This window comes from Rhodamnia argentea, chromosome 2 (genome assembly GCF_020921035.1).
Source record: "Rhodamnia argentea isolate NSW1041297 chromosome 2, ASM2092103v1, whole genome shotgun sequence".
NCBI lineage: Eukaryota > Viridiplantae > Streptophyta > Magnoliopsida > Myrtales > Myrtaceae > Rhodamnia > Rhodamnia argentea.
The window spans coordinates 306,246-441,450 of NC_063151.1; the positions used below are offsets into that span (position 1 = coordinate 306,246).

At 40.8% G+C, this 135,205-nt stretch overlaps 8 protein-coding genes, 1 long non-coding RNA gene, 1 other non-coding gene and 1 pseudogene across 22 annotated transcripts; 4 read left to right on the forward strand and 7 right to left on the reverse strand.

Moving 5' to 3' along the window:
- The first annotated feature begins 689 nt into the window (after positions 1-689).
- LOC115732567 (J domain-containing protein required for chloroplast accumulation response 1) lies at positions 690-5,941 on the forward strand. 4 transcript variants are annotated; one of them, XM_048274830.1, is made up of 10 exons: positions 690-1,494; positions 1,970-2,808; positions 2,879-3,306; positions 3,383-3,494; positions 3,941-4,008; positions 4,142-4,210; positions 4,294-4,371; positions 4,823-4,999; positions 5,654-5,712; positions 5,779-5,941. In XM_048274830.1, the coding sequence occupies exons 1-9, from the start codon at positions 1,010-1,012 to the stop codon at positions 5,690-5,692; spliced, it is 2,295 nt and encodes a 764-aa protein (XP_048130787.1). In that variant the 5' UTR covers positions 690-1,009; the 3' UTR covers positions 5,693-5,712; positions 5,779-5,941. The 4 variants fall into 4 exon arrangements, with proteins under 4 accessions (XP_048130787.1, XP_048130789.1, XP_048130786.1 ...); XM_048274832.1 differs by having other exon boundaries at positions 3,383-3,455; positions 5,654-5,941; XM_048274829.1 differs by having other exon boundaries at positions 691-1,494; positions 5,654-5,941.
- Positions 5,942-6,446: 505 nt separating this feature from the next.
- Positions 6,447-13,953, reverse strand: LOC115730353 (lysophospholipid acyltransferase LPEAT1-like). 2 transcript variants are annotated; one of them, XM_030660994.2, is made up of 8 exons: positions 13,248-13,953; positions 11,823-11,942; positions 11,703-11,740; positions 10,969-11,033; positions 9,410-9,478; positions 8,822-8,955; positions 7,973-8,113; positions 6,447-6,707 (listed from the first exon to the last, which is right to left on the reverse strand). In XM_030660994.2, exons 1-8 carry the CDS (start codon positions 13,662-13,664, stop codon positions 6,618-6,620), a joined length of 1,074 nt encoding a protein of 357 aa, XP_030516854.2. In that variant the 5' UTR covers positions 13,665-13,953; the 3' UTR covers positions 6,447-6,617. The 2 variants fall into 2 exon arrangements, with proteins under 2 accessions (XP_030516854.2, XP_048130790.1); XM_048274833.1 differs by lacking the exon at positions 11,823-11,942.
- A 1,763-nt stretch (positions 13,954-15,716) lies between these two features.
- LOC125313873 lies at positions 15,717-22,365 on the reverse strand (annotated as a pseudogene).
- Positions 22,366-26,785: 4,420 nt separating this feature from the next.
- On the reverse strand, positions 26,786-29,630 carry LOC115732392 (anthocyanidin 3-O-glucosyltransferase 5-like). The gene is made up of 2 exons (XM_030663028.2): positions 28,594-29,630; positions 26,786-27,403 (listed from the first exon to the last, which is right to left on the reverse strand). The coding sequence occupies exons 1-2, from the start codon at positions 29,567-29,569 to the stop codon at positions 26,877-26,879; spliced, it is 1,503 nt and encodes a 500-aa protein (XP_030518888.2). The 5' UTR covers positions 29,570-29,630; the 3' UTR covers positions 26,786-26,876.
- Positions 29,631-34,090: 4,460 nt separating this feature from the next.
- On the forward strand, positions 34,091-54,996 carry LOC115751606. Its single transcript, XR_007197507.1, has 3 exons — positions 34,091-34,137; positions 34,474-34,533; positions 54,878-54,996. It is a non-coding gene; the product is annotated as an uncharacterized LOC115751606 (long non-coding RNA).
- Positions 54,997-62,740: 7,744 nt separating this feature from the next.
- Positions 62,741-90,286, reverse strand: LOC115751643. Of its 5 annotated transcripts, none has more exons than XM_030689587.2 (7): positions 90,235-90,282; positions 90,049-90,150; positions 66,572-66,644; positions 64,322-64,434; positions 64,084-64,200; positions 63,223-63,322; positions 62,741-63,047 (listed from the first exon to the last, which is right to left on the reverse strand). In XM_030689587.2, the coding sequence occupies exons 3-7, from the start codon at positions 66,629-66,631 to the stop codon at positions 62,871-62,873; spliced, it is 567 nt and encodes a 188-aa protein (XP_030545447.1). In that variant the 5' UTR covers positions 66,632-66,644; positions 90,049-90,150; positions 90,235-90,282; the 3' UTR covers positions 62,741-62,870. The 5 variants fall into 5 exon arrangements, with proteins under 5 accessions (XP_030545447.1, XP_030545448.1, XP_048130442.1 ...); XM_030689588.2 differs by having other exon boundaries at positions 64,084-64,188; positions 90,235-90,281; XM_048274485.1 differs by lacking the exon at positions 90,235-90,282 and adding an exon at positions 88,647-88,734 and having other exon boundaries at positions 90,049-90,131.
- Positions 90,287-96,018: 5,732 nt separating this feature from the next.
- On the forward strand, positions 96,019-98,301 carry LOC115751626 (probable GMP synthase [glutamine-hydrolyzing]). Its single transcript, XM_030689567.2, has 4 exons — positions 96,019-96,569; positions 97,011-97,152; positions 97,242-97,383; positions 97,715-98,301. The coding sequence occupies exons 1-4, from the start codon at positions 96,206-96,208 to the stop codon at positions 98,045-98,047; spliced, it is 981 nt and encodes a 326-aa protein (XP_030545427.2). The 5' UTR covers positions 96,019-96,205; the 3' UTR covers positions 98,048-98,301.
- A 496-nt stretch (positions 98,302-98,797) lies between these two features.
- Positions 98,798-100,922, reverse strand: LOC115751627 (protein BRASSINAZOLE-RESISTANT 1). The gene is made up of 2 exons (XM_030689568.2): positions 100,485-100,922; positions 98,798-99,672 (listed from the first exon to the last, which is right to left on the reverse strand). The coding sequence occupies exons 1-2, from the start codon at positions 100,722-100,724 to the stop codon at positions 98,983-98,985; spliced, it is 930 nt and encodes a 309-aa protein (XP_030545428.1). The 5' UTR covers positions 100,725-100,922; the 3' UTR covers positions 98,798-98,982.
- A 3,138-nt stretch (positions 100,923-104,060) lies between these two features.
- Positions 104,061-104,132, reverse strand: TRNAD-GUC. Its single transcript has one exon. It is a non-coding gene; the product is annotated as a tRNA-Asp (tRNA).
- Positions 104,133-104,304: 172 nt separating this feature from the next.
- On the reverse strand, positions 104,305-108,339 carry LOC115751637 (methyltransferase-like protein 2). 4 transcript variants are annotated; one of them, XR_007197621.1, is made up of 10 exons: positions 107,955-108,339; positions 107,475-107,697; positions 106,720-106,859; positions 106,546-106,579; positions 106,267-106,342; positions 105,817-105,994; positions 105,650-105,739; positions 105,458-105,557; positions 105,070-105,284; positions 104,305-104,932 (listed from the first exon to the last, which is right to left on the reverse strand). XR_007197621.1 is itself a non-coding variant. In XM_030689579.2 (9 exons), the coding sequence occupies exons 1-9, from the start codon at positions 108,234-108,236 to the stop codon at positions 105,130-105,132; spliced, it is 1,278 nt and encodes a 425-aa protein (XP_030545439.2). In that variant the 5' UTR covers positions 108,237-108,338; the 3' UTR covers positions 104,960-105,129. The 4 variants fall into 4 exon arrangements, 1 of the variants encoding a protein (XP_030545439.2); XR_004016656.2 differs by having other exon boundaries at positions 105,052-105,284; positions 107,955-108,338; XR_004016657.2 differs by having other exon boundaries at positions 104,306-104,939; positions 107,955-108,338.
- Positions 108,340-122,104: 13,765 nt separating this feature from the next.
- LOC115751638 (NAC domain-containing protein 101-like) lies at positions 122,105-125,465 on the forward strand. 2 transcript variants are annotated; one of them, XM_048275280.1, is made up of 6 exons: positions 122,105-122,208; positions 122,899-123,111; positions 123,206-123,432; positions 123,529-123,630; positions 124,197-124,494; positions 124,879-125,465. In XM_048275280.1, the coding sequence occupies exons 2-6, from the start codon at positions 122,949-122,951 to the stop codon at positions 125,196-125,198; spliced, it is 1,110 nt and encodes a 369-aa protein (XP_048131237.1). In that variant the 5' UTR covers positions 122,105-122,208; positions 122,899-122,948; the 3' UTR covers positions 125,199-125,465. The 2 variants fall into 2 exon arrangements, with proteins under 2 accessions (XP_048131237.1, XP_048131238.1); XM_048275281.1 differs by having other exon boundaries at positions 123,550-123,630.
- The last annotated feature ends 9,740 nt before the right edge of the window (positions 125,466-135,205 follow it).

Genomic DNA, 135,205 nt, shown 5'->3' on the forward strand with positions numbered 1-135,205 from the left:
ACAGCCACTTCATCTTTAGGCAACCAATCAGATCAGATAATGATTGTTCCATTCAATTCAGCTTCTCTATCTAGAAATCATTGAAGGTAGTGCAAGAGCCAAACATTTCCGGCTAGAACAGAAGCTTCATTAAGAGTTCAAATTAAGATGGTTTCTTTGTATTTATGTCGCCCTTGTTTAAAATTACTAAACCAGAACTTGCCCTGTGACTCAATCTTAGCGAGTTTTTCCTGTAGAGCAATTTCTTAGATTGTGATAAATTGATTGATACCAGACTGTACAGTTGTCATCCATCCTCTCGCCAATTTTGCCGGGTCGCATTTTGATACCACACCTTTCCAACGATCCGATTGGCTCAATGAGTAGACCAATGAGCTCAAAGCTCATCAAGCAAGTCCAAAATATTCTCCTCCATATGACCACCCACCAAAAATCAGGGAGCCAATCAGATCTGCAATCATGGTTTTGACAAAGAGAAATGAGGGGGTTCTCGGAAAAGGAAGTTCAATTCATGCGCCTTCGCGGACATCCAGTGATTAACGTCCGCCAATAGAATTTACGGTAAAATTCACGTCCAAGAACATTAACAAAGTGACCCACCTAAAATGCCTTCTCTTTGTCAGCTTGAAAGTTTCCCCTTATCCACAGAGATTCTGCGGTCCCCAGCTTGTGTGGCTTCAATTCTTGCATTCCTCCCAACACCCACCTCCATGTTTGTCCTCTTCCCCTTCTGTGTTTTCGTTTTCGTTTTCATTTCTTCCTTCTCCAGGATGTAGTGTCTATGTCTGGTTTTATCAACATTTGCTCTTGATACCGCATGCCCTGTTCCAAAATCCTACAGTTCTCTCTGCAAATATGTCATTTAGCCCATAACTCATTGTAGTTATGCGAGAAGAGTTTCCCGCTGCTTTCGTTTTTGAATTCTAAACTTCCTTGGCTTCGGTGAGTCACGGGTGGAAGCCAAAACCTATGTCAGTGAGTTGAATCTGGCTGATGGGCAATTGTTGAAATGGAGAGATTCCCTCATAAGGACGATGTTCTTGTAGATTATAGCCATAGTAGTTCTCAAAGAGAAATACTGGGCCATGGCGTTTTGCCCAAGAAATTGTACCGAAACTCGGACATTGATTTCAACGACGTTTTTGGTGGTCCACCAAGGAGGTCATCGACCTATGAGATGAGGTACAGTCTCGGCGAAGCTGCGGATTCGTATGGACATAGGGGGAGTGGCGAAATTCCTTCCTATAGAAATCCATGGACCCACGAGAATGAGAAGCCGGTTTTCGGAGAGGAAAACACGAGCAGGAGGAGACTCATGAGTGAAGACTTCTTCGATGATATATTTAGGGGCAGCGAATCTGCTAGTTCCACTCCGAGGAAGCATGACCGAGACGTGTTCTCATCGTCCCCAGGTTCGCGGATCATGAGCCCTGTGAGGCCTCTGCCACCGCGAGCTGAGCCCTTGCTGAGCTCATCGGTTCCGTCACAGCTCAGGTCTTAAACTGTTTCTAGATAAAACTCTCAGTAATCGGATATGCTTTATTACAATAGCTGCTATATTTATGCACCATAAAACCGATGAAAAAGTTATTCAGGGATCTGCTAGAGTTTAGAAAGATGGGATACGTTTCGAAATGTTTTGGTCAAATTTGTTTTAAACAGGCTTTCTTCAATGTATTTTGTCCGTCAAATTCTTGGACATAGATGGTTCGAATGGTAAAGAAATTAGGGCTAATTGCCCGGTCACTAGCAGTTGCAAAACTGATGATTCCAGGGTGCTGATCTTATCTCAATCTGCTCTCCATTTACAGCAGAAGAAAACTTGTCTTGACAATTTCGAGCATATTGAATAAACAGTTTTCACATCATCTTTTTGGCAGTACATCTATAGAAATCCCTTTAGGATGTTAGATAAAACATTTCCGGTTAATGCCTTGTTTTAACTTCAATTGCCTTCACCATCTTCCAGCCTCCCTGTGACAATGAGCAAACCAGTGGACTCCACAACCCTCGGCTCCAGTTCTCCTACATCTTCTAAGTACAAGAATGGCTCTTTAAATGGGGCGAGCCACCCATGCTCCCCCAAGGTTTCTATATTGGGATGTCCGAGCCGAATGACACAAGTTCAGGATGCGTCCAAGGTTGTCATTCAACCGTCCTATCGGCCAAGCCCTCTGTCCCATGAGTTCTCTCTTAGCGGAGGCGAGATCATGAATGCAAACAAGTCTGACAAAGTCCACGATTCTAATAAGGGCACAGATCAAGATATGCTAAGCGGTGCCAAATTTCACTTCTCCATATACAAATGGGCTAGCAAAGGAATACCGCTGGCGATGCCTCTTAGAAGAGCGAACAGTTTGAAATCGAGAGAGAGAGTTAAAACAGAAAGCTTGAGCGGAAATGAGCACATAGACGGTCAGAATTGGACAGTAGAATCGGCATCCCCATCTGCTGAGAATATCGATTCTGTGTCTTTGAAGAGTGAAGTGCCAAATGGTGCACCCTCTGGAGTTAAAACCAGCAACATGGAAAGTGAGACAGTGAAGCAATCATGCTTGGAAGTTGAAGCGGAAACACGCCACACTGCTGAAGAAGCAGGCATCGATATTACCAGACAAAAAACTTTGAGCAGCTTAAGGAACAGTGCAGATGGCCATAGTGATGCCGTGCCATGCAATACAAGAGGAGAAACAAAATCTCACTCTCTGCCTCAGACAGGTTTGCATCAGAATATGGCAAAAGAGGAAGAACTATCCAAGCCCGAATTGAAACCTCTTCGTTCTTTGCTTAGTGATGAAGATGAACAAGGTAGTCTACATTAAAGATTAAATCTTTTATATCTTTCCGTGCAATTCAAATTCAGCATCTCTTTTTCCAGTTGCAGATAGTAATAACGTCAAGGTAGACAGCAAGAAGGAAGCAGAAACTAAAAGTTTGAGGAGTACTGAAGAGTCTCTTGGGCAGAATGATGCTGATAAAGGAGTAAAGAAACAAGATGGTCTTGGCGGTTTGAACAGCAAAGGAGTAAGAAAAGTTGCAGTGCCGGGAACGCCAATGGATCAACGAGATGGCATTGGTAGAAGGAGAGCAAAAGGAAAGGTCAAAGAGTTCATTAAAATCTTCAATCAGGAAGCTTCTTTGAAACCTAAATTTGATGTTCAACATCAAGGTGGGGGCTTTAGATGGAACAAGAGAGGAGGAAAAGCAGACGATCCAGCAGATCGTACCAATATTGGAGTAGAACGACAAGTTAAAGCATCCCATGCGGGAACTACTGACACAATAACTGAAACTTCCACTCATAATGTATTACTGATCCACTCCAGAAATATCTTTAGTACGCATATATATCCTATCTGAAGCATTTTATTTTCTTTTCCAGGTAAATCAGTTTCATAAACGGACTGATAGAGGACACTCTGGCAGAAGTACTGCTAGCTTTCTCTTTAGCGATGGTTCGTCAGAGAAGAAGAATAGCTCAGCATCAAGTACTGGTTAGTTCTATTTATGATGGTTTAGTTTAACTCACTATAACTAAGAAGACTTTATTACTCCCGATTGATTTTGACTGAGCATGTTCAGTGGAAGGGGTTCAAATGTTCAGACAAATTGAGATGCGCTTAATTTCTAATAGTTTGTCTGAGAACTGTAAATTATTGAAGGGAAGCATAGTGCCTGCTATTGCCTGCTATCACCACATGCGACAGCATGAAATGAACATCTCAATCTCTAATAATGAAACTTTCAGACAGGCTGTCTGCAGAAGTTTAAAAACTTATCCATGTAGAACGCCACCCCAACTTATACCTAGGAGTTTTTTCACTTCTCACATCCTCTTCATCTTATAGTCAGTCAACTTGTTTCCCAAGGACTACTTAGAGTTAAAGAAAGAAGAAGAATTGATCGAAGCTATATACTAATATCCTTCTTATTTTGTCAGAATCCACTCCTGAGGATGCAAGACCCACGGTTATTGAAATTGACGAGTCCTTCAGCGGGAACTTTGTGGTGCTTCGTTAACTTACTCAGACAAATTACTCCAATCAGTTGACAGTTTAATTTAATTGATCTTTCTGCAATCAGCTCAATGCAAGTCAATTGATCTTAGACCGTCAGTTTCATCTGAAGTTTCCTACTGCAGCTAAAAGAATTACCCCAAGATGAAGATAAGCAAAGACAACCAAGTGAAGCACTTGACAATAATATCAAAGTAATACTGGATACAAATGCATGGTTTGACATAGGTAGGTTGCTTTTGAAACAAAAGCTCTGATTTTGGAATCTATAACGCAGGTTATTGATGCTAAAATACGGCAGTGGTCTCGTGGGAAGGAAGGAAATATACGGTCCCTTCTGTCAACTTTGCAGTATGTGAGTATCAATTGCCAGCTATTTCTTGTGCCCAAAGGCACAGTGTGAGGCTGGTTAAACTCTTCTTGTGCTGATTCTTCTTGGCTTTATGGTCATAAACGTATTATTTCACATGCTTTTAGTATCTATATGAACTTCAGGCTAATGACTGAAGAGAGATTACTTGACAATCACAAATTGTTGATGGAATATGACAATCTAGAGTCAGAAAAGTAGAAGGTCTTGTTGCTGACTGATGTCCAATTCAGTGGACATCTCATAGGTGCTCGGCTCTGAATTTAATTGCGATCCCCAAATCTTTCGCGCTCATCGTGATTCCATAGCGTGACAGTTTCAAGCGAAAAATGTGGAAGACAATTACCTTCAAGACAGCTCTAAAACTTTTGCTGCAACTTAAGGTCATTCTTCCTTTGTATTACCAGCTGATGGACTTAGTTAATTTCCATCGCAGGTTCTTTGGCCGAAGAGTGGGTGGAAGCCAGTTCCTCTTGTTGAAATAATTGAAGGGCCTGCAGTGAAAAGAGCATATCAGAAAGCCTTGCTTTGCCTTCACCCAGACAAATTGCAGCAGAAGGGTGCTGCTTCAGATCAGAAGTACATAGCAGAACAAGTCTTCGACATATTGCAGGTGATTCTTTGTTACTCGCATGACGTGTCGTCTGCCGGTTTGTAAAATTTTAGGATAGTCAGAACACATTATTCTCAACAAAAGAAAAAGAAAAAGGCGTAGCATGTTAACATCACAGAAGTGGGCCAAGACCAACCATCCGCACTATCGAACGGGTTTTCCAGGCTACGTGAGAATCTTTTAGTACCTATCCTGTTGACAAGCCAATTCGTCCCGCAACTACCAACTTCTTTATGAACTTTGAACTTATAAGTTGACCATCAGCCAATCTGACGAGTGAATACCATTTATAACTGTTAGTTACCAACAGGGTCGGTTAAGATGAGTTACTGTCTGCCCTTACTCCTTCCCCTGGTCTTCGTGAAAACCCTGTGACCTGATTAGTGTAGCGTCATTCTGAGGGAGGAGGCTTCACTAGGCATTCATTGCAATAGATCAAAGAATTTCTCTAGTACTGAGGTCTTCGTTTCGCTTTCATGTTGTTGCTGTCTCGGTACTAGGTCCATTGTCTCCCGAAACTTGTTTGGCTATAGCACGTGAATCCTAGGAAACTATACCGTGGGATCACCATGTCCCTCACAAGTTTGCGAACTCTTGTCGACTTTTAACGAGGATGAAGTGGAATAACGCGAGAGGTGTACGGTATTGTTGCAGGAAGCATGGACTCACTTCAATTCGCTTGGATCAGCATGAGCCATCAATATTTGGTTATTTCGTTCTCAGCAATTGCGTGCAAAGGACATGGAGTGGATCTATATGACCCATCAAAATTTGGTTACTTGGTACCCAGCAATTGCTTGCACAGGATATGGAATTGCTTTACTAAAGTAAATACCACAGCCTGTAGAGAAGCACACAATCAATTTTAGACCCGGTTTGAGAGGCAAAGTTGAGTGATTCTCAAAGAGTTTCTGGTCAATAATACACTACTTTTCTGTCTTATCTCTAGCATTGCACCGAGGAGAGAGTACTTTTATAGTCAGTGTTTTGCCCACCTTGTCCTTCAATTGTGCATCAGAAGAATCATCATGGACAGCACACATCTTCACATGACAATCAATGTAGGAAGCCTTGTAAGATCAAGTGTCCTGAACTCGCCACCTAGGGATTTCCCTCATATTTCCCCTGATCTTATATGTTTTGAGCAGATTCGAGATAGCTTGAGACATGGGCGGAGAGAGAAAAAACAGACTAAGCACCTGTTTATGTGGGTGGAGAAGCGATGGCAAGGGTAAAGTCCAAAGAACAAAGGCCAGCTCATAACAGGATTTAAGAACACTATCAAACTGTCATAAATGGGGAATAAGAGCCCCAAGCCAAGATGGTCAATTCACCTCTGTACTCGGATAGAAAAGCTAGAACACCAAAAACGGATAGCACTTAAGAACAGTAGCTTCGGACAGGGTTCTGCACATAGATTTTTCACTGTCAAAATGAAAAGAGCAACCTCGACTAATCAGACTTGCAACGGCACAAGAGAGCTTCAACCTTGTCGTAGGTGTGTAACTACGTAAATTGTTAGCTCAGAGAATGGAATGCATCAACAGCAAGAAGTATTTGACCAATGAACTTTAATTGCTACCTTGCCCATAGAATTACCTAATGTCAATGGGGTAACTCAATCGTCTTTCTGCATGCAGTTACCATTGAGAGCAGCGTGGTATATTCGCTTCTCAGCCAATCCGCTATCCGATAGCATCAAATTTCCCTGCAGGTGAAGAGGGAGAGCAATTTGAACCAAATAAATGAATATCTCAACTGAGTAAATAACGCAAGTGCCACAGGAGAGCAGGATATCAAGTGTGAGCACAAGGGCCGCAACAAAACAGATAATGACTAAGATACTTGTATGACAAAACAAGTAGTACATCTTTGAGGGAAAAAAAAAAACCCTCCCCATAATAAAAAACCTTTCTGTGTCCGCTCAATTAGAAAAACCAGGCATAGGGGTGAAAAGTGAGTCAAGTAGCTCACGAGTACCTTGGGTTCGGCTCAATGAAAACTCGAAATCGACTCGCCTAATTTCCTGTCGAGCTCAAGCTACTTGAGCATATAGTCTAGTTGAGTTCGAGCACACCAGCTTGTGAGCCTTATTGAGTCTAAATAGAGCTTCTATTATTTCTTATAAAAACAAAAGGAAAAAAGACATATAAATGTAAATTTAACCCTCATAAGCATAAATGCAAGAAAATTATATGTAACATGAGTTGAGCTCAAGTATTTGGATTCTCTATTTTAATCAAGCTCGAGCTTAAATTTTCAAACTCGATTGAGCTCAAGTTGAGTTTTGAGCCCCCAATATGCAAGTTGAGATCGGCATTGTATCAACTCGATTCAGCTTGATTACACCTATTGCCAGGCGCAGAGATTACAAGGAAGGGAACATGAAGGGTCTATCTCTTTGTCAAACAGATGCAAAGCATCAGCAGGTTGTGGACTCTTGACAGGTGGATAACCAAACGAATTCATGAAAGAGGATGTTGCATTAACTGCCGGCTCCACCCTACTGTCGCCTCTGAACATCCAACGGAAAGACAAAAACAAAAGAAGCTTTCAATTTAAGTGGCAAGTTGAAGCACATAGAAGTAGCGAAGAGTTTTATGCCATTAATACGTGTAAAACATACAAGACAGTAGCTCTCCTAACTTGACTGTTAAGGCCTTCATCATTGTGAGAAGTACTGACAGACTATTCAGAGATTCCATTTTTACTTCGAATACCGTAGTCCGTATGCAAAGAGTTGTTCATGTCCACTTTAGCAAATTTGAAGAGCAAAGCTTAACTAGTATTTCTTTCCCCGGTACTTTAGTAGCATATTAGTAGATGGGGACTGTTTAAACATGAATTAACACTTCAACAATCTCCATTGCCAACAGTCAAGGACATAATTGTTAAGCCCTCAGGCATTCAAAAGCAACTTATTAACTAGTGAATTTTAAACTGTCAAACAATATTCAAGAAATAGGACCATACCATTACAGCCATTAACCTTCTGACATTATCTGCATAAAGTTTCGGATCATCCTGTTCTTGCTTTGAAGGGTAGTAAAGAGGTAGATATGTTACCTCCAAGTGATTAACGAATTGACAGAGGAGAAAAATAAGATGGCGCACCTGCAAATGATATTCTTCATTATATACATGTAAAACATATTCAAAAAAAACCCCCCCCCCTGGGGCCCGTAGTCTCTCCCCCCCTCCCCCCCTCAAAAAGCAATGGTTTAAAACCCCCCCCCCCTCGCAATTTATATTACTCCCTCGCATGTTTTGGTTTGTGGTCCCCCCCCCCTTTTCCTCCCCCCCCCTCCCCCCCCGCCCGGCCTGGGGATAAAAAAAAAAAAAAAAAAAAAAAAAAAAAAACATATTCAAGACAATATCTCTCCTAACTTGACTGTTAAGGACTTGATGCAATGGGACTCAGCAGACTGATAACAGCAATGAAAGCACGAATGCTGGATAAATAGCACCGTGGTTCCAACAACTGTTCTATAGAATTGAAAAACTGTTTCTTGAGTTGCTATAAACAAACTGGAGGACCAATTCTTATTAAAAACACACACAACCTCAGGGGTGAGGGGGAAATTTTCAAGCATGTGCTCCAAGATAGTAGCGGTCCCACACATATGCAGATTTATTGCAAGAAAATGCTTGCAATTCTGTCAGTTTAGAGATCATCAGAGAAGTTGTTCTGAAGAATCCACCTTATATTTACCTCACGAGGAGGTTTCCTTTCTCTTCTTTTAAGCGACAATGTTTACACAATATATATCTGGCAACATTTCAAATCTATTGAGCCAAAAATAAAAATTGCATCACACTGACCCCAGATATTGAGTCCCAGGCAGGACTAAATCTCTCATAAGGATATCTAAGAATCACTGGGAGCACAGGGGCGTTTGACAAAAAAGCACCTGTCTTAAATGGAAGAAGAAATTCCCCATTTGTGGTTGTGCCTTCTGCAGGACATTAGGAGATGTGTTAAAGCAGACAAACCGGTGTAGAAGAAAAGGGAGATCGCAATAAATATGGATCATCTAAGTAGTCAAGCAGTTATCCATATCTGCTTAGAGATCAGCAAGTTACCAGGTCCCTGGTGGCTCTTAATTAAGAAATCTCAAACTTAACAGAAGGATCAAAAACCAAGTTACCAAGTTAGCAAAACGACATAGACCTATTGATGGTTTTGATGTATTGGAGATAAAGCATGGTCCAATAGACCCTTCTGGTGTAAGTGATATCACAGAATCTCAGTAGAACAGAATAGAGAAAGTCCTCCAACAGGTCAACTGAAGAATGTGATTAGGTTTAAACATCTCGGCTTTTGACATATGATGGTGGAAGGCTACATATGAGAGAAAAATGAAGCAAACTTGACAAAGAATAAGATTCTAGCGCCACAGATCTACAAACCTGGAAAAAGCATCACTACTGGGGCATCTTTATTCACATGAGCTTCTTGAACTCTTTTAGCCACAATACCTGTACGCAATTGACCTGACTAATGAAGAAAACAGTTCCAGGACCAATCTCTCCAAAAGAGAAACAGGGTGCTCATGCTTAAAAATCTAGAAAATCCTATCTCAGGGTGAAAGTACAGGAAAATCCTCAAATAAATGATTCTCTTTTCCTAAAAGATCATGGGAGGCGAAATACAACTACATGTAAAACAGCTTCAAATAAAGGGAACTTGTCTCCAAAAGGACACTGTGGAACTTATCCTACAATTCAAATGGTTCAGCAGTAAAGATGTTCCTAGGTGACCCTTCTCCCACTAGTGCAGCTCCTTTTCTTTCACAAAATTTGCTTTTATTCTAGAGGATGTGGGAAGAGAATGGACTTTTGAACAAGAAGAATGCCCAAACAGGAATGTCAGAATAGCTAAACAGCAGAAGCTAATTATTTCAAATGTTTCGTATAACTAGAGGATCAACCAGATGCGCTCCTGCATGAGAATATTACTCTTTCAATATCTATTTTGTAGTAAGACGAGCTCAGGACTGCTTGGAATAAAAGAATTGGTCCATGGTTAATGCCACCATTCCACCTAATGAATTATTAGGATATGCTCAAAAGACTGTTCAAAGGTTCCATGTCCTCATTGCTTCTCAATTAATTCACTCTGAACTGCAATGACACCTCTCATGAGATTTTGGAAGTGTATTGCAAAAAGGAAGCTGCAGTGGAAGTAGAGGGTTTTCCATTCAGGTAATGGGAGTAGGCGTATGAAGGAGTGTTCAGATGTACAGCTAGGTCCAAGTTGCAAAAGAAGAATGTATACTGGGCAAGGCAACATCATGTTTGAAACACATCGATCTAAAATAGGGAGATCAATGAGTCTCATTAATTATCATCCGATTTCTCCTTGTGGCTCATATTCTTTCTCGTATTAAATCACAAAAACCATCTTAGCGGATAAACCATAGCAATTGCTATCTAGACTCTTACACCATACGACTAGAGATGAATGTCGAAGGTCGGAGTTCCTGCCAGTTCGGCTATGAAGTAACTTACTATCCTTTTAAGCAAGTCCTTTCCTTTAACTTCTTTATTGGGTTGTGTAAGAAATAGCATCCGGCCCACCTTTTTCTAATGATCAACATGGATAACCACTACAGAATCAAATTCTTAAATCTTGTCTTTATCAATTCCATAGCAATGATAGCATTGTAGTAGGAGAAATCAACTTACAGAAATATCAACAGATTTTTTGCAGGCAAGACTTGTCCTATAACCTACTGTTATTATAAAAAAAAATAGCAGAATTAAACAAACTCCTCCATTTTAGGTATCGAATCTCTTGACAAATTAAATTATTCTCTTTTCTTACCAGGCAGTCCTTTGTCGGAAAGATGTGAACCTCCATCACAATGACCCGCAGCAAAAGCTATATGGTGTTTATTCATTAACCATTTCTTGCAAAGGACAAATTGTTAAATTATGACAAACATAGTCATAAGTAGTATATGCACCTGCAACCCCCCTGAAGTCTAATGCTTTTGACTCCCTCTGGACATAGATACAACCAAGGCACTTGCTGCCAAAACACGTTACAGGAAGCTGGTATCATTGCATAGAAATGTAAAGTGATATATGTTGTAACTCGAAGATGAAACGGCCAAGTTACACATGTTCTAAGCTTAAAACTGTGATAGTTTTAGTCAGCAAACATATGTACCTTGTTCACACCTCAAGACATATTAAGCATTCTTCTTTATTGCTTTGGTACTACGTATACAATGTTTCAGAACATTTTCTTGCCAAAGGAAAATGCTTAACATGGAAGCAACAAAGGTGGATAATAAAGAACGGCAATTCATTAGTAACCTGAAGCATTCTTCTTTATTGCTTTGGTACTACGTATACAATGTTTCAGAACATATTAAGCATTCTTCTTTATTGCTTTGGTACTACGTATACAATGTTTCAGAACATTTTCTTGCCAAAGGAAAATGCTTAACATGGAAGCAACAAAGGTGGATAATAAAGAACGGCAATTCATTAGTAACCTGAAGCATTCTTCTTTATTGCTTTGGTACTACGTATACAATGTTTCAGAACATATTAAGCATTCTTCTTTATTGCTTTGGTACTACGGATACAATGTTTCAGAACATTTTCTTGCCAAAGGAAAATGCTTAACATGGAAGCAACAAAGGTGGATAATAAAGAACGGCAATTCATTAGTAACCTGAAGTGCACTAACCTGACAAGGCCAACAATGGGAAGTTCAGCCACCGATCTCTTCAGCAATTTCAAAAAAAAAAAGACACTAGTGTCAGTAAAAGTGTCACAGCAACAAATTTAACGTCATGCATTGACAGACCTTGGCAACAAAGCTTGGAAAAGAGGACGACATGTGATACAATATGTCTATGTAAGATACATGGTTAGATATAATCGCTCCCGGCCTCTCGTTCTCCTCAAGCTGCTCTACGGCAAAATTCTGACCCATTTGGAAGAGAAGGAACCCAGAGAGATAAAAGCAATTAATGTCAGTAAAACAAGACTCTACAAATTATATTGCCTAAGGAAGAAACTTCATTTAATCAAATCCCAATAGTTTAATAATACAATGGATGTACGAAATTCACGAATGCTTCAGAAAAAAACACGCCACAATTTGCTTGGTTGCTCTTATATTAATTGGACTGTCAGAACTAGATAACAATATCAGCTAAAATACCATAAAGTTAAGCCAAATTCAAATGGTAAATAGACGTTTTCATTCATTTCAAAAGAGGGCAAGACTCTCAAAATGGTATAACAAATGTGACATTTTGAGTCTAGAAACAGTACATTATGAATCTCTCCAAAGTACAGCTAAACCAGATATTTCATTTATCCATTGAGTGTGCCACACGCAAACCCCAACTCCCACGCCCCCACCCCCCACCCCCACCCCCCAAAAAAAAAAAAAAGACCATGAAAAGCACAGCAATGCAAGAGATGCTGTATGCCTGTCTATGGAAACCTTCATTTGAAGAACAGCCTTCAACTATCCAGAAAACAAGTGCAGCTTGAATATATTGAAAATAACACTGTGACTTACTCTCATCCAGGTGTTTGCACAATTTTGGGACAACCTACAGAAGAGCAAGCATGCCTTGTGGAATGGAATTACTGGGCTAGTATCAAAGATTTTTACGGTTGCGATCCGTAAAACATTATTCAATTCATAAACAACTGAAAATAATCGATTGTTTGATTAAAACGTCTATTTACCAGCACCACCAGCTCTGTCCATTCTTCATTCATTATAGCATCTTCCCAACAAACCTCATGAATGGTATGAAGTTCGTAATTGCTTTCAATTTCAAATTTCAATGCAATTTCGAATCCAGTTGGAACAGATCCACTTTGCTATTGCATGGTCAAATTCAAAAATTAAATGACCTCATGGACAAACACTGCAGAAACTATTTGATAAGCAGACATTCATGTGCTCTCTCTCTCTCTCTCTCTCTCTTCATTTAACATCTTAATAGTAATTAAACCCACGCGTATTCATACCCCTTTAAATCGATGTGACATCTTCCTCGCACGACATTTCTCTCGTTTGCTGCAAACAACATAGACTAAAATTGCTAAAATTAAGCTAGACGTAGTCAGAATCGCTTCCTAAACCCATAGCAATGTCGGGGAAAGATTCTTCAAACCTCAAACCATAAGCATCAAATTCCACACAGAATAAATTTCAAACGATAGCTTCAAAACACGAGCAAAAAGCACAACGTTCCGCCCCCCTTACCTCACCATCACCGGACTTGAGAATTCTCGGCCCGCAACGCCTCTCACGAATCCTGTAAAACCCGAGCGTGAAGAACATGACCCGGGACAAGAACCTCCTGGAGTACACGATCACCGCCCTCCGCCACCCTCCGACGTGAGCGTAGTCCTCCTGGTCGTCCTCCCGGTGCGGCTCCAAGCCGAGAGTGCAGACCCTGCAGATGGAGTAGTAGAACAGGGCCAGGCTCACGCCGACCACGACGCGCACGGGCACGATCGTCACCAGCGCGAGGCCTAGGAGCACCTTCTCGGCCAGAGGCGGGTCGCCGCGCCCCCTGGGGCCGTACACGTCGTGGCGGACGAACGGAGCGAACTTCCTCTCCAGCTCGTCGCAGGGCGGCTTCGTATCGATCACAGGGTGCTCGAGGTCGGGCTCCATTGATGGATCGGGAAGCTGCCTGTTGTGGAAGCAGATTTGGTTGACGAGTTGAGTGAGCAAGAGAGAGTCTGGGGAGTTTCGCGAGTCAAGTGTTCGACAAAATTCTAAGCGTTTCGCAGTCGGCGCATTTTTGCTCGAGCTCGTGGTGTCGACACGTCCAATGGCGAAGTTGCCTGCGATTTCCCGAGCTGGAAGGGAGCAAGAGACGTGGCTTGCGCGCGGAACTGATACGTGACGCTTATAACTTAAGCGGCTGTTTGACACCGGGACAAAAAATTCTCCCTCTTTGTCTGAAAGGCGGGAAACAGATTGCGTGGAGAGCAGTTCTCGTATGTTTCTCAACCATATGAGCCCGGATAATCTCCGTCTTTAACTAATTACTGTGGAACTTGATCGTCCGGAAAACCAAAATCCCCTGATTAGGTACATGGACGCATTTAATTTCATCGGATGTTTGTTCCATTTAGGATATCAAAACAAAACAAAGAGACAAATCTTAGATTTAACTTTAGAAATCCTATGGCAATAGTCGCCGCTATTGACGACGATGGTCGTGTTCAGCCATCATGACCAAAAAAAAAAAAAAAGAGGAAAAGGGCTAATGCGACCGCCTGATGATTGTTTGAGTGATCATGCAATCACGTTGTGGTCTCGAACATTGACGTGGATCGATCTGGGGTCCTAGGACAAATCTAGGACCTTTTTCTCAGTAGATGCAATCTTAATAGATCATTAAGTATTCGCAAATTCAAATATGTTAAGAGTTTCTGTAATATATATATCGGATTGATAAGAAAAATGATCGAAGAAGCTTTGTTCATGTAGAAAAATTATATATGCAGAATAGTTTAGTTGACTAATAGAATATACATGTGGGAGCAAGATGATAGAAAAATGTGAATAATAACTTCATCGGTTACTTTTTTTTTTGAAAAGTTTTGTGGGGGACAAAATTGAAAATGAAATTTTAGAAACATTAACAAATATCAATAAACTTCAGTGGTGGCAACTAGCAAGGTGCGTTTGGGGAATTAGCCCAAAACTTTGGCATAATTGCAAAGAACTTTAGAGTCCGTTAAACGCTAGTTGAATGAGTATAAAAGAGTTTTCACGAAATGTAAGTACTGTTTTGCCTAAAAGACTTTGGTGTAAATGAAAAAAAGGAAAATAAGTGTATTCTTCAAATGAGCAAGGGCCTTTAGAGGTCCAAAGAAGTTTTAAGAGTGTGTTCCCAAACGCGCCTATTGTTCATCGCGCATAGCGATTAGGGGCGAGCAAAAGAATCGGACCAAAATAAGAATCAAACTGAATCGACCGGTTCTAGACAGTTCCTACGAGAACAAGTCCAGTCACCGGTTCCTCAAATTTGGGATCAATGAATATCGTACGATTCTTGGTTTCAGGTATCGACTCACTCATTCGGACCACTTTAATCGGATTTAAAATTCATATTATTTCAAATTGGAAAAAGCCTAATTCTCCATTCTTTTCCTGCTCGTAGTCTCAACCTCGGTCACGCTTATTGCTTAGGCAGCTTAGTTTCACTTCTCTCAAGTTCAATCACAAAGCGTTCACACCTCCCTCACGGCTGATGCTTCTCACTTCTCTCCGTTTCAGTTGTGATTATGCCTCTCATGAAATAGGGAGGAAAAAAAAATGGAGATACAATCGATTCCTGAACCCACCTGGAACCGACCTTTCTAGTCCGATTCCTAATTCCAAGGTAGGAATGTGCTCACTCTAGAATCGGTCGACCCTTCTAGTGATGGCCGACAACGGCTGTATGTGGTTGATGATGAGTGACACTAATGTTGAGGCGTTAAAAGACTTTGCGGTAAATTTGGGGCTTAACATTATTTGGATTTTTTTCAAGAAGACGTAATATATCCTTTTTTGTTATTCAAAGTGAGGATTTTCAGAAAAGAAAGGATGCAAAATAACTGCGAATTGATAGGCGCCATTTGATTAAGAAAAATAAAGTCTCATTATTACAACTTTCGAACATGAAATCTTATTGTCTTTCGTATAAATGAGTCCACAAAAGCATATTAGTTACGAGCTTCATCTCTCGCTGTATATCCTCATAGAACAACATAAATGCAAACTACGAAGCACGATCCGCGTAGAGCTCTGCCTCACATCCCCTAGACTTCGTCTTCCAATCTTCACGCACTGCAGCGAGCGATGTACGAGAACGCCCGCCTTGGCTCAAGCTCTCGACCGAGTGTTGACACCTAAATTTTGATTTCTTCTTAATCATTTATTTTGCATAAAAATCTGGAGTTAAATTTTAATTCCTACCAAAAATAATAGCTCATCATTTTCATTCAATTTTAGTATTCATGCATTACATTTTGCATTGGACCTGTGGCGGAAGCGAATCTGAAATTGACATAGGGTCCGAGCAAGAACTCATCAGAAATTTAGCAAGCACGCGAAGGGGATATGGTGTCCAAAATTCATAGGCAAAAACAAGAGTCCTAAGCCTCGTCAAAATTGAGCAAGACCGAGCCCATGTTGGTTGGAAATTTGATCAAGGCCACGAATATAACATGGATCAAATCTTGCGGATATATGTGTGATGCTTTGGGCTTGGAAAATCTGCATTATTTAATAACCCTTAAAGCTTTAATTATATTAAGATAATACTATATTCTTTTGAAAAAAAAAGCATGGAGATCTTGAGAAAACCCTAGTGGTCTTTGCTTATAAAAGGGACTTACATTCACGTCACAAGGGGATCTCTCTCGTTCAGAAAAAAATCAGACTTCACGTGAAAATATTCGGAGAGAAAGAAAGAAAGGCGGGTCCTCCGGCAACAAGGAAACATCAATCTTCGACCGCCTTCTTTCCTTGCGGTTTTCTTGTTTTTCCCTGTAGTTTTAAGGCTATTACTGCGGTTTTCACACTTATTGCTGCGGTTTTCCCTCTATTGCTGCGGTTTTGCACCTATTGCTGCAGTTTGGTGCCTGATTACTTGCTGTTCGGGGTTGCATCTGCTGCCGATTCGTGTTCAATCCCTTTGCCGTTCGGGTTGACTTTGCTGCTGTTTCGTCCTTAAATCGCTACAAGTTTGGGGCCGAATAAGTGCACATTTTCAGGCTCAATTCAAGATTCAAGCTCAAGTTAGCTGCTGCAAAATCGCTTCATCAAATCCCTTGGGCGCACAACATTCCGTAGTCGATCGGTTCAATCATCCAAGTTTGGTGTGCAATTTCTTCGATTCAAGTTCGAATTAGGTATCATCTTTATCCCAAATATTCTGAAAATTGACTGCATAATTTAAGGTTTAGATGAATGCAATATTCGGGATATGATGAGATTATTACCTAGTTTAAAAAAAATCTGAATCGGAAGTTATCTTGTGGATATCATGAGTATCATTGAATTCGACTTTGGGATATTGGCATATCTTTGTATATCATGTGATTTGATTTGAATATAATTTGGTTCCAGATCATATTTTGGGGATGTCATGATATCTCAAGTATATTCTGAATTGACAAGCATATTTTTGGATATTTGATTTGAATTTAAGATAATCCGAATCCCGATCACATCTTAAAGATATTGTGCACATCTTTTCGAATGTCCAAGATTATCTTGTGGTGAATTGAAACCCTTAAAAATTCTGATCATATCTTTTAGGTTTGGATAGTTATCTAAATTTTTTTTTTAAATCTCAAGAGATAATTTTCTAAGTTTAAAAGATATGTGAATCCTTTGCGGATGGGGCCATATGCCCTTTAAAATTTTGGTAATCCCCTATGGATTTTCGAAATTCATGTAGCCTTGATTGATTTTTACTTTTATATTTAGCATGTTTATATTCTGCATATTGTTTGCCATTTATTGCCATAAAGTTTGAACTTTAGTAAGCAATATTGCCCATAACACATGCTCCATATTTGTGCCTTGTCCCTCGAAAAACGTACATTAAAGGCAACATATGACTTCGATCTCGAAGTACGATCGTGCCCGTGCGTGTGAATTAGATATCAAATCCTCGATCTCGAGGAGCGGATCGCTAATTCCTAAATAGAATTTCAAGGTTTGCCCTATGTATATAGGGACGATGGTAATTCTATAATATATTCACTTGCTAACCCTAATCTCGGGGGATGTTGTGAATAAAAATCGGAATTTCGGATTTAAAGGTGTTTTATGGGCAATATTGTTTATTTTTGTTCAAATTTCATTGTTTTCATGGTTTAAATAAATTCCTAAAAAATCCCAAAAAAAAGATGTCACGTTTTCTTAAGCTAAATCACATTTCTCTTCACTTCTTGCATGAAAATAATGTCTAATAAAATTAGGACTTTGAGAAATCAATTTCTTAAGTTAAATTAGATGTTACTTCACATTAGAGTAGTTTTTACCTTTATTTTTTCATGAATCTGAAAATACACAAAAATATACCCAAAAAAATACCATCCACGTTGCATAGCATTATAGTTTAGTTTGTATTATTATATTTTCTTTGTCATGCATATTTGCCACGTCATTATGCCATGTCATGTATTTTTGCCATGTCATTACATCTCACATGTCATATAGGTAGGTTGCATTAGCATTGCATTTAATAAAAGAAAACCCCAAAAAAAAATTAATTCAAATCATCAAACTAAGGATTTTTCATGAAAATCGGGTACCGAAAGGGCATTAATTGAAAAGTTAATGTAACCAAGTCCCCGAATCCATTTAATCTCTGGTTCGTATGAAATAAAGTATTTTCTCCCTAATACTTTATTTAGGTTTCTAATCTACCTACCATAAAAGATTAGTGGCGGCTCCAATTTAAAATCTTGGCATGTAATTGAACCTAAGTTGCGATTCGGTAGGACTTGGGAGAGTCCGAATTAGGTTAGTTAATCTAATTAACCTAATAATCCGTTAACCTGAAAAAACCAATTTTTAGGTCGTGACACCGAGCAATCTCTAATCTCTCGAGCCCTACGTCTCATTCTCTTCCCTTCTTCTCCTTCCACCACGGCCCTTACTTGGGGTGATCATGGTTCCATGGTACAATCGGGAACTTGAAACAGGAATTTGTGGAAAGTGATCCGGTTCCGGGTTTCCAGATATGTAGGGTAGGTTTCGGGTTCCAAAAATTGAGGAATCTATTCTAATGGCTAGGTTTTAAGTTTCACTACCTAGAACCTAGAACAGAACCTAAAACTAGGACCATAGATCATGAAATAAATTTTTGTGTTTTTGTTAGTATATGTCTCACACGATCCTACAATGTTGTATGGCAGCCGATGATGAGAGTATAATCTGGAGCCAAACAAAATTTTATGTTCCAAGTTTCAAAAAATGAGGAACCTCTTTCAACGAGTTGATTTCAATTTCTAAATGTAACTTTAGCGGTTGTAGCATTCACTCTCATTTTGATTAACTAAAAATGAAAAAAGAAAAGAAATTAGCAAGTTCTCGGGTACCCTAGAGTCGACTCTAGAACCTATGGCAAGGTAGCTTCCAAGTTTGAGGATATGACGGATAGGTTCCAGATTCTAAAAAATGATAAACTTGTTCCGACGGGTAGGTTCAGGGTTTCAAATGGAACCTGTAAGAAACTTGAAACCGCTCACCGCTACGCCTTCTCAATCTCCTTCCTCCCCACCACCTTCCCTCCCTCCTTGACCCACGGCCTAATGGCGACCCCGACGTCTTCTACCAGCATCGCCGTGTTCGTCCTCTGCTCGGCGTAGAGCGGCTAGGCTATCATCGGCACGCCTTTGGCCTAGCTCTCGATAGTCGAGTTCCAGCCGCAATGCGATAGGAATGCTTTAACCGAGGGGTGGCTTAGTACGGCCACCCGGGCGGCCCAAGAGGGTGCCACCATGCCTACCTCTCGAGTCTTCTCTAGGAACCTTGCGGTAGATACTTGGTCGGATCGTCTTCTTTGTCGCTCCCCACATGAAAAAATGCAGCTGAGACAAAGTGCTATTGTTTCAAAGCAGCACGCTTCTAAGACCCACTCGCATAACGACGTCTGTGGAATACAACCTAGACATCACTCGCGCCTTATTTGGTGCGTTGAATTTGAGATTTATAATAGGGAATTGGTTCAATCTAACTTTCAGAAAGATACATCGGTATTCATTAACAAAATCTCATATGTATTCATTTTGTCGCATCATTATCTTCTGCTGAGCTTTGCAATTTTATGTGGCATTTCGATAGAGCAAGTAACAAGAAGTCGAGGAATATTCTCAGTCGCCGAGCACGCAACTATAAATGCTAAAGAAAAGAAGAGAAATTGAGAGGAAATCTTACACAAAATTAGGAGGATGAAAAAATTAGCAACCTCTTTGTTAGGATGAAGTAAATTATGTGAGCAAATCACGTCCTTCGTTTAGCGCTCAACCTAAGAGCAAGCAGCTAATACATTTCGAGAAAATACTGCGTACCCACAAGGTAGAGCTGATGAGGTCCCCATCTCCACTCACAGTGCAACACGTGTGGCACGAGGGGCCCACCAGTAAAAAAAATGAAAAACTTCTCTCTCTGCACGGTCTCCTTGCCTCTCTCTGTCTCATTGCTTGAACACGATGAAGTTGGTGGTGGTGGCCAGCCATGGTAGACTGGCGCACGACTCGGGACGAGCAGCTCACTGTTCATCCATGATCGTCGTCGGTGTCGTTCGGCCAGATCCCATCAGTTCGGTCAGCGATGCCGGCGAGGGAGGGCTGCTTGAGTCCTCAATGAAGTTGAGGGTGGCGACGAGGGGTCTCGAGCTTGCAAGTGCCATGGCTGCTCGAGCTCGAGCTTTGGGGTCACCGGCCACAGGTGAGGCAACTGCAAGCTCGACATCTGGCGGCCATGGCTGCGAACCGACAAGGCTGCCTCGGCCATGGCTGCTCAAGCTTGACTCGTGGCCATGGCCGCTCGAGCTGGAAGTCTAGTTTCATTGGACACAGGCGATTGCAAGCTTGACATTTGGCGACCGTGGCCGCAAAACGCTAGGGTTATTGCCTATTTTGGACGGCTTAAATTCCATATTGGTGAGGCGCACGAAGGGACCGGATCAATTGACGGCGAGCCCGTGGCTGAAGACTCCGACCGTGCTCTTTGCCGTTGGCAGTGGCTCGGGGTCGAGGTCGGAGAAGGAAAGAGGGTTAGGTGGAGGAGAGAGAGGGGGAAAGAGAGGAAGGGAGACCGTGCAGAGAGAAGTTTTTCTTTCTTTTTTTTTTTTGTGGGCCCCCTCGTGCGACACATGTTGCACAGTGAGTGGATATGGGGACCACGTCAGCTCTACCTTATGGGTACGCAATATTTTCTCAATACATTCCACACTTATTGAATACGATTATATGGTCAGTTCTCGAGCCTTTGATGTCAAAAGCATCCATGGTTTGAAATCATAGTTCCTACGAGGCGGAGACAATGGAATCAGTCCATGGATTTTCTTTCCTTTTATCACATAGCGCAGTATGGGCTATTGAGATACAATGATCATCTTGAAATTGAGATCCAAAGGAAAGGCTCAACTGATTCAACAATTAAATCAATGGCGTTATCGTATTATTAGTCTCGGCTTTAGCTTTAGCATTCTTAAGGAAAACTCATATTCTAGTTGGATTTTTATCGTATACAAGATGAACTATAGGTCACACGGGATCATTTGCTGAAGAACCCACCTTATAATTGGAAAGAAAAGTCGATGTATATTAACATTTAAAATCACCACGAATTATTGTTTAATTCGATATAGAAACGACTGTTTATTTGTCAGGAAATTATAATATTATCACGTTAACCAAAATAAGAACATAGACGCACGCTCTCACTACTGAGTTTGTGGGTCTTACGGGTGGCAGAGGCATCCGTGGGCTTCCGTACGATCCACAGGAACCTCTGCTGGCTCAGCTCCAAACCCCAGGCCATCTCCACCTGCTGCTCCCTCGTCAGCGTCCCGCCGCTTCCCAGCGATACCAACACAACCGACTCTTCCGGTTGCCTGTCCAGCCACGCGAGGCGCTCGGCATCTGTCGAGCGCAGCCCCTCCGCGTCCCCGTCCTCGTGCACAAGCGGCCCGATCGCATGGACAGGTGGGACCGGCACCTGCCGATAAAAGGAGTCCTCCCTCAGCGCCCGGAGCGGACCCGGCTCTGGGCCTCCCACGTGTTCAGGAAGATCCTCGCCGCCATGGACCATCGACTGACGTGGCACAGGAACCACCGATACTCCTCGTTTTTGCGGTCCTTCACCTGGTCCAGCAGGTCCTCCAGTTGGATCGGCTGGCACCCAGGGACCCACACCTCGCGGTCAAGTGTCGGCAGGTACAACGGGAACGCAAGCATCGTGGCTGACGTCGTGAAGAACGAGAAGGTCGGGACTAGCGCCCTCGGGTAGCTCAGCTCAATGAGTCTGGCTTTGAGGCTCTTGAGGCTCGCTTCAACAATGAGGCATACGCGGGTGAGGATGTGGGAGTCTTCCAGGACGACAGAGGCGGTGTCGACGGCTGGGAGGCCGAGCACGTGCAGGTCATGTGGGAGTCCCGGTGCATTTAGTAGCCGGTCTTGAACTGGAGTCAGGTCGACGGTAGTGATGACGAGGAAGGTGACTCGAAAGCCGTGGCCAATTACAAGGCGTTTTGAGAACTGGAGGAGGAGGATAGCCGAGGCCCGAGTTTTGCTAGGACCGCCACTAGGGTCTTGTTGTCTTGGTTGGCCAAGTACGATGCCGTTTCCAGCATGGTGTGTAGGCTTGGTGGTGAACGGGAAAGCGGGAGATGGAAAGCGCTCGTTGTGGTGGTGGTTCTTTGGCAGCGTGCATGTCGTCTTATAGACTCGATCGAATAAGCCAGCGTGGGGACAAATTGGTGTAGTTCTTATACAATCGGTAGCTTTAATTTAAGTAGTTATGGTTTCAAACCAGAAGACATGCACATATGTAGAGCTACGATTTGTTCCTTTAGAATCATCTTAAACTAAACGATTATCGTTGACCAAAAAAAAACCTAAAGGATTATCATACTAAATGATTGACGAGACCGTTCTATCAACGTGCTAGATATTAGAATGTCCCTGTTCATGAGCTAGAAACTACCCAAGCCACAAGCTGGCTAATGTATATCTTACGGCTTAACTCGAACTTGGGAGAACTTATCTTAAAAATCATAAACTTATTATCATTATATCAATTCAGTTATAAATCTTTTTTCTGATCAATTCAGTCTTAAAAATTTTTACATTTATATCAATGCAGTCCTTCCGACCAATTTTGGCCGATTGGCGCCGACGTGGACATTTTAAAGTAATATTTTAATAATTTTTTCATTTTTTATTTTTGATTTTTTTAATTCTTTTTTCTCCTTTTTTTTTTTTTTTCCTTCTCCTTCTTCCCCTAGTCGATCCTTGAATTGGCGATTGCCAGAAGCGAGGGCCGGCAAGGCTAAGCTCGCCCAATGACGGCGAGGTTGAGCCTTGCCGGATCTAGGCAAGGCCGACCTCACCTATCACTAGCGAGGCTCAACCTCGCTGGGTGAAGACCGAGACCTCAAGGTTATGCGATTGCGAGGAGATCGTTGGACGCGTAATAGCTCGGTATGGACGAGGTTCGACCGAAAAAGGCGTCATTTGTGACCAGGATTTTGCGAGAGAGAATGGATTCGAATCAAAGAAAAGGCAGGGTTGAGATGGAGCTCCTTCAGGTCCAACCGCTCGCCGTGGAGGTATGGTGGGAGCATCAGACTGTGCACTAGACAAATATGGTGATGTCGGCAAAGAACTGAAGAAGAAGAAGAATCATAATAGTGCTTGCCCAGCCCAGCCATGCCATGGCGTCCTAGCCTTTGGGGGTCGTCGATCCAGCAATCGGGGTGGAAGAAAAAAAAACAAATGTCACATCACACGCCCTTGCAGACCCTAAGCCATAAAAAAAAAAGGAAAAATTTTATAAAAAAATTCAAAATATTATTAAAATTGTCACGTCGGTATGGGCCTGTCGAAGTTAGTCGAAAGGACTAGGACTAAACTGGCAAAAAGAATTTTATGACCGAATTGGCACAATTACAATATATTTAGCATTTTTTTGAAAATATTTCTAACAAAATTAGGTGGTTCTTATCATATAGTAATCTCAATGATGAACACATAGGGCAGTGTTGGCAAGAAAAGGACTAGCCCACCGACATCAAACTGACCTCAATTAATTTTTTTAGGAAAAAAGTCACCAAAAATTCTAAAATATGCCCATTGTGACGCATTTATCCTAAACTTTTTTCTTGTGACACAAAAAATCCCAAACTTTTATCCATGTGACACATTTACCCTCAAACTTATACTAGTGCGACACATTGACTTCAAACTTTTTCTTGTGGCACTAAAAATCCTAAATTTGTATCCGTGCGACACATTTACCTCAATATTTAGGGTAAATGTGTCATATGCTTATAAATTTAGAATTTTTTGTGTTACAAAAAGATAATTTAGGGTGAATGTGTCACATTGATATAAGTTTGGGATTTTTTGTGTCATAAAAAAAAGTTTGGATAAAGGTGTCACACATATACAAATTTGAAGTTTTTGGTGTCACAAGAAAAAGTTTAAGATAAATGTGTCACGGTGGGAATAATTTAAAATTTTTGATGGTATTTTTCCATTTTTTTATCCAGCTAAAGTCACATCAAAATGACGGCCACCAATATTTTTCCCCAAAGGGTAGGTACTGAAGTTAAGGATGACCAATTGAAGTCTTATATTAATCACTTTTTGTCATTGACAAAATAGATAGAGAGAAGCGTCGAGGTCAACTCTTTCTCAGAGTTATTATTGATGTCTTCACTGGGGAACGTTTGACTTGAAACGATAACTAATTAAGTTAAATCACTCGTACTAAAGGATTAACAAACTTGCGGTTGCAGTTCTATCAACGTGCTAGAAGTTAGAATCTCTCTTTACATCAGATAGTAAATACCCGTGCCACGAGCTGACGAATGAGTGTCTTACAACTCAACTCGAATTTTAGATATCATGAAAGACAACTCTATACTGCACGCGTCTCGAACATCATAACCATGCTATTTTACTTACTTTCGATGTTTGTTTCTCCAAATATAAATAGAGTAAGAGAGAGAGCCGTGCTTCCGAGGTTTTATTGAAAGTCATTCTAGGTAAATGGTGTCTTAGAATTGGACCCAAAAAAAAAAAAAAAAATTGGTGTCTTAGGTACTTGCTACACAACCAAATAAAAAGAATTATGGAAGTAATAGACTGGTTTTTCATGACACGTGTCCCGAGAGGGGCCTGATTTTTTAGAATTTCTTGGGAAATGTTTAAAAGCAAAAGAGAATGACGGTGGAGTTGCAATTTTCTTCCAACGTAGGGTGGCAAAATGGTAATTGCGAAAGAATATTTCTCATGCATTTCCAAAGCTTGGTGACAGAAGGTGACCCGGCCTCCGAGCAACGGCGATCGACTGCTACCGATGATTGGCCTTGGTCCTATAAGCTTTGCTAGCATAATAGTTTTAGAGTAGCGGTGAGAATAACTATGTATTATTATATATAAATTCTTAAAATATTAAATTTCACAATTATATATATATATATATATTGCAATCCAAAATAGACTGTCAGTTTTGCAACAGTCCTAAAACATTGTCCGCGTTTTAAATAGCCAGAAATGTTGGTTTGTTTGTTAGTCCTTTTTTATGTTGTTTCAGCTGCACTCTCTCTCTCAACCTGAACTCTCTTCAAATGCCTCAATCACTGTGCACTGACAAGCCACCCGCTCCCCCACAAATTCAAAATCTTAAGTTCGGCAATCATGAAGTGTTTGAGCCAGAGCTCTTCATCTCATGATCAGTCTCACTCGCGCAGCGGTCACATCTTCTTCACGAATTGACGCCTTTCGTGACTTGACACCTCCTACTTCTTTCAATCTCAGTCACGATAATGTCTCCTGGGAACTGGACTAACCGGTCTGATTCTTGGATAGGTTTATGATTAGATAGGACGGCTCCCGATGTCAAAAAATGGAAACCGGCCTTTTTGCTTTGATTCCTAGTTTCAAGATGGGAACTAGCTCACTCCGCAACCAATCACCCCTAATAGTGATAGCTGGTAGCGGTTGTATGTGGTTGATGATGAGTGACAATAATGTTTGAAGTATTCAGACTTTGTGGTCAATTTGGGGCTTAATATTATTTGCATTTTTTTTCAGGAAGACGTAATTTATCTTCTTTTCATTAAAAGTGAGGATTTTGGGAAAATAAAGGATGCAAAATAATTGCAAAGCAGCGGGCGCGGATTTTTTTTTTCAATTAAGAAAAAATAAAATCTCATCATTACAATTGCCTAATATCTAAGAAAACTTTAACTTTAGCATTGACAATAATTATATTCAAAACTTTTTTTATCTCATAAAAATCCCAAACTTTTACTTTTGTCTCAATTCTACTGGTCTAATACCCAAAAATACCTTAACTTTAGCATTTGTCCCAATTATATCCGAATTTTTTTTTATCTCGTAAAAAATATAAAACTTGTACTTTTATTTCAATTTTACCATCGTCAGCCTACCGTCCATAATCACTATTAGTTAATTTTATGTGACTTGAATTTTTTTGCGAACTTATCAATGAATCTTCGAAATTTAGAAACAATAGGCTTTAGGTATGATGAGATTTTAGATTATTCGTTCAAATATCTTGGTGTCTAGCCGTTCTTTGAGCTATTGAATGCCGAAGAAATTACGAAACGTGTCATCTTGAGTGACTCTGTATTTCCTGAAAATATGTAAGAAGTATACAATAGAAGAGAAGTTCGAGAATTTTTTCATGTCAGCTTTGCTGAGGTATAATTCAATAACGACGTGGAAATGTCTCGTAGAATTAACTAATAATGATTATGGACGGGAGATTAATGGTGGTAGAATTGGGACGAAAGTAAAATTTGAAAGCTTTTTGTGAAAAGAAGTTTTTGATATAATTTGGACATATGCTAAAGTTGACGATTCTTTTGGTACTATGCCGGTAGAATTGGGATAAAAATAAAAGTTTGGAGTAGTATTGGGACAAAAGTAAAAGTTGGAGGATTTTTATGAGAAAAAAAATAATTTTTGATATAATTATCACAAATACTAAAGTTGAAGGTTTTTTCGAATATTGGGCCCCAACTCTCAAACATGAAATCTTATTATCTCACGTACAAATGAGTCAAAAGATGTGACATCCGAAGTTATGAGTTCATTACGCGAGTGCATACTACGAAGCACAGTCCGCATAGAGCTCTCCCTCACATCCTCTAGACTTCGTCTTCCAATCTTCACACACAGCAGCGAGTGACGCCTGAGACGACCCGCCGTGGCTCAAGCTCTCGACCGAGCTATCCCTAATCTCTCGAGCCCTACGTCTCATTCTCTTCCCTTCTTCTCCCGTCACCACGGCCCTCACCACCCTCTCGATCTCCTTCCTCCCCACCACCTTCCCTCCCTCCTCGACCGACGGCCTGATGGCGACCCCGACGTCTTCTGCCAGCATCGCCGCATTCATCCTCTGCTCAGCATAGAGCGGCCAGGCTATCATTGGCACGCCTTTGGCCAAGCTCTCGATGGACGAGTTCCAGCCACAATGCGATAGGAATGCTCCGACCGAGGGGTGGCTCAATATGGCCACCTGGGCGGCCCAAGAGGGCACCACCATGCCTACCTCTCGAGTCTTCTCCAGGAAACCTAGTGGTAGATACTTGGTCGGATCATCTTCCTCGTCACTCCCCACATTGAAAAACGCAGCTGAGACAAAGTGCTAACGTTTTAGTTGATTGGATTATAGCAGAAACGTATTAAGAAAGTTTACCGTAAGTCTCTATTTTACACGCGCAGAAATATTCCAAGTTTCTTTCATGGTGAAATTGAGAGAATATCTAACATAATATTAGGAGGATAAAAAAATTAGCAACCTCTTGGTTACAATAAAGTACATTATGTGAGCAAATCAAGTCCTTCATTCATAGAAGCCTTAAGGAACACTCATTTTCGGGGACATTGTACAAAAAATCCTAAGCCTATTCAGTCCTAAATATTTTAATTATGCCAATTAAGTCCTAAACATTTTCATGTTTTGCAAATTGAATTCATCAAGCCAATTTTAGCTACAAATCGTTAACGTGGACGCCAGCCATCCTACACGGCACGAACAGCCGGCGCTAACGTGGAGATTTCCAATAATATCTTAGTATTTTTTTCAAATTATTTGTTTTTATATTCTTCTATTTTTCTTACTTACTTTTTCTTTAATGTGGTCGGCCAGGGGAGCTGGGCTCTCCCCGGCTATTGGCCAAGGATCGCCACACGCTCGCCGACGGCCGGTGGGGGTCGCGGCCCTCACCCTCGCGTCAATCTGCGCGAAGCCATCGCAGCCCTTGGGGAGGCAATCCCGCTCGGACCTAGGTGAGGTTGGCCTCACCCGTAGCTGCTATGGCCTCACCCGCGGTTGTTATGGTCACACCCAGATCTAGGCTAGGGCATCACAGCCCTTGCAAAGGGTACAATGACCCTTGCTTGCCGCAAAAAAGAAAAAAGAAAAAAAAGGCTAAATAAAAAATTTTAAAAATTATTTAAAAATTATGGGTCGGCCGTATCATATAGAATGGCCGATGTCCACATATGCGATGGCCAAATGGACTCAATTGACAAAATATGAAAATATTTAAGACTCAATTGGCACTATTAAAATATTTAACATTAAATTAGCAAAAGCGTAATATGTTTAAGGTTTTTTGGACAACTTTCCCCTCATATTCTAATTGGATTTTGATTGTATACAAGATGAAAGATAGATCACTCAGGATCATTCACTGAAAGACCCACCTTAACATTTAGAATCACCTTGAATTATTGTTTAATTTTATATAGATACAACATTTTGTATTTGTCGAGAAACTCAGATAGTGTCATGTTACCCAAGAGTTTCTCGGTCTTACCGGAGGCAGAGGCATCCGTGGGCTTCCGTACGATCCACAAGAACCTCTGCTGGCTCAGCTCCAGACCCCAGGCCATCTCCACCTGCTGCTCCCTCGTCAGCGTCCCGCCGCTTCCCAGCGATACCAACACAACCGACTCTTCCGGTTGCCTGTCCAGCCATGCGAGACACTCGGCATCTGTTGAGCGCAACCCCTCCGCGTCCCCGTCCTCGTGCACCAGCGGCCCGATCGCATGGACCGGTGGGACCGGCACCTGCCTATAAAAGGAGTCCTCCCTCAGCGCCCGGAGTGAACCTGGCTCGAGGCCCTCCCACGTGTTTATGATGATCCCCGCTGCCATCGGCAGCCGACTGACGTGGTACAGGAACCACAGGTACTCCTCGTTTTTTCGGTCCTTCACCTGGTCCAGCAGGTCCTCCAGTCGGACCGGCTGGCACCCGGGGACCCAGACCGGCCCGGGCAGGTCCACCATTTCACCCATCACCTCGCGGTCAAGTGTCGGCATGTACAACGAGAACGCGAGCATCGAGGCCGACATCGAGAAGAACGAGAAGGTCGGGATGCTGAGCTCGCCAGCCACGTCGAAGGCTTGAGTGCAGAACAAGTCTACAACTAGCACCCTCGGGGAGCTCAGCTCAATGAGCATGGCTTTGAGGCTCTTGAGGCTCGCTTCGACGGTGAGGCATATGCGGGTGAGGATGCGGGAGTCTTCCGGGACGATGGAGGCGGTGTCGACGGCTGGGAGGCCGAGCACTTGCAGGTCACGTGGGAGTCCCGGGGCATTTAGTAGCTGGTCTTGAACTGGGGTCAGGTCGATGGTGGCGACGACGAGGAAGGTGACTCGAAAGCCGTGGTCGATGACGAGGCGTTTTGAGAACTCGAGGAGGGGGATGACGTGGCCGAGGCCCGAGTTCGCTAGGACCGCCACGTGGGGCTTGTTGTCTTGATTGGAGGAGTACGATGCCGTTTCCGGCATGGCGTGTAGGTCTGGGATGAACAGGGAAGCGAGAGGTAGAAAGCGCTCCTTGCGGTGTTGGTTTTTTGGAAGCGTGCGTGTCTTCTTATAGACAGGATTTAATAAGTATAGTCAAGAAAGAACAGGGTTATCAACAGCCGAACAAAACCAAGCTATTTTGCTAATTAACTTCATTAAATTCACAATATCCAAAAACTTTTTGCTAAATTCACTCATGGGGCATGATATCCCAAAATTCCTACGGTACTTGCTGCACTTCCCGAGAAAAAAGTCGTCTTGGTATTGAATCCGCTCTTCCGTTAGCATAAAGATGAATTAGATTTTATTCGTCTTCTTTATTCTTAATAAAAACTCCCCAACCAGTGGCAGAAAGATTAGGAAAGCTATATGTGCGGACCACTCTACATGACACACCGAAAGATATTAGAATTTTGCATAAAAGCTTAGTATTAAATTGACAAAATTGAAAAGTTTAGATCTCGTACGATAGATTTGGGACGGAAAAAGTATAAAAAAAGATAAACATATTGCATTGGTACCAATTCGGTCTTAAACATTATAATTGGAATAATTTAGTCCCGAACATTTTCACATTGGTACCAATTCGGTCTATCCGGCTAATTTAGGCAGGTAAAATCGTTGACGTGAAAGCTGGTGATCCTATATGGCATTATCGATACCGACGTGAATAATTTTTATAATTTTTTCAAAAAAAATTATTTTTTCTTTTTTTTCCCTTTTCTTTCTCGCTAGTGGTCGGTCACCACGCCGTGCCCGACGAGGGTCGCCCTCACTAGGCCGTGCCTAGGCAAGGTTGAGGGGGGAGCACCAGCGAGGTCACCATGGGCTGAGCTAGGGTCGCTACGCCAAATATGACGAGTGGGGTCTCGCTGGGACTCACCCTCGCACAAAAGAGGCCAGCCTCCCATTGACAAAAAGAGAATGTGAAGAAAAAAAAAAAGGAAAAAAAAATATCAACATCGGCGCCAATCGTATTACGTAAGGCCGCTAGTGATTTTTTGTCTAAATTGGCCGAATAGTCTGAGTTGGTACCGATATAAAAAATTTTAGGACTAAATTAATTCAATTAAAATGTTTAGGATTGAATTAGTACCAACAATATTAAACCTTCTTCTACAATTCCCTCCCCCACTCTTTTTGTCGCCTTAACTGGGCCCGAATAATCTGATGGGCCAGGAAAACCATTCGGCAAATTGGGCATCGGCATTTTTCTTTTTTGTGTGCTTGAAAGGAGTCGACAAAATTCCCCTTCAAAAATCAAATCATCTTTTTATCTCCTGCTTTCTCAAGTTGTCTGCAAGTGGGAGAGTAGCAAGCACCTTGTTCTTCTTTCTTAGTGTCCCACTAATCTTATCTGATTTTATTCTGGTTTCGAGGGGTCGATTCAGTATTTCGATTTTCGTCGGTGGCCGTTTCAATCCAATGTGATATATACAGAGAAAAATAATGCTGAAATTTTATCAAAATTTTGACAGGCCTGCATTCAAATCATAACATTTCTCGAAGCCGAGATAGATCATCAAAGAAAAACAATAATAAGAAAGAAGAAGCTGCACAGATGCCAGGTAGATCATTTAGGTGGTTTCAAGCAGATTCTCGTCGATCTATGCCCTTCCTAAAAGAGGGGGAAAAGGTGATTCTAAAGGAATAATGTTGCAGATTCGAGCAAGCATAGTTTTGATACATTAGGAATGATCCTTAAGTGCATGTGGCCCAGGCCACATATATTTGGGAGACTAAGTTCAAGGGGTGAGCATGATTCCAGTGAACAGCTTTCTCGCATGGGAAATAATCTGCTTAGAACTGATGATTTCAATGTGATAGTAGGTGACTGCCCTCAATTGTTACCAATAACACATTCTGTTATAGTTTCAGCTATGATATTTGATGCAATCTAATCATATTTTGCGATTGTTGTGTATGTGTGAAGTTGATGTATCAAGATAACATGTCAAGGGGGGGTGGTGGGATGTGAGGAGATGACTCCGATCACAGAATTGGAATCATTTGGTGATTAAGGTGAGGAAGAGCCATCCGCGACCTTGAGTGCAACAAACAAGGTACTTGGTTCTCGACTTCCTCCTTATGATTGGAAATTTACATTTGATTGCTAAAACCATTGTTTGAGAATCGTAGATGAGAAGCAATGGGAAGTGCATTCATTGTGGGGTTATTTTTAAATGCCTTGTTGCTAATGGTATTCTGCAAAGAGGAAGCACTTGACAACTTGCAAGAAATTTCGTCGCAATGTAGATAAGAGGCATAAATTCTTTGCACCACATAATGTAGAAGTGGTTAGCAAGGCAAGAGGAGATACTAATACTGGTAGCGTTTCATCGATATGGACATTTAATTAAGACTGTCGACGGCAAAAGCTTGCTCAATTCATCATGGTTCACCTTTTCCCTTGGTTGAACGTGTTAGACTTCCTGAGTATGTTACTGAGTTATAACATCTCTTCAAACAAATATCACAATTTACAGTGGCTAAAGATTGCATAAAGTTGTATCTCAGTGAAAGAATTTGTTTGAAAACTTACTTTGGTAAGATTAATTTCAAAATTGCACTTACAACCGATACATGGATTTCCATTCAAAATCTGAATTATTTGTATCTCACTTGTCCATTTTATTCACAAAAATGAGAAATTGCATAGAAGAATCATCGATCTTGTGAAGATGCATAATCACATGGGTCGACGAAGAGGAACGCCTATTATCGCGCTTTGTGAACCGTAGCCAAGATGAAGCAACGGTTTGCCGAGTACTCGACCCCCATTCTCTTCAATAACCTTCTTTCTCACGCGATCACACTCCACTCCTTGAACCCGAAACTCGCTCCTTTCAATATTTCTAGTTCGACAGGCGTCACGTCAAGGCTCGTTCTCGTGGTATCCTTCCGCGGCTTCGTCTTGACAGCTACACCGGAGCCTACAACACGAGACATTTATTGATGTGGGTATAAGAATGTGTCGAATTACCCGTCCAAATTCCTTCTCCATCGCGCGAATTGGGGACACACACACAAGATCTATCGGTACTTAAGAAGCGACCAGACTTGTCAACGCATGTAATAATTGACTTAGTCAAAGAGGCGGGGCCCACAAGAAGATAAAAAAAGGGTTGAAAAGTCAACAGAGAGAGAAATGTGCACTTCTTAAATGGAAAAGAAGCGAACAGAATTGATAGTCCGTTCACCTTGCTCATATTTTCCCACCCACGGTCTCCGACTCGGTCATGCTCGTCACTCGCGCATCGCAGTCTCACTTCTCTCAGTCTCAATCACACAGCACTCGAACCCCCTCGCGGCTGGGTGCCTTTCACTTCTTTTAGTTTTAGTTATGATCACATCTCTCGGGAAATAGGAAAAAAGAAAAAGAAAAAGAGATACAGTCGTATTCTTGAACCCACCTAGGAATCGGCTTTTCTAGTTCAATTTCTAATTCCAAAGTGGGAATGAGCTCACTCTAGAGCTGATCACCCCTATGAGCGATGGTCAGCAGAGGATGTATGTGGGTTACGATGAGTGACAATAATTTTTGAGGTGTTAATGACTTTGTGAGAAATGTGAGGCTTATTATTTGGATTTTTTTCAAGAAAATATATATATATATATGTGTGTGTGTGTGTGTGTGTGTGTGTGTGTGTGTTTTATTTAAAGTGAGGATTTTTAGAAAATAAAGGATGCAAAATAGTTGCGAAGTGATAGGCGCAGTGAAGGCTTTTGTTAATTCGACTGAGAAAAATAAAATCTCATCAATACAACTCTCGAACATAGAAATCTTATTGTCTCCCGCATAAATCAGTCCTTAAAAGGATATTAGGTATGACTATTAGCTCCATTTCTCGCTGTATATCCTCGTAGAAGAACACAAATGCAAACTACGAAGCCCGATCCGCGCAGAGCTCTCCCTCACATCCCCTAGACTCCGTCTTCCAATCTTTACACACTGCAGTGAGCGATGCATGAGACCGCCCGCCATGGCTCAAGCTCTCGACCGAGCAATCTCTAATCTCTCGAGCCCTACGTCTCATTCTCTTCCCTTCTTCTCCCGTCACCACGGCCCTCACCGCCCTCTTGATCCCCTTCCTCCCCACCACCTTCCCTCCCTCCTCAACCGACGGCCTGATGACGACCCCAACGTCTTCTGGCGTTCGTCCTCTGCTCGGCGTGGAGCGGTCAGGCTATCATTGGCATGACTTTGGCCAAGCTCTCGACGGACGAGTTCCAGCCGCAATGCGATAGGAATGCTCCGACCGAGGGGTGGCTCAATATGGCCACCTGGGCGACCCAAGAGGCACCACCATGCCTACCTCTCTAGTCTTCTCAAGAAAACCTTGTGGTAGATACTTGGTCGGATCATCTTCCTCATCGCTCCCCACATTGAAAAACGCAGCTGAGACAAAGTGCTACCGTTTCAATTGAGTGGATTATAGCAGAAACGGCTGAAAAGAGTTTAAAAATACAACCATATTTGTGCGCGCGCGTGTAAAATAGAGACTTACGGTAGATAGGAGACGCATGGGGTGCTCTGAAGGCAGCAATTAGTGCTTCCCAGATCCTACTCCTTTTACTCTTTCTTCATGTCTTTCATCAGATGATTTATGGGGTTCTTTTTTTAAAATCTCAGCAGCCCTTAGCAGTGTCAAATAATTATTTATGCAATGATTTTCTTCTCGAGTCTTTTTTTGTTCTTGCTATGTTCTCATTTGTTAAGATAAACATCTACCGGTTGCAAATTTTGTCCATATGTATGTCCTTTTTCCTTGACCATCGGAGTGGCAACATTAGTATCGCATGCTTAAAAGCTTTAACAAGCCTAGACGTTCTTCAACCACTGCTGATAATTATCTCAGCATTTTTACAAATGTCCTGTGCCCCAGGAGCCACTGAATTGGATCCATCTGGGGCTGAGGTATGTCTGGAATTCTTAACGGACTCGGGTGTGTTGACGCCTAAATTTTGACTAATCTATTTTTTGCATAAAAATTATAAAAAATCATCTCATATATTTATTTTTAGCGTACATTGCATTGGCATATAATTGGGCAAGCAGAACACTTAATTTAGCATGCGTCTAGACTAGGCACGGGATGGAAAAATATACCGAGAAGATTTGAAACTTCAGGGACTGTATTGCAAATACTTAAAACTTCGGGGACTGTATTGCAAATACTTGAAACTTCAGGGACTGCATTGCAAATACCAAGAGAAGATGAAGAAGGGAAGATGATGAAGGGAAGGTGATGAAGAGAAGATAAAGAAGAGAAGATAATGAAAGGAAGATGGTGAAGGGAAGATGAAGAAGAGAAGATGAATATGATGAAGGGAAGGTGATGAAGAGAAGATGATGAAGAGAAGATGAAGAAGGGAAGATGATGGAGAAATTTGGCTATAAAAGGGGGAGAGTTCTTGAGAATTGAAGAGGGGAGTGAAAGAGAATTGAGAGAGTTTTAGAGTGGAAGAGAATTGAGAGAATTTGTGAGAGAAATTCTTTAGAGAGGAAAAAGAGAGTTCTTGAGAAAAGTTGGAAGAGAAAATTTGAGAGTGAAGAAAAGAGTTTTAGTCGAGCATCATCTTTGACGAGTCCCGACACGTACTTCGCCTCTCGCCATCCAACAACGCCGCTGCTTGCCTTTTTCGACGATAGCCACGTTCTTCCAACTCCGAGATCTTGAAGGAAGCCATAACGTGTACGTGAGTAAGATTTTGTGTAATAGAAGGTAACCCTTTCCATCTCGATCTACAAAAATGTAATCGTTTGGTGTGAACATTTGTTTGTTTATTTTAGACATGTTACGTGTCTCAAAATTTAGCATCATTACATGTTAATTTATTTTTATAAATACTCGTGATTGGCTGTGTTTTCTTTCTTTCTAAATCACCCATGGTGTATATCGTACAAAGTTCAATGTTTTACATCCCCATAAAAAGAAGAAAAAACCAAAAAAATTGCATCTTTGAATTTCAAGTAAAATCCATCAAAATTGCCAAATCAAATATTTTTTCATGAAAATGGTACCGAAAGGGCGTTAGAGTAATCTAGCGTAACCAAATCCCCCGAATTCAAAATCTCCGGTTCGCGGAAATAAGATAGTTTTCTCCCGCTATTTTATTTAGGTTTCTAATCAACCTACCGAAAATGATTAGTGGCGACTCCAAATTCAAAATATATTGCATGTTAATCATTTGAACCTTAAGTTGCGATTTGGTATGGACTTGGGAGAGTCGAGTTAGGTTAGTTAATTAATTAACCCGATAATCCATTAGCCCGAAAATTAACTTGTTTATTTTTTAGGTCGTGACAGCTTGGCGACTCCACTGGGGACTAAAGAGGACTTAGGCCAGAATAATTTCATGAAAAATAAAATCACTTGATCCGGCAATCTTTTTTGAATTTTAATCCTTAGGTGTTAAATGGTTTTGCGGGAAAGGGAGTTATAAGGGGAGGAGTCTGTGGCTAATCTTTGTTTTGTAGGCTTGGTGATGAGAATTTTAATTTTTGAACTATCGGAGTGCTGATTGCTTTTAAAATGTCGTGCATGCCTCTATATAATTGCACTACACCACCTTGACTTGTGACCGAACCCGGGTCACCCGATAGTTTCGAGGATGGTATTTATGTGGTTCTTTAACCTTGGCGGTAAGGCTTCGCTAAAGGTTATCCCGCTTGGATCCCGAATTCTTCAAAAAAATGGCTCGAGAGTTATTCTCATGCACGTAAGGCTATGATGCATGAGAGTTGCTCTTGTCGACCGAACCAAGCCGAGATGATTGGACCCGACTAGTCGTGACTATGTATGCGAGGCAGCAACTAGTCATGATGAACGTACGCGAGGCTGCGACATGTCGTTCTGTCTTTCATTTCATTTTGCTAAAAGAACTAAAATCTGAATCCACACTTCATGTGCATGTCTTTGTGATTGACATTTTCTTCCTACGAGCGGTAATTTCTTGTCTCTTATGCCTTGTTATCTCATTTTTATTCTGGGCTGGTCCATGGTTTAGGTTGATTTAATTGGCACGTGATCTATATACGAATGGGTCGCAACGATATCCGTTTCGTGCCTACTCCAAGCTAGAGCTCAAGAAGCTATGGGGTAAGTTGAAGTCGGATGGCCAGCAGTACGTGCTCAAGCGTATCGGGTTCATGTTGCCAATTCTTGAGATTGATGTTCAAAGCGGGATCATGCAAGCACTTGCTCATTTTTGGTGCCCCGAGACGACCACGTTTGTGTTCGGAGGTAAGTTTGAGCTCACACCTACTCCGGAAGAATACAGTATGTGCCATTGGAAAATCAATTGAGTTGGATGTGGTTGAACCACCTATTCGGGTAGATCCGGTGGTAGTGCTTGCTGAATTTTTGGGTTCGACTAAAAAGAAATTGAAAAAGTGCTTTGAAGGGTAACTGCCGGGCATGCCCTTTATCTTTCCTCATTGAATGTTTTGAAAATAACTCCGACCTCATGAGATCTAAGATTTTTATCTTAACCTTTTTCGGACTTATCATTTTTCCATTCCGTCAGAACGCTATAGATCCCGTGATAGCATGGACGGTAAAACAAGTTTGTGGTGGGGTCAATTTCGTAAACACCATCCTTGCTGAAACTTTCATTTCACTAACATGTTTCGCTCATTCCAAAAAAGAAAACGAGAAAGAAAAAGATAAGATTTTTCGAGCCCCAATTGAGCTTTTACAAATCTGGTTTTTCTCACACCTTTCTCAATTCGGGAAAACATGATTTGTATTTGAAATGGGTATGACTAACAACCCTATTTTAAGATTTAAACAAATACAGGATCGAACTAAGAACTTGCACTATACGCAGTGGGTCCATTTATTCGAGAATCCAAATCCTAAGATTTTCCTTTGGCAAGCTGTATGGTTTCGAGTGGTAGAAGCTCGATTGTGCCATGGCGACCGGAAACCCGTGCCTTTGATGGGCATTTATGGAGCAACCAGCTATCGGCCTCTTCGGGTTACACGACAATTTCGGGTTACGCAGGATATCCCGCCTTCACTTGGGCCCAACGAATTCCAAGTTCAATTTGAGAAGGACGAGAACTACGGAGCGTGGCGAGACGTCATTCGAGGCTTGGCGGGAGTGTTCTAATCGAAGCTGATTTGGCCCATAGAGGAGCTCACCGGAAAAATGAGGAGTCACTTTGCCACAACTCGGTATATTCGGTTTCATGCCATCCCCTGCTGAGATACTCCCGAAGATCCCGATCGTGACAATGCAGCATACCCGTCAAGCTCAACTCAAAGCCAGCGAAGAGAAGGCGATGAAGGCCCAAGAAAAGGCAGATGCTTTGGCAAAGGAGAATGCACGATTGCGGCGCGCCTTGAAGGCCCATTCGTCTATAGATCACGTGGCCTCTAAAAAAAGAAAAACCGTTTGATTTCTTGGTTTGCTTAAATTGAGTCATGTATTTACTTTCATAGGTTGATTGTTTAGGAATCTCATCGTCCTATTTCCAATTTCACACTTTGCTTATGTAGTTTTTACAATTTCATCGGTTGTCCTCAATTCTGATTTGGCTTGTTCCTGTTGTACGATTTTTACTAAATTCTATGATCGAGTTTTGAGTAAGTGCCAAACACGAAAGTTGTAGACCTATGTTTCAACTAATGTCTTACAAAATTTCAGAATTAAATTCATAATTTAAGATGGCCCGTCGTTTTTTCAACAACATGCGGTTATAACAGTTTTCTGAACGTGATTTTTTGGAAAGACACATTAAACTGCTTTGATCCGTGCATTTCTAGTCCGATTGGCCAACATAAAAGTTGTTCATCATCTTCTCAACTATGAGCTCGTAAAATTTGGACATGTTTTGATCAACGTGCAAATTGATACGGATTTTTTCGTAAAAGCGGACAAACTGAAAATTACATGTTTCAATCCTTTGGTTATAATCACTTTGTTCGTTTGAGTCTAGAGGGATGCCATGGACCGGCTCGATATTCTTGCTCTCTGTACTCATTTTGCGTTTGTTACTACGTACAGGTAATTTATCACGGATCCTCCACATATTACTCGATCGATCGCGAGGAAGATGGCCGACATCAACGCCACCGTCGGTGCTGCCCTAGACGAGAAACTTGGCTCCTTGACCGAGCGCTTCGAAGGGATGATGTCCCGAAAGATGGAAGAAATGATGGCTGCCTTCGCCGCCAAACTTCAATCATCCACCACCAGCCCACCGCTAACCATTCCTGCTCCAATTCCTCCTATGGACAACTCCGGTAAAGCCCTGGAAACTGCTCCCTATCGGACAATGCCGCTAGAAGACGTGATCTTCACGGGCGTGAGCTCGAGCACGCCGCTCGTAGTCCCAATCCCCCAAGCCAGCCCTGTGGCCCCGGGTTGAATGGTGATACGGCCAAGCGGTTGGCCCAAATGGAACAGGAGGATCCGAGAGGTCGAGGGGACTCACAACATACCCCAGATTGACTTGTCTGTCTTTTCAAAGGTCACAGTGCGAGAGAAGTTCAAAATGCCCGACTTCGAGAAGTATGATGGGACTTCTAACCCGGTTCAGCACGTCCAGATGTACCAGGCAAGAATGAATAAGCACGCGACCAACGGCCCCACGATGGTCCGGACTTTCCAAGGCTAGTTTAAAAGAAGCTGCCATGAGGTGGTATACGGACTACGAGATCTATCGGATGGATGATTGGGAGAAGGCAGCTAATGCCTTCATCAAACATTTCAGCTTTAACTTGGACGTGCTCACCACCGGAGAAGATCTTGAACAGCTTGAGATGAAGAAAGGAGAAACAATCAAGCGGTATGCCACCAGGTGGAGGAATGTGGCATCTCGGCTAAAACCGGTCCCTCGGAAAGGGAGCTCATGAAGTTGTTTGTTTCCACTGCCGCGAATTATGAAAACCCAGTCACGGGATCCATTTGCTACGTCATTCAGCCATCTCATTGCAATGGCTGAAGAAATCGAGAACGGTATGAAGAAAGGTTGGTACGATGATGTCACCACAACGACTAAGAGGTTTGCGGTAAGGAAAGACAAGGAGCCGGCCCCACGGGTCAACATGACCTACAGCCAAAAACCCACGACCCGGACGCCGGTCGTCTGATTCCAAATCAGCGGCGAGGCCAATTTCGGCGTGCAACGACAAAGAGGGAATCAACGGCCCCCTCGGCGGTTTACCCCTCTACCGGGAACCCCGTCGCAAGTACTCGCGGTTCTCCGTAAGAGAGGTTTGCGACTTCCGAGCCTCTACGACTCGGTAACACGAGCTCGCCAAGATATGATCCATCAAAGAAATGTGATTACCCTTTGCGGGGAGCTTGGACATGACACCGACATTTGTTTCGTGTTAAAGCATCGGATCCAAGATCTTCTTGATTCTAAGGCATTCTCGTTCCAAGGCAACAAACCGCCGAATGTCCGGAATAATCCTTTGCCGGATCATTCAAGTAAAGTTAATCTTTGTATTCGGGTTGGGAATTAGACAGGTTGGTGCTATTAAGGTGGAAGTAGCTGATATTCTCAATGCTACGATCGGGGCGGGGATATTATGAGGTCGGTGAACCGATATCACTCGATCGATTGAAGGAAAAGGTCTCCACTCTCACGAAGAATGGATTCATAGTGCGGGCAAGTCAAAGCTGGGACAGTGGCCACTATATCCCAGTTGTCATTGCCCGGGATCGGGAGCTTGCAGCTTTGACCCAACCCGGGACTTTTCAAGAGTCTCGGGTGGAAGATGCTAAAGTGACTAACTTGATCAAGAATGACCCGAGTTAGCGAGACATGCCCGCCTTGGAAGATGTAGTGGATGATGAATTTGGAATAGTCATTGCCTCGCCTCAGCCTTTTCCGTACGCTAATGACAAGGCGGTTCCTTGGTCCTACGATCTTGCCACGATAACAAGATCGGGACGCGCTTATAGTGATGACCAACCGACTAAACAAGTACCGAGAAAGATGCTAAGGAATTCTTGGGCTGTAATCAAGGCAAGTGAGTACGGCGTTGTCGACCCGATTGCGGAAGTCACCGGCTCGGGTATCCCTACTCGAACTTCTACGGTCATCCGAGAAGCATCGGGAGTCCTTGATGAAGGTACTCGGCGAAATTCACGTACCCGAGAATGTTGAACAGGACAAACTAGAGAACTTTGTGGGGACGATCCTTCTAAAGGATCGAGGTTGCATTCGGCGACGATGAGATTCCTCTTGAAGGGCGAGGTCATAACAAAGCTTTGCACATAACAATCAAACATAAGCAAACTCACGTAGCTCGGGTACTTATTGACAACGGGTCGGCACTAAATATTTGCCCATTAGCCACATTGAATCGTCTTGGAATCGACCTGGCCGGGTTGCGGACGGCCAAGACTTCCGTCCGCTCATTCGATGGCGTAAAGAAGGATGTCTTTGGGCGAGATCAACTTGGAGATTCGGGATCGGGCCTTCTTTGTTTGACATTCTCTTCCGGGTATTAGACATTCCTTCGGCCTTTAACCTTCTCTTAGGCCGACCTTGGATTCATAATGCCGGAGTTGTCCCATCAAGCCTTCATCGAGAAAATTAAGTTCGTGGTCGAACGAAGTTGGTATTTGTCCATGGGGAGGAAGATCACCAGATTTTCAATGAGACGGCCATCCCTTACATCGAGCCGACTCATGTTGAAGAAGATTCCTACCACGCTTTTGAGATAGTACACACCATCCATGCATCACCGGAAAGTCCTTTACCAGTTCCCGAAATATCAGCCACTTCTCTTATGGTGGCTAAGATAATGGTTGGCAACGACTTCAAACCCGGTATGGGTTTAGGTCGGCATGGCCAAGGGATTCGCGCCCCAATTGAACCCAAAGGCCAATCTCATACAGCTGGTCCGGGATGTCGAGGACGTGGACATAAAAGAGGCGTAATGGGTCGCGGTAAGCGGGCATGCGATCTTTTACCCCCACCTCTATATACCACTTTCCGATCAGTTGGAGTGGTTGGAGGTTACGATAATTTGACCCAATTCGAAGAAGACTTGGGGATTGTGTTCCCCGACACACCGAAGGACCGAGATATTCCAGTTGAGCCAATAGGGTCTGAAGAGGATGAAGGGGTCTTCGATATCGCTGGTTGTTTTGACGATGTAACCATTCTTGCTATATCCGAAGACGGAGCGCATGAAGAGGAACCTTACCCAGCACCTAAACCTTCCAAATCATTCGTCAATGCCATATGTGATGATCCTTTGGAGGGTTTAGATTCGAGTAACATCTTTATGTTTATGCAATCCCCTGCGTGGGACCTTTTTCGTTTCCTTTAGGTTTTGGATCACATTGGGATTTCTATTCTGTGTTGCACTCTTGAATTTTTTCCTAGAAGATGTAATTTCATATCAATAAAATTGCACTATTTTTCGAATCTTGTTGAAGTATCCCAAACCAACCCGATGACGATAACCAACGACCAACAAGTTTGTCATCATGGTAAGAACCGAGGGTTGGGCTTCTTCAAGAATTCATGTCCCACGGTTTTGAAAAAAAAAAAATAATAACAAAAAATAAATAAATAAAGTTCTTCAAAAAAAAAAAAAAAAAACACCGCAATTAAACCTTGTTTGTTTTTCTGATTTTGTTACTTTTATGTTTCGGGGGATACATGAGGAGGGAAATCTAGTGGATTCGAAGTATACGACCTAGATGAGTGCAATCCAGATTATGAGGAAATTCGTCGGGATTTCGAACGACATGAGGAGATCAAGCCCTTGACCGGTGAACAAACCGTCTCGGTCAACCTAGGCGATGCAGAAAACCCTAAAGAAGTTAAGATCGGGGCAAACCTTTCCAAAGAGATAAGCGATCGCTTGACTAAGCTCCTGAAGGATTACCGGGATATTTTCGCCTGGTCCTATGCGGATATGCCCGGTCTTGATCGTTCCATTGTCGAACATTGTTTGCCGATAGATCCTTCGGCTAAGCCGGTGGTGCAAAAGTCAAGGAGGGCCGGACGAATTGGTCCGGAAGATCAAAGAGGAGGTCATGAAGGCGCTTGACGTCGGATTCCTTGAGACTACGAGAATATTCGATTGGGTTGCCAATATAGTCCCAGTCATGAAGAAGGATGGGCGTATTCGGGTGCGTGTCGATTATCGAGATTTGAATAAGGCCGGTCCCAAAGATGATTTTCCCCTCCCGCATATCGACGTACTTGTTGACGATCTTTGCGGGATTTGAATTGTTTTCATTCATGGATGGTTTCTCCGGGTACAATCGGATTTCGATGAATGTCAATGACAAGTTGAAAACCACTTTCACCACACCATGGGGAATGTTTCATTACGGGTGATGCCGTTCGGTCTCGGAAATGCTTGGAGCTACTTACCAACGAGCCATGGTTGCCCTTTTCCACGACATGATGCATAATGAGATTGAGGTTTACGTTGATGACATGATAGCAAAAACAAGGCATGGAGAAGATCATGTCGAAACGCTCAAGAAATTGTTTGATAGACTCCGAAAGTACAAGTTACGCCTCAACCCCGCCAAGTGTGTCTTTGGGACCAGCTCGGGCAAGCTGCTCGGATTCGTGGTAAGCAATAAGGGTATTGAAGTCGACCCTTCTAAAGTCAAGGCTATTCGTGAGCTTAAGCCGCCGACGACGGTTAAAGAAGTTCGAAGTCTGATGGGCAGGCTAAACTATATTGCTCGATTCATCTCTCGGTTATCAGAAACCGCTAAGCCATTCCTCAAGCTGTTAAAGAAGAATGCGCTAATCCAATGGGATAGCGAATGTGAAGAAGCTTTTGGGAAAGCTGAAGCGACATCTCATGAGTCCACCCGTGCTTATTCCTCCAACACCGGGGCAACCTTTAATCCTCTACCTCACAATCCTTAGTGAGTCTTTGGGTGCTATGTTAGCACAAGAGAGGCAGGAGGATGGAAAAGAACGAGCCATTTATTATCTGAGCAAGAAATTCACTGCTTCAGAAATGAAGTACACCGAAGCGGAGAAAACATGTGCGGCGTTAGTCCGGGTACTGCACGGGCTTCGGCAATATACCTTGCATTACCAGGTACTTTTGGTGACAGTGCGATCCTATCAAATACTTGCTTAATCAACCCGCCTTGATTGGTAGACTTGCCAAATGGCGGATCCTCATCTCCGAATTTGATGTTCAATATTTGTCCCAAAAGTCAATCAAGGGACGGGCTATAGCGGATGTCCTAGCTGAAAATCCGGGCGAGATGATGATGCCTATTATTCTGAGGATCGGATCATGTCGGTGGAAGATTACATCCGGACTATGTATTTTGACGGAGCTGTCAATTTATCGGGATCGGGCACGGGCGCGGTTACGATATCTCCAGGTGGTCGGCATTATCCTGTGGCCGCAAAATTGGTATTCCCTTGCACAAATAATATAGCGGAATATGAGGCATGCATCCTCGGTCTGCGGGCTGCGATTGAAATGGGGATAGCCCGACTCAAGGTGTTCGGAGATTCCGCTCGATTATCCTTCGATTTGTTGGAAAGTGGAAGACGAGAGATGCTAAATTGCTACCCTACCATGAGTATTTGGATAAGCTGGTGGAGGAATTTGAGGATATCTCATTTGAGTATCTGTCCGGGACTCATAATCGATTCGCCGATGCATTGGCTACCTTGTCTTCAATGTTACAAATCACCAATGGACTTGAGGTTGACCCACTCGAAAATCGAGGTATTAAAAAAGCCGGCATATTGTATGGCCGTGATCGATGAACCGATAGTAAGCCGTGGTACCATGACATCAAAACTTATATTCGAAGCAGCGGTTCCCTGAAGAAAGTACCGTATCGACCAAAAGTACATAAGGAAGATGGCTTGAAGTTCTTCTTAAACGGAGAAAATTTATACAAGCGATCATTCGATTACGTCCCGCTAAGATGCGTTGATTCAACCGAAGCGGTTCGTCGATGATGGAAGTGCATGAAGGGATCGTGGTCCACACATGAATGGCCACATGTTAGCTAAGAAGGTTATGAGGTTGGGTTATTATTGGCTCACGCTCGAAAGAGATTGTATTCAGCATGTCCGGAGTTGTCACAAATGTCAGATTCATGGTGACAAGATTAATGTCCCTCCGAATGAGTTGCATCGGTTATCTGAACCATGGCCGTTTTCTATGTGGGGCATTGATGTTATTGGCCCTATCAATCCTAAAGCATCCAATGGGCATCGATTCATCTTGGTAGCAATTGACTATTTCTCTAAATGGATCGAAGCCGCATCCTATTTAGCGGTCACAAGCACGAAATATCGTGAAATTTATCCGTCGAGATATCATCGCTCGATATGGTTCACCTGAAGCCATAATCACCGACAATGGCTCAAACTTGAACAACAAGCTAATGGACGAATTGTTCAAGGAATTCAAGATCAAGCATCCGAACTCTTCCCCATATCGTCCTCGGATGAATGGAGCGGTAGAAGCCGCCAATAAGAATATTAAGAAAATCTTAGCAAAGACGGCTGAAAATTATCGCGATTGGCATGAGAGGTTGCCATTTGCGCTTATGGCATATCGGACCTCGATCCGGACATCTACGGGAGCAACCCCGTATTCTCTAGTATATGGAATGGAGGCTGTTCTACCAATTGAAGTGGAAATTCCTTCGTTACGTATATTGTCTCAAGCTAAGTTGATCGAAGCCGAATGGATCCAGCGAGAGGACGGCCCAATTGAATCTAATCGACGAAAAGAGACTTAAGGCTGTATGTCATGGCCGGTGTTATCAGCGAGAGGGTTGCTAAATCATTCAACAAAAAAGTTCGGCCTCGATATTTTCGGATCAATGACCTGGTCTTGCGAAAATTGTTGCCAATAGTCCCACTCCCCGGAAGGGAAGTTTGCTCCAAACTATGGTGGTCCATATATAGTAAAGAAGGTGCTCCCTGGTGATGCTTTGATTCTGGCCGAGATGGATGGTCGTGTATTTACCAACCCGGTGAATTTCGACTCTGTAAAGAAATATTATACTTGATTTACTACGATGTTTTCATAATCGAGTTATAATATTTATACGGATTCACAAGTTGTTCACATTTGGGCATTCGTTTGTTTCATCGCTACCAATTTTTGCTAAGAGATCGTTTCGAATGGGGGGTCTCTGCGGCCCAATTGAATCAGCCATCGGTAGCGTGAGATTTACATATTCACAGAGTAAAAGGGGTTATCTTGCGAAAAAATATGATGACCAAGATGAAATCGGTAAAAACTTGCATTCGTTTCATCCATCGGAAAGCCTTACAAATAGATCATCGGGGTGGGAACGTAAAGCCAAGGCGAGCCCTAATGAGCATCACAAAGGAGCTTAAGCGGTCCTCCATACAATTGATGCTCCGCCTACACCGATCGCTTCGAGAATCAAGATCTGCCGGCTTAAAAGGAGGAGCTCACATTTCTCTTTAAGCTCGGCTACCTTGTCCTCGTGATACTCGACAGCCAGATTCCAAGTCATGGATCGGCATTCTCCCGCGGGCTATATCCAGGGTCAGATCGTCCATCCTTTCTTCCAGCCATGTGCATTGGAATTTCAAAACAATATTGAGCGGATCACGCTCAAAGATGGTCCGAGACATGGCCAAACGTTCCACCAAGTTTCTCCTCTCACGAACCAGCAAGGAGACTTGATCATTACCGTAGTCAAGGGCCTTCTTATAATTGTCGGCTACAAGATCGGCCAACACCAAGTTATCTGTCCGATCCTGATAGCGTGCCCTCACAAGATAGGCCAAAGTAACATCTTGATGAGCGTGATTGTAAGCCTCCAGGAAGTTAGTGAAGAGGGTAGGGAAGATCCTATATTCCTCTTCTAACTTGGTACCTTGAATAGAAGTAATGTCCATATCCCTAAACATAAGACGAATTTCAGTTTCGACCTCCGGATGGTTGGCTATATAAGAGTAGCCCTGGCCTAGGAGATTATAAAGTTTCTCCCATTTGGCCAAAACCTCAGCCGAGAAGACGTGTGCGGGGAGGGAGGCCATTGTTGTTGAAGCAAGCGAAAAAGAATGGATGCGAAAGAGTGCTTAGAAGGTTGGAGATGAAGATATGAAAGCGATAATCGTCTCGGCGTTAAATCCTAATTTAAAGGGCAGGAAAAGTCATAGCAATAATTATTGTGGGGGCCGAGTTAATTATCCGGGTGAAACTACAGACGTTTCGTCCGTGAATCACGGATCTACCATCTCGAGGCTCACGAATTCGAAAAAGTTGCGAAACGACTTAAAGGTTCCGCCATATTAAAAGAGGGACAAGCATCTGCGAGAAAAGATTTGAGGGTCCCACCATGTTAGAAGGAAATGAAGAAGACAGAGCGGGAAACACGAAATCTTGGGAGAAGCAACGGCTTAGTGGTTTTCATCCACGTTAAAAGGGAGGCTACGGAACATGCATGTTTACTCGGAAGAATTTGGAGAGAGTAAGCATACAGCGGAGAGTAGAGTGAACAAAAGGCGGTAAGAAGTATTTCAATCCAACATGTTTGGAGGCTACCAGCACTTACTGGAGGCAACCAACCTAGACATCCCCGAGAATGAACTGCTGAATTTCGAGGCCGGATCAGCGCAAAAGCCGTAAAACCCAACTCCCTTGGCGGTGAAGTTCAAGATCTCGATAACAGCACCAACAATAGCAGCGGCGGCCGTAGTCAACCCCGTAAAAGAAAACATCAAATCAAAGAGCTCGAAGCTGCCTTTAAGGAGTGCCCTTACGTGAACGGGAAACGAAAAAATGAGTTGAGCCGGAAGCTAGGAATGGAGCCCTTGAAGGTCGGGTTTTGGTTTCAAAACAAGCGGGCCCGAGTGAAGGTTCGAAGTGAAAGTCATGAACTTGCGTCTCTAAAGGAAGAAAATGAAGAGCTTCGAGCGAGAGATCAAGAGGTATAGGGATGCTCTTAACATCGCTATTTGCCATGTCTGCAAAGCAACCCCATCACCTTTGGTGGCATGTTCCTTGATGAGCCACATCGAGCATTGAAAATGCTCATTTATCGATTCATCCTCCCGAGCAAGTTCTCGCACAATCGGATTTCGTTGGGGATACATCCCCGAAAAAGTCGGCCTTGCGGAGGCGTAACCGATGCCCTTCGAGGGAAGTGACATGCATCACTACAATTGGAGTTTCCCCGATGTCACGATCGGCCAATTCAACAACGATGAAACTCCGAATCGTAGCCTACATAAAGCTTGAGTTTTTATTATGGGCATTCAAAATATCACTCTTTTGAGCATTACTAGCTAGCCCTTATGAATTCTCAAGAGAAGTAGAGACATGCGTGAATGAATGTACTGTTTGTTACAAAGTCCCCATGTGAGACATTCTTCCTTTTACGCCTAGAGTTAATCAAGGGGCAAAGAACAATTACTATCCGCAAATATCTTCATGCTTAAATGCGTGAATTCTTTGTCGGATTTGGTGAACGCCGAAAGGAAAAGCATTAAAAGCCTTCACATAGATAGATGCAAAAAGATTTGAGAAAAAAATAGCTGCCTCGTTATTAGAGAAAGCAAAAAGATTCGAGGAAATAAGCGCCTCGGGAGGAAGTGAAAAGATTTGAGGAGGGAAATAAACGCCTCGTTCGTAGGGGGAACCGAAAAGATCGAGGAAGGAAATAAGCTGCCTCGTTCATAGAGAAAGCGAAAAGATTTGAGGGCTCCTACATATCGGAAAAGGAAAAAGATGACAGATTGAGTGAGAGGCAAGAGTTATTACGAAATAGATCCAAGGCACTAAGACCGGAAAGGAGAGAAAAAGTTGTCCTCTTTCGTAGAAAAAGCGAGAACCTATATGCGAGACTAACGGATCAGAAAAAATTTATAAATGACCACCAGAACTCGTCACGAAAGACCACCATCACTTTTGTGATTTTCGGACAGATTGTTTTGCAAGTCGAGAACATCTAAAGCTCGGTCTACGGTCGAAACTGACCATTTTTGATCTACATATGGAAGGTTTTAAAAGAAAAACACGTTCATTCCGGGCGGAAGTATGGGAACCTTCCTATCCTGAAGATCTGCGAGTCATGGTCATTGATGGCAACCCCGTTTCCCTCTCAATCCTCGTTGCTATCTTTGAGAAGTTGCATGTACGGGGTTTTTGCTAATGCGAAAGCAACGGATGCCTTACAAGTACCGAGGCGGTACAAATATGATTTTGACATCGTCGTCACGGCCGTCGTAGGGATCGACATGGACGGTTTCGGTCTCTTAAAGATCATTGATTCGAGTTGGACATACAGGTCATCGTAGTATCGGCAAGTAATGATCAGCGGTTCATAACGAGGGCCATATCGCATGGTGCTCGAGACGTCCTGCGAAGCCGATCTGCGTTCAAGTGCTCCAAAACATTTGGCAGCATGCTTTGTAAGGAAGCAATTACTTGTACAAAAAAACCACGACCAAGGCGACGACGACGATTTTGTCCAAAAGAAAAGGCCCCTTTGGTCCGCCAAGCTTCATTCTATATTCATTGAGGCGGTTCGAACGACTAGGAATCAATTCAAGCACGACCCTTGGCTGTACATAAAATGATGAATATAGACGGACTCACCATGCAAAGTGTCACAAATCACCTTCAAAGGGTTAGAGATAAGGCGAGGAAGCACGATGCAGCTTGGGACCAAGGCGACCGGACCAGAGTTGGTGGAAGATCAATTCGGGAAAATCTACAGAGCAAAAGGTACCCGGCCACTTCCCAATCAAGAATACGAGTCATACCAACCTTCCGCTGGTGGTTCTAGTAGCAGACCAGTTGATCATCCCTACAAGTTCCCGAGCAACGACGGAGGCTCAAGCTTAAGGAGTCAGACTGCTCACGGCAATCTGTCACCGGTGTTAGCAAGTAACAATGCCCAATTCGAGTATCAATTGCTCGAAAAATCAGAAGATTACTTTGATGATGAGCTTGCTACCTTGATGAGCCTGTTTGGAAATGAAGGACCTCCAGAGCTGTGATCCGAAGCAAGTTATTATGGGTCTTCAAACAACGATTGTTGGTGTTTAGTCCAAGACAGAATCGGTTGATCGTTGAAGTGGCCAGCAAGAGAGGTGGAACTAATCTCGCATGAATATTCCTTTAATTCCATGTATAGTTCCCCTACGTGGGATATTTTTTACTTTCTAACTGTCTAGAATTTGCCTAGAGTTAAAGGACGAATTTTCTCCTCTCTTGTCAAATGCGTAAGTTCCTTACTAAGCTAGGCCTATAGCAAATCAATTTGTGGACGACGCCTCTGAACGCCCGTAAAGAGAGATTCCGAATAGCCTTACTTGGGAGAATACGAGTAAAAGGCCAAGCGGGCTCAAAGATGGGTAACTCCGTATCGTCCCAATTGGCTCTCAGTCATTTCAAACTCTAAATTATGCTTATTTTATTCTCGACAGGGGATTGCCAACTGTTTTGAGAACAATATAGCAAAAAGCGAACCAACCGTGGACGCCAACATCACCACAGCCTAGTGGTTGGGGGAATGACAGTGGTCCGAGGCGTTCCGGGTTCGATCCCGGGATTTGGCATCAATGTACAAAGACTAATAAAAAAACTTTTTTTTTTGCTTGGCGGTCTAGTATCGGTTGAAGTTTTGGCCCGGATGGTTCACGAACCTGGAGAAATAACATCCCGGACATACAATCCGATCCAGATGAGTTGATCTTTTCAATTCAAAGTTCACAAGAAATTCGTACAAGGGTAAAGCGGTATCGTTTCAACTCGTTTAGAACATGAGAACGTACATTGACGCTTTCCCTTTTGATTTTTACGGGGGTCATTGCCTTTCCAGATAGGGAAGTATCCATTCTCCCCGAAAAATTAATAAGAAATTCCTGGAGCCTTTGACAATCTCATGTCTCGAACCGGGATAATGAAGTTTTGCAACTCATTTGCATGAGCAAGGGCAACTCCTAATCCACGCCCCTAAGAAGTTTCTTATGTGCTTGCGAATTCTGTCCACCAAGATAAAAAGTTGCTGCATTTTTTATGCTAAAAAACACTCATACATTGCATAGTTTGCGCATGACCTGTTCCTCATGTTTAATTTACCAACTACGAATAAGGAACATGAACTACATAAGATACATCGAATGTATGGAATGGGGCAGGCGGGATGATGAAAGGCAATCCTTTCCCAAACACGTCCTATTTTTTCAGGAGAGTTGAACGGTGGCTAAGTTCCGCATTTCACAAGGTAAAAGGTTTTCTCGCAAAAGGTACGATAGCCGAAATGACGGAGGCATTCAGTTCTCTATCCCAAACACTACGGGTGATCCATTGATTACCCCTTTTGAGCGGTGGTTTCATTTCTTTACCTCTGTCAAGAACCACCCCACATCGGGGTCCAGACGAGTTAATTCCAGCAGCAACACGAGGTAAATGGTTAGAAATTTTCTTGCTCGGACTAACATTAATCTTCGGGTGTTTCTTTGCATTTATACTCGAATTTTAATTCAAGTGCCTTAGGATGATGAAGAGCATTCATTTCTCTATCCTATACACTTCATTCTTTGCATAGCCCACTTGAGCCTGCAAATTCATTTTTTAAACCCCTGTTGGTGATTATTTGCTCATTCCAAAGACGAAGATAGCATTTTCCCAAGGATTAGAATTGGAGATGGTCGGGTCAACAGAGAATTCCCGAATGGACTCATTTCTTGTATGCTAGATTTTTTATGTTTACATAATTTTTCTTTGTAAATGTTTATGTTTGTTGTAATTCCTGGTTCAAAATCATGGGATTGTAAAAAAAAAAGGAGAGGCAAACTCAACTTAAAGGAGAAGGGCCCGCTCTCGAAAAAAAAAAAAAAAAAAAAAAAAAAAAAGCAAAATAAAGAGATGTCGAAGAGCTCTCAAAGAAAAAGGAAAAGAAATCTCTTCTCGAAAAAAAGAAGAAAAAAAAGAAAAATGAGAGTCGGGAGTAAGAAAAGCAAAGGCTGATCTCATATGAAAATTTCGAGCATAGGAAAAGCAAAGTCCCTACCAAAAGTAAGGCCAATGCACATTCATTTGTAAAGTACTTCTGAATTTTGAATGTACATTTTTGCATGTTAAGTTGTAAATTCCATGTATATGTTTGCATTGTGTCTCTTGCAAATCCTTGACAGACACTTGTTGTGAAGAAGACTCCCCAAGAAATCGGTTTGTAAAGTGCAATTTTCAATAGAAAATTACCATCCCTCATTCAATGATGGAATTCTTTACGAAGACATTTCCAGAAGACCATGATCGGTGACTAGTCGGCGACGATCACCAACGTCAAGCCCCTTCTCATTTAATTTATGAGCCAAAACGAGCCTTTTCGTTCCTCGGTCCCCAATCCTAGCCTACGTTATAACCATCCAAAGTCTCTTCTGATTAGGGCACTTGAGTTAACGTAGAGTTAAATGATTTTAAGCATCACTCGAAGAAGTTCGAGCAAGATTATTTCTCTCTCATTTTTGCAGGATTCTTGACTTGTAAATCCGGAGCAAATGATGAAGAAATTCATTTCAGCAGCCTTGACTCAACTAGAGTCCCCTTTGTAAACCTTTGACCTAGCCCTCATTACGGTCCTAATCAAGACCTCCAGATCGGCTCGGTCGTATCAATTGCGAGATTACTTGGATCCTTATCGAATGCGATGATGGAAAGATTGAGTGATTTCTCTTGAATCCTCTGAGACGGGATAAATAGCTTTTCTCGAGAGTGAGAGAAAGCCCTTTCGGACCGAAGTCCCCCATTCAGCTCACATTCGAGGTATTCGTCATGTGAGAACCTCCCTGGACAAAATTGGTAATGCAAACTTGACAAGAATGGTTATGCATGAACCATAGTATGAGTGATTGCATTATACTCATTGTTGAATATGTTTGTGTGTGTTACCTCCGACATTCTATGATACGTAATACATTCCCGATGTTCGAGTTCCCTCCCAAGGTCTCGAAATTCATCCAAGGATTATTGAATGAGCAAGTTTTGCTGGCAAATGCCTACCAGGTGCGATACAGCAATCTGTTTCGTTCCTTGATTAATCGTTTGGAGAACCCGGGTAAGTTTTCTGAACCCCTTTTCAAATTAACAACTCTTCTGATGATAGTTGTTATGATTCAATTCAGGCAATATGCCCCTTTTGTACTTATCGATTCCATTCAATGGTGCTCCTATCAAACATTGTTCAATTCAGGCAGTATGCCTCTTCTGTCAGGTCGTGAAGACATATGCATTGGCGATCTTGACATCTTATCAAATCATAACGACGTAGCTCTTATGATTTCGGTCTCGGATCACGAAGACGTATGCACCGGTGATCTTGACCTTTAGTCGGCTCATAATGACATAGCTCTTATGATTTTCGGCTCCTTTATCAAATCATGAAGACATAAGCACCCATGGTTTTGATCCAAACCAAATCATAATGACGTAGCTCTTATGATTTTGATTCCCTTTTGTCGAATCGTGAAGACATATGCACCGGCGATTTCAACATTTAATCAACTCACAACGACGTAGCTCTTGTGAACTTGATTTCACTTCTTTCGACTCACAACGACGTAGCTCTTGTGATCTCAAACGACACACATATCTTGCGTTGTCTTGCATTAGGGAGAAGTCTCGATAACGGATAAGGCACCGATACCTTAAAATCCTTGCATCTGCAAAAGAAGCTTGGAAATTAAGAGAACCATTAGCTTACGAGAAATTTGGTAAAACAGTATTCTTGTATGCGATCCATGTGCAGGTTTCTCTAACATGAAAAATGAGAAGTTTTGACACATATTATTTACGATCTTGCATATCATGCATCACTTCATTACATAAAAAATGGGATTAAAACTCCCGCCAAAAAGTTCATCCATAATTTGCCTTCGTCAAAATTTAGGATTCAATTTTGTCTTTGAGCGGAACCTCTACGAGCCTCCACTCAAAGAGGGGCAGCTGTTGACGCCTAAATTTTGACTAATCTATTTTTTGCATAAAAATTATAAAAAATCATCTCATATATTTATTTTTAGCGTACATTGCATTGGCATATAATTGGGCAAGCAGAACACTTAATTTAGCATGCGTCTAGACTAGGCACGGGATGGAAAAATATACCGAGAAGATTTGAAACTTCAGGGACTGTATTGCAAATACTTAAAACTTCGGGGGCGTATTGCAAATACTTGAAACTTCGGGGACTGCATTGCAAATACCAAGAGAAGATGAAGAAGGGAAGATGATGAAGGGAAGGTGATGAAGAGAAGATAAAGAAGAGAAGATAATGAAAGGAAGATGGTGAAGGGAAGATGAAGAAGAGAAGATGAATATGATGAAGGGAAGGTGATGAAGAGAAGATGATGAAGAGAAGATGAAGAAGGGAAGATGATGGAGAAATTTGGCTATAAAAGGGGGAGAGTTCTTGAGAATTGAAGAGGGGAGTGAAAGAGAATTGAGAGAGTTTTAGAGTGGAAGAGAATTGAGAGAATTTGTGAGAGAAATTCTTTAGAGAGGAAAAAGAGAGTTCTTGAGAAAAGTTGGAAGAGAAAATTTGAGAGTGAAGAAAAGAGTTTTAGTCGAGCATCATCTTTGTGAGTCCCGACACGTACTTCGCCTCTCGCCATCCAACAACGCCGCTGCTTGCCTTTTTCGACGATAGCCACGTTCTTCCAACTCCGAGATCTTGAAGGAAGCCATAACGTGTACGTGAGTAAGATTTTGTGTAATAGAAGGTAACCCTTTCCATCTCGATCTACAAAAATGTAATCGTTTGGTGTGAACATTTGTTTGTTTATTTTAGACATGTTACGTGTCTCAAAATTTAGCATCATTACATGTTAATTTATTTTTATAAATACTCGTGATTGGCTGTGTTTTCTTTCTTTCTAAATCACCCATGGTGTATATCGTACAAAGTTCAATGTTTTACATCCCCATAAAAAAGAAGAAAAAACCAAAAAAATTGCATCTTTGAATTTCAAGTAAAATCCATCAAAATTGCCAAATCAAATATTTTTTCATGAAAATGGTACCGAAAGGGCGTTAGAGTAATCTAGCGTAACCAAATCCCCGAATTCAAAATCTCCGGTTCGCGGAAATAAGATAGTTTTCTCCCGCTATTTTATTTAGGTTTCTAATCAACCTACCGAAAATGATTAGTGGCGACTCCAAATTCAAAATATATTGCATGTTAATCATTTGAACCTTAAGTTGCGATTTGGTATGGACTTGGGAGAGTCTGAGTTAGGTTAGTTAATTAATTAACCCGATAATCCATTAGCCCGAAAATTAACTTGTTTATTTTTTAGGTCGTGACAAGGTGCAATTTCATTAGTCATTTTCACACATGTTGCAGGTGTTGGCTTATGTCTTAGCTTGTAGATCTTGGTGAAAGTCTTCTAGTATCTATTAATCTGTTCTGCCAATTGCATAACGTTATAACTCTACTTTGCCATTGTATACATATGCATTGTTTGCATTAGTTCCCTTCGTGGACATTTTCACCTTTGGTGATGCTTGTACTTCCCATGTAGATCCACCTAGACAATGCCATTTGGGCCCGTGGGCTCGGAACCGGCCCGTTGACCGGGCCCACGGTTCCATAACCATGGAAACCGGGGGAAAAAAAAAAGGGGCCCGTGGGGTAGACCCGCAGAGAGCCCAACGGCTCTCTGCAGGTCCGCCCCGGCCCGGGCCCACCCCCCCTTCCCCTCCCCCCTACCACCAAAATTAAAAATTAAAAATAATTCTTGCCTATAAATACATATGCTCCCCCTTTCATTTTTATCACAAATTCTCCGAACAATCTCTCAAATTCTCTCAAATCACTCAAATTCTCTCAATCCCGACTCAATTCTCTCAATCGGATTTCCGATCAATTCTCTCAAAAATGACAAGTGGAAGCAGAAATGCTGACAAGGGCAAGATGACTATGGGAGATTCCGAGCATCCCATTCCCGAATATGATCCTCGTGAGTATGCATGTTGGGAAAACAATGACGATAATATCAACTATGTCCCGATTCCGAACGTCGAGCACATCCCAACACAAGAAAGTCTTCATCCTTCCACCGGTGTCGAAGAAACGTCAACGGCAAATGAGCCGGAACGGAAGGGCCAAGATAACACATCTGATTTGTGGCTACACTTCGACAAGGTACGTGATAAAGGCGAAGGTAAGTATAATATAAAATGTAAATATTGTTCGCAAACATATAAATTTACGAAAGGAGACGGGTACGGAACATTCCGTCGGCGTTTGTCAAAAAAACATCCAACGCAAGTGGGGATCGACAATACGCAACAACAAATTTTCAAGTACGCCACTTCTAATCCTCATCCTATATTTCGTTATACTGATGCAATTTATAAACAAATATTAGCTGAATATGTTACCATTGATCATGCTCCGTTTAATACTTGTGAAAATTTTAATATGAAATATTTGATAAATACTGCGTTGGTTCCGCAAGCGCCAACTATTCCAAAAAATACTCTTAAACGCGAACTTTTTCATCTTTATAAAAAAGGAAAAAAATCTTTAGCAAATTTTTTTGCGGAATTCAATGGACGTGTGCATATAAGTAGCGATATTTGGAGTGATCCTTGGCAAATTCATTCTTATATGAGTGTCACGTGTCATTGGATAGGTGACGATTGGATGATGCAAAAAAGACTTATTGCATTCCGAGTTTTTGATGAAAGACATTCGGCTCATAATATTTATAGAATAATTAGGCAAGTTTTAGAAGAATATAATTTGATAAATAAAGTATTTTCAATTGGTTTTGATAATGCCGCCGCAAATACCGCTTCTATTCCCGAATTAGAAAATATTAGCAAACTCACTTTTGGCGTGACAATTTTTTCATATTAGATGTGCTTGTCATGTTTTAAATTTATGTGTACAAGATGGTTTACGAACTCTTGACACTTCTCTCGCGCCCAATAAAGGGTGCAATTAAATTTTTATGGAGTTGTCTCCATTTTATGAAATCATGGAGAAAATTTTGTAAACAAAATGGAAGAAGGGCAAGAAGATTTCCAAAAGATATTCCGACTCGTTGGAATTCTACGTACGAGTTGCTTCGGCAAACTTTTGATTATAAAGATTTATTATGTATGTTTATTTCACAAAATATTCCCGAAATTACTTTACTTCCTCAATATTGGGACGTTTGCAAAAAAAATTTAGATTTTTTGAAAATTTTTAATGATGCTACTAAGACTTTATCTGGTATTTATTATCCTACTACGCATTTATTTTTAATAGAGTGTGTTAATATTTGTAGTGTTTTTAGTGAATATGAAAATGATACCGAATTAGCTCGAACTATTTTAGTAATGCGAGAAAAATGGTTGCATTATTATTTGCAAATTCCTCTTGTCTATTTAGTTGGTATTGTTTTTTATCCACGTATTAAATTAGACGGTTTACTAGATTATTTGAACGTGTATTATCATGATTGTTTACATTTCGAAGATTCAATAGATATTTCAAATATACTATGACATGTTAAAGAATCTATAGTAGCATTATATGGAGAATTTTGTAGTAGATATGATTTAAGTGATTCTTGATCTTTACAATCTACTGCCTCACGTAGCGAAGGTGGTAGTTCACTTAGTAGATGGTATAATATGCTTAAAAGTAGGCAAAAAAAAACAAAAATGGGCAACAAGTAGTATTTCTGAATTAGAAAAATATTTAACCACTCAATTTGAATTTTGTGATGCAAAACATAGTACAGATTTCAAAATCCTGAAGTGATGGAAGAGTCACCAAAGCGATTATCCGGTTCTCGCCCTCATCGCTCGTCAGATATTAACAACCCCTTCTTCAACGGTTGCAGTTGAACAAACATTTAGTGCTGGAGGATTAATTTTGGACTCTCGCCGTTCAAGATTAAGCTCGGACTCTATTGAAGCTCAAGCTTGTGTCGACGATTGGACGAGGGCGAAATATCGACACCAAGAGCTAGATCGTGAACACGAATTTTTTAGCGATGATATTGGAGATACCACCGCCACGGGTACCACAACGGGTAGCGACGATTGACGATGAGGTAAGTTGGAGTTCTCAAAGGTAAAAGAACTACATGGGCTTTGATTCTTCTATCCCCAAGAAGATATGTAGGCGCTTAATGATAATTCATTAAGTTCAAGCCCATTCCTCCTCTCTCTTTTTTTCCCCATATTTTATTGCAATGTACAATTTAATTGTATTTTATAATTTATAATTTATTATGTTTATTTTATTATTTATTATTTTAAAAATTATTTTTAAAAAAGGAACCGGAATGAACCGCCGGTTCCGAACCGGAACCGGCCCGGAACCGGAATTTCCAACGGCCGGTTCCGGTTCCACCTTTTCGTGGAACCGGAACTAGCGGTTCCACGGAACCGGCCGTGACTAGATCCACCCCTTTATTTTGCTTTCTATTTTCTATGTTGAGGATGCCAATTTATCATGTGGACTCTGTTTTCTTCATCGCTTTTTCATTAAGCAGCAGATCTTATTGGAAATTATTCGCTTCGATGTTCACATATGAGAGGTATTGATAAATATTTGTCAATATCAATGATCATAGCCAATAAACTTCATTATCATTTGGGAGAGTAATTCCGGATAACTTTTCGGCTACCTCTTGAAAATGTTCCTTGGCTGTAAGGAGTGTGTCGCGACCTAAAATTTCAGGAAATTTTCGGGCTAATGGATTATCATGTTAATTATTTAACTAACCTAACTCAGACTCTCCCAAGTCCATACCAAATCGCAACTTAAGGTTCAATTGATTAACATGCAATGTATTTTAATTTTGGAGCAGCCACTAATCATTTATGGTAGGTCGATTAGAAACCTAAATAAAATAGCGGGAGAACTATTTTATTCCTACGAACTAGAGATTAAGAGTTCGGGGACTTGATTACACCAGATTACTCTAACGCCCTTTCGGTACCATTTTATTTCATGAAAAAATCATTTGAGAAGGCAACATTAATTGATTTTAACCTAAGTCACTAACAAAGTTTATCATGCGGGTGCACAATCAATTAATGAATATCCAGAAGTCAATATAATCAAGGGAGCATGCGCCACAAAATTATTGTATTTTTTTTATTTTCGATTTTTATATGAATGCATGAAAGACTATACTATATGTGATGCAATGTCGTGATGCAAATGCAAGACTAAGCTAAATGGCGTGCGAAAGATGACATGCAAATGAAAATTAACTTTGTGACATATGAATTAAAATTTTAAATATGCAATTTTAAACTAATGTATAAAGATATGCTTATAGTTTAATTAAATTGATTACGTGATGTTAGAATCAATTAAATTAACCTAAGCATACAATTCTACATGCAATGCAAACTAACATGCAACCTATATGACATGGTATGAGATGACATCGCAAAGATGAATGACGTAGCAAAGATGAATTCTTTATTTTCGGATGAATTTATCTCCTAAAATAGAACTATGCCAAAATAATTTTTATCTTGCATATTTTAGAGTTTACATTAAACTAAACCCTAATATATTAAAGATGAATTATTTTAAACATGAGATTCTATCTAAACATGCAATTTCTATTCTAAAATGCAATCTAACCTAGTTATTTACAAGAAAAAGATTAGATATGCAGTGATCTACATGATGCTATTTTTGAAAAGATATGTAATTTTCAAATATGGAAAGTGAATGAATACAATTTTTTAGAATTTTCGAGATTAGATCACGCGACGGATATATTCTAAAAAAAATATGACAATCAAACAATTCAAATCAAATTAGGAAAGTGAATATACCAATCAATGTCAATCAAGAAAGTGGATATATCAATCAAGTTTTGAAATATTTCGCGAATATTTGAGTTAATCTTTAATTCGTAATCTTACGATTAACGATTAAACTCAAATCCTTGCCTAATCGAGTATCCCATCAATAATCCTAAAGATGGATGTTCTCGATCGTGTGACAAGTTGCGGATTAGGAAAGAAAATTTTCCTAATCAACCTGTATTTTGAAAAAATATCCACTTTGATGCAATATTCAAGATATGCAAATAAATCACAAAATAAGCAAGTGAATATATCAAAGTTCAAGATAGGAAATTTACCTTGTCTTGCAAATTTATGCTTCCCTAATTTGGACCGGACCAAATTTTGCACTCCAAGCTTCCACTCCTTGGATCGGTTTAGTGAGGACACGTTCGGACAAGAGAAACCAACGTTGACGTTAAATGGCCCGTGATCGACAGAGGACAGCCGCAACACGCAGGGGCAGTTCAACTAGGCAAATAAGAATTTTCGGACCTTGATTTGCAGCAAAACAGCCTTTGAAAAGTGAATGAAATAGCTAAAAAAAAACGTTAGTAGTCGCACGGACAAGAAGCGCCGGATCAGCAACGTTGTGGTCTTCGGTTTGGCTTGGATTTGTCCTCTGCTGCCGCAAGGGACGAGAACGTCGGTGGTAAAGGACTCGCTTGAAGACACAATTATACGGTCGAAAGTTGCTAGTTGTCGGTGAAAACGTGGCCACAAGAAGTGAGGAAGCAGCAGCTACAAGGAAAAAATCAAACAAAAGAACTTGCTCGTCCTATTTTGCACGTGGATTGATCTCCTTTTGTCCCCCCACTCACCTTGGCCTTTTGTGTTACTTGAGACTTCGGATGAAGGAGAGGAATTGACTGGTGCAAGTTTGCAGATGAATCTTCTTGAAGACCTCTCGAGCCGTCCCCCGCACTTTTCTTTAAAGCTCTCTCTCTTGCCCCGAAAGCTCCTCACGCACGCTCTTTTTTTTATTTTTCTATTTTCTGAGCCTCTCCTCCATTTCAACGTGAACATGAGTCTTATATAATGCAAGGTTTAGAGCTTCAAACGAATATTTCAATTCCTATATTGAGATAAAGGATATTCTTAAAGAAATCTCAAGATTTGATAATAAAATGCTGAATTATCCTCCAAGATTTATTTTGCTAATTGGCATTATATAAATTTTGGCTATAACAATAGGCTCAGCCGAATTTTGTGCGGGCTTGGGTTCATTGCTTGTTAATTTAAGCTCAATTCTCCGCCACCAGTCCAATTATGTTGATGCAAAAGTAATGCAATGGATGTTAAAATGATTAAGCATTTTTGGCCAGGGACTAAGATTAGTCCCTAATTTTCTATGCAAAAATGACTAAAAAGGTTAGTTAAAATTTAGGTGTCAACAGAGTGTCGCCAAGAGTAGCTGTTCAACCTTCTCATTTTCCGCTAAGTTTTCTGCTTTTTAATATGAACAACAAGTGGATGGAATTGAATATACTAAATTGTGGATGGAGAAGGGATCCCATTAAAGGATCTAATTTAGAAGAATATAGGCCCAAAGGGTGGAAAAACATGATTCTGTAAGTAGAGAAGGATGCATGAGCACTAGCTAAATGAAATGAAGGAACTCGTTTGTTATTAGCTGGGACAGGTCTCTTTTTGGTGGTTGGAATTGTCTTCTCATATCCTTTACGTGACCTCAAGGGGATGACTCCCTTAATTCATGGAGGCATGTGAATTCGCTATGTTTGTAGGCAGTTTTATTTCCTCTAATTCGTTATTTGCTCAACAGAACAAAGTAATTATCATTTATCTCGTGTTTAGTTATTGTGTTCACTTGATTCTGTTCCATGTTCATTATTTTTACACTTTCTTGCTAGAAGTTTGTCATACCGACAATTCAATTTTTTTGTTTTTTTTTTTTTCCGTTGTGGAGCGTTGAATTTATGCAGGCATGGATCACCCTGGGTAGAGCGCAGTTAAACTTCGGAGAGCCTGATAGTGCTATTGCCGGTTTCGATAGAGCGTTATCTCTTAAGGTATGCTGCTGATCATTGTTATTCTTCCAGCTTTCTTGTGCGCAGACACTAATGAATTAGCCTCCACATTGCAGCCGGGTTGTGAAGAATCTCAAGATGACAGGAGAACTGCGCTACATCTTGTAGAGAAGCGAAAGCAGCTACATTTGTCGGGCGTGAGCACAACAAAAAACCGTTTTGTGGGTTGCAGTTAAAGAATGAATCTTTTGGTCCAGATGCTTGCAAGATCTCTTTTATGTTCTGGCTCTAGAGGAGGAGCCCATGGCCCTCTCGTCTGTAAAAAGCTTTGACGAGGTCTGAGCAGCTATTATACCTTGTTAAGCTCTTAAGAAGATGCAAGGTGGTTGAAGAAATATTTATGCAGTCTGACATTCCTCGTTCAAAACTAGAGGTCTAGAGTTAGAAGGATGTCACCTCTCACCCGACTGAAAGCTGGTCTCTTTAGACATCTTGCCTTTTCACCCTTGCGACTAGGACTTTTGTTTCTTCTTGGCTACTTTCTTCTCAATCCTTCTTGTATGTTACTGAACTAATTCCTTTCAGCATAACGTTTATCATCTGCTGAAAAAGGATAAATGACAATGCTTGAGGGAAGAATGTAAATTCACAAAACATCCTCAGTCGTCGTTTATACTCTGTTGGATGTTTGGTCTTTCTAGTTTATTCTTGTACGTAGAAATGAACGAGCATTTGTCTCAGTTTCAATGCCCTTGGCTGAACAATGATCATGGTGCCTATACTAAGGATTTTGTTGCTCTTTCTCTATTTGGTTTTCGCGAGATCATGGTTCCTATACTAATGACTTTTTTATTCTTTCTCTATTCGGTTTTTGCGAGATCATGGTAACATACAGAGCACCAGCACCATTTTTCAGGGGCATTCATTGCGAATAGTTCCAACCCTGGAGCACCCTACTTGTCGGAATCGAATTGATCCATCTATAACTCGAACAGTACCTAATAATTCTGTCGGCATTCTTTGCGTGAAAAAAGGTTCCTTATGCCCAAGCAGCATTCACTTCTGCTAGGACATTCCGACCCTAGACAGCTCTCTTAGTGCTTCTTGCAACTTGTCAGGTTTAGCATAGGGTTTTTCAGTATGGAAGTTACTTCCCCTCTGCATAGCTAGCTAGTTCTGATGCCAAGTGAAAACAAATAATCACAGTCGACATCCAAAAATTGAAGAAACAATTGCCGCACTAAAACTGCACAGACAAAGACACTCTTTCGAATATATCAACAGGGGTCTGTCCATCATTATCTATTGAGTGCATCAGAAATGCGGGCGTCATAAGCACTGTTTATCTGAGTCTAAAGAACCTTAGAAGAGCGCAATCACAAGTCAATTAGCAAAAAAGAACGTTTAAGCTATACATATTTACACCATCACGTTTTCGACAACATCATATGATGGGAGTACTGTAACTCAACTGACAAAACTTGAAGTAGGATTGTCTTAAGTGATCCGAATCAAAAGCACGACCATCATAAAGATACATGTCATCGCGAAGATCAGAAGCCAAGTAAAGCATGTAGTCTTGGAGCTTTCTGAATATATCTCTGTTGCCCGAACATTAACCCGATTTGTGCTTGCCAAGCTGTGCTCGACAGCTTTCTCCGTTGAATCAAGTATCTGCAATGCAACCCAAAAGAATCTTGTCAGACTAAGTACGTTGTTGAGTTGCTTTAATCGCAACAGACTTGCAAGATTGAAGTAGATTGCTCAAGTTACATCTTGGGGCTGCCATTTCGAAAAAAATTAAGATAAAGGAATATTAAAAGACACCTAACATGGTATCAAGATTTACTTTTTCTGTATTTTGCAGGGACTGACTCATCACGAGGCTACTCTCTTTCAGTTGCCTTGCCAAACCAACCATTTCATCTGTCAGATCCTCTTGAAGCTTTCTGTTGAAAAAGAAAAGGTGCAATCACAATATCTACTTAAATATACTTAAAGAAGGACAATCATAATAACGAAGTATCGGCCAAATTTTTCAAGCAGTAGCCACAAAGCAAGCTGAAGGTTCAATGTGGAAGGTGTGAAAAACTAGCTTGGAGAAAAAAGAAGCTTAGACACACTTGAGGAGGGCATCTTAACTCACGAACTTATAAGGCCAAGAAAGGTAAAAGTGATTTGACCTTATTTCTAACATATAAAGAGCCATACACTAGTCTTACAGCATATGTTCAATTTTACATGACACCAGTCTTGAAATTTTAATCTACTTTATAATGTTGTTATTGTTTTTTCCTTCTTCTTTTTTTTTTTTTTTATCCGTCCTATCTCTAACTCTCCTCTCTCCGACGTTTGCTCTGCCTCTTTGAGCGCGGGAGTCAAACCCGTACCTATAATACTAACAACTGTTGAGTTATTGTTCAGTGTGTATCATTTCAACATATCTTCATAACTGACCAGATTGTTAGATCCTTCACATTCCAGCCTTTATTTCATCAGATAACAACCAAGTTTTTCCCCTCTCTAAGTTCTCACAGTGCCCCTATAATCAGGTGTTCAGGGACGAAAACATTTTCGAAATGGACAAGAAGCAATGCATGAACTAATCAGTAGATTTGGGTATGGGAAAAACCCAAACTATAAAGTTGTCTGGTAATAACACAATCATGACGATTTGACATTACTGATTAACAAGAAAGATAAAACATACATGTGCTTTTCAATGTGTGCTTGCGCTGCAGCATCTAGTTTGACAGGTCCTGATGTATCAACTTCATTATGGGATTGAGTTGTATCTGCAGTACTTGAGGTCAGCCTGTTAAAGAATCTGACAAATTACAATCACGAATTGGTAATACCTCATGTAGATAACTTATTATTACGATAAAAGGCACTCTATTAAGAGTTACATAAAGCAAATACACCATCACTGTAGTAGATTCACTTACGCAAATCTCCTTCTTAACCCTGATTTTGGGGTAACCGGATCTTCCGATTCTTTTTTAGGGCTTTCTTCAGAACTTCTTCCTGGAAAGGGCTCCTGAGGCGCTTGCCCATCAAGCTGAGAAAAGCAAGCAGAGTACCGAATCGTGAAACCTCATACCCAACGGAAAGCAACTCAAACTTTTTCAATTAAAAGGTGCACTTAAAGAGGATTAGATAAGTGAGTGGACAACCTCCATAGGCACATCATAGACGCCTGCAAGAAGTAAAGCTAAAAATTTTGCAGCTAGCAGCAGCAATTAAAAACCATCTCTCCTCCTTCCTCCCTCTGAGAATACCTCTTTGGTCCAATCATAGCATCGCCAGCCAATGCTTTTTTGGTGCTCACTATATTAAATGGCAAAATGTCGGGAACATGTAAAATATCAAAAACAATACCAAACATTGTGAACTAGAGGGAAATTCATGCATCTCCATCAAGTCTGTCACAATTTTGTCTTCCTAAATGATCAAAACAAAACTAGCTAATAAGGTACTAAGGTTGCGTTTGTTCATCCGGATTTGAATTGAAATTGGATAGGATAAAGTGGGATTAGAAATCCTCTAAATATCCTCACTTAAACATCCAACCCGTAATCGCAACGACCCAACTGCACATGCGGAGCTCTACCAACTAAGCTATACCCCCAAGCCAAGTGGAGCATGCATGAAGGAGTCAGATGCTTCTTCTATTTTTTTTCTTTTCTTTTACTTCCCGTAGCTGAGCCATTTGGGACTTAAACCAGAGACCTTACCCGTGAAGTAAATCACCGCGCCTACAGTCCAACCAATGGGGAGAGAATCTATAGATTCCTTTTCAAGAGTAATTTGTAGAAAATCCCATCACATGTTTAGTGCAATCTAAGATAGGAAAAAAAATCTTGGAAAATATATTGAAAATCTCACTTGCTAGTGCAATCTCCTGCGATATTCAAAGCTCACCACTGAGCTCCCTAACTAGAAAAAACAAAAAACCAGCATCTCAAACCCGTTCTTTTCAACTCCCTCTGATTCATCTCCTTCACCACTAGGTTCGCTAGATCCACTGCCATCTCCACCTCCAAACCGTAGTTCTCACTCAGCTTCACCGTATCAGAGGCAATTCTGAGACGAGCCTCGAGTCGTCGAGGGTGTCGTCAAGCTACCGACTAGGTAGCGGTCGCAATGATTTGGTAGAGAGACAGCCGATGTAAGGGTGGCGATAGGTGGACGCCACACACGAAGCTCAAGTGCCACTGGATGTTGAAGCCGACGACTTGGGGTAGTGAGGGGCGGAGAGGAGGTAGACGGAGATCCACCTGTGGACTGGGGCAGTGAGTAATGAGGGTGGACACACCTTTGTTGTGGATGACAATGCGAAGAATGAGATTCGAGTTCTTCCATGGTGATGGCCATGTGACACACAACTTCTCATTGACATCCTCAGTCGTCGAAGTACGATCTGCTTGACAGTGATAATGATCTGCGGTGGTCGGAAACAATGACGAGTGACCGGTGGTCGAAGAAAATGATAATCGGTTACGTCGCTCCATCACTCCATTGTCGGAAGAAAATTGTTACGTGATTTAAAAATATACATCCAATCCGGGTTTATCCCACCCCCTAGCCCGGATTTCTTGTCCGGCATTTGTCCAGGTATATCCGGATTTATCCAGTCCAAAAGATGTCGTCAAACACCAGATATGATATTTTGTTATCTTGTTCGAACTGAAATCCGGACTGCCAAATGCAGCCTAAGGGGCTTCGAGTCCATAACAAAATAGAGGACTGTCTTAGCTCTGACTAACCCACAGAACTGTTCTAGATCTGTATGCCAGATGCTCGAAAGTATAACTCATTCTGAACAGAAGTTTATGGGGGATTCCTATGCCTTCAAAGAATGTAGGATTCTGTTCCATCCACAACAGCACAAACAGATGCTGCTAGAACCATGAAATGATCGAGAACTGCAAAACCCATGTTCGTATCTGGAAGGGAACAAGCAGATTTGATCCATCCATTTATTTTCAGCTTATAGACTTGCACTTAAAGCAATCGAGGAGACATTAGTGCAGACAGCAACTTCTAACAATTTTCAATTGCAGGAAGAAAAAACGTGTATAACTCTATGGATCAAACCAAACATGTCCCAGAGACATGCAGAAAACCATAAGTAATCGAATCTCAGCTGTCGTGAAGGAAACCAGCACAAAAATCTAAACGTCATGTGCACTCACCAAAGGAACTGATAACTTAGCAGTAATTGCTTCAATCTTCTCAGAATAATCAATCACCATTGCCTTTGGAACTCTGCACCAACAAATCCACGCAATTATAAACGCAGCAAATCTGACGTGTGCTGATTCAACTTCGAGTGTGTTCACTCCAAAGACACAATAAAGAAAAGGTTAAATTCCATTTTAATGTCTTCCAAAAGCGTCGCTAACCTTCATATAGTCACATGTACTACTAAGCAACAAATGACATCTGACATAAAGTTTTCAAGCATGTAGCCGTGAAGGCATGCTTGCTTATGTGCACACATGCAAGCCTAAGCTTGCGTATAACACTAGACGTGGCCATTCGGAACCGAGAGCCCGAAACCAGCCCGTTCACCTGCTCGGAACCGGCCCGTTCACCGGGCCCGTAGTTCCGACCCAAAATCGGAACCGACCTAGAATCGGTCCGTTGACAGGGCCCACGGTTCCGACCCGGAACAGAACCGGTTCCGATTTCACAATTGTCAGAACCGGCCTGGAATCGACGACCCGTAAAAAATAAATAAACAAATAAAAGTGGGGGAAAGAGCCGCCCCCCCCAAACGGCTCTTTGGGCCGTTGCAAATTTTACCCCCCCAAATTTTTTTTTTTTTAAAGTTAAATAACCCTCCCCTTCTCTATAAATACATATCCTCCCCCGTTCATTTTTCTCACAAATCCTCTTAACAATTCTCTCAAATTCCCTCAATTGGATTTCCGATCAATTCTCTCAAAAATGGCAAGTGGAAGCAGAAATACTAGAAAGGCCAAGATGGCGATGGGAGATTCCGAGTATCCTATTCATGGATATGATCCTCGTGAATATACATATTGGGAAGGCGACGACGATAATATCAATGTTGTTCCCATTCCGAACGTTGAGCACGTCCCAACACAAGAAAGTCTTCATTCTCCTACCGGTGTCGAAGAAACGTCGACGGCAAATGAGCCGGAACGGAAGGGTCGAGAGAGTACATCCGACTTATGGCTGCATTTTGACAAGGTATATGATGAAAGCAAATGTAAGTATAATATAAATTGTAAATATTTTTCGCAAACATATAAATTTACCAAAGGAAACGGCTACGGAACATTCCGTCGGCATCTGACGAAAAAAATCCAACGCAAGCGGGGATCGACACTAGGCAACAATAAATTTTCGGATACGCCAATCCTAAAACTCAGCCTTTATTCCGTTACACTAATGCACTTTATAAACAAACATTAGCTGAATATGTTGTCATTAATCATGCTCCGTTTACTACCGATGAAAACTTTAATTTGAAATATTTGATAAATAATGCGTTGGTTCAGCAAGCACCAACTATTCTCAAATCTACTCATAAACGCGAACTTTTACATCTTTATAAAAAACAAAAAAAAAACTTTGGCAAAATTTTTTGCTGAATTCAATGGACGTGTGCATTTAGGTAGCGATATTTGGAGTGATTATTGGCAAATTCATTATTATATGGGTGTCACATATCATTGGATATATGACGATTGGACCATTCAAAAAAGACTTATTGCATTTCGAGTTTTTGATAAAAAGCATTCGACTCATAATATTTATAAAACAATTAGGCAAGTTTTAGAAGAATATAATTTAATAAATAAAGTATATTCAATTGCTTTTGATAATGCCGCCGCAAATACCGCTTCCATTCCCGATTTAGAAAGTATTTGTAAATCTCTTTTGGCGGACAATTTTTTCACATTAGATGTGCTTGCTATGTTTTAAATTTATATGTATAAAATAGTTTACGAACACTTGAGACTTCTTTCGCCTCAATAAAGAGTGCAATTAAATTTTTATATAATCATGTCCATTTTACGAAAGCATGAGGAAAATTTTGTAAACATAGGAGAAGGGCAAAAAGGTTTTCAAAAGATATTCCAACTCATTGGAATTCTACCTACGAGTTGCTTCATCAAAATTTTAATTACAAAGATTTATTATGCATGTTTATTTCGTAAAATATTCTCGAAATTACTTTACTTCAGCAACATTGGGATGCTTGCAAAAAAATTTTAGAATATTTGAAAATTTTTAATGATACTACTAATACTTTCTCTAGTATTTATTATCCTATTACACATTTATTTTTAATAGTGTTAATATGATGGTGTTTTTAGTGAGTATGAAAAAGATACTGAATTAGCTTGGACTATTTTAGTAATGCGAAATGGTTGCATTATTATTTCAAAATTTCTCTTGTCTATTCAATTGGTATTGTTTTTTATCCACTTATTAAATTAGATGGTTTACTAGATTATTTGAATGTGTATTATTATGATTGTTTACATTTGGAAGATGTAATATATATTTCAAATATACAAGGAAAGGTTAAAGAATCTCTAATAGTATTATATGGAGAATTTTGTAGTAGATATAGTTTAAGTGATTGCGGATCTTTACAATCTATTGCCTCACGAAGCAAAGTTGGTGGTTCAATTAGTAGAGAGTACAATATGGTCAAGAATAGACAAAAAAAAAAAAAACAAAATGGGGCAACAGGTAGTATTTTTGAATTAAAAAAAATATTTAACCACTCAATTTGAGTTTTGTGATGCCAAACACAGTAGAGATTTCTAAATCTTGGAGTGGTGGAAGAGTCACTCAATTGATTACCCAGTTCTCGCCTTCATCGCTCGCTAGATATTAACAACACATTCTTCAACAGTTGCGGTTGAACAGGCATTTAGCGTTGGAGGATTAGTTTTGGACTCTCGCCATTCAAAATTAAGTCCGGAGTCCGTGGAAGGTCAAGTTTGTATCGACGATTGGACGAGGGTTAGATTTCGATACCAAGAGCTGGATTGAGAACACGAATTCTTTAGTGAGGATTATGCCGATACCATCGGCACGGATACCACAACGGATAGCGATTAGACGTGGCCGTGTCCGGTTTAGGAACCGGGGACCGGCCCTTGAAGGGGCCGGTTCCGGTTCATGTTCCATTTTTAAAAATTTAATTTTTAAAATAATAAATAATGAAATAAACATAATAAATTATAAATTATAATAAAATTGTACATTGTAATAAAATTTGAAGAAAAAAAAGAGAGGAGGATTAGACTTGAACTTAATGAATTATCATTAAGCGCCTACATATCTTCTTGAGGATAGAAGAATCAAAACACATGTAGTTTTTTTACCTTTGATAACCCAAACTTGCCTCATCATTAATCGTCGCTACCCGTTGTGGTACCCGTGCCGGTAGTATCTCCACAATCATTACTAAAGAATTCGTATCCTCAATCTAGCTATTGGTGTCGAAATCTAGCCTTCGTCCAATCGTCGACACAAGATTAAACTTCCACAGACTCCGGACTTAATCTTGAATGACGAAAGTCCAAAACTAATCCTCCAGAGCTAAATGTTTATTCAACCGCAAATGTTAAAAAAGGGGTTGTTAATATCTCGCGAACAATGAGGGCGAGAATTGGGTAATCAATTAAGTGACTCTTCCACTACTCCAGGATTTGAAAATCAGTACCGTGTTCGGCATCATGAAACTCAAATTGAGTAGTTAAATATTTTTCTATTTCATAAATACAACATATTACCCCTTTTTATTTTTATTTTTTGTCTACTCTTGAGCATATCATACCCTCTACTGACTAAACCATTAGCTATGCTTCGTGAGGCAATAGATTGTAAAGATCCACAATCACTTAAACCATATCTACTACAAAATTCTTCATATAATACTACTATAAATTCTTTAACCTCTCCTTAGTATATTTGAAATATCTATTGTATCTTCCAAACGTAAACAATCATAATAATACACATTCGGATAATCTAGTAAACCATCTAATTTAATACGCGGATCAAAAACAATACCAACTAAATAGACAAGAGGAATTTTGAAATAATAATACTACCATTTTTCTCGCATTACTAAAATAGTTCGGGCTAATTTAGTATCTTTTTCATATTTACTAAAAGCACCACCAATATTAACACTATATTAAAAAAATGCGTAGTAAGCTAATAAATACCATATAAAGTATTAGTATCATTATTAAAAAATTTTAAAAATTCAAAAAAATTTTGCAAGCATCCCAATGTAGCGGAAGTAAAGTAATTTCGGGAATATTTTGCGAAATAAACATACATAATAAATCTTTGTAATCAAAAGTTTGACGAAGCAACTCGTAGGTAGAATTCCAACAAGTCGGAATATCTTTTAAAAATCTTTATGTCTTTCTCCTATGTTATTTATAAAAAATTTCACATGCTTTCGTAAAATGGACACGACTCCATAAAAATTTAATTGTACCTTTTATTGGGGCGAGAGAAGTCTCAAGAGTTCGTAAACTATCTTGTACACAAAAATTTAAAACATGACAAACACATCTAATGTGAAAAAATTATCCGTCAAAAAAAGATTTACAAATATTTACTAAATTGAAAATGAAAGCGGTATTTGCGGCGGCATTATCAAAAGTAATTGAAAATACTTTATTTATCAAATTATATTCTTCTAAAACTTGTCTAATTATTCTATAAATATTACGAGCTGAATGCTTTTTATCAAAAACTCAAAATGCAATAAGTCTTTTTTGAATGGTTCGATCGTCACCTATCCAATGACATGTGACACCCATGTAAGAATGAATTTGCCAAGGATCATTACAAATATCGCTACCTAAATGCGCACGTCCATTGAATTTCGTAAAAAATTTTGCCAAAGATTTTTTTTGTTTTTTTATAAAGATGTAAAAGTTCGCATTTAAGAGTAGTTTCCGGAATAGTTGGTGTTTGCGAAACCAACGCAATATTTATCAAATATTTCAAATTAAAATATTCACTAGTAGTAAACGGAACATGATCAAAGGCAACATATTCAGCTAATGTTTGTTTATAAAATGCATCAGTATAACGGAATAAAGGCTGAGTGTTAGGATTGGCGTACCCGAAAATTTATTAAAAAGGAGCGGAAGCAAGAACTTAATCTGAAATGAGTATGCTATCCCACACGGGCTCTCTAGCCACTCAAGGGATCGCTTGTTAGTTTCCGGATCTCGCTCTTGGAACTAATCCTTTAAGACATCTAGATTTCTGATCCACATGATCCACTATCCATTACCACCATATGTTTATCCCGATCAGAATATTGGATAGATCCAACGCTCACTTGCGAAGCTAATCAACAAGTGGAGAGAGGCCCCGCCGAACTCTACACACGCTTTTACCCAATATCGGATCTAATAAACTTTCCGAGAGCATGGAATTCGTGACAAGTGGAGAGCATACTTAACCAATCATTGTAATAGAGAAGTAGAGACATTTTAGCGCAGAAAAATCTGCTCGAACGTAAAAGAGGAAGTTTTTAGAAACTCATGAAGCAAACTCTTACTTGGATTTCACAAAGGAAGTTTTTAGAAACTCATGAAGCAAACTCTTACTTGGATTTCACAAAGGAAGCCAAGTCTGGCTCTTACAAGAAGTAAACATGCCTTTTATAGGCGAGCAAACAAAGGAACCTCTATAATTGAGGTCCGATAAGCTGGTACAATAATTTACAACAAACTTTGACTTCTGAGGGAGTCATTGTTGCAAATAAGCAAACACAACCTCTGCTGCCTTTCTTGACTTTTTACAAAGAGGAGCAGGTGGAGCTGGAAAATACATGCCTTCTTGGACTCTTTACAACGATGTCTGATGGATTGGAGCGGGTAGACTTATCGTCTTCTGTCGGGGTCGGGATGATAATTGGCGTAATCCGAGTCAGAGCTATCCGGTCCGTCACTACTTTTAGAGGGGCCGTCCTTTTGACTTCTGTAAGCTCGGGATAATTGTTCTTTTTCATAATTCGAGATGATTTGATCCAAGTGTGGATCATGAGGAATGCCTGGCGTGTCTCCGGATGATGAAGGGACATCGGGCATGACGGGTTGTGGGTAGCTATATGGATCTTGTGACAGTTGCCCGCCCCATGGATCAAAGGACCGGGTATCTGTATCCATGGAGGAGCTTGGTTGATTGTTGTTGTACTCTCGAAGGGCTTCGAATATATGAGGGTGAGTCTTGGGAGTATCCCAAGAATAGCTTGCTTGTATTATAAGGCCATATCTCATGTGGTATAACCTTATTTTCTTGATAGAAGATTCGCTGGAGTTCTCTGTATTCATGAGGAATGTCGAATACGGTTCTGGAGTACGTCTTGTGAATCTTGAAGACTTGATCTTGGAGTTCGGGCTTGAAGGTGGTAGTGCCGGTTTCTGCAACATTGGATCTTTTATCTACTGCGGGTCCAGTGAATGACCAGGGATGGCGAAAGAGGACAACTGTGTATCCGCACCGGTTCGATCGACCAACTTGTCTTTGGAGTATGCATAAGTGTTTCCATGCTTGAAGGGGTTGAAACCAAGTGAGAATATCAAGGAAGAATTTCTGAGGATGGTTTTGATAATTTCCAAAAAGGGAGTCAGACAAAACTTAATGATTTCGTCTAAGGGGAATTCTATAGCAACTTGATAAAGATGGAACATGAACCAAAACATCCATTTTAGATCAGAAGGGAATATGATGGTAGAAGACCATCTTAGTGGATGTATGAACGGGTAATCATAATTGAGACCTGGTCTGAGAAACAATCCACCATAGTCTTTGAAGATGACATAATGATAATTCAAAAATAATCTGTGAAAATGATCGGAGAGGGAATTTTGCTTAAGATATGGAGGAATATCATGTGGATACTGGTGTGATGGCCACCGATGTTCACGCATATTCCGGGTTTTGAAGGAACTCGAAAACGCTTTTCGAATGAACATGTTTATGGATTCGAAAGATTCTTTTGGCCGTGAAAGGAAATCAGCTCAAATATTTTTCTTTCCAGAAATGTGTTTTGGATCGAAAGAGTATTTGGAGAACCATTTCGCCCAACGCAAGAGCCGAGGATGAGGAACTTGTTTTTGCTTGAATTTGAGCATTTGAGGAAATGAGGACATATCCATTTCGACTAAAAAATGATGACCAATGATATGAAATTCAAATTTTTTGATGCTATTTTTGACTGCAAGAATTTCTTTGAATGTGGAATGATAATGCATTTCTGCAGCTGAAAACTTTCCACTTTTGTATGCACAAATTCTTCGCTTACCTTTATTTTTTTCAAGGAGGATGGCTGCCCAAGATTTGTCATTGGCATCTATCGGGAGGATTCTGGTTCCAATGGAAGGGATTTGAAGAGGAGGCAAATTTTGCAGTGTATCTTTTAGAATCTTGATGGAGGCGGTTTGTTTTTGTGACCAAGGAGGAGGGTTCTTTTTCAATATTTTTTGCAGAGGAGAAAGGATCTGGGAAATCTTTGGGATGAAATCTCTGAGATAATTCACAATTCCTAAAAAGGATTGGATCCGGTGGATCGAGAGGTTTTCATCTAGGAATTTCTGGAGATCTTCCGCAATGTGTGGTCCTGGACAATAGGTACCATTTTTCAAACGCATGCCGAGAAATTCAATTTCCCGCTAAGCTAAGATCATTTTCTTATGGGAAAGCATGATGCCATGAGTGTGCACAATTTCAGCAAATTATTGAAGAAGCTTTGCATGAGAGCTTTCATCATGGGAGAACAGGAGGATATCGTCAATGTAGATTTGGGCATTGGCAAGGATAGGTTGAAAAATTTTGCACATAGCCTTTTGAAATAAGGACGGAGTAGTTTTGAGTCCAAAGGGAAGGACTTTCCATTAGAAATGCTGGTTAGGAATGCAGAAACCAATTTTGAATCTGCCTGAGGGATGAATTCCTATTTGCCAGAATCCCGCCTTAAGATCGAATTTGGAATAGATCTTGGCCTGGGCAAGACTAGAGAACAAAGAGTTCTTGTGGGGCAATGGGAATTTGTCATCTTGGATAAACAGATTGAGACGCTGGTAATTTATGACTAAACGCAACTTTCCACAATTTTGTTCTACTCTTTTGTTGATATAGAAGGCTTCACATGCCCAAGGGGAGTCAGAAGGCTCGATGAGTCCTTGAGAAAGGAGCCGAGCACATTCTGCTTGTGCCAAAGCAAGGTGATCCGGATTTATGCCCGAATGACTTGCTTTGGTAGGATTGATTTCTCCATTTTTCTGGAAAGGAATATGGACAAAAAAGTCGGGATTTTGCCAAAGAGGATTGGAGCAAATCCGAGCAAACCGCTAGTGAGATTCTGAACAATGAGAGAGAAGAGATTGATAGATGGGATCAAGGATTTCTAGTTGGATGACAAAAAGTCTTTGGATTTCGATGAACTCTTGAAACTTCTTTTGGAATTTTAACCCCTTAGGGTTAATTCGAAGCTGTGGGAGTTTAGAAAGAATATCCCAACCAATGATGAGATCATTGTCATGAGATGGACATCCAAGGATTTGGGTGGTGATTTTACAGCCAGGAAGAATATGGATGGTAAGGGGTTTACTACGCAGTTTGGTAGTAAAAGTTTCTCCCGAGGCTAATTGGAAATACTTGGTATATGGTGTCCAATATTCTTCCGGGAGGATTTTAGTGTCTAACGGAGATGCGGCTGCGCCAATATCAATGAGGGCAATGACTTGGATGGATTTGGTGTTTTCTGGAAGTTGGAGTTGCTTCGGGAAGTACGGGGGATGGAATGTTGGGGAATGGATTTTGAAGGAATCAGCAAGAGGAAAGAAGGAGAGAATATTTTCCGGGGAAAAGTCCTGAATCGAAGTATAGGTTTCAATGGCACACAAACTATCGGGAGAAGGTTCCGCTTCGATGGAGAAGATGGATTCAACGTCTTCATCACCGAGAGAAATCCTAGTATTTTGAGAGATCTTCCGGATCATGTAGTTGCCTTGCTTCTTTGCTTGGGGGCATTTCTTTGCAAAATGACCTTTTTTGTTGCGTATATAACATCCGTCAGACTTGGGTCTTTTGCGGTGTTTTTGAGAATGATCATGGGATTTCTTTCTGAGAAATTTCCATTTGCTTCTGCCTCTAGGTTTTCTTGCTAACGAGAATTTCTGGAAATGGAATTTCTTCTTGTGACCCGAGCAAAACGGATCATTGCAATCTCTGGTGCACTTAATCTTCCATTCTGGTCTATCACAGTTCTTGTCATACCTGCGGTTCTCTTTGAGGAACCGGTCAAACTGTCTTTTTCTTCCGAATTTTTCTTCAATGGCTATATGAACACTTTGCTGTATTTCTCCGAGTGTAGATTCAAGGAGAGACCTTTGAAGATGTTTATCAACTTCATCTGCAATCTCTTTAGGAATGGAGGCTAAAAAGATTGGTTTGAGATTGATATCCGCTCCGAGATTATAAAAAAGTCGGATCATCTCTTTGAAATGTTTGTCAAGATCTTTTCGGGAAGTGGAGCAGCATTTTTTTTTTCAAAGAACTCTTTTCTCTTGAGTTCTTTTTCACCGGTGGGTTGACCAACAAAATACAGGTGGATGACCTACATAGCCTGGTTGAAATTCATTAAAAGGAAAGCAATTTGGTCTTATTCTGAAATGGAGGTCCACCAGTCTTTCGGGGTTCCGATGAACTTGTTGGTGAATTCTAGGAGAACTTCATAAGTGCTCCGTTTCGCTAGGTTTCTGGCTACAAGCCATGTATGGAACTCTTGAAGTTTCATAGGCCAACGATGATAAGGAACATCATCAAAAGTGAAGTATGTGTCTGATGAAGAGTGGGTTGTGTGAGATGATGATCTAGGATTTGGAGGGGGCTTGAGATCCGCAAATTCCATTTCTTCTTCTTCTTCTTCTTTTTGGAATCGCTGCGGCCATCATAATGGCTGGGATGTGGTTCGAAATTTGTTCTGGATCGCCCCTGGATTCTAAAGAAGGAGATGTCTCCGATGGAGGTGCAGATGATGTTGAGGAAAAATCATCTTGTTCAATGGTTTGAACTGTTGAGATGGATGTGATTTGTTTCCTTAGGAAACTCTCAATGGGATTGGAGACCATAAATGAAGGTAATTTCCGTGAAGGAGAGTGTAGGGGAGAGTCAGGGGGTTCTGGTGGTGCAGAAGGAGGGATAGGAAAAGTGGAGACCGAGGGTGAAGAGGTTGTTGTTTCTGGAAAGTTTGTTTTTTCAGCTTCAACTTCAGCTTTCTTTATTGTTTTGAGACAGGCTCGAAGAGCGAGTACATTTATACCCGAATCTGAAGGTACTGTCTCAAGAACTTCTTGGAAGGGAGATGAAGAAGTTTGGCTAGAAGCTTGTAACGAACGGGCAGTATGATGTGGGTAGGAAGGGAATGAAGAAGCAAGAGGAGTAAAAGAAGAGAAAGGTGTTCGATACTCAAGTTGAGCTTTCTGATTTTTGAAAATGAGGATCTGTCTTTTTAGCTTCTCTATTTGAGGAGTCTGGTCTTCCAGATAATGGTGATGGATCCGTTGGTTTTCCATCATGTAGACTCTCTTTCGAAAATCTGCAAGCATCTTACGGATGTGTGTGGAAGCTTGATCAACTCGGTCAACTTGGGTTGAAACTTTCTCAAGGGCCACATTCTGGGCCAAGGCATTTTCTGTCCGCCAATTAAGGACAGTTTCGGATGGAGCTGGGCCTTTCTTTCTTCCATGTGGGTCAATTTCACTTGGTGCAGGTATTTTAGGAGCATGGTAATACCTTTCTTGAGGGTCAGAGAATTTTCCGAGTGGAGGAAAATTCAAAGTGGAAGAATGAGATTCGTCTCTAGGCGGGAGTGGAGGAAAATCTTCAGGTTGAAACATACGGATGCTTGGAAATGGTTCGAGAATACATGTGTATGACTTTGGAAGGTCGATGGAGCAAGTTGGATTTTTCTTGATCCATTTCTGGATGGATTTATAGAAAGGACTGGTAATGGGTTTTTGAGGCGGTGTTGATGGAGAGTTTGGCGGATCTAGCTTACAAAAGGATGGAGAAGGAATTTGGGGTACTGGAGGAGTACCATATTGAACAAGGTATTGCCGGTTTCCGCTATCTTCGCCAAGAGGACCTATGGTGGGATCACCGTCAAGGTATCGCCGATACAAGAGATCTTTTTTCTTCTTGGAAGAGGGCATGTCGTCTTCTTCAGCGGGAGAGATACAAGAAGGACAGGGACATTCTGGATCCCAAAAACAATGACCTGAAGAGTCTTTGAAAGCATGGATTGGTTGTCCATCGGGGCCAAAGGACTGGACAAATTTCTTTGGGTCTGGATCTTCTATACTTACTGTTTCGGATGGACATGGGGTGAAACAGAGAATAGTAGGGAAAGAAGGAAAAAGGGGCAAGGAATCCTCTTTTTCTTTTGCAAACTTGATGGTCACAGTACCATCTTTCTTCTTGGTGAACCGAGATTCAGCAGACTGAACCGGTCTTGTATTCTGATGGAGTTTTTCATAATTGGTGACCTAGCTATCCGGGAGGAGTTTGATAAGTTGTTCTCTGGGTATTTATCCGAGAACATGGACACAGGATGTCTGATCATGATCTATTGAGATGATAAGGGCATCATCTAAAGTAGGGTGATTAAGATCGATGGCATGATTTTGGACCCGGTAAACCATCCGGTAATGGAGTGTAGCAGCCAAAGAGTTTGGAGTCCGAGGAGCTCCCATAGTCTGCAATTGGACTTTCAAGGCCGACGGTAGTCTTGGGTCTGCAAGTGCCATGTTAAAGTTCAGAAACAAAGTGACAAAGATTTCAGCATTTAAAGTGGTCCGAATGGTGCCAATACAAGCATGCTGGTAGTCTAAGAACCGTGTATCCAAAAGAGCAATTCTGGCTATAAGCGGTAGACCTTTACGACCATGAAAAGAGAGGGCAAGTCCGATAGCTCCGAAGTGAAGATGGGTGAATCCTTGTTGGAGGATGATAAGGGCATAATGTCAAGTAGGGTGATTAAGATCGATGGCATGATTTTGGACCCGGTAAACTATCTGGTAATGGAGTGTAGCAGCCAAAGAGTTTGGAGTCTAAGGAGCTCCAGTAATCTGCAATTGGACTTTCAAGGCTGACGGTAGTCCTGGGTTTGTAAGTGCCATATTAAAGTTCGGAAACAAAGTGACAAAGACTGTCACATCATTTAAAGTGGTCTGAATGGTGCCAATACAAGCATGCTGGTAGTCTAAGAACCGTGTATTCAAAGAGTCGCTCTGTGACCTTTCGCCATGAAAAGAGAGGGCAATTGGAGTGAAGATGGGTGAATCCTTGCTGGATCCACTAGAGTGGAAATTCGGGAGGAATTTAGAGCGTAACAAACTGTTCTTGTTGCGTAGCTAGAATATAATGCTAGTCAAACTTGGAGGACTTGACATACTCTTTAACAGAGCGGGGGGTATGTCGGATAAGGTGTTTGATGGAGCGAATGAGGGAAAAAGAAGTGGGTTTGGCAAAAGTCGAATATGGATTGATAAGAGGAAGGTGAGTTTCAGAGATTTTGCTATCTTTAGAAAAGGCTACCTCATAGAGATAGTCGATTTTGGAAAGAGTTGATTTTTGTAACTGCGGGGGTGATGCAAGAGAGAGTGGAGACCGATGTTGAACCGGGGTGATCATATTTACTTCTCGAGTTTCCATGGTGTATAAAAGTTTCTCTTCATCACGGATCTTCAAATACTAAAATATCAATACCATTCCGAAGGGAATGGGATTGTAGAAGACCATCTTAGTGGATGTTTTGGTTCATGTTCCATCTTTACCAAGTTGCTATAGAATTCCCCTTAGACGAAATCATTAAGGTTTTGTTTGACTCCTTTTTTGGAAATTATCGTAACCATCTTTAGAAATTCTTCCTTGATATCCTCACTTGGTTTCAAACCCTTCAAGCATGGAAACACTTATTCATACTCCAAAGACAAGTTGGTCGACCGTAACCGTGCGGACACACAGTTGTCCTCTTTCGCCATCCCTGGTCATTCATTGGACCCGCAGGAGATAAAAGATCTAATGCTGCAGAAATTGGCACTACCACCTTCAAGCCTGAACTCCAAGATCAAGTCTTCAAGATTCACAAGACGTACTCCAGAACCGTATTCGACATTCCTCATGAATACGTAAAACTCCAGCGAATCCTCTGTCAAGAAAATAAGGTTATACCACCCGAGATATGGCCTTATAACACGGTAAGCTCCTCTTGGGATACTCCCAAGACTCACCCTCATGTATTCGAAGCCCTTCGAGAGTACAACAGCAATCAACCAAAAACTCATCCATGGATACGTATACCCAATCCTTTGATCCATGGGGGGACAGCTATCACAAGATCCATACTGCTACCCACAACCCGTCATGCCCGATATCCCTTCATCATCCAGAGACACGCCGGGCATTCCTCATGATCCACACTTGGACCAAATCATCTCGGATTATGAAAAAGAACAATTATTGCGAGCTTACGGAAGTCAAAAGGACGGCCCCTCTAATGTACGTGACGGACCAGACTGCTCCGACTCGGATTACGCCAATTATCATCCCGACCCAGACTGAAGACGATAAGTCCACCCGCTCCAATCCGTCAGACATCGTTGTAAAGAGTCCAAGAAGGCGTGTATTTTCCAGCTCCACCCGCTCCTCTTTGTAAAAAGTCAAGAAAGGCAGCAGAGGTTGTGTTTGCTTATTTGCAACAATGACTCCCTCAGAAGTCAAAGTTTGTTGTAAATTATTGTACCCGCTTGTCGGACCTCAATTATAGAGGTTCCTTTGTTTGCTCGCCTATAAAATGCATGTTTACTTCTTATAAGAGCCAGACTTGGCTTCCTTTGTGAAATCCAAGTAAGAGTTTGCTTCATGAGTTTCTAAAAATTTTCTCTTTTCTATTCGAGCAGATTCTTCTGCGCTAAAATGTCTCTACTTTTCTATTACAATGGTTGGTTAAGTATGCTCTCCATTTGCCACGAATTTCATGCTCTTAGAAAGTTTATTAGATTTGATATTGGGTAAAAGCATGCGTAGAGTTCGGCGGGGCCTCTCTCCACTTGTTGATTAGCTTCGCAAGTGAGCGCTGGATCTATCCAATATTTCGATCGGGATAAACATATGGTGGTAATGGATAGTGGATCATGTGGATCAGAAATCTAGATGTCTTAAAGGATTAGTTCCAAGAGCGAGATCTAGAAACTAACAGACAGTCCCTTGAGTGACCGGAGAGCCCGTGTGGGATAGCATACTTGTTTCAGATTAAGTTCTTGCTTCCGCTCTTTTTTGGCCACTCAAGGGATCGCCTGTTAGTTTCCGGATCTCGCTCTTGGAACTAATCTTTTAAGACATCTCGATTTCTGATCCACAGGATCCACTATCCATTACCACTATATGTTTATCCCGATTAGAATATTGGATAGATCCAGCGCTCACTTGCAAAGCTAATCAACAAGTGGAAAGAGGCCCTCACGGACTCTACGCACGCTTCTACCCAATATCAGATCTAACAAACTTTCTGAGAGCATGGAATTCGCGGCAAGTGGAGAGCATACTTAACCAACCATTGTAATAGAGAAGTAGAGGCTAAAACAATCCCCGCTTGCGTTGGATGTTTTTTCGTCAGATGCCGATGGAATATTCCGTAGCCATCTCCTTTGGTAAATTTATATGTTTGTGAACAATATTTACAATTTATATTATACTTACCTTTGTTTTCATCATATACCTTGTCGAAGTGCGCCCACAAGTCAGACGTACTCTCTCGGCCTTTCCGTTTCTCGCTCATTTGTTGTCGATGTTTCTTCGACACCGGTAGGAAGATAAAGGCTTTCTTGTGTTAGGATATGCTCGACATTCGGAATAGGAATGTTGATATTATCGTCGTCTTCCCAATATGTATACTCACGAGGATCATATCCAGGAATAGGATACTCGGAATCTCCCATCGTCATCTTGTCATTTCCAGCATTTCCGGTTCCACTTGCCATTTTTGAGAGAATTGATCGGAAATCCGATTGAGAGAATTGAGGCGGGATTGAGAGAATTGAGCGGATTGAGAGAATTTGAGAGAATTAAAAGAATTGTTCGGAGGATTTGTTAGAAAAATGAAAAGAGGAGGATATGTATTTATAAAGAAAGTAATAGTTATTTAACTTTAAAATAAAAAATTTGGAGGGGGGGTTAAAATTTGCAACGACCAAAATTTTGACCGTTGCAATTTTTCATCTAGAAGCAAGTATGCTAATCCTATATGGCTTATCTACAGGGCAACTCGAGGGATCTTCCTTTTAGCTTCTAAATTTATTCTTAAAACTTCACCCTTAACACATCGGATATTTCTGATCCACAAGTTCCACAGATGCGATCTTGGGAGGAGGATTCTAGGTGAATTTTACGACCTCTGGTTTGGTCGGTGCAACGTGCAAGTGTGGAAAAAATGCATCAAAGTGGCAAGTGGAGAGCATACTGAACCAAATCGTACCGCTAAATTAACAAAAAGAATATGACTCTTGAAATACCGCTTAAAGAGAAGAAGAAAGAGATTTAGTATTTCATGGTTTTTGAAATCACTATGATATTGTTGCGAGCAAGCTTTAAACAAGCAAACTCAGCCTAGCATATTACATGAGGTGGCCTTTTATAGACGATTTTACAAACACTTTGGATTCTCAATAATTGAGATCTATTGGCGTAAACGAGTGGTTGTAACTACGATAATGACAAACAACTCTGACAAACAACTATTATTGACTTCTGACGACTATGACAATAATTAACAACTATTACAACCATTTTTGCCCCACACTTGGTCAATTATTTCACACACATTTTCAACGGGATAAGGAGGTCGACACGACATATTATCGCAAAGGATAATAATTCGCATCATCGTTGTCTAAGCTGCCTGGACCGTCTTTTTTTCGCTTGAATGCTCTCAATAATTGAGCTTCTTTGTATTCCGATATCAATCAGTCGGCTTCCGGGTCATGGGGAATGCCATTGGTGCTAGATGGGATATCTCTTGAGTTGGATGGGATATCTTGACTGGGTATGACTGGCCGTGGTAGGTCATATGGGTCCTGTGACAATGGTCCAACCATGGATCTTGCGAATCTTGCAAATCCACATTCATAGAGGAATCTAGTTGGTTCCCGTGGAATTCTTCAAGGGCTTGAAAGGTGCTGGGGTGTTTGTTGGGTTTATCCCATGAACAATCGGTTGAGTATAGCCTACTTCTGGGGGAATGACTTTGTTTGACCGGCACAAAATCCTCCGAAGTTGAATATAAGGAAGTTACGTGATTGTTTTTGGAAACATTTGATGAATCTGGGCTTTCGCTCGGGGAGGTCTCGGCTTAAAGGTCGTAGTGCCAACTTGAGCTCCATCCGTTCGTCTATCTCCCGTGGGTCCCGTAAAAGACCAATGGCCGTGGAAAATTACTATTGTGTGTCTTTCCAGTTCCGGTCTTCCAACTCTGCATTGCATTTTGGAAAGGTTATTCCATGCTTGGAGAGGCTGGAACCATGTGATGATGTCCATCAAGTATCTCTGATCATGAGTTCCGTAATCCCCAAAAAGGGCTTGGGATAAAACTTTAATGCTTTTATCTATTGGAAATTCAATAGCAACATGATACTGATTAAACATACACCAAAACATCCACTTAAGTTCTTTTGGAAATGTTTCATCCGGAGACCAACAGAGAGGTTGAATGAAAGGATATTCATAATTCAATCCGGGTTTTAACATTAAAGCACCATAATCTAAAAAGATATGGTAATGATAATGCCAAAGCCGATGATGAAGGTTTACAGAGAAATAATTATGCTGGATCGGACCGGGGACATCGGGAGGGTATTGGTGTGAAGGCCATTGATGTTCTCTCATATTAACCGTACGGAAAGTACTATCTGAGACTTGTTTTCGAATGTACATGTTAATAGAGGAAATTGGTTCTTTGGGTCCGGAGAAGAAATGCGCAAGAACAATTTTCTTTCCTGAAATGTGTTTGGCCTCGAAAGAGTATTTTGAAAATCATTCGGACCATCTCAAAAGCCGAGGGTGAAGAATTTGCTTTTGTTTGAACTTCAACATTTGAGAGAAGGAAGACATATCCATTTCCACAAGAAAATGGTAGCCGATGAGATGGAATTCGAATTTTTTAACTCCATATTTTCTTGCTAGGATTTCTTTGAAGGTGGAGTGATAATGCATTTCTGCATTCTTGAATCGACAGCTCTTATAAGCATAGATTTTCCGCTTACCATCGAGTTCTTCAAGGAGAGTGGCTGCCCAATATTTGTCGTTGGCATCTGTCCGCAAGATTCTTTTGCCTGTGGAGGGAATTTGCAGAGGAGGTAGATGCTGAAGGATATCTTTGAGATACTTAACTGTCTTTGTCCGCTTTGGTCCCCACGGTGGGGTCTTTTTCTTCAACATTTTTTGGAGAGGATGCAATACCTTTGAAACCTTTGGTACAAAGTCTCTTAGGTAGTTCACAATTCCAAGGAAGGCTTGTACCTGATTGATCGTGAGATCACCGTCCGGAAATCTTTGCAAATCTTCCGCAACATGGGATCCTAGGCAGTAGGTTCCTTCTTTGAGGTGCATGCCAAGAAATTCTATTTCCTTTTGGGCCACGATCATTTTCTTCTGGGAAAGCATGATGCCAAATTTCTTGACAATCTCGACGAACCGAGTAAGGAGTCTACAATGAGATTTTTCATCAACCGAATAGAGAAGGACGTCATCAATGTAGATCCGGGCATTTGGCAGTACAAGCTGAAAGATTCTGCACATGGCCTTTTGAAACAGTGAATGGGCTGTTTTGAGTCCGAAAGGAAGAACTTTCCATTGGTAATGTTGGTTTGGAATATAGAATCCGGTTTTTGGCCTATCTTCTAGGTCGATACCCAATTGCCAAAATCCCGCTTTGAGGTCGAATTTCGAATAAATCCTGGCTTGGGCTAGACCGGAAAACAAAGAATTTTTGTGTGGCAATGAGAATTTATCATCCTAAAGAAACCGATTCAGGGGCTGATAATTTATTATTAGTCCGAGTTTGCCACGATTCTATTTAGCTCTGTTGTTGATATAGAAAGCTTCGCATGCCCATTGTGAGTCGGATGGCTCAATGAGTCCTTAGGAGAGTGTAGTTCAGAACATTCCTTTTGAGCCAGAGCAAGGTGGTCCGGATTCATCCCAGAATGACTAGCTTTTGTGGGATTCACATTTTCATTTTTCTTAAATAGAAGACGAATAAAAAAAGTTTAAATTCGTCCAAAGGGGGTGAGGACAATTCTGGACAAATTGGGAGTGGGAATCTGCACAACAGGACAAAAGTGTCTAGGTGATGGGATCAAGAATTTCAAGTTGAATGATAAAGAGTCATTGAATGTCTACGAGCTCTTTGAAATGATCTTTAAATTTGATTCCATCGGACCGAATTTTGAGCTGTGAAAGTTGGGCTAGGATGTCCCAACCGATGATGAGATCCTTATCATGAGAAGGACAACCAAGAATTTTTGTGGTGATTGAACACTGGGGAAAAAGTTGGAGAGTGATTGGCTTACTGCGGACTTTAGTGGTGAAAGTGTCACCAAAAGCATAGCTGAAATACCTGGTGTATGGTATCCAATATTCTTCCGAGAGGACTTTGATATCCATGAGAGATGCAGCGACTCCAGTGTCTATAAGAGCAATCACTTGGATGTGATTTTCTTGATCGGGAAGAAAGATTTGGACTAGAATATAAGGTGAGTAGAAAACAGAGGGTTTGATATGGAAGGAATCTAAAACAAAGTTAGGAAAAATAGCAAAGATGTCTCTTGGGCTATCATCGCCTTTAAAATCATATGAGTAGGCTTTTATAGCACAAAGAGTCTTAGATGAAAGTTCATCTTCGATCGAGAAGACCGACTCAACATTCTCATCACCGAGGGAGATTCCAGTAGTCTTCGAGATCTTCCGAATCATGTAGCTTCCCTAGTGCTTGGCCCGAGAACATTTCTTTGCAAAGTGTCCTTTTTTGTTGCAAATGTAGCACCGATCGGATTTGTACTTTCCCCTTGTCACAAAGGAGCAGGACTTCTTGCGTAGAAATTTCCATTTCCCTTTGCTTCTTCTTCTTTTTCCAAAGGAAACCTTCTTGGTTTCCTTCTTGAAATGGGACTTCTTGTTATGGCAAGATGGGTCATCACAATCCTTTGGGCACTTTATCTTCAAGTATGACTTGTCACAATTCCTATCCGGATTGTGATTTTCATGAAGGAACCACTGGAAAAGTTTCCTTCTATGGCAATTTTCTTCAATAACAAGATGGATTGCTTGCTGTATTTCACCCATAGTGACGTCTACAACAGTCTTATTGCGGGTTTGCGGAACCTTTTCTGCCCCGTCCGCAATTTCTTTAGGAATGGAAGCCATGAATACGGGTTTGAGGTTTGCGTCTGCACTAAGGTGATAAAAAAGTTTGATCATTTCACGAAAGTGACGATCAAGGTCTTTTTTGGAAGTGGAACGACATTTTCGCTCAAAAAATTCTTTCTTCTTGAGCTCTTTGGTATTGCCAGGTAGGCCAATGAAATAGGTATGGATAATATGAATGGCTTGGTTAAAATTCATCATAAGAAAAGATATTTGGTCTTGCTCGGAACCAAGATTCCACCAATCTTTCATTGTTCCCGTGAGCTCACGGTAAACTCAAGAAGCACTTCATAAGTATTATGCTCTCTTAAGTTTCTGGCAATCATCCATGCATGGAATTCCCGGAGTCTGTCGGGCCATTTATAAAATGGAAGGTCATCAAAGGTGAAGAAGGTTCTGGAACCCGACGATGGCTGATTTTTTGAGGGCATGGCTATCCGGGGTTCTACTTCTTCTTCCTTGGGTTCCGTGGAATCGGCCATCATAATTTCAGCAATCGGTCGATTCTTGTCAAGGGAAGTTTCGGATGAAGGCGATGAAACAAGATCGGTGTTTAAAGATTCTGAAGCTGAATCAGAGTCGGACGACTCTTGAGGGTCTTTTGGATTGATAGCAGATATAGAAGGAATTTGTTGTCTCAAAAAGCTTTCTAAAGGATTAGATACCATGTAAGAATGGGCCTGGGGGAATCAAGAGGTGATTCTTCAAGTTTTGGGAGTGTAGAAGGAGTAGGTAGAGGAGATTTTCTTTTTTGTTTCTCTTTTTCGATTTCTTGCAACTCTGCTCTAAGGGCCAAGACTTTTGTCTTAGGAAAAGATTGTGCGGATGCAAGAGTAGCAAAAAAAGAGAAATATCCTAAGAAGACCGGAGTGGCTAGAGATTCTGGAATGGTTTGGGATGGAAAGAATTCATGGAAAAGAGAATTGTATGGAGGAGAACCAGATCGAGATGGATACTTTTCAAGTTGTATAAGGAACTTCAAAGGATTTTGTGCGAAAGCCCAGATTCATCGAGACGTTTCCAAAAACAATCATAGAATTTCCTTATGAATATAAAGAACTTGAGAGGATTTTGTGCCAGTCAAACAAAGTCATTCCCCCATAAGTATGGCCATACTCAACCGGTTGTTCATGGGATAAACCCAGCACACACCCCAGCACCTTTCAAGCCCTTGAAGAATTCTAGAGAAACCAACCAGATTCCTCTATAAATGTGGATTTGCAAGATTCGCAAGATCCATGAGATGGACCATTGTCACGGGACCCATATGACCTACCCAGTCCGGATATCTCATCATGTTCAAGAGATATCCCCTCCCCGACCAACGGCATTCCCCATGACCCAGAAACCGACAAACCGATATCAGAATACGAAGAAGCTCAATTATTGAGAGCATTCAAGCGACAAAAAGACGGCCCCGACAGCTCGGACAACGATGATGCAAATTATTATCCCTCATGATAATATGTCGTGCCGGCCTCTTTATCTTGTTGAAAATATGTGTTGAAATAATTGACCAAGTGTGGTCAAAAGTGGTTGTAATAGTTGTTTGTCAAAGTTATTTGTCATTATCGTGGTTACAACCACTCGTTTACGCCAATGGATCTCAATTATTGAGAATCCAAAGTGTTTGTAAAATCGCCTATAAAAGGCCACCTCATGTAATATGCTAGACAGAGCTTACTTGTTCAAAGCTTGTCTGCAGCAATATCAGAGTGATTTCAAAAACCATGAAACACTAAATCTCTTTCTTCTTCTCTTCAAGCAGTATTTCAAGAGTCATATTCTTTTTGTTAATTTAGCGGTACGATTTGGTTCAGTATGCTCGCCACTTGCCACTTTGATGCATTCTTCCCATACTTGCACATTCCTCCTCCCAAGAATGCATATATGGAACCCGTGGATCAGAAATATCTTATGCGTTAAAGGTTGAGCTTCAAGAATAAATTTAGAAGCTAAAAGGCGGATCCCTCAGAGTCACTCCGAGATAGGCCATATGGGATTAGCATACTTGCTTCTAGATTTAGGCTTGTCTCCGCTTCCTTTGTTGGCCCCCTTTTTATTTTTATTCTTTTTACGGGTCCGAACTGGCGGTTCCGGCCGGGTTCCGACGATTGTGAAACCGAAACCGGCCCTTGAAGGCCGGTTCCGGTTCTAGGTCGGAACCGTGGGTCCGATCAACGGGCCGGTTCTGGGGCCCCGGTTCCGAATTGCCATGTATAATAGCGACGATTGACTATAAGGTAAGTTGGGATTATCAAAGGTAAAAGAACTACATAAACTTTGATTCTTCTATCCTCAAGAAGATATGTAGGCGCTTAATGATAATTTATTAAGTTCAAGCCCATTCCTCATCTTTCTTTTTTTTTCCCAAATTTTATTATAATGTACAATTTGATTATAATTTATAATTTATTATGTTTATTTCATTATTTATTATTTTAAAATTTAAATTTAAAAAACATAATCGGAACCGAAACCGAAACCGAAACCGAAACCGAAACCGAAACCGAAACCGGCCCGGAAACCGAAATCGGAACCGCTGGTTCTCGAACCGAAACCGGCGGTTTCGAGGAGCCGGCCACGTCTATATAACACCCAAGAAACTTATTCTAAACTACAACATTAATCTCTGACCAAAAATAAAACCACAAGATTAATCACATCACTGAATTCCACCATGATAACGAAAATAAGATTTGGACTAACAGCTAAAAAGATTTCCACAAGCTACAAAAACAATGGAAGGTCATAACTCACCTATTCACAATGTCCGGCTAACAGATAGGTCCAGAACCTAGTAAATCGATCCCCCCCTCTCTCTCACACAAAAATGCACGACTAGCCACTTTACAAAACAGGGGAATCAACAAAAAATATCAGAATAGCTTGCAATATTTAATTGGTTAAACGGTCTATGAAAAAGTCTTCTTCATGCTGGGTTATAATGTAAGCAGTCCTACTAAATGACTATAAGAAGAGGCAACAACACGCAGTCTCGATCCAGCCAACAAAACCATGCCAGAGGGTCCATAACCAGAAAACACATAGAAAAATGTCCAAAAAGCAGTCTGATTTACCAAAATGAAAAATCCAAGATGAAATGCTCATCTCATTCAATAACAGCAGTAAATGCCAGAGAGTTCCAAAAGACATGTGAAGGACCTTGGTAACCCATCCGAGGTTCTCTCATCAGCCAGCTGCTCCAGTTGTTCTCTTAAGGTAGCAACATACTACAAAGCCAACATGACAACAGCATAGTAAAAGTAAAGAGATGCATTTAGCACTTCAAAGAACAATAAGGAGCAGAACTGAAAGAGTCGCTAACTAGATAACAACAAAGCACACCTGAACGAACATACATTAGACTAACTTTTGCAAAGGCTACTAAGTCGCCCTAAACTAATCATCTCCTGGGAGATTAAGTTCATAGAGGTGAATTGCAGTAAGTCCCGGAACTGGCCGTTAATTTCCAGATTTAGCACATGTTTGGAACTTCAATATATTTCAATTTAGTAATCTCACTTAGTTTTCCTTTTACGTTTGGCAGAGGCAACATACAGTTACACCCTTTGGTGTTACCAAAAGGATCCTGCGCCCACTATGGTCAAATGAAGCAATCATTGATTAGGATGGCAAAAAAAAAAAAACCTACAGAAGTACAAAGTAATAGATATGGCTACAAACAAAGAGATTCATGTTGGTCATTTCCAACAGTCACAATAAAAGTCACCAGACTTTGTATCGAGAACTTGTTCAAAGAACCTTCACTCGCTTCATCCAAGTAACAACCTTCTTGTTTGGAATCATCAAACACTAATGGTTTCATGTAAGTCGCCTAACTTTTAATTTAGGCTAGCTCCTATCCTCAAGAGTCATAACTTTTTCCTTTCCAAAACAAAGTTTGTTTTCTCAAGAGGAACTATGTTAGTTCCGACCAAGTCCAGTCAACTAATCTTTTCTCCATCTTTGATTGCCCAATTTACCTTGGGTTTTCTCTCCTAGTTAGCTTAGTCTCCACACCCTCGTAATGCAGACCCATCAGAGCAGATTACTTGTCGGAATTCATTCGTGACAAAAACACCAAAAACAAAGTGTGCTCAATTGATAACGGATAAAGACAGAGAACAATGACTGGCCTGGTTTCAGAGAGAAGACATACATTAGTAAGTTTCACTTGATTGTCTTGCTTAGGTGCAGCTACAAGTAACCTCCTCAAGTTCACTTCTGTCCTGCTGATCCCCATTTCAAGACCCTACATGTTGCACAACCAACAATGAATATGTCCGGGTGAATCAAAATAACCTCGAAACGTGTACAGATTGCAGGGTTACCAAAATCACTCTTCAGCCTATGATTCGCGATCTTGAGTGCACGCTTCAAATGGACGATAGCCAGCGATCTGGATCACCAGACGTGGCGTTGTTGAAACAAAGAGAAGAAGAAGGGGAAGACGAAGAAGAAGAAGAAGAGGGCAATTCAAATCGAAACCTTATATTTGCAAAAGGAAGAGGAAGACGTGCCTCCCGTCTTGGGGCTACTTTGTGATTTTTTTGAGATCATAACAAATTTCAGAGATGTCGCGACTCGCGACCTCCACACCTCCACAAAAGGTTGGGGGCTTTAGGAATGGTTTAGAGGTAATGTCAAAGATGGACCGACGGTCCTTAATCAGCATGGGTTCTCCCAAACCATTACCTTGAGCGACGTTGGTATTTTCATTTAGATTCGATTAATTCTATCAAAATTCTATGTGATAAGTCACCACTAGCCTATTCGGGGTCAGGAAGAAACCAAGTAAGATACTTTCTACCCAACCAGAAGTGACTTGTTTAAGCTAATGTTTCTATTAGCGTCCTTTCTATTTTTGGTTTTTTTTTTTTGTATATATTTTTCTCTTTTTTTATTTCTTCCTCTACCGATTGCCGATCTCACCTCGCTAGCCTCGCTTGTGACCGAAGCAAGAAATAAAAGAAAAAAGAAAAAAATACATAAAACAATTAAAAAGAAAAGAAATGTGAAGTGTAGGGAGGAAGTCATTTTCCCCACTTTTGAAGGTGTTTTTTCCATTGACGAAAATTGTTTTCCTTGACTACTTTATTTTCAGTGCACCGGACACCGAAAAATCCGAAAAATATTTTCCTGAAAGTCGATTTCCGTGAAACAAACGAAGCTTAAAACAAGCCCGAAATCGACGCGTAAAACTTTGCGAAGACACGTGGGGTGTTTTTCTTTCATCAAGAACAAAAGCCCAATTACTCTTATGCTCTGTTCGTTTCACGAAAAACAGCTTCCACAAAAATGTTTTCCGGATTTTCGACGTTCGATTCATGAAATATAAACTAGTCAAAAAAATATTTCTCACCAAGTGAAAAAAACATATTCAAAAGTGGTGAAAATGGTTTTCTCTTTTTGAAGAGAAAAAATCATTAAAAGAGGAAATCATTTTCCCTCTCTTTCTTTCACCCAAACCAAGCATGTTCTCCTTCGTGCACTCCTTATAATTACTTTTATTTTTTCTCTTTTTCTTTTTCTTCCTTTTTCTCTTTTTTTATATCGAATATTTATTTATTTTCCTTTTTTCCTTTGGCTGGCCAAAGGAGAAGGAAAAAGAAAATAAATAAATAAATAAATCGAATTATAGAAAACAAAGAAAAAGAAAAGAAAAATAAGAAGTAAAAATAAAAAAATAATTAAATAGAGTGCACAAAGGAAAATCAAAATGGCGGAAAATATTTCCAATTCATTCTTAGATTTCAGCTGCACATCAAAAAACATTGTCGTTTTCTTAGAAAATATTTTTCAGAAACATATTTTCAGGGACGAACGAGTCTAAACCAGTCTATTTTTTTCCATTTTTCCTCTTTCTTTTTCTTTTTTTTCATTTGTTGATCTTCTTCTTCGCCCGAAGCTTTCCTCAGCCACCGACGTCTTCCTCAGCTAAAATACAAGCTGAAGCAATGCGACTCCACAGAGACGAGAGAATCGGCTTCACCGTCACCAAATGGATATGCAGAATAACACTCCACGTCCACATCCTCACCGGATTTTATGAACATCAAAAGAACACAACGAACGAAAGGGAGATTGGTATGGAATCAATTATTTATATCACAAGCTTCCAGTATGTAATGAACTTGAAACGCGTTATGTGCGGTCCACGGGGGAAAGTGATGCGAAGTGCAATGCACTCACAAACTCGAAACCAGATGCATACAAAATTCATTCCAGAATGCATGAAATCAATGACATAAACCCACACGAAACCGATTTGATCTTATGGAGAACATACTATTGCGGTTCAAACATCATCTCTCGAAAACATTTTCCCAAACAGGTTATATGCCTTTGGCTGAAAGATGAGTAAACACATTAATGAAGTCCGATTTGATACCTATCTCATGCTAAGTTGATTGAGGTTGTTCTCAATGCACAGGATAATCTCGAATCAACACCAGAATCAACCTAAGCTGAGAAGAAAACATCTCAATCCTAACTTCCTCAAAGCAAAACTGATTAGAGCGTTTACTATTACCTGATTGGCGATTAAGTCTACCACGAGATCTTCAGTGACCGCTCGGCCGCTTAAATCAACACTGGTTGAGTCCTACACGCGATTGGAATCGCTCGGAATCTTCAACTTTGAAGCAGTCGCGGTCTCGGTTCGCGTTTTCCTTCAAGCAAAGGGGCGGCGGAGACCTGAGAGAGGCGGAGATCGGCCACGTTTGACGACGGCGGATGGGGGCCAGATCCAGAAAGCTTCATTTTTATATTTTCCCACTAAAAAGACCAAAAGGCCCTTCTGAAGAGAACAGATTCTCGCTGGCGTAAATGCGCTTGTTACCGTTAGAAATTAGGAGTGAGCGATTTCATATTGGTTCCAATTCTTTTCAAAAAGCAAAAATAGAATCGGTGCTTTCGGTTCTCAATTTTTGAAATCGAGAATCGGACCGACAGTCTCGAGAATCTGACCGGACCGAGCCAACCGTCCGATCCGATTCCCGAGTAGTCTAATGAAACAGGTAAAATATCCAATAATCAAGAAAAAAGAATACCAAATGAAGTAACAACCCCAATTTTCTAAAAATCTCATTTGGTCTTGTGATATAGTGATTTGTGAATGATGAAATTGCAATGCGAATAGCAACAATTGAATAAAGAGAGAACAAAATAAGGACAAAACAAAATCTAAAATATATATTGCTTCAACCCACTTATTTAGGGTCACTAGCACCTTCGCGAAAAGATGTTAATTCTGAATCTTGAGAGCTGGTAGAAAGAAAAACAGAGTGTAAGATAGATTATTAAAATCGACCGATCCAATCTGGTCTCGCACCCCTAAAATCGGGAATCGAACCGCTCGGCCACTTGTTACAATTTTAAGGATCAGAAATCGGACCACTAGTCCAAGCCGGTCCCGGTTCGATCAATGCAACTTTGTCACCCCTATTAAAAACAAACAAAAATTTGATAGAGGAAAGAGAGAGAACCTAAATATTTTATAGAGGCTCTAAAAGAAAACTTAAGAAATCATTGATTTTTCGAAAATGAAAGTCTTCTGAGATTTTTCTAGCTAATGCAATCAAATCCTCTTGCTCTCATAGCAAAAATTGGGGGATGATACATGAAAGTTGATGTCGTGTTGACGTGGCAAATCAAAGAGAAAAGGAAGGGATAGGCCATCACCCCCACTAAAGCATAAAAGGCCACCAGGCACACCCCCATGGACAAGTGAGATTCGGTGACCCTTGCCACAGTCTTGACTCTCGTCTACCTTAGCCCCCATCACTTTTTTTTTTAACTATTTGACAAAAAAGATAGAGAAAAGCAACTAGATCAACTATCCCTCTCGGAGTTATTATAGATGTCTTCGCTATAGAATGTTTGGTCTGAAGGATCACTCGTACTCCAAGATTGACAAGCCTGTCCGTTGCAATTTTGTCGTCGTGCTATAAGTCAAAATGTCTCTTTGCATGAGGCAGAAAATGCCCGAGCCACAAGGCGACCGACGCATGTCGGTATCATAAAATTTAAATCGAACTTGCAATATTGCAAAAGACAGCTATGTCACGTGCACATATTAAATATCGAAACCATACATCACATTCACCATGTCACTTACCCTTAAGATATACATTTACCAATCATCACGATTAGTGTTGATCACCGGCTTGACAGCCCACCCTCCCCTCAAGGCCGTAACAGCCTTGAAGGGGGGCTCTTGGACGGGCCCAATTGAGCCCGCGATTGACCAATCTGGCTAGCTTGTGAAATAAACTTCTCGTCACGGGCAGCTTGTGCAACATATTAGGCCGGTTTCGCCAACCGGTCATCCTCGGAAAAGAGTTTCTTCACATCAAAACTGTCCCAAGAAAACAAGACCAGCACAACCTCGGAAACAACTAATGGGACAACAAAGCAAGCCCACGTGAGAAAGTGAGAGCCCACATGAGAAAGCCCATGAAAAAAGCATGGCTTTTCCAGATGGACCAGGTCTTATCTCTTTTGTAGCCGTTGGCTACCCACCATCTTCCGACCTTGGAGTGTGCTTTTGTTGGTGTTTGTTGCCCGCCGCCCCTCGTTGGATTCTTTTTGTTAACGGTAAGGAAGATCGACTTCCACACTAAGCCAACGAGCCAAAAACACCCGACTGAGTGCGACCCTCGGCCTAAAAACCGTTCCCTACTGCCGTTTTTCTCTTTTCACCGCCACCTCCCGGTACCGGTTCCCATGGGGCTCAAATTCCTATTCTGCCCTCCCATCAGCGCCTCATTCCCCATCCTCCATCCCCACGCCCCCTTGCCAATGCCTTGGTTAGTGGCTACTGCTACTTCGACACTTGATTAAGCATGTCACGCCCCCTCAAGGTGACCTAGAAATGGCAACATCTCCCACTTGATTCGCTTAGGAACTTAAGATTGCTAGACTAAAGTGTGATGTCATATGTTTTAAATGCTATAAATAATGGCATCGATCGGTATACTAATTGGCTACGAATAGGGAGGTAAGGAAAATTATATAGGCACCAACCTCTACTTCTCAACTTTATTTCGAAAATTGTGATTCTTTTGGCGTCACGTTAACTTATATGAAGAGTTGTGTCAAAATTAAAGTGAGGCTCGATATTCAAGTGCTCTAGTGCTATATTAGGATGAGTCAAATAAATCCAATTCATAGTTTGACACGTTGCTCTCTCTTTCAAATCAATCCTTAAACTTGCATAAATAGATTATTTGAATCCATCCCGACATCAATTTCGGCCAATACAAACCGATGTGGCCATTGGACCTTGTTGAAGCATGACATAGAAACTTTTCTTTTCATGGTGTCTTGTCCACCGGTGCAAAAATTTACCATGGTGGCTTGTCTACATAGGCCAACATTTTTCGGTCATTTTTGCATGATGGGTTTTTTTGCGAAGGCACAATTTTTCTCCAGGCTATCCTCCATCACTTGATGTTAGTTCCACCTCAACCATAACAATAGATTAGCATGATAATTTGGTCATTATTGGATTTGCAATTTGCACCAATGTATTTCATAAATCACTTTTTCATAGCATGCATGACTCTCATGTTAGCTATATATATGTGAAACAAATATTCTTAGCGGATATAGCTAGGTGAATGCTATTTACTATATAAGCTTTTTCATGAATTCTAGTGGCTCTAGTGCTATAAACGTTTTTTGTCAAATAAAAAGAATTACGGAAGTAATAGGCTGGTTTTTCATGACATGTGTAGTCGATAGTTTGGAAAGCACGGGCGTGGCCTGATTTTCAAGAAATGTTCATGATTTTTCGGGGTAACGTTTCCCAAATTAAAAAAGCCGAAGAGAATGAGGGTAGAGTTGCAACTTTGTCGGACGGATGGTGGCAAAATCGGAATTGAAAAATGATATTTCTCATGCATTTCCGAAGCTTGGTGGCAGAAGGTGACCGGCACGCGAGCAACGGCAACCGCCTGCTACCGGTGGCGGGCCTCCGCCCTGCAGCAACCCAAAAAAGTTCCTGCCTTTTAAAAATCGGCAAAACGCCAGTTCGTTTCTTAGTCGTTTTTGTGCTATTTCAGCTGTTCCATCTTCGTCGTCTCTCGCTCTGTCTCTCTCACGCTTTCTTCTCCTTCCTTCCTTCCTCTCTCTCTCTCTCTCTCATTTCAACCTGAACTGTCTTCAATTTTCTCAATTGCTGTGCAGCACTACACACTGATAAGTGACCCGCCTCCCACCAATTCAAAAATTTTAAGTGCGGCAATCGCCAAGTGTTCGAGCCAGAGCTCAAAGGAGGTCGCATTTGGGAAGTTCCCGCATCATCCGCGGCAATGCCTGTTCCCGCTAAGCTCCAGCCCACGGCTAAGCCCGTGGCCGAGCCGCGAGCCGTCCTCGGCCCCGGAGGAAACAGAGTCGCTGTGGCTGAAGATCAGAAGCGCCGGAGCCAGCCACAGAAGACGAGGAAGCTGGCTGCGGTGGTGCCGGCTTTAGCTGTGAGGAGCGGCGCCTCCGTGGACAGCACATGCTCCTCTGACTCGAACTCAAGCAGCGCTTCCTCTGTGAAGAAGATGGCAAAGTGCAGGAGGACGGTGAAGAGCATCGGAGCAAGGGCGGCGGGACCAGTGTCCCCTCGTGCTGAGGATGGTGGCGTTTCTGGTCCGTTCAAACGGTGCGACTGGATCACAGCGAATTCAGGTGAGGAACTTGCTTAGCATTTGGCATACTGGGTGCTCAATAAGCTATTGAAGATACATGTGCGTCAGTGATTATATTGGAGAGAAGGAGTTTTAGTCACTCTGCTTGAACTTTCGAGTTTTTGCACTGCAAAAAGAAAAGTTCAAAGAAAGAGCATCTTAGAATGCAGTAAGGATACTTCTCTCCTGTTCTTCATTGAGGAATTCATGCAAGTTTTTTCACTTCTCAAGAATAATTAAACAGCCAATCTAGAACGAGTATCACCATTTACCTGAAAACACTAATTCCAGTAATCTGTCTCTTTGATAGTTGCATCATCAGATTAAGGGTCTTTAAGAGGCAGAATAGTAGAGTTCTCTGCTCTAATATGAATGTAATCTTTGCATTGCTTCGGGAACGCGTATATTTTCAGTTAATTCAGGATTTCGGATTCCTTCGCAGATCCTCTGTATACTTCCTTCCATGATGCGGAATGGGGTGTTCCTGTTCATGATGATAGGAAGCTCTTTGAGCTGCTGGTCTTTTCACAGGCATTGGCGGAATTAAGCTGGCCCATGATTCTACAGCTGAGGGATGTATTCAGGTTGCTTTCTTTGTCAGATTTCTACTCCTTTTAATTTAGTTCAAGTAGTTTCATACCCATCTGAGGATTTGTCCTTGGAACATTGGCAGGAAGTTTTTTGACAATTTTGACCCATCATGTGTTGCTCATCTTGATGAGAAGAAAATGCTCTGTGTGAAAGTAAATGGCAAACCATTGCTCTCTGAACCAAAGCTTCGTGCAGTCATTGAGAACGCCAAACAGACCATCAAGGTAATACCTGCTCCAAGCATATAATATTCGAACATTCGGAAATATGCTCGCCTAGGATGAATCATATGAAATTTCGTTCATGATATCTAGTGGAGTAAAATCTGATATAGACACAAATTTTCGAACAACCAATCACCATTACTATTATTTTCTGATTCTCATTTGGAAAACTAAAAATGAAGAGGCTCTTCAATGTAGCCTTACAGCTCCGGAATGGGTAATCGAATGAGTGTCGCATTGGGGGAAACCGCCAATCCAATCCGATGGCTAAGATAACAACTACAATGCTACGGAGAAGATCATTGAATGAATGTTGTCTTTTAATCTGCAGATTCAGGAGGAGTTCGGTTCCTTCAGTAACTACCTTTGGAGTTTCGTTAATCACAAGCCTATAAGAAATGGATTCCGGTACGGTCGTCAAGTACCCGTGAAGACACCAAAAGCAGAGGTCATTAGCAAGAACATGATGCGAAGAGGCTTCTGTTGTGTCGGGCCGACTGTCATCTACTCATTCATGCAGGTCACAGGAATGGTTAATGATCATCTGTTGTCGTGCTTCAGATACCAAGAATGTAATGCAGATATCAAGAGGGATTTTAAACCTAAGACAGAGGAGACAGAAGCGAAAAACGAAGGTTCGGAGAGCCCGCGCCACCCATCTTAAAGGCGAAACTCTTTTAGATTAAAAACTTACCTCCTAACTGATGACAAAAACTCCAAGGTACATCACCTTCTAAATCTGGTTAATAGGGTCTCGATCTGGTTGAGCATTTGCAACTTAATGATGTTCCGATATTGATATTCTTCTCCATTCGCTTGTATAATATCTTGTGTATTAAGAAACTATTGACATTACGATATGAGGAATGCCTTGTTGATGTACTGTTGTGAGAAATTTATCCACTTTGCCATCTTTATCGCCACTTTTATGCCCTCGGGCTCCATTAAAGTTCTTGGTTCTCCTTAGCCTTTGTGAATATAGTGAGCCTTCATTGTGACAGAAGGCCAGTCCATTGATCACAAGGCCGTTCCAAGTGTTTCGGCAATGCACCTAGAGAGGAGAGGAAGGCACTGTAGTGAAAATTCCAGACAAAAGCTTCTTCTCGGCTGATGATTGAATAACAGTTGAATCCAACGACCCGATGGTTCTTCGTGAATTAGTCTCCGCGAGAGATGGGAGATTTAACACGGGAATAAGGAGAGTAATCAAGAATATCAGAAAATTCAAGGTCTTTGAGACCGAACTATTGAAACTCCCCAAAAGTAGGCTATCAAGATCAATTTGGATCTGGTTTAGTTGTACCAAGACACAGATCACAAATGATACTTCCAATGTCAACTACACGATGTATTTGTATGTACTGTATGCGTCTGGAAACCTTTAAACAAGACATCCATGATGAGTACGAAAAGAATGAAAATGAACATCTATCAGATAAAATGAAAATTTTGGCAACCGGAGGCATGTTTACAAATTGACGAGTACTATGACATGGAGCTGAATGAACTACAAGCTAGTGTAAGAATCTATTGCGTTTGCACCTTTGATCTTACACTTCCATCAGTAGTTTTTCCACATATATGGCTGGCAATCGAGCTTCAACTTCTATTCTTCATGCTCCCGAGAGTGAGCTCAAGTTCGTCCAATCCCACCTCATGGATCCTCTCCCCTTCCCACGGCTTCACCTGTCCTCTCCCGAATTCGAAATCGGACCCTCTTTCCTGCTCTTTACCAGCATCTTCGATGGACTTCTCTGGCATAGTGGGTTTCACAAGATTATAGGTGGGGGAAGTCGGAATTTGAGGCGGCGCAAATCTCTGGAAGTTGATCCATTGGCCAGAATCCACAGTCGAGGTATCAGATTCATCGCACTCTGGTATAGTAGCCGGAGGTAAACGGCGGTTGCGGGTTGGGCTTGCAGGGGCAGAGGCGGCGAATATAGGGTAATTGAAAGCGGCCATCGACTGCTTGGCGATGGCCTCCCAGTTAGGAACGGGCTTTGGATTTCTAGATGTTGGAGATGAGAGCGGAGGGGTGACAGGGGCGCTGTTTGAGATGCGGAGGGGAGGGAGAGATGAAGGAATGGCATTATGGAGAAAGGGAAGGAGGTTGCAAGCGGCATTATTTTCAATTCGAGTGGGGCTGGGAAAGGACGAAGATGAGGGGCTTACTTGATAAGATGGGATCGGGCTTGGGAAGGAAGAAGAAAGCGGACTAGGGTTTTGCGAAGAGTATCGCATGGCTCGGTACGAGCTTCCCGGTATGTCAACTGGGGGCGGCCTGCATCCCTGGAGAACATTGCAAACCAAAGCATGGATCGTAACTTAGGGAAGACAATTATTGCATAAACAACTGAATCGATATCTCCGAAATGCTGCAAACAATCAACAGTGAAGCAATAAAGAGCAACGGAGGTGAAAATTAAAGCTTCTATGCGACGATTGTTTTCTCCAGCTAAACATCAAAGCAGATCAACAATGTCTCCAACTTCAAAGTTCCAATGCTACAGAGTAAGGTTCATAAATGAGTATCTGTTGGTCTTCTTGTGCGAAGCCCCCACGAGAGCTCATGTAGGAAAAAGGACACATCGAAGTAGGACAGCACTCATTTGACCAAGTTGAACCTCAAAAATTTCTTCTTCCGGGAAAATCTAATTAATCACTACTGATTGTCTCTCCCGTTTTGTCTCTTATTGAGAAACTTGCCAGGAAGTCGGATCGAAACCACAAACCAGTGTGCGCATATCATCAACTCACTTGACAGATCAATCGGAAGAAATTAAAGGTCAAAACCCATCAATCTCTTGAGAAGGAGCTGAAGATCGAAAGGCGAAAAGCACGCATCTTCCAACTTCACGACTACAAAAAAAAAGAAAGAAAGAAAGCTTCTCCGCAAAACACGCACAACAAAACCCTCAGAGAAAGATCAGGTCAAAACTCGGACTAGCACAGCTGATGAGCTCCCGTCCCACCAAAAACAGCTCATTCACACACCAAATCGCCCACAGATCCAATCACCGACACCAAACACGCACTTCGAAGAAGGAAGAAAGAAAAAATGGGGGATCTTTCTTTTTCTTGGGTTTGCTAATTTTGGTTACCTTGCGATAGGTGTTGCCGTCTTCTTCGACGACCCACCCGGCCTCGGTGCACAGGGCCTTCAACACTTCGTTGTTGTCGCAGTGCTTGGGCAGGTTGTAGTTCCCCTGAGCTCGGAGGCCCGAGTATATCTTGGCGGCGACGGCCCTCCTCCGACGCTCCCTCCTCCGGTTGTTCTCCCTCTCCCTCCACGAAGGCTTCCTCCTGGACGTCGCCGACGACGTCGCGCCGTCCGACGTCATCTCCAGCTTGACCCCACCACCAGGGAAAAAGGGGTTCAGTCTTATAAGGGGCTGGGGGTGTTTCCGGTCGTTGGTGGGACTAGGACCGGCAGGTCACTGTCGTTCGCGAAGCAGTGGATTTATAGGCGGACCGAGGAGGAGTAGGAGAAAAGTGATCGGTCTCTGCTCACGAGATGTGCGCTTCTCCTACGCTGGAAAATGTGTGTTGTGTAAGGATCTCTCTCACACGAGAAACATTAATGTATTTTTAAAATTATAAAAATATATTTTCATAAATAAATAAAAAAATCGTTTCATAACTCTCGAAATAATTAGACAATAAAAAAAAATTATCATGTTTAATAATTTTCGTGAACATTCATTTATATTTCCAACTGCTACAAGCGAATATTTTTTCGAAAATATTTTTCGAATTTCTCACCTTCTATGAAAACATACGAGCCTCGGTGTGCGTTTATATCGAGAAAAATTCCATGATAAAAGACAATTATTTTCGAGATCATTCTCAAAAATCATTATTAAAAAAAAATATTTTCACCCTTTTCGACGACGGAATTAATTTTCCTCACTTTAAGCATCCATATATTCCATAACGTTTTAAATGATTTCCCATTGAGTCGATCATCTTGACAAACCAAACACATAAAAGTTCGGAAAACTTATTCAGATTTTTTCACTCAAATAAATACACACTTACTATACTTACTACACTAAACAATACTTTTGCCCATCAAATAGTTCACGTAATAATTACTCGTTACCATAATTGCAAGACGAAAATTATATAATCAATGCCAATCCATGAATTGTCAGAAATGAAATGGGGAATCTTCTTAGCAAAGCACAAATTGATTTGTACAAAGAATGCAACATATGCATCTTAGGGCCCGCATGAAAACATTTCAAAATTTTCATTTCTCTCGTCGAAGCTCATTCGGTAAAGAAATGCGTTTGATAAAAAGTCGATCGAAATAGAAAACCGTTTGATAAAAAATTTGACTTATGGTTGTGTTGGTCAATTCTGCAGTGAAAAATCTTGTCTAATCGGATTTTGAGTCTTATCCGAGAAGTAAAAATTTTTTACTTCTATCGGTCCAAAATGGCTTCTGCGGTGAACTCCTCTTCTCTATCGATCAAATTTTGAGCCTTATTCTCTTCTGTGAACGCCCGAGTTCTCTCCCTATTTAATGCCAAACGTTTCTCTCCAAATTGACGCTCCACAATGTTCTCGGTCACTCTCAACCACGCATCCATCTCCGCCTCCGCCATCGCCTCCCGATTCGCATGTCCAACGACCTCTTCTCAGCTGTGATTCGTCTTTTGTGTCGAGAGAAGTCAAATCCGAGAGGTTAGGGTTTTCTCTCTCTATTCGGCTTCGCTTTCCTCTCACCTCGGAGGTTAAGCGTTCGTCCTTTGTCACTGCATTTTTCAATTCTAAGCGTTGCCTCATTTCGGTTCCGGTGTATCAATCATAGGTTGGAGCCACCGGAACTTTGAGATCTTTCAGATATTTGGGAGAGAAATTTTGATAGGTTTCGTCTCCCTGTCTTCGAGAATGTGTAAAATTTGAAGCTTTGAAGTGGAGGAGTGCTGGTACGTCTTTAACCTCTGAAGCAAAAATTGAAAAATTAACTTCTGCTTAAAAGCAAAAGTAAAAAAACCAACTTCTTGCTAGAAGCTATTCTCGGTTGGAGAAATGTTTTTATGCGAGCCCTTAAATTGTTCTGCCTCAAATAATTTCGATGGTCAAAGTTGAAACAGTGTGGTCAATGCAATGTACAAAGAAAGTCAATTCCACCTCAACAACTTTGCCTCTCTCCTTTTTTTTTTTTTTTTTCACTTACGTTGGGAAATTCCATTGGATGCAAACCCAAGACAAGGCTCGGGAACACTTTCTGGGAGACGATCTGTCCAAATGCTGATTAGAATAAGGTTAGCAAGTCTCGTACTTTGAGAAGAACAGGCTAAATTGTTGAACTCGTTCTTTAAAACCGAATTAAATGTCGAACATGGCCCACTTTATAAAAGCTCGCTCGCATTTCGTAGATCGATTATAAATACTCGGATAGGCTAGGACCATTTTTACAAACGTACTGTGTTTCAACGTCAATGACCCGTATGACCACGTTGACGCTGTTCATCATAGAATTGCTTCGGGAACGGTTAACAATGTACAAAATTCAAGGCCTTCAAAGGCAAAGATTGGACTATGAACCAAGAACTACAATTTAGAACCGTGCTTTGATCGGTCCAAATACGCCAACAAGCAATTCGACGAGAGATTTGAGAAGGCGACAATATAACAGTATAACGGCGCAATCTCAATCACAAGTATTATGAATGGCAAAAAATATATAACAATCATGGCGAGACCCGCATCTAATCTTATGCCTTGCATTCCACCGTGATCTTGTCACACTGTCATGCTAACGACACCACGACAATGTCTAGATGCGTTGTGACAGCAAGATAGGCCAAGAAGTTGAAAATTATCCCAAGGCGAGGATGGTTCACATTGATTAAGATCAAGAAAAGTGTCAGAAAAGTCCCGAATCTATTGATTTTGTGTCAATTTAGTCTTAAACCTTTTAACTGTATCAATTTAGAAATATAAAACTTTTGACCTAAAGTTAATTCAGTCATTTCGACTAATTTTGACTGGATATTACCGATGTGGACGTTACACAACCTACGTGACACGACCGGCGCGATCATGAACATTTTTAATAATATTTTATTAAATTTTGAATTTTTTTTTATTATTTCCTTCTTTTTTTCCTGTCTTTTTTTTCCCCTCTTTCCGTGGCCTTACGTGGACATTTTTAATATTTTATTGATCTCACAATACCTTAATTAGTTCTTATGATAAACAAAGACGTGTTCTAATCACGGCATACAAGCACAAGCATCTGCTACACCTACGAGCTATTTATTATGTGGTCAACCCTAATCCATTATTATCAATAGAAGGCATACGAGAAGAAGCACTACGCCTAAAAATTCCATTCGCAACAAAAATTTTCCCATGAATAATTTATAACTTGCTGATACTCTGAGAGGGCTGCCGAAGGTCAAACGATTGCTAAGTTCCATCCACCATCCGACGGACTCGGAGTGTGCTCAAATGTTCATAGGATATGGATAACTAGCAACTTTCAACGATCAAAAATTGCGACGGAACAGATATAATTAGCGGCAGACTGAAACTCCATTTATGTTGGGAACACCTTTGATTGAGTCCGTATTCATTTTATCTCCACATTATTAAGATGAAAGGAAACCCGTAAAAAAAAAAGGAAACCCGTAAGGAAAAAGGACATTTAAAAACAAAAATAGCGCCGTTGCCGGGGATCGAACCCGGGTCTCCCGCGTGACAGGCGGGGATACTCACCACTATACTACAACGACATCAACGTTTGATAGGCATACTAATATTAAATTAATCCTTTTTAACACTTTCTCACAACGGCATATTAAGGGCTCTCAATGTTTAAATAAGTGGGTATTCTATGTTGACTTTTGCCTAGAGGTTCTCCGCTTTTTCTCGAATTCGCAATCGGCCTTCAGCCAAATCTTTAAATCCTCAAATTTTCAAAAATCATAGGAACGATATGACACCACTTGAAGTAACCTTAAAGTTTGTTCTATACTATTTTAGAGTAAGATGAGCTCCTTGTTTGACAAGAAACTCAAATGCATCTTTTTGCCTGACCCAAGAGTAATGTATAACAGCGCTCATGAACACTGTACAGTCGCCGTCAAACACCATGTTACGAAGCCGGCGCTCCTCTGCTAACATAAAAGCTAGAAGAACAGCCTCTACTTCACTGACGAGCACTAATCCAAGTCGATGCGCCGAATTCAACTAAACGAAACGTTCATCCAGCAGCGCGAATCTACTTGAGCTACAAAATTTTGTTGCTTTTAACAGTCGTGATTACAAAATCAGGCTTTAATAGAACGCTCACCATTGAGCTGCTTGGTAGCCGTTTGTCGAAACGACCTCGGCTCCAGATGGGTTGATAATGCGACTGAACCAAAATATCTAGTGTGCAGAAACCCCTTGCGCATATTCCCATAATTTATCGATCTGTTGACCTATGTGTGCTCAGGCAACACAGGATCGGTTGACGGGTAGCAGCCCCAGCGTACTAACTCCTCCAGCTTCTTTTCATCTCTCTGGTCCATCCAACTCCTTTAAGTTCTGTCTGGCGACTACCAGGGAAATGGTAGACTTCAGGCAGTGAGAAAATCCATCCATAGTTTATCAAAATTCCCTTGAAAGTAAGCATGTGGTTACAACATGCCACTCCATGCCCAACCATACTTCACTGAGAGAACTTACAGCAACCAAGAGAGATGATCTTTTCCCCATGGTTGCTAAACGTTGCGAATAAAGCCCACATCAGACATCATCTGCATCTCTCTTCTGAAAATATCTCAGCTCTTGAAAGTGCAGTGGCTCATTCCCCCAAGAAAACCATCCAGCCCTCATGTCTCTAGCAAATAATTCAACACATCGCGCTGGCTTGGTCCCTGGAATGTACTCGAGAACTAGCTCTGGCACAGAAGATGCAACAAGTAATGTTATGATTACATCAGTTGCATGATAGGAAATGATCTAACCTATATTGAAACAGACATATTGTACTTAAACAAGAAAATTAATTACCACAAGATTTATTTCTAAATGGATCTGAATAGCCAATTAAATGCAGATATGCAAGGGGTACCTTCTAGTGGGGGCTTCCTTGAGTACTCCCCAGGCACACTAATCAATACTCTTTTATCTTGAATATTACTTAATCTTGCCAGATCTCTAGGTTCCATGTCCTAGAAAGCTCCAAGAGAACAAAGTAAATAGATAATTCAAGAGAAATATCCAACCTATACGTGATAAGCTGCAAAAGGGTGCCGAGTCTTACCTCCTTGTCGCAGAAGCCCAAGAGAATGCATTCATATGGCCTGTGATGGAATAGGTCCAAGTCACAAATCAAAGATCCATCAGATTTCACCTGACGTGGTTAAGCACCAACTCGGCATCAAGAAATGATAGACAGATCTTGCAAGAGAGAGAGAGAGAGAGATTCACCTTTAACCAGTAAAAAGTTGCTAAAAATTTGACTCCCCATGCAGGAAATAGCTCTTTCTCAATGAAATTACGGAGCTTCTCCCTGTTAGTCACCCACAAGGCAACAAGGGCTCCTTCTCTATGAGCAAGTTGCTGAACAGGTAGGGCTAACATATATTTATTAGGCAAAGTTGGATATCTGTATTCAAGAGAGAGAAATCAGTGACCCCATTAACAAATATCTACATGGACTAAACTAAAAATCATACTTCCACCAAAAAAACAAAAAACACAACCACCTGCACCAAGATAAGTTCATTATGCATTTAAGCAATAACAGTGACATTAGGCTGTTGCAGTTGGAAATACAAATTAATTTCCTCATGATTTATTTTTTAACATCAATTATCAACAGCATATTGCAAAGTCCCAACCCAGAAAGCTTCAATACGCATAAAGTGTGATTAGCACCTCAACTTCTGCTGGGCACTACCATTTTCCCATGGTGGATCTATCACTATAAGATGGAAACGAGCATCACACTCAACTGCATCAAATTAGCAGACATTCAGTCACTGTTAGATCGAAATACAAAATAAAACAAGCATAGTTTCTAATAGGCTCAACAGGTAAGTTTCGATGTTCCCATTATACTGCATCATTGTGCTTGATACTTTTGACAATTGCATCTCTATGCATATTTTAAAGTGTTCAATGCACAACAAATAGCACAAGCAAGCACGCCATTACCTGGAATCATTTTGCGAATCTGCTGCAGGTCGGACTTCAATTATGACGTGCCGAAACAAAGAAGGAAGGGTTAGGTTGTCAGAAATACTAAGTTCCATTTTTTAATTACGAATTGCTCAAGGAAACGTTATTGCCCTTCCCAAAGTGGAGAAAGAACTTAGAGAGGCAACATACCATGTAGAAGCAACTTTCTCTTGGAATGACATATTGACTGCCAAGGAACTCAGCCACTGAATCATCCTTTGTTTCGTTATGAACTAAGTTATCGAATATAGGAAGCACTTTTTGCTCTTTGCTGTGAATGATCAAGGGACCTGAGAAAACACCACACTTCTTATGGTCATCTCCATTTGCTAACAGTAGTTCATGTTTAACTATGAAGCAAAGAAACAAACAAAGCAAATCTCCAAAATAGGAGTGGATTGACCAAGGGCTTTCGATTCTTCCAGATGTATGGAAAGGATGATTAAATGAAGAACAAATGGGGAGGTAGTAACTGACATAAAGCATACTCTATGATTCCAAGTAAGAATCAACACGCATTACTGAAAAGCATCTCAATATTGCAAAGTTGCGACAGAGACGTGGATCAGCAGCGGTCTCTTTAAGTCATTAGCATGACACGATGTTGGGATCTCTTTTGATGACCACAGAAACATATAACAGCCAACAGAAATCAGGTAACATAGAAAATTATTTGAGGTGCAACTGCCGAAAATGCAGTACTGTTCACTAAATTCAATTCAATACACATGAATTGGCACCAATTAGCTCATGAATCTCAACCATAACCTGAGCAAAAAGCTTCAGCTTCACTGATATTTATCTTAAACTTCTCTTCCCCAAGCATAGCTAGCATTTCCCACAACATATCATTCTTCCATAATTACCCACACCAGCAATCAGAGATTTAGAAATATGAATCAGACCTCCATCTCCGGTCAGCTTTTCTTGCAAGAAGTTGAGCGTCATCTCATACAAAGGAGCTTGCCAGAGCCTCCCGAGTTCAATAAATGATGGCGGAACACCAGGCGGCAACGATTTTCGGTCTTCTGTGATGGCGAGTTCCCCCCTCATCTTCAACATGAAAGACCTTAGCTCAGTAGCTCCAAGTAAAGATTCATGCGCCTTGACCAAATATGGCCTCGCATCCTGCTATGAACACAACAAGAGAGGAAAAGAAGAAGAAGATGATCCAAACAACAATTTAATCCCCTTATTCGAAAACCTCGCAAAATTCCCAATTCATCATTCCACAAAAGAGACAAGCACAAGACAGAAGCTGAAGGAGTCACACTTTGAGGACATGAAAATTTCTTTTCGCCCAATATTCTACAAAAACCAATAAGCCCAGATTTTGTTTTACTTGCATTTCGAGGAACCAAATGCGAAACTGAACCACTACTCGCCTGGTGACGCTGAGCGGCGACTCGTTCGCGGTCGTTGAGGACGACAGGCTTCTTCGCCCTGCGCTTCCGCTTCCTCCCATTCGGACCGCCATTAGCGACGTCGCAAGGATTGGACTCGAAGAAACGAGAGTAGTACGCGGAAGGAGAGATGCTGAACCGTGTAAGAGAGCGGTTCAGAGCGCGAACGGGGTCCACGAAGACTGCGTTGGAATCCTCGAATCGGTAAACACCGGATTCCAGGAACAGAGGGAGGTTCCGACGAGGCTCCGATTCGTTGTCCATTGTCGAAGAACCCGCCGGACCGGTGTTGCGAAGCAAGAGTCGAGGACGAGGATGTTCGTGGACTCGTGAGGAAAAGAACCTGAATCCCGTGACGGGTCGGATCGAAACCCGTACCCGGTGGAATCGGGTTATCCAAGAGATGAAGGTCCGATACACAGTAAGCATTGCATGCCCAAAGAAAGTTGACAAATTGCACTATCTAAAACCTAGAACCTGGATCCTAAATCTTGAAATAAATTTTTATATTTTTTTTGGTATATGTTTTTGCACGATCCTACAATATTTTATGGCTTCCGATAATGAGTGTATAATCTGGAGCCAAACAAATTTTTAGGTTTCAAGTTCAAAAAAATGATAAATTTGTTCTAATGGATTGATTTCGGGTTCTAAATGTAACATGTATAGAACCTAAAACTACTCACCTCTACTTTCTATTAGATGTTGTAGCATTCACTCTCATTTTGCTTAACTAAAAATGAAAAAAGGAAATAAAATAAAAGAAATTGATAGGTTCTCGGGTCACTCGAAACCGACCCTAGAACCTGTGACGGGGTAGATTACATGTTCCAAGGTATAACGGGTAGGTTCCAGGTTCCAAAAAATGAGGAACATGTTCCGACGAGTAAGTTCCAGGTTCCAAGTGGAACCCGTACGGAACCTGGAACCACTCACCCCTACATCTTAGCTTTTATCTGTTGAACAAGAGCGACCATAGCACGCACGTGATTCATGTGAATCCATTACACATATATGTCATCGGACCATATCGATCTATGTAGGTTTTATCCATGATTCCCACATCTGTTGCAAGATGCTTGATTGGGGTCATCTTTGCTCTTTCTATCTATAGTTTAGGGGGACAAGCGTAGAGGCTTAGCAATCTTGGGCGCGTGCAAGTGATATTGACTCAAAATAGTTTAAATTCAATTTGTGAGATTTGAGCAAATGACCTTTAGTTCTTGAGTTAGAAATCTCCTTACGCCCTAATCAACTACAGCGACCTTTATGATTAAGTCGCACGCATTATGCAATAATCAATTTGAGTCACATCTATTGCCTGCTAAAGAGTGAACAAGTTCAATGGAAACCAGAAAATTCATGATGACTTGAAGGTACCAACAGATGAATAGTTCTATGAAGTCCTAAACACACATATACTTAGAATGATCGATGGCTGGCGATACGCTAGTAAATTGCCAGTGAGAAAATTGGAAAGAAGACTCATAGATTGCTTATATAAGTAACTAATTATATCCCTGTGAAGTGTCTGTCATGTACATAAAATATTCAATACCTAAAAGCTCCATAGACTACCTATCTAAGGAATAAAATGTCAAGCCATTGTTAGGGCTAACAATACAACCTTGAGGGGGATACATAGGTTGTTTGAGAATTATAAAACAACTTTCGAGAAGATAACAAGTTAGACTTTGAAAATAGCAAAAATAGATTGATAATATCATATGCATAGCTATTGTAAAACATAATACTAAACAGATAACGCCAATAGTGGACAGATAAAAGATATTGAAAGCAAGAAAATAGTGGTTTGACTATTAACCAAGCCTACAACCACTGTCCACAATGAATAGCCTCAACAAGACTAGAATCCACTAATAATCTCCAAGATAAGTTAAAATCATCGCATATTACTTCTATCATATGATAGATCACACTATGAGGATACAAGTACTGCTATTACTCTTGTACACTTGCTCTTATCATGATTACATACAGTAGCACCCCATAGAGATATTATCGAAAATACACAGCTACTACCAACAAGAATAGAGCAAAGAAGAACACTCGAACTAATAGACTAGCTTTGGTTGTTTCCTCCCCGCCCCACTATTTTATCTTGGAGTGAATAAAAAGTCATACAACCTCATATGATTGTTTGCAACTCAAATCCATCAAGGAATCGTTGGTTCTACCGTCGCTAGTAGTAGATTGTCTCTTTGTTGCTCGACAATATTGTAAAGTCTCTTTGACAATGGTAGTTTCCCAAAACATTGAATATGCTCCCTCCAGAATCTATCTCCTATTTATAATTGGCAATGCTACTCTAATTCAACTCCAATACTCTTGATACGAATTCCAAGCCTTTTCAATGACCATTTTTGTTGTGATCAATGTTCCAATCAGATGAGCAAGTGACTAGCGCCTTCCAGGACTTGATATCACCACGATCCAATAAGCATTATCAATACATGCTCGTTATCATCAGTCTATTAGTGTTGTCCACAGTCAAATCGTATGGAATGACTTGTCAATCATTCAATAGTCTTTCTGAGTATATCGTCTTCCAAAGACTTCCAGTTGATGAAAGATTGACCATGGTTCCTCTAAGTCTTCATGAAATCCTCATCATATTGGACTTGCTCTTTTCTTGTTGATGTCTTCAACAGTCTTCACTGAACTCAATTCTTCCACCTTATCTAATAGTGGGAGCTGCTCTTGCTTGTGATCCATTGTTCCTATCAGCGATCTACATGTCTTGCCAACAACTAATCTCCTATCTTGTGGTCCGTCCAAGCATATTGGCAACTGTGGCTCTACACAGTCATTCACCTATGCAAAGTCCTTCTAACTATTCACTTTATCTTGGTGCCTCCAAGTCCTTGTGAATATTTCTATTCTTAGAGACTTATTCACCCTCGATCAAGGTTGATACAATTGATCACCTTTCCATGGCTCTTTCAAGCTTTACCGAACATTCTCGTTCTAGGCTTGTTCACAATAGGTCTATCCAGCTCATAGACAGCTCCACAATACCTTATACACCCTTGATAATGTTGGAAAAATCCCTTATGAGATTTTGAAGATGACAAAATAATCAAAGGCCAATAATTTGTTTTTCTTTTTGGTCGAAAAAGGCTAGTAATATGTTTAACAATTGAGTAGACTAATGCATAAGTTGTTATGTAGATGGTGTCCATCTAAAGACTATAAGCTCTCTATTAATGACGAACAAGGCATTCAGCATAGAAGTATCTACAAGCTGGAGGTACTTAATCAAAAAATGAACAAGCCTAGAGTGGAGGAGTTTGGTAAAGCTTGAAAGGACCATGAATAGGTGAACAACTCGGTAAAGCCACGATTGTCGGTGTGCTTGAAAGGACCTAAATATACAAGCTCGAGTAAAGTTGATGTATTTCGCCGATATTAAAGTCATAATGCACATTTAGATATGTAGTTATCATACCATAGGTTAATTTGATGCCATTCAATTCCCTTTACGTTATACGTTGCATTTTATACTGGGAAATTGAATCTTTGAGACAAAAGATTGATGTCTTAGTCATAATTGTTTAGGCTTCGTATTTAATATCAAGAGTCAATACTTCATGCAAGTATAATGTCAAGGGCGCTATCATTCAATTTTTCGTGATTAAGAACAATTAATTACATTATATCATGATGTTATTGCATGACCCTTGATGATTCTTGATTGCCATGCATGTTTCAGTAAAATTCTTAAATGATCTTGAATAGTGGATATTATGGACTAATCCTGATGGGTTTCGATCTTTATTGATGCATCTTAATAATTCTCGATAATTCTTGAATCACGTCGCATGTTCTTGCCATGTCTTGCATGAATCTTGATATTCTTGATGAGGTTTTGCATGGTAGGAGACACTGATAATAGTTCTTGCAGGCTGGTTTAAAATGGCAATGTTTATCATGTTGTAATCTATGTTAAAAAATTAATATATCAATTTCGGTCACATGTAGTTTCCTAGGGTATATTATCTTATTCTCTTAAACTCATTAATAAATGATACTACAAAAAATAAAGCCAAATTCCATATAGATTGCATTATGAGAATAATTCATATTTATGTAGCACCCACTTCGGGTACGACCATCAGAGTTGTGGCATCCCAGGTCGCCATGTTTATTAATTAAGATCAATCTGGCATTTATTGCCATGCAACAAAAGATTTCATTCTCGATATAAGTTAGAGTAGAAAACTAACAATATGAAACACGAACAACCATACCATTACCGTATTCACAACACGTGTTCACCATGGTCACATTAGCCGTAGGTTTATATCAACATAGAGACATTAACCTGGGATCACACGGTTACCTAATCCCATCTATGTACAAATCCGCTCGTCTCCTAGTCATCCATAGGTCAAAATGCAGGATCTACCAACTCCAGGAATGTAGACTTCCAAAAAGTGTCACTCGGCCAATCCGGTCCCCCACCTAGGCTGTCGCCGCGGTCGACCCACCACCAGCTACCTCACCATCCGCATCATCATCGTCATCACCGTCCTCCCCGCTCACAATGCCGTGGAGAATGGGGACCTCGCACTGTCCATCGATGACCAGGAAGATGGACACAAAGCGATACTACACGAGAGCCATACCAACTCCCACGTCGATGGTGAGGGTCGCGATCACACGGGTGAAAGTAATTCCTAGGTAGTTAGAGATCTCGAAGTCTTGCGTGTCCATAACCAATTCTATGGGAAGGCCGTAACGGGAACCGATGGAACAGGAATGGAACTCATCTGTCAGTCTAAAAAAACTAATGAATACCACAAGTATAAGTAAATTTAGCAAGAAATTCAGTCACTCTAATGTCGGCTCAATTCATCATATCATTCAAATTCATGACTAACAAACTAATCAACCAACAAAATAAAGGCTACAATCAGAATTTCACATATATCAATGTATCATATGAACTTTATGAAATGCACATGAATGAATGCATGATCTCCCATATGAACATCCCGCCATATCCGCTCCCGAGTCAATTCCCACCTCATAGAATTAGCATTTTTCCTGGCCAAACCGTCGGCCCTCGCGGCAACTCCCCGCCATGAGTTCCTCACTCCGAGGCCTCACGTTTTTACCATGCGGTCCACCTGGTGCCACCTACCAGGGCACCCCATGTCCCACGGGGAAAACTGATTCATTTCTATGGCCTTCCACCCCCTTTCGCCAAGTATCCATGTCTCATAAGGATGCACAAGGATGCAATTGTAATAGGTCACTCGCACCATATGAATATGACAAATTCAATCGAATTCTAATATACCAGAGTTCGCATTCGTAGTGCTAGAAAATATACCAAATGAATCATAGAATTTCATTTCAAATGTTTGTTCCTAAGTGTCTTAGTTCCCCGGCCAATTGCATTCCTACTCGTGCCTCGGTTGGGACAAGTCAACTCGGCAATACTCTCCCAGTTCCTTGTATTTCCAATTCGAAAGTTTTACACTTACTCAACGCATTCTTTCTTAAATGGTAGAGCGAACCTAGCTAACAATTCGGTCAGGTTCCGGTTCAAGTACAATCGTGCAACATCGGCCGGAGCTAATTAATCCCTAACGGATCCACACCACTCCCAATGTTCTCGGTTCTCAATTCCCCACTTTTAATCCGAAAGCCGACATTCCCTATATAAATTTTCACAATTCAATTCAATGATCCCAATGTCAATCAGTCATACTCAGAATATTACACTATATCCGCAGACCTTCGAGTTATTAATACCCTCGTCTAATACTATTCCCGAACCTCATTCACAAATTCCATCTTCAATCCAAAGCCAAGCTCATCTAACCAGCTTTATTCATCGTTCAAGAACAATATCTAGCCGAAATTCACGACACAGGTAGCGAAATTATGAACTATCTTCCTTGTCCATGTTACCGGTCTCCGACATTATACACACTCGACCACCCTCGTCGCTCACAATGAGCAACCTACTCCATAGCGCGTCAACTCGAACACCAACACCTCAGAATTCCACCTCTCGCCTCCTAACCATGAACAAGAACATATAATGAAATGGGTGAGGGTGAGAGAGATATCGGATTACTTGCCTGAGTTGGTGGTAGCGACGGAAATGTAGCTCGGTCTCCGGCGAAAATTGGCGGCCGAGGGTGGCGGAGGAATATCAAACCGAGAGCTTCGCAACTTCCACTTCCCCGAGAGCAACTATGAGCTCTCTCACACTCTCCTCTCTCGTCTACTCTCGGTGGATCACACGAGGTAGCAAAAAGAATGATGAGTTTCGGTTCCCCATGTGCGCAATTATCAAGCTTTGGTGAAGGTGGGAAGTTATTTTGCCAAGTGTTCCATTTCTTCTTGGCATCCGTCATGGCCGCAAACTTATGCCCGGCAACTCTTCTACTCCAATTCACTTCACGGCTTGCGCACGGTCACCGCCACTCTAGTCCTTTTATTTTAAATTTTAATCTCTCTTATAATCTTAGTCACATTCCTCACATTTGGCCGTGAATGAATAAGTTTCGGATTCAATGTGGGCGCTATCTTTGAGCTGAATTCCAAGAAAATGGCATTCTTATTGTCAAATAATTCATTGCGTCACAATAGGCGCATTTGGGACCCAAAACCATAGGCCTTGAATTCAATGTAGACGAAATTTCTAAGATAGAATTCTTAGTAAATTACTCGTCCAATAAAATGTGACGTCACACACTTTCCAGTCGAGTGGACCCTTTATAATTTATTGCGAATACTTTTCACAATATATCCAAAATGACCTTCATATGGAAAATGAACTTCCCTCCTTACTATATAGAGTTCCACAACAATATCCGATAATAGGTCCCAAAAATTATATTTATTTAAGAGGTTGCATTTGTCTCAAATTACAACCTACTATATTAGTAATTGACATTATATTCAAAATAACCTTAACTTAAGGAGGTAAATTTTCGGATGCTACATATGTTGCACATTTCCCATCATTCAGAGAGTCGCATGTCCTTGTGAATTAATTTTGATTAGTATCTCATTTATATTTCATCTAATTTGTTATTTACATATGTTGCATAACGTTTTTTAATTTAAGAGTTTATAATAGCTAGATGCATGTTAGTTTGAGTCATACCATGCATGTCATGTTACAGGAAAAAATCACGACCATGTTATAATCTTTAGGAATTAATTTTAATTAATGTTTCATATAGGTTGCATCTAGGGTTCGTTCATGTTTAATTGTATTGACTAATATTCATTATGCATGTTGTTTAGTCATTGAGATTATGCATGATAGTTTAGAATACACATGTTATTTTATTTGAAGAATTTTGCTCTTGACACATTGCATCTAGGATACAATTAATGGAAAAATTACTCAAATAGTCCTAAACATATTGTAATTATATCTGTTAAATATGTTTTGAAATTTATGTACCCGGTCCCGCTCATCACCCGACCCGACATATATTTTGTGTGGTCCAAAAGTGGAGAAAAAATTGAGATTTAGTTTGTGACGCGAAGAGTTGGGCCGATAGGCCCAACTCGAAGCAAGAGAACAAATCTCTATTATGGTGCGAACGGATCTCTATGGGGGTTCGGGGGCAACACTCCCGAGAAAATTTTTTTGGGCTCTATTTATACTGCGGTTAGGGTTTTTTTCGTTTGGCATTGAGGATTTTCCTTATGTGAGAGACTAGTGAGCCGTGTGCTTTTGTTCGATCGATAAGACCGACTTCTGTAATTTGTACTCTGTTTGATTATAGTGGAATCTTGTTTTGTCTCGCCCGTGGACGTAGATCACCTTGATCGAACCACGTAAATCCTTGTGTTATATGTTTGCTTTGCGTATTTGTTACAACAATATCAATTCAGTCCTAAACCTTTTTTGCCAATTTAATCCTAAAACTTTTTCAATTGTGCCAATTTAGTCCATCCAATAAATTTTGGCTAAAAATTACTGACATGGATGCCAACCGATATACGTGGCATTGCCGTGATCGATATCGATAATTTTTTGTAATTTTTTATTATTTATATTTTTTAATAATATTTCTTTTTGTACTTGACAACATTTAGGGGCCGACCAAGCTTGCCCTTGTTGGATCCGGCTAGGGCTAACCTCGCTCACCTTTGCTAAAACTCACCCTCGCTGAAATCGGGCGAGGCTCGTCGTTGCTAGCTTCGGGCAAAGGTCCTTTGTCATGTAAGGCCGAGCCTCATCAAAGGAGAGCAAGGTTGTTCCTTGCCTGTTGCCGTGCGCCAGCAATCGAGAGGCTGGCAACCAAAGAGGAAGAAGGAAAAAAAAAGAAAAGAAATTATGAAAACAATCAAAAAATAATAAGAATTACAAAAATTATCTACGTCGGCGCCGGCGATATCATGTAAGCTAGCCAACATCCACGTCGGTAATTTCCTGCCAAAATTTCCCGGATAGACTTAATTGGCACAAATCAAAAGGTTTGAGACTAAATTGGCAAAAAACCGTTTATGAATGAATTGGCACAATTGCAATGGGTTTAGGATTTTTTTTATAGTAATCCCACATTTAATTAGTCATTGCACTAGTGCACCAGTTCAAGTTTATTTTCATAGAGTTTAGTGTACACGTCATTCAGCATATAGGGGTTTATATTAGGCTATTCAAATATATTCTAATTAAACTAATCCAATTTCATGAATGTTTGATTAGTTGCATGCATACTCATGGTCATGTAGGCTTTTAAGAATTTAACATTGCATTCGTTAGTTTGATTAACCTAGAAAAACGAAAAATAGTTTGATGTCTCAGTAACGTGATTGTGGCATTAATTTGTGTTATTATTTAATTTCTGTCATTCATTTATGTGGGCCAATTTAGCAATATAAAGTCATTTGCATCATTTAGCAATATAAGTAATGTTCGTCAATATTGCCCAAAAAAGGTCATGTTTGTCATTTGATGCACATGTAGGTTTTAGTCATATAGGGCCTGTTTGGTTCAGCATTTGACCAAGGGACTTTCAGAAAATGCAAATACCTTTGGGTTAAATGTCTTTTTCAAAATACAAGTAGTGTTTGGTAAAGTGTATTTTAAAAACACGTAGACAAACAATTTTGACGTAAATAATGTTTGGTGAAAAATGAACTTTGTAAAGTATTTTTACTTTTTGAAAAAAAAGCATCGGTCGACGGTGGTGGTTGGCGGTGGCTGCGGTGGCGATCGGTGGTGGTGGCAGCGATGGCGGCGGGCGACGGTAGGCGGCGATCGGTGGTGGGCGACGGCGGCGAGCAACGATCGGCGACCGGCAAGCGGGTGACGGTAGGCGAGCGGCAGCAATCGGTGGGGGGCAGCAGCGGTGATCTGTGGTGGCGGCCGCGGCGGTTGGTAGGCAGCAGTTGTCGGGGGTAGCGGGTGGTGGTAGAGGAGGGCGACAGTGGCAGGCGGGTGCGGCGGTCGACTAGCGGTGGTCGGCTATGGATGGCAGTCCGTGGTGGTGGACGGTGATGGGCGGCAGCTAGTGGGCGGTGCGTGGGGGCGGCGGCGATGGGTGGCAACAAGTTAATGTGACAAATTTAAAATAAAAAAATTAGTTGCATTTTTCAAAAATCCTTTGAGGTACTTTGGGCTAAAGGTTTTTAGATAGCATGTGAGATGCAATTGCATCTCCCTAAAGTGAGTCAAAAAATGAACCAAACACTATTTGCATTTGGCCAAGGGACTTTAGAGTCCCAATGCTCATTTCTAATGCTGAACCAAACAGTGACATAGTTGTTTTAGGAGGTGATTTCGAATTTATCATGTTTATTAAATAAAAGGAATCCAAAAATATTAAATGAAGTTGCGTATTAGATCATTTTCCATCATGGCAATATGAATACGTTGACTAGATAATTCATGTCTAGTCGTTCATATCCTAGTCGTCTCATCTAGCCATGCATGGACTATTGCATTGCATCTTCATCTTTTGATTCACAGTGCATTGTCCAAAGGCTTGATGATGCGATTTTTGTAATGGCTGCTTGGTGAATTTCATGTTCGTCAATTTTCCCCTCAATTTATATATTACTTTGATTATGAAGCGCAGACGATGCATGATCACCTTCACATATGAGTAGCTTAGAGTAAAGATATTTATAAAGAGATTGCATGCGAATATCTTTACAATGAAAAAAGGGTACCGAAAGTGCGTTAGAGTAACATAACATAATCAAGTTCTCGTATTCAGAACCTCTGGTTGAACTCCCGAGCCTTATTTGGGTTTCGAATCGACACATAATAAATTAGTGTTGGCTCCAATATAAATTGAACTGCACAATTAAATTGAGAACCTAAGTTACAAACGATAAGGTTTGGAAAGGCCTATGCTAAGCGTACGTGTTGCCTCATAAAAATAATCGTTCGTGCTTGCTTAATCCATAAGCTTGTTGACCTTGGTAGGGTCTCGAAAGGTTGGCCAGCAAACTTCTTATACTTTGAATAATGTGTGATAACTACTGGGAGTTTCCCCAGTGGCTACCCTTTTGGGAAGTTCGATTCTCCACGTTTTCGGGAGGATTGGGGGTGGGGATGTGTGGGTGAGGGAGCATAATTTTGCAACCTACATACATTACATGATGCATATGATGTGGCTTGCAAAATAAAATATGATAGGATAAAACCAAACCAAAAAATAAATGATAATAATGCATGGTGAGTTTTGGGTGAGATTGTTGAACTTGTTTGTGAACAAAAGGGTTTGATGAGTTACTACCAAAGTATAAAGAAATATTTCACCAATCAAGGGTAAAAAATTTTAAAATTCACCACCAAAGAATTGGATAAAGTACTAAAGGAATCACTCACTTAAGAACTTTTTTTTTAATTGATTATCAACTCAAAAATATGAATTCTCAAAACAGAGAATGGGACTAGGACACTGAACTAGGAAAAATTAAACAAGGAAATGTTAAATTAGGAAAGGTTAAACTGGGAAACATTAAATTAGGAAAACACAAACTAGGAAATACTAAACTTGGAAATGGTAAATTAAGGAAATATCAAGTTGGGAAACATCAAATTAGGAAATACTGAATTAGGAAATATCAAATTAGGAAACATCAAACTAGGAAACATTAAGTTAGGAAAAATCAAACTAGGAAATATCAAATTAGGAAACATCAAACTGGGTAACATTTAATTAGGAAATATCAAACTAGGAAATACTAAATTAGGGAACATCTAATTAGGAAACCAACTTGAACTAAACAAATTACCATAAAAAGAAACATACCTAAGTAGGAAATAACCCTCTAACCTTTAATTCTGTTGAAAGTGCCTTTATTCTTCATTTTTTTTTTCTTACAAATTTTATATTGGACACTTTCTCCTCGTTGGACCCATCGGATCATACTGTGGCTAAAATCTCCTTTTTGTTTATATAAGCATCAAATGATTTTCATTGGAATACGATGCTCCCGCATCACTAAACTTGCGAACTTGGAAAATGTGATAGGCTCAATGACCCCTAGGCCACCATGCCTACTAATTTGTATCCATTTGGTACCACGAGCATGAGAAAGTATTTTATCAATTTGGAACACATGCTAAATCACGTTTGCACCACCGAATTTGGTAGGACCCACATGGGATCCACTATCTATACCGATTCAGATCGGACGGTCTCTTTTTTAACAAATATTCCACATTCATATAGTAATTTTTAGATGGATTGGACCGATTAGCATGACAAAATTGGTTTTGGGTTGAAGCTTGGTTTGGTCAATGGCCGTACTTGTAAATTAAGAAAGTAAGTGGTAAGCTCGTTTAATTTCATCTAGAAAACCATGATGCATCACGTGCTACACCAAAACCCAAAGTCGCAAGCAAAATATTCTATTTGCTAGGAAGCCAAGAAGGTATTGCCTACATGTTGCTTACTCAATCAAATAAACCATTTTGACCCAAAAAAAATCAAATAAACCATATTTATTTTATGACCCTTGACAAGAGAAACCATATTTCAACAATCCCATATTTCTCAACGCAAACATTGCACCCGACATCTCAATGTCGAAACTCTTTACCGACAAACACGTAAAGCTCCCATTTCCCGATTAAGAGCCGGAAGGACTTGATTGGAATTACTTATGCAAGTTCGGGAGCTTCGTTGAACAGATAAAAATTTCAAAGATTTGATTCGAAAAAATGCACAAAGCCAAAGACTAAATGTACAATTTCAAAGATCCAAGGGGTTTGGGGCTCGAGCGAGCTTAGTTTGAATCCACCCAATAAGCATGTATATACGTAATGTTAGGTAAACACGAGATTGGTGATTTCATGTGGAAATAATAGCATTATGAGGGGTCGTTTGTTTCATGAAAAATGAATGATTTGAAAAAAAAAATCCTAAATGTAATTGCTTATAATGCTTGCAATAAAAAAGTGAACAGGAAAAATATTTTATTGAACTACAAAACTGTTTACATATAAATTATCATCGATTATAAGAATATTTTTTATTGATTAATTATCTCAAGCGAGATGAACGACCATTTTCAAGAAAATGTATGATTTGAGAAATATTTTCCTAACAATATTGATTGTTTCGTTTAAAAAATGAACGAACAAAAAGTACTTTTATCGTCCACAAAAATATTTAGATGTAAATTACCATCAATAACAGAAATATTTTTCATTGGCTAATTATTTTAATGGATACAATCGATCAATTTTCAAAAATTATTTTTCAAAACGTTCAATTTTCAACAGATTCTAAATAAAGAAATATTCATCGATGAGACTATCTCAAAAGAGTCATAGCAACTCACTTTGAACAAATCGTGTGCAAAATCTGTATGGATCCATTTGATCACATCGTCAAAATGTGTTGGTCAGATTCATTCAATCAAATGTCTCAAATCATTACTTTCGATCGCTTTACGCTAATCTAAATTAACAAGAAGAAATTTAAGTTCCTATTATGTCAATCTTTTTTTTGGGTTGAAATTTAAGTTCCTACTACGTCCTTTGACTAAGACGTAACATCGACATGAAATTGAAAACAGCACATTGTCACCAACCAACCAATTTCGTCTTTTTCTAATTGAATTCACACCAGTCAATTCAAAATTGTGGTCTCCAGCCACTTTCGTCGTCCAAATTGCCCAAAATACAAAAAAACAATGCGACTTTATCCAAGGCCTTTCCAATTAGCCAGTGAAACTTCGAAGAAACAACAGACGGAGAAGTTGGGATCCATGACGTCAACATGGGAAACTTTTCCACGTGTTGAGCTTTTATTGGATGGATTACGATGATGTCTCTGACTATGGCACTCCAGCTGGTTGAACAGATCGTGGGTTCAGCTGATTAGTCACCATGCCAATTGCTTGGAGAATGAGAAGGTGCACGAACGAACGACTTTTAGGGACGCTTGCCAAGACTTGACCAATCATGGTCGATAAATTTTTGGCTTTTGTTTATACGTTAAACATATTGACAAATAAATTCATATATAATTTTTTTATTTATTTTTTAAATTTTGAATACTCTTTTCATTTAATTCTAAACAAAGGGGCATTAAACAATTACATCTAAGTTTACAACTTATATTTGTAATTTCATCGAGTCTCACGTGGAGTTTGCATAATCAATGAATTAAGTCGATAACGGACTGAAAGTAAGCGAAAATATTCCTAAAACGTACATCGCATGATAAAATGATTGAATGATTCCATTTGGTCAGTCACATGATGGTATCTAAAAGGGGACCATATGCCAAAAATATGCCCCGAGCTTGCCAGGCAACAAAATTGTCTCCAAACAAAGGTATATGTGCTTTTTTAGAAAACACAAAAACAAAAAAGCGCGTTATCTTATGATAGTATCCACAATTAGGTTTTCCATTTATGACAGCTTTCTATGTAGAGCCGCTCATTTCTTCTCGTCGAAGGATACGAGTTCATGATTCATAAATTTACTAAATAACGTCGTTTTGAGTGCGAGCATACGTCGTTTCTCGCCTAAGATGACACGTCATCTCGATTAGTTTCCTCTTTTAGCATAATTAACCATAGTTTAGTTCTGGATAAAAAAGGGAAAAGAAAAACCATGGTTGAGTTGAGTTCACTATCCCCACTTGAGGAGCAGCCTATAAATACCCATTCAACCCGCTCATTTTCCTCTGTTGAGTAGTGGCTAAGGAACTTGAGTCCTGACTGGTTCGTTCTTCTTCTTCGTCGTCATCATCTCCTCCAGGTCAGGAATTCTGTGTGATTCAGTTCCCTTAACGCTATCTTGTAGTGTTCATTTCCACTTCGACGCATCTGTTTAGCTCGATTGATTCCCATTTCTGCTGTTTTCTCTAGTCTATTATTGTATGGCGGATGGTTTCCGAGTTCAGCATCAGCAGAAGCTCCCGTGCTTAATGACCATGACAGCTGATTATATTCAACTAGTTAATTCGTCTTTCTTTTGTTAGGACTCGAATGGAGCTGATGCCTGCTGTTTTTATTAATAGCTTTGCATCAAGTGGCTGGATCACTTGGTCTGAGTCTTGTGGATGTTATAGCTTGTCATCGATATTCACATTCGTTTGCTCGTTGATTGACGTGTCTTGCGAGCTCAAATGGACTGAAAAAGAATGTTTTCGATAATTAGCTGACAGCATTCAATTGCCTTATAAATCATTTTGGTCAGATCTCTGCTGGGGGTGCCGGTTGGGACGGCTACATCTTATTTATTCTGCTGTAAAATTCTTGTTCAAGAGGGTGCCAGAAATGAAAACTTGGGTTCATCGGGTTTGGTTTGAGAGAATTATCAAAGAAAACGGTTGTAGTAGAATGGGATTTTTCTGCAGGCTAATGGATTAGTCTATGGCCTCTCACCCTTGGTTTTGCTGGCTGTAATTTGTTACCATAATTGACTTTCTGTTTGTGCTCGGTTCAGGAAGAAGTCCATTCGCTGAGAAATTTCACCTTTCTCCAATATTGCTCGAGATGTGTCCTCCAGTTGTCGCCCCTTCTCTGGCCGATATGAATGAATGCCGCACGTATGAGGAGCTCTTCGTGTTCATGTTTTGCATGGCTGAGGGATACTTTGTTCCAGCAAATGTGATAACAGATGTGAACCCTTTCAACTGTCTGCCTGAAACTTTGCTAGGTGATCCGCTACTCAAACTCCTATTTACGTGCCAGTGTGCTGCTAAAAGATTGCCCATGTTGACTAACATTACTGCGTGAATTGATCTTGGCAGAAAACATATGGTATTTCATGAACTCAATGGAGAACAAAGGGGTAGAAGGCGGATTATGGGATCCTAGTGGAGAACCCCGTGAGGTATTTGGGGATGCTTCCATCAATGGTTGGCAAGAAACTTATCAATTCTATGAAGGACAAGGCTCGGATGTTAAGAAAACTGATTGGTTGATGCTGGAGTACTATATGACTCCGAAGGCGTCAAGTGAAGCTGCTTCGGCAAAGGTATCGACCCGGATTCCACTTTGTCTATGCTAATTCGCCGATGCATTTTTCCTCCCCCCCTCCTCCTCCTCAATCATGCTGCCGGTCAACGGCCAGTTTGGGTTGAATTTTGTGCAGGATGCTAAGTCGCTTTGCAAAGTCTTCCGCGGTAGCAGCTCGCCACTATCTGGCAGTGAGATGCTGCAAAATCAGATGCAGGTGCACCTTACAGACTTCTTGGTGGTTGCTCACTTCTTCCTATATTCATGAATAAAAGTAGATCGATTAGCAACGTCTAGTTAACATTGGAAAATATGTACATTTACTACTTCGAATGACTCACGGTTGTGGATTTTCACGATGCTGAAGCATCAAAATAAGCACATTATGTTCACTAACTGATCTTTTGCTCGTTTGATCAGAGTATGTAAATTTTCCGTGTCAATCTGAGAAGAACAGAGAAGTTCTAGGATAATGATAGTAGCGTTTGAATTGCCCAGTGATCTCATGAAGGTTGTGGTTGAGATTATCAGTAACTACCATTACATGCCTTGGATCAGTTGGCACATATTATAGTAAAAGAATGGTCTTCACTATGGAGATATGCTTGTAAATGATCTTTTCCATAACTTTCTCACGATCGGACGTTTGGACCATGAAAATAAGGATTTCTTGCTTATTGTAATAATCTCCATCCTCGTGCTTGTTTACATGGTCGCTAGTCACTGCTGTTGCCTCAAGAATGTTGCTATCTCCTGGCTCAGCAAGACTTTTATCTGTTGTAGGTTGACACCACTTCCCTCGATATTATGCGACGCACATCCAGTTTTATCCTTCCTAGTCATCCTGTTGAAAATCTGCCTGAGTTGGATGAGTTTGATCCGCGTGACTACATAGAATTGCTGGACCTTGGCATCCCACAATCGCCTTCTTCCAGTTCAGATAATTCAAGCTGCATGACCATGTTGTCAGATGAATGCTTTGATTTTCTGGACGCATTGGTGGATTTAGAAGCTGAAAGTGGAGATCATGAAGAGCGTAAGGATGCTGGTTGCGACCTTGTTGCCCAAGCAGCAATTTCAGGTATCTTCTTTGGCCTCCTTGCATCTGGTTTCCAATAAAGAGAAGCTACTGCTGGTTTTATATCTTCTGATCCTTGATGCTGCTCGTTTTCTACGGAGAGAATCACCTTCTATGCCTGCGCATTTTATGCCTGCATCGTATGAGAATGGAGAACGCGCTTTTTTCAGTTCATGTGAACATATGTGATCGATTAGCTATAGCTAAGAATGTAGCCTAATTGGTAGCTAATATCTTTGACCAGCATAACTGACATCAGTATTGCCTGAGTTCTAGTCATTGCAGTGAAAATTGCCTGTCTGATCAAGAAACTTCAGTGATTGTGTGGTTTAAGTTCCTACGATGTTAGAATCAGTGAAGTGTCCTGAATCTGATGCTAACTTACAGGATTGCCGCTTGAAGAGAGACCTTCAGAGAATACCAGAGATGGCAAAGCCGTCAACAAGGACAGCAGTCCACCATTGACTCTGGATTCTCGGAGCAGCGAACTGTCCAACATTAGCCTGGCACCGTCTGCTGATGGAAGAAACAAGACAGATGGAAGGTTGAAGAAGCTTAAGAGGAAGTACCTCCCGGCATCGAGTTCCCAGAGCAGCGATGGGTCAAACAGCAGCCGAGCGCCTTCTCCTGGTCCTGGTGGAAGAGCGAAGACCAATGGAACATTGAAGAAGCTCCAGAAGAAGTGCCTGTGCTTCATGCCATTCTAGTTCATCCCTTGCAGTAGTCACAGTCAAAGCAGATAGGAATGCAGTCAAAAGGCCAAAAGTTTTGATGAATTAGGCCGGCAATCCTGCCGCCGGTGCTGATCTTGGTCTCTTGATACATTCTATCTGTTGTAGGGGTGGATTCTTGTACATATTTATGGTATTAGCAGAATAATCGCAGGTACATTGAGTTGGCATCTACCACCTGAGACCCATTTCGGACATATATATTTATTCAATGGCGGAGACAGATCTGTTTTTTCAAAGCTTGTCTCGATTTCAAAGTACTTGCAGGTGAAATAAATAGAACATACAAGACGTAAGGTAAGCTAACCAGTGACCAATTCTCTGGTTTGGACAACTGTCTGCTGAGGCTTTGGGGTCTTTTAGGACCTCATCTGAAAGTTGTCGGGTTGAGCTTTCTTATGCTGCTTCTTCTTTAATCTTTATGGATTTGGTTGGTTTTGTTTGGTTTTGTTTAAGGTGGTTGTTTGTGACTTGATAGCTTCTTAGTGATTTGAGGACTAGTTCTGGGCTTATTGTGGCCCGATTGGAACTTGTTCTGGGCCTTTGAGTAATGCATCGGATTGGGCCCTTCGGCTCTAAGGCCCAATCCTGAACTACGACATTTTTTGCCCTCTGTAGTAGCACTGCTGCTTTTGTGGAAGGCATCGTTACGTTGCCTCAGAAGACTTCTTTGTGCAGTTTCCTCAGCAGAGGGTTGTCCAAAGTCCAAACCAGAGAATTGGAGTAGCCTTTCCAAGGCATTTGGTCAAAAAATCGCACCGCCGTAAGAAGCCCCTGTTTTGAGGCTGTCGCGATCTTAAAACAAGTGCATCGTGATTACAAGCAGTGCGACACGACCACATCATGGCCACGGCCTTATTAGGCGAACTCTTGCTCGCCAAAAATGAATCCATGTGACATAATTAATTCCTCCGGAGGTTTTTGTAGTTTCGTCACATTTTCTTTTCCCCCTCCTCTTCTTTTTGTAGACCCTTTTTGATTCACGGAATCGACGATGCTGACGAAACTTGGCAATCGAAACACAATAATTGAAGTGGCGATAGTGCGAACACAAGTGCCCGGCAATAGCGGCTGAAAAAGGCCAGAAGTCAAACATATGCATATATAATGTATGTGTGTTTTAATTATTGCAATTTGCATGCATTATCAGCGTGTCTACGCGACTCACAATTCGGACGAGTCAAGAGACGCAGGGCTCTGCTCCGCTGCTGCGTCGAGCTACATCCCACCTCCCTGATCGAGCGGCGGGCAATCACGATCTGGCAGCTCGTCCGCTCGATGGACGGCCAAGATCGAGTGTGGGAGGATCACGTGCGTTGCAACATCTCTGCACACTCCCATTCCTAAACTTTAAATTCAATCTAAATTTGTTTCGAATTTTTTTTATCTTAAAAAAAAATCATCGAACTCTACTTTAATGTCAAATCTGCCCCCGGACACCCCGTTTCCCATCTAGAACTTTACGAGGGAAGAGAAAGAATGATTTCCACTACGATTTTTGTCGTGTCGTCTTGCTTTTAGTGTGTGGACGGCGTTCGAAAAGATGAGCCTGCCTGCGCCAACCCAAAAATTTTCAACTCTGCGGATCATTACACATGCTCCATGAACATCTCTTCGTCTATTTCTTTAAGATTTTTTTTCTTGATTTCGACTCTTTTAAGGATTTTTTGCCCCTTCCATGTGGTCCACGACATGATCTGAACGGTCGTTATGGTCTCCCGCATCGTCAACGGCTCGTGTTGCTCGAGCTGCATGGCGGGAAAATCAGGAGAGCGGGAATTGCCCGCTAAATTTTTCCCGCCCTTCAATGCTCGAGAAAGGACCGACAGACAAAAATGGATGGAGATTCGCGAGTTGGAAGCTCTCGGTGGCGTGTGTTGATATGCCACCTTTCGATCAACGGGATCAAGAACTAAAAATTCTTCAATTTGAAAGACAATTATTTTCAAAAAATTGTCATATGACTATCCGGCTTTCGGATAACGAAAAGTTAATGAAAAATGTTGGATTGAAAACAACAAGCTTATGTTGGAGAAAAATGACTTCTCCTTCTAGAAAGAAAAAAAAATCGCTTTGGTAAAAAATATATATATATGCATGCTTGAAGTTTAAAAAATGAATTCCCTAATCTAAAGAGAGGAAAACATTTCTTGAAAACTGATTTATAGGGAAAACATCTTCCTTCGTCGTGAAATCTTCCTCAAAATAAACTCACCCTGAATGAATTTTGAGTTATCCTAGAGCTTCTCCAACTCAATCGAGAATCAAGCGCATTAAGAAAATGAACTTGGTTCAATATTAATACACCATGCTACAGTACGATGCATTTTGCTTGTTATCAAATAAGGGAATATTGTCAAAAAATTCTAAACCTATTATACTTTTGCAAATTCAGTCTTAAACATTTTTAATTTTGCCAATTCAATCCTAAACCTTTTACATTTATGCTAATTTGATCATAAACCTTTTTTTGTGTCAATTCAATCCCGAACCTTTTGTATTTGTGTCAATTCGGTCCATCCGGCTACCTTTGGTCTGCATGTGTTGACATTGATAATTTTTAATAATATATACTATTTTTTAGAATTATTTTTTATTTTTATTTTTTTTCATTCTCTTTCCTTTTTTATTTAACTTCTTCTTCATCCAACCAATTCTTGTCGACAATCGGCCATAGGATAGGGCTAACAAGGTCGACTTGTCGGCCTTAGGGAAGCTTGCCCTGGTTGGCTACTGGCGGAGGCAAGCCTCGTCGGCGTTGGACGAGGTTAGCCTCGTCGGCGTTAGGCGAGGTTAGCCTCGCCTAGATCTAGCTTGGGCGAGTGGTCGGACGGGTTCGTCGAGGAAAGTGACGTCGCGGTTAGGGACTGCTAGAGATGATGGAAGCTCCCTGTAAAACCCGTAATTCACAGAAAATCATTGTGTTGTAGCCGTTGCACCACCGGGAGATCTGCAAGAACAAACCAAAACTCTCTGGGACGGCTCACGGGTGGTGAAGGAACACTAAAGATTTGCCGATGGAGAAGAGCTACTTCATCGATTTTGTTTGGGAAACAACGTTTGAAATTGCTAAAACCAGCCTCGCCTAGCGACAATAATCCCTTGCCGAGCGTTACGAGGGCTCGCCCTGGCTAAATCTCGGCGAGGTCGCGCTGCGCCATGGTCGGGAGAGGCCGACCTCGCCCTGGGCTAGCGGGGGCGAGCTTCACCCGAGGCCGGCGAGATCCTCACCAACGACGGGCTAGAGGAAGAAGAAAGTAAAAGGAAAAGGAGAAAGAAAAGGAAAAAAAAGAATAAGAAAAAACCAGTTTATATAATATTAAAAATTGTTCAAGTCAGAACCGATGTTCACGTTTGCGCTGGCTGGTCAAAATTTGTCGGAATGACTAGATTAACATAAATGCAAAAGGTTTAGAACTGAATTGGCAGATATGCAAAATATTTAAAACTAAATTGGCAAGATTAAAAGGTTTAGGACTAAAGTGGCAAAAGTATAAAATGTTTAAGACTTTTTTTATAATTCATGAGAAAAACATCTTTTTTCTTCATGAAACTTTCCTCAAAATAAACTCACAGTGAATGAATTTTGAGTTATCATAGAGCTTCTCCAACACATTCGAGAATCAAGCGCGTTCAGAAAACGAGCTTGGTTCAATATTTATTCACCGTGCTACAATATGATGCGTTTAGTTTGTTTTCAAATAATGTGCATCAAAATTTTCACTTGATTAGTGGTCACAAATCCACGTAAACAGCCTCATCTACATGCACTTGTAAAGGCATTAATATATCAATCAAGGGAGAAGAATCTAGAGATATCAATCAAAATCACAAGGGCTGATTCTTGAAGATGCTAGAATCAAGTGATTGGCAACTTTTGTAATATGATTATCCCTTTATTATTATTTTCCATTGTTGTATTGTTTCCTTATGTAAGGTTTTGTAATATCTTTATATAGTAAAAGTCATCTCAACAATTGTGCGTTGAGATCAAGAATCAAACACCTTTATTCTTTATGGTATCAGAGCAAATTTCGAAAGAAATTGATCCTTAATCATGGCTTCCACCAAGTATCCCTACCCCTCGTCTTTGAACATTAGCAATTTTGTGTCACCGAAACTGACACAAACAAACTATTCTTGTTGGAGAGCACAAATGCTTGCACTAATTGAAAGTCGGGATCTGGTGGGATTCATTGATGGCGAATACCAGATGCCGAGTCCAACAATCAACTCCTCTACTAACGGAGGAGCAATTGGAGTCTCAGAGAAAGTGATAAATCTAGAGTTTTTGCAATGGAGAAGGTCTGATCGCCTTCTACGGGGATGGATTATTGCGACACTCTCCGAAGAAGTTCTTGCTCAAGTAGTAGACTTGATGACATCTCTTGAGGTGTGGTTAGCTTTACAAAATATTTTTGCCAAGGTATGTGAGGAACGTGAAGTTTCAATTTTTCTACAAATCCAAAAAAGTCATAGAGATAATTTTTCATCTCTGCATGAGTATCTTGGTGCTTTTCAAAAATATTTTAATGAGTTATCTACTATCGAATGTCCCCTTGAGGACAAAAAGAAGGGTCTCTTCGTTTTGAATGGTTTAGGTGATCAATATGATTCATTCACAACCTCCATATTGAAGCCTCCAATGCCAACTTTCTCTGACTTGATTTCGCAATTGCAAAGCTTTGAGAGTTGTCCGGCAAATAAAAGTTCTCTTGTAATTCAACACGGGACGGCTTTCTTTGGTCGGAGAAGCAATTTTAACAGCAGCAAGAAGGGAAAGCAATTCCAACATTCCAACAACAATTATTTTTCTTTGCATGGGAGGGGGTTTTCTCACAACAGTCCCAGAATAAAAAATTCTAGGGCTGATTTTATGCATTCATAGGGTCACAAGCCACAATTTAATCAAAGCAAGATCGAGAAGCTTGGGAAAGGAACATACAAAATCATTTCCTGTCAAAACTGGAACAAGCGGGGCCATATTGCTTTAGATTGCTTTAATCGGTTTAATCAATCTTTCCCCCCATCGGATGTGCCAAAGGCATTTGTTGCACTTACTGTTCGAGATAGTCGGGATTCAAAATGGTTCACCGATACCGGAGCTTCAAATCATATGACTAGCGATGAAGGTAATCTTTTCAACTTACGATCATATATCGGAAAAGATAGTGTTATGGTTGGAAATGGTGATTCACTTGAAATTTCCCATATTAGTGATGCTCATATCAATTTGGGCAAAGGGAGTGTTAACTTAAAAAATGTTCTACTTGTTCCTCATATGAAAAAGAATTTATTATCGGTGAGCCAATTTACAACCGACTATCCTCTAAATTTTGAGTTCTCTGCCATTGGTTTTGTGATGAAGGACAAGAAAACGGGGAAGGTTCTAACAATTGGAAACCGTGAAGGTGATCTGTATACCTTAAAGGCCCCAAAAGAAGCACTATTTTCAAATCGGTTCGGGAAAGCTGATGAAAGTACTTGGCATCAAAGGTTGGGACATCCACGACCAACGACACTCCGTCATCTGCAAAATAAAGGCGCTATTATTATTCGCTTGGAATAAACCTACTACCATATGTAGTAGTTGTCAAATGGGGCAAGCATCTAAACTTCCCTTTTTGCCTTTCAAAATTAGTACTATTAAGCCTTTTGAAAAGATACATTGTGATTTGTGGGGAAAGGCTCCGATAATGTCATTTCAGAGGTTTCGGTATTATGTTTGCTTTGTGGATGATTATACGCGTTATACTTGATTGTTTCCATTACGGCAAAAATCTGATTTTCATGCATGTTTTCTCAATTTTGAGAAATATTTAGAAAGGCAATTTGGAGGGCATATTAAAATTTTTCAATCAAATGGAAGAGGAGAGTTCAACCGAGCAGATTTCCTGATCCACTTGCAAAGGAGTGGGATTGTTAACCAAGTGTCTTGCCCAAATACTCCGGAACAGAATGGAGTTGCCAAGCGAAAACACAGGCATATATGTGAAATTGGCTTAACGATGCTTCATCGAAGTGGAATTCCTAAAAAGTACTAGGTCGAAAGCTTTCAAACAGCAGTTTTTCTATTGAATCGGCTTCCTACAAGGGTGTTAAGCATGAAATCACCTTATGAATTCTTATTTGGTAGAAAACCATATTATAATTTTTTGCGAGTTTTTGGTTGTAGGTGTTTTCCTTATCTCAAGGACTACACCGAGAATAAGTTCGATCCTCGATCATTACCATGCATATTTCTCGGCTACGGTGATAGCCATAAGGGATATCGATGTCTCTATCCTCCGACCGGTCGAATTTATATATCGTGGCACGTCATCTTTGATGAAACCATATTTCCCTACCTTGTTCCCAGCTCATTATTTCGGGACCAAAGTGATAAAGTGGAGATATATGAATTTATAAGCTGGCCAAATGAAGACACTTCAGCGTTTGACTCAGAATTTTCACCTTTGTATTTGCAACAAGGTTCGTCCTCTGCTAACTCGGATTAACCATGTGATGACTTATTGAATTCTGCTACTTAAAATAATTCTCATGAAGATAGTATTGATGGAGGTGAATCACATGTTCACCAAAGTCATGTCGAAGTTGGTGAATCATCCGGTGCTTCGCTTAATTCTTCATGCAATTTGACAAATGGAGATTCCTCTTTGGATGTTCTTTATGATTATTTAGTAGAACGTTCTCCCACTTGAAATCATTTAATGGTTACTTGAGCGCGTGCTGGTATTGTGAAGCCTAATCCAAAATATGCCAATTTCACACGATGGACTCGATACCGATGGAACCGAACAATGTACGCTCCGCTTTAAAGCATCCAGGGTGGTTAGCAGTAATGAAAGAGGAACTCGAGGCATTGCATTGTAATCAAACTTGGACTCTTGTTCCACGTCCTCCAAATACTAATGTTGTGGGATGTCGATGGGTTTTTAAGTCTAAGTTAAAGGCCGATGGTACATTAGAAAGATTAAAAGCAAGATTGGTCGCCAAAGGATATACTCAAGTAGCGGGAGTAGATTTCCTTGAGACATACTCGCCAATTGTCCGACCGGGAAGCATAAGATCGGTCCTCACCATTACTATAGTTAAAGGTTGGGCCATCAAATAATTAGATGTTAAAAATACATTCTTACATGGATTTTTATCGCAACCTGTTTATATGGAGCAACCGCCGGGTTTTGAGGACAAAAATTGTCCGTCTTATGTTTGCAAATTGGAGAGAGCTTTGTATGGCCTCAAGCAAGCACCAAGAGCATAGTTTGATCCCTTTAGCTCATTTCTTTTGGCATTCGATTTCTTTTGCAGCATTTCGGATCCTTCGTTATTTATTCAAAAATCGGGTCATGGCATTCTAGCTCTACTTTTATATGTAGATGATATGATCATTATAGGTGATAATCCGAAAATTGCTTGATGAGTTCATCTCTACGTTGAGTAGCAAATTTGCAGTGAAGAATATGGGGCGGCTACACTATTTTCCAGGTGTGTAGGTTAAGATATTCTCTGGTGGTCTTTATCTGTGTCAACAACAATATGCTTTGTCAATCCTTAAACGTGCACAAATGGAGGGTTGCAAGCCGGTTTCCACCCTTATGGCCTCTAGTTCTCATTCTAATACAGATGCAAATTATTTTCGAATCCTACACTATATTGCATTATTGTTGGAGCTCTTTAATATCTCACGATTACACGGCCGAATATTTCATATGCGATCAATTTTGTCTGTCAATTCATGCATCAACCTACTGTGAGTTATTTTCAAATTGTGAAGCGCATTTTGCGTTTTATCAACGGCACAATAGATCAAGGAATGCAAATCTTGTCCAAGTCAACTTTGGACTCGTATGCTTTTTGTGATGCGGATTGGGCAGGTTGTCCCTTGACTCGATGATCAACTACTAGATTTTGTATTTTCTTAGGTAGCAATTGTATATCATGGAGCGCTAAGAAGCAACAGAGCGGTTGCTCGATCTAGTGCCGATGCAGAGTATCGTGCAATGGTGTCGACAGTTGTAGAGATTACTTGGATATCATTCCTTTTGAGAGATTTCGGTATTCATCTCTCAAGTCCACCGATACTCTTTTGTGATAATATCAATGCACTTTATAAGTCGATTAATCCAGTATTTCATGCAAGAACTAAACATATCGAATTAGATTATCATTACGTGCAAGAAAAAGTGGCTCTTGGAACACTTGTGACTAAGTATGTCTCGTCTGTGCATCAAATTGCTGATCTCTTAAAAAAAACCCCGTCTAGGAACACATTTGGAAACTTATGTCGCAAATTGGGAATTTGGGATTCTCCCATTCCCAATTTGAGGGGAAGGCATTGATTTATCAATCAAGGGATAAGAATCTGGAGATATCAATCAAAATCACAAGGGTTGATTTTTGAAGATGCTAGAATCAAGTGATTGACAACTTTTGTAATATGATTATCCTTTTATTATTATTTTCCATTGTTGTATCGTTTCCTTATGTAAGACTTTGTAATATCTTTATATAGTGAAAGTCATCTCAACAATCGTGTGTTGAGATCAAGAATCAAACACCTTTGTTCTTTAACTTGAAATAGATATGTGGCGACGAATTTGGTCTCTCGGATAATTCCAAATGAAGGAGTAAGTGGTATTGCAATTCAATCATGGGTTTTGTAGCATCGGCTAGTCTCTAAATTACTAATGATAAGTCTAGTGTAACTTCAATTTTGTACATCTATATATGTGAAAACATGCATCGATAAGTAAATACTTAAATCAAACAAGTCATAATAAATAAGGTTTCATTTGCTACATGAAATATGTTTATATTGAAAAATATTTTTCCCATTTTCCAGCATTTAGATCGCATAGGAAAACGAGTCAATTGTAAATCTTTTCATAATGAATGGAAAACCTACACTTAAATTCTCGTAAGTGATTTTCTCTTTTAAAGTTAGAAATTGTTATCTAAGATATGATTAAATATTGGCACTTGAACCAAAGAGCTTGGCGCTCACGCATGAGAATCCTCACCCCCGTGCTCGGGTCCCCGGCATCTTGGTTGAGGACCTAGAGCTCGGGCTTGAGTTCCCAAAAGTTGTGAGTCTTTCGAGTCCAAGGCTAGGACACCGTTGCCCATGCTTATGGTCCCCACAACCATGCCCAGGCCTAAGTCCACAAAAGCTAGACTTAGTTCCATTGAGGTTGGGCACAAAATCTCGGCACTGCATGGTCGGGTCTCAAGTTTGTTGAGGTCGAGGTCGAGGTCGAGCTCAAACCTCGTGCCCTTGCTTAGGTCCCCCTTGGCCATGTCGGGTTAGTCGGCTCTCACGCCTAAGTCATTGTTTCCCGTGCCAAGTCCATCGAGGTCTAGCTCGGTTCCTCGGCAACTAGGCCCAAGTCCACAAGGCCGAGTCCAAGACCCCGGTGCTTGTGCTTGGGTTTCTTGTGGTCGTGCTCATATGCCCGATTGGGTTCGTAGAAATGGGGCTAGAGACCCTAGCGCTGGTGCTAGGGTTCTCGGTAACTATGCTCAAGTACTTCGTTCCCATGTCCAAATCATTGGTGCTTATGCTTGGCTCTCTGAGCACTCATGCTTAGTTCCTAGTGGCTGGGTTTGAGAAACATCGACTTATGTGATATTTACCTAGGTGACCGAGCCCGGGTCTCTTGTGGCTAGGTCTAGAAATCGACACTTGGCTTGATTACCGCAAGATTAGGCCCGGGATCTAAGCACCAAGTTTGGGTTCCATAAAATAAAAAATTAAATTGTTTAATATACATAAATAAATATTTCTATTGTGAAAATTTTGATTGATAATATTCGATACAATTTTATTTAAAATTGAAATGATAGCATGTGTAATCCTAACATCACATGAATAGTGCATGTCACTTGTGAAAAATAAATATTATTTTTTTTTACGAGACAAACGGTGTTTGAATACGATAATGCATGCCATTAACGTAAGTACACATAGCCGAACATTCTTT

Coding starts and splice junctions, on each gene's coding strand:
- LOC115732567 (XM_048274830.1), top strand. CDS start 1,010: ATGGAGAGATTCCCTCATAAGGACGATGTTCTTGTAGATTATAGCCAT. Junction 3,495..3,940: donor TAGCTCAGCATCAAGTACTG/GTTAGTTCTATT, acceptor TTATTTTGTCAG/AATCCACTCCTGAGGATGCA. Junction 5,000..5,653: donor AAGTCTTCGACATATTGCAG/GTGATTCTTTGT, acceptor GTATTGTTGCAG/GAAGCATGGACTCACTTCAA.
- LOC115730353 (XM_030660994.2), bottom strand. CDS start 13,664: ATGGAGCCCGACCTCGAGCACCCTGTGATCGATACGAAGCCGCCCTGC. Junction 11,741..11,822: donor TTCCAAGCTTTGTTGCCAAG/GTCTGTCAATGC, acceptor AAATTGCTGAAG/AGATCGGTGGCTGAACTTCC. Junction 8,114..8,821: donor CCTGGGACTCAATATCTGGG/GTCAGTGTGATG, acceptor TATCATTTGCAG/GTGCGCCATCTTATTTTTCT.
- LOC115732392 (XM_030663028.2), bottom strand. CDS start 29,569: ATGCCGGAAACGGCATCGTACTCCTCCAATCAAGACAACAAGCCCCAC. Junction 27,404..28,593: donor CACGGATGCCTCTGCCTCCG/GTAAGACCGAGA, acceptor ACTTTGTCTCAG/CTGCGTTTTTCAATGTGGGG.
- LOC115751643 (XM_030689587.2), bottom strand. CDS start 66,631: ATGGTGATTGATTATTCTGAGAAGATTGAAGCAATTACTGCTAAGTTA. Junction 63,323..64,083: donor GCACACATTGAAAAGCACAT/GTATGTTTTATC, acceptor CTTTTTCAACAG/AAAGCTTCAAGAGGATCTGA. Junction 63,048..63,222: donor CCCTGCAAAATACAGAAAAA/GTAAATCTTGAT, acceptor GTTGCATTGCAG/ATACTTGATTCAACGGAGAA.
- LOC115751626 (XM_030689567.2), top strand. CDS start 96,206: ATGCCTGTTCCCGCTAAGCTCCAGCCCACGGCTAAGCCCGTGGCCGAG. Junction 96,570..97,010: donor CTGGATCACAGCGAATTCAG/GTGAGGAACTTG, acceptor ATTCCTTCGCAG/ATCCTCTGTATACTTCCTTC. Junction 97,384..97,714: donor ACGCCAAACAGACCATCAAG/GTAATACCTGCT, acceptor TTTAATCTGCAG/ATTCAGGAGGAGTTCGGTTC.
- LOC115751627 (XM_030689568.2), bottom strand. CDS start 100,724: ATGACGTCGGACGGCGCGACGTCGTCGGCGACGTCCAGGAGGAAGCCT. Junction 99,673..100,484: donor ACGGCAACACCTATCGCAAG/GTAACCAAAATT, acceptor AATGTTCTCCAG/GGATGCAGGCCGCCCCCAGT.
- LOC115751637 (XM_030689579.2), bottom strand. CDS start 108,236: ATGGACAACGAATCGGAGCCTCGTCGGAACCTCCCTCTGTTCCTGGAA. Junction 105,740..105,816: donor CAACTTTTTACTGGTTAAAG/GTGAATCTCTCT, acceptor TAACCACGTCAG/GTGAAATCTGATGGATCTTT. Junction 105,285..105,457: donor AAGGAAGCCCCCACTAGAAG/GTACCCCTTGCA, acceptor CTTCTGTGCCAG/AGCTAGTTCTCGAGTACATT.
- LOC115751638 (XM_048275280.1), top strand. CDS start 122,949: ATGTGTCCTCCAGTTGTCGCCCCTTCTCTGGCCGATATGAATGAATGC. Junction 123,112..123,205: donor TCTGCCTGAAACTTTGCTAG/GTGATCCGCTAC, acceptor TGATCTTGGCAG/AAAACATATGGTATTTCATG. Junction 124,495..124,878: donor TGCCCAAGCAGCAATTTCAG/GTATCTTCTTTG, acceptor GCTAACTTACAG/GATTGCCGCTTGAAGAGAGA.